The following is a 109,501-nucleotide window of genomic DNA, read 5'->3' as shown; positions in this document are numbered from 1 at the left end:
AGTTTTAGTTTAAACTAAACAAAACGGGTTTAGAAGTTCAGTTGGGAAAGGGAAAGCTTAGGGCAAAAAGTAAAGAGAATATAAACCAAAACTGGTAAGTAATAGCAGATACTGAAGTAAAATACCTAAAACTGTTATAAAATAATAAACTTCTGGACATTACCCAGTGAATCCTCATCCCAGTCTTATTACAGGGCCACATACTCTCCATCCCCGGGCAGGTGACCATCCCCACAGGACACGGGCCAGGAGCTGTGGGGTGAATGGCTGTGACCACAGGGCACAGGCCAGGGATTGTGGGGTGCATGGCTGTCACCACACAGCGCAGCCAAGGGGTTACTGCCCTGCCAGGAGGTAGTCCACGGGGCCTGGTGTTAGCCTACTTCCATGTTGCACTAGTGTTTGCATTGGGTCCCAGGGAGCATCAGGGGGTCCCATGGCAGGTCTCAAAACCCTCCCCTCCCTCCCTATTACAGACTTGCCACTGGGTATTTTTTCTGTAGGTTCTAATTGGACCTTTGCAAAGCTGAAGAGAGAACATAAGCAGGCCAGGCAGCCTTGCCACATTTTCTAAGATTTTTTTGTTGTTGTGGTGGTGGTGGTGGTGTTTTTTTGGTGTTTGTTTGTTTGGTTTTTGTTGATAGCTGGCAGCTAAAATTCAAATTGTCTGACCTGTTTCTGCTGGGAAGAGGAGGAGGGGGATGAGATTGGAAGGAGCTGAAATAACTGGGAAAATGCAGAGAAAATTTTGTTGGTGACTACAGAAAGATACAGAAATTAAAAAAAAAAATAAACAACACACACATACAAAACCCCAAAGATGCAGAAACACAGTGTTCACAAAGGAGGAAACGAGAAAGAAGAAAAACTCAAAGAAATCATGTAAAACAAAATTGTGTCTATTTGTAGTTGTGCATTGAGTGATTTGGTATTGGCCTGGAAAGGCTATATAGCTGGAACCCCAGCTGTGCAAGAAAGCACATGCAAAGTCACAAGAAAACCAAAAATTGACTAGGAAAATGTATTTTAATTAGACTTGGAAGGATAGTAGTTCAGGGAAAATATTAGATTTTCATCAGGATGGGAAGTGCAATGTGCAGTCTGGTTTATGCATTTCACATGTGCCCATCATTTAAGAATCTGGACACTGAGAGCATGTAGGAGCTGAGGGTGTGCCGGGCTGGGAATTGGGTGGAAAGACAGTGAACAAAAGCAGGCATCTGTAAGCGAGCAAATGTTCTCTCCTGCTGGAAACCAGAGAGCAAAACCTGCCTGCCAAAGCAGGAGCTATTTGAAAAATCGGAAATTGGGTTGAGGCAGAGTGGGTTCCTTAGCTGCAGCAAAATTGAAGCTGTGCTACCAAAAATGTTTCATTTTCTGGAAGTGTGAAGCTTTAAAGTCTCCACGCAGAGAGTGGGAAGCTGAAATTCCCCACTGGTGAGCCTGATACAAGAGCAAGCTATTGAAACTAAAATTAAATATGTGGTGGGATGGTGTGGTGCTTTTTAACTAAAACATCATTACAAGAAGCAGTAGGTGTGAACCCTGCATCCCTATGAACCTTTCCAAATGTGTTCTATTTTCAATGTAATAAATGACTGTCCCAGTTTTGGTATGGAGAGTTTAACTTTGAAACTAATAGCATGCAGTGCATAGGTACTGAGCATACATCAACAATTCTGAAATTAGCAGCATCCTATTTGCTGAATGTGTATCAACAAATATGTGAATTAATAGTGAGGAGGGTCTCTTGAGGTATCTTTAAATATGTAATGTGCTCTCCAATATGCACTTCATATTGAAAGTCTTTGTTTATCGGTTTATAAAATACCATGCTGGATAGGGCAGCATCCTAGGATAGGAAAGATCAGTTGTTTGCACTGGTGCCTCTTAGTTTCAGTTTTGTGTGACTGTGTGCGCCCTGCACTTAAACTCTGTCATACATTAGTGTAAGAGGAGATACACAATGTACAGCCCTGGTGAACATCAAGAACATCCGTTTCCTCTGCACCCAGCCAAACAGTAGACAGGGACATGGACTCACACCTGTACATCAGGTTTGGTTAAAGTGCTTTACATACAAAACAAGAAGTCAGTGTTTTAATGGCAAAAAATTAAATACTAGAATGTTATTGAGAATCCCATGTAAACATTAGTTTTACTGGTTTGATAGCAAAAGCATTTAAAAAGAAAGCCTTAACACAAATACTTGCTTTTTTTCAGCTCTTTCTTCTTTTTTCCCCTATTCTACTGAGATAAAATGAGTTGCAGTATAATGTTTTGTGTAAAACGAACAATCAATTAAAAGCTAATATGCAAATTGTGGTTATTAATTCTTTGGTGAGCTTGCACAATATCTAACCAAATTTTGTGCACTCTGATGCCATGCATTCCCCCAGTATGGCAAAGGACTCGCAGCCTGTGTAGGACAAAACCCACTGCGGCAACACTGATCTGTCTAGGACACATTGACACACTGACTACTGCTACAGAAATAAGAAGGATCTGGGCACTCAAAAATATATTTTGGTAATCTTGCGTACTAAGCTCAACCATAAATCTCCACAACCTACCCAGAAAAGCCAGCCCCCATGTCCATGTCAGGGCAATGAGGCTGGTGCGAGGTCTCAAGCACAAGCCCTATCAGGAGAGACTAAGGGAGCTGGGGTTGTTTAGCCTGGAGAAGAGGAGGCTCAGGGGAGACCTTATTGCTCTCTACAATTACCTGAAGGGAGGTTGCAGCCAGGTGGGGCTTGGTCTCTTCTCCCAGGCAACCAGCACCAGAACAAGAGGACACAGTCTCAAGCTGCACCAGGGGAAGTTTAGGCTTGAGGTGAGAAGAAAGTTCTTCACAGAAAGAGTTGTTGGCCATTGGAATGTCCTGCCCAGGGAGGTGGTGGAGTCACCATCCCTGGAGGTGTTCAAGAGGGCATTAGACATGGCACTTGAAGCCATGGCTTAGTTAGTCCTGAGGTGTTGGGTGACAGGTTGGACTTGATGATCTCTGAGGTCTTTTCCAAACCTATTGATTCTAGTCATTATAAGACTACCAGTTGCCACCAGTAACTTCCAGGCTGCCAGCTCCTCACTTAAGTACATTCAATGTGCTTCTGTTTTCCTAAAGAGCTGGTGCACATCAACATTTATACTACTCTTACCTGTTTCTGCTATCAGTTCTGCATTACACTGCTACATGCAATTGCAGAGTAGAACTTGGAAAGTTATCTTCCTCTCCTCTCAATAGTACAGCATCTTTCTCATCCCCAACACGTTAAAGAGATCTACACATCTATTCCTAAGGTAGTTACCTTAGGAAAGGCAATATCTGAAACAACCGTTTTTTTTCTGCTGCATTTGCTGATCCTCTGACCCAAGCAACCTCTCATGTGAAAGCCTCAGCCTCTTCTTGTCATTCGTGTTTTAATCACGTCAGATTTAAAAAAAGAATTAAAAATATTTCCTTGAGGTGAACTGCTGTAAAGGAAGCAATCACTCTGCAAACAAAACCAAACCAACCAACCAGCATTTTGGAAAGAACTGCAGGGGGAAAAAAAAAATCTAAATCAGTATATGTCATATGATAACCTATGGAACTCTCAGTACAGTTTTCTGTTAGTTGAAAAAACGGGTTTGTACTCAACAAAATTATACAAAGCCTGCTTCTTAAAGGAACTTTCCCAGTTTTTTCAATGACGCTTCAGCATTTAATGTGAGCTGTGCAGCAGCATTACTCACAGCATAATTGGTGAACAGTTTCTGTATTGCAAATCACAAATGTTATCATGTCTTCATGAATGCCTGCAGCTCACTGCAAAACAGCACTAATAGCACAGCAAACTCCAATGATGCCTACAGAGATAACTGAATACAGAATTTCAGACAGAGGAGGGACTCAGCCACAGAGCTGACAATAATGCACATCAGCCTTTTTCTCCTGCTTCCAAGCACATTATTTTGCCTTTCCAGATTAAAAAAACAAACAACAAAACAACACAAAAAACAAAGCCCTTTTGAGGTGCTAAAATCATGACTAAGAGCCTTATACTTCTAGCAGGAGTCTTGCTCATCAACAGATACTTTCTTTGCTTTTATTCCCATATGTTTATAACAATAGCATTACCTGTAGAAAGTGTCAACACCTGTCTATCCATAAATCTCCACCCCCTCTGTCTTCTGCTCACCACATGAAATAGACACTTTGCATGAGCAACCTTCCTCCCTTTTTTTACAATCAACACATTGTAATCCAGTTTTACTGGCTAGGTTGAGCATATCCACATGCCAGTGAGAACAAAGGAAATGCTGGAAAAGGATTTGCTACTTCCAGCATCTCCCAATAGTGGTAAAGGGCTCAGGATGTAATAATTTCTGATCTTCTCTACTCCCCCAAGCAGTGACTTTAAAACTGTGACACCAGAACAGCGGAAACTAAGCTGTTTATTACTTTTTTCCTACCTTGCAACATTGGTGCTTGCAATACCCAGGCCCTTACAGGAAAAAATAAACCAAACCAAAACAAGACAAAACCAACCAACCTAAATAAATAAATAAAATAATAACCAACCAACCAACAACAACCACCCCCCCTTGCCAACAGCCCAAAACATAAGGACTTACAAGAGGTGCAGGAGCAGTGTTATTTCCTAAGGCAGAGAACTTTCTCTGAGAAAGTCATGATGTCCACAAAGCAGCCAGCAGATAAAGACTTCAGTCCTGCCTAAACTCTGCTTCTAAGTTTAATATTAGAACATGACTGGTTTGGTTAAAGTGCCTGCAAGTCATTTAAAATATCAGCCCTGGGTACATTTAAAGGTAGTTTAATGGAAAACTGGACAATTGCAACACTTATCGTAAGTATAGCTAAAAGTCAAATGATAATTTTTTGACTTACACATGTTTGGTTTGATTGAGCTAAGCATACATATGGCCATGAAAAAAAAAATCACTAAAATTCAAAGGGAAGGTGAAAAGCATTCAGCAACTGATTTGGATACAGAAAGATCCTATCCAGAGAGGTATCAACTTGGTTTTGCATGAACTCCAACTGGATGGCCTTTTTTTTCATGGACACTTACATTATTTTCTGACTTGCCTTTTTAACTGAATGTCGAAGACTCAATTATTTTTAAATGCTAAAGAATATTTCACCTTTAGCAAAGAGGGAACACAAAGGAAATTGGCTTTTTCTCTGTTGTTGCTTTAGATTTCCTGTTTTGGTGGTAGCAGCCTAACCTTTTAGCACATTATGAAACTTACACAGAAAACTTATGATGCAATCATGCACTCTCTCAGCTGAACTTCTAGGTATTTCTTACATCTCTTTAGCAATCTTTGTATGAATTTTTGGCACAAGTTCCAAGGTTTTGAGTTTTTCATTGTATTTGAAGGGTTTATTATTGTTAAGGATCCTTACATTTGAGTCTGTTAAAGTACCATTCATAGTAAACAGCCTAGATATTATTATAGCATTTTAGACTTGTTCTATTTCTCCCACTGCATGGAAACATGGTGGGTAACCTTCTTCAAAAATAATGAAAGGACTTAACAAACCTTTATTCTAATACCAGCCTCCCTTTTTACTCAGATGTAAAGTGCCACTTCTGCAATGCTTATGTCCTAACTCTGTCCTGCTGCATAGTCAAACTCAGATTAGACAACGCCTGCTGAAATAGTGGAAATGGGTTTAAGAAATAAGCCAGAAAAGGAAGTGTGGACATCCACTCTGCATCTTTGCATATAGCAGGGAATGTCTTTCTCTGGGTGTTGGTTTGGCTTTGACTCCTGCTAGGATCTCTGCATGTTCCTGGAACAACAACAAAATAATACAAGCAGCACTTCAACGTTCTGAAAACTGCTTAAATCATAAAGTAAGTGGTAGACGATACTGTTTTCTATCACATTAAAAAAGAGACTCTGACACCTGTACTGTGCAATTTTAATGGAAATTGTGACTTGGTGTAGTAGCTTTCCTGCCAGTGTTAATATGCTCAGTCTCCTCAAAAGTTGTTTTCTGTTGTCACTGTGCCAGTGTAACATTATTAGTCAAATTATGATTGTGGGAGCTGGAAACTCAGCTGATATTTTGTACCACATTACATTTCTTGCAAAAAATGTATTTTGGAGGAATGGTTTAAAAGAACATCAGTTATAATTTAGGAAATATTTTTAAGCAAATAAAAATTAATTCAGGTGGAAGAGTTTTTAAATTTAAGTGAAGAAGCTTTTTTGGTTTTCTTCCTGAAATGTGCAAAGCAAAACAATTCTCTAAAAGTGCTGGGGAAGAGCCTATGGTTTTTATACTCACATGATGTTCTGGAGACAAAATTCAGCTTATTGAAGGGAGGATGAAGATAGGTCCTTCTTTAACAGCACTCTCCAAAATGGCCTCACTTACATGGGATCAGAAAGGTACAAACTTTTAATGTGCAGTTGGTAGGACAGTATAAAAAGTAAAATTTCACATTGGACTTGGGAGCACCTCTGAGATTAAAGGAGCCTGTGTGGAAAGAGTGGACTCATTGTGGGCTAAACTGCTGGCATTTAAAGGTTGGGGTTGATTAAGTTTTACGCCAAAGAGCAGCAGGTGTGGGGAACACACAGCTCAGCATGCCATCAACAAAGGCTTAGAAATTGTGCCTTTTTTGAGTGGAGAGTGAGAGCAAAAATAAGGAATGGAAACCCAACAGAGTGCCTTTCAAATGGAAAATGAAGAAGGAAAAACTCACTGCAACAACATATACTTTTACACAAATGCTGAAAATCCAATTAATAAATTGAGGGACTTACATGAATGTGTAGGACATTGCAGTACCAGAATGCAAAATGTACAGAAAAGAGTCACCTCTACTGGTAATGGGGTAGTGAAATTTATAATCAAAACAAATTAACAAAGTAGGGACCAAGCAGATGACACAATCCACATGGGCTGAAATCTTTAAGCACATGTAGTACTGAGTCTGCAGACTGCCTGCCTGCCCAGAATGACAGAGGGTGTGTGCTAAGAGAGCTCAGATGGGCAAAGAGGACAGAAAATAGAACCAAAACTGTACTTCAGGTAACCCCCATGTTGTCTGGATGCTGCAGCATTGAAATATAAAGCAGACTACACTCCATCAGTAATAATACTTCACAGAGCAGTTGGACAGGGAAGCCACAAAAGAGATGCAGCTCTGCATTTGTTCCTCATTAAAATGCAAGATCTTGTCCTACATCTTCAGCTCAGAGTTGCTGTTCCTGTGTTTGTATTCAACATTCCCACAGGCATGCAAAGGCCAAGCATTCACAGCAGTTGCACCCAGTTTCAAAAGGGACAGAGATGCACAAATGGGGAAGCTTGTGAAGAGGAACCAAAAACGAGAAGATGAGAACAGTAAACTCTTAGAGGTGGATGTGAATTTCCACAAGGATGTACAGCACAGCATACTGGAATCAGTGTATGTCATCTACTAAAGTTCTGAGAACTGATAAAAGGAAATAGGCATAGATAATTTCACCACAGGATAGATTCTTAGGAAAAAAATTAAATCATCTCCAAATGAAAAATTAAGGAAGGGTCATAAGCTGATGTTAAAGGAAAGCACAGTGAAGGAACACTAAAACAGTGTGAGCAGCAGCTAGCAAAAGAAATCCAAGATACTATTAAATTAGAGCAAGAAGTCCTCTGGAATCTGATGGAACAAATGACAACTACAAAGTAAAAAAAAAGATGAGAAACCAAACCATTTCCAGAGAAGCTAAATAATGTCTTTGCATGTGTTCATTGGAATAAGCAAATGATCCCTATACTTGAACCCTTCTTTCTGAGGATGTAAATAGAAACTCTGTCCTGAACATGTGCTAAAGCTGTAATCCAAAGTATGTAGAGTAACAAATCTGCAGGCACCCAAACTTTCCAAGGGAGTGTGGATAAGAACTAACAGATCTACTAATGGACCTACCTTTCTCTCGAAGCTTTCTTTGTGCCCAGACTGGAGGGTGGAAATGTGACACCAATTTCTAAAAGAGATTCCAGGAGTGAAATGAGTAGACAAATGGACAACACTAAAGGCTGGCAAGCCTAACACCAGTGCCAGGCAAAGCAGTAGGAATTACAATAAAGGATAGAATTAATGTGCACTTGGATAAATATGATAAAGTTGGGCAGTGCCAACACATCCTCTCTAAATGTAGCATAGCTGTCTAGGCCTTTTGACAGGTTTTTTGGTGAGGTCAGCAAGCATGCAGAAAACAGTGGCTGATATGGTGCACTGGTAATTTTTCGATCTGGATGAAAGCTCCTACTAGGTGACCAAATCAGCAGGCACTCCTAACTGGAAATTGTGTTAGCATTTTGCTATTGATTTAAGGGTGTTTTGTTGTAAAGAAATTATTTGTACCTTACTCTTCTTATTTCTGAAAGGGAGACTGAAATAGCTTTTGTTATTATACATGGCTTACATGAGGCTGGGGCTTGAACAAGAACTACCTGTCTGTGACTCAACACTTACACAACTTGAGATAAAGTTTGTGGGTGGACAGTGCATACAAATGAGTTTATAGAACTTCTCTGTGCGCTTGACACCATGGGTAAATTAGAGAGAGACTATAAGAGCATTGCTATCAGCTTTTCATCACTGCACAAGTACTGCCGGTGAGCTGCTTTCATGTGCTTGATGCAGAATGTATCAGGGAGAATGTGGAAGATTAAGATAGTACAAAACAGCACAGATCCCTTATGACTCAGATCTGCAGTGCTCTGCACATGCACTAATAATTACTAAGCTCCTAGACTAAACTTCAGAGTAGATTTTAGGCTATAATGCCTTCAGTATTTTGTTGCTTCAGGGATCACGTCTCTGTATGACATACTCTCAATTGTAGAGATCATCAGTTGTGTCCAAGCTGAACCTGTTCCTGGTTTTAATTTTGAGTCCACTCTCCTTCCTTTGCTGAGGATGGCTAAGAGTAAGGCTGCGCTTAATGGTGTCTTATGTAAAACTTTACAGCACTGTTTGAGTACCTCTAGCAATACTTTTAAATTAAAAAAAGAAAAAAAAATGTAGTAATGCTATATAATCAGCAAAGAATTAAACAGTACTATTATCACTTTTTCATTTGTCTGTCTTTAATCTCAACATACCTAAATAAATCACAAAATTCTAAAAGAAAAATAAAAACAGAAAATTAACAAAAGGTTAGAGTAGTGAAGAAAATGCAACTGCATGCTTAATTAAATAGCTCTGTGTCTGTTTACTGGGGGGCTGTGTGTGGGCAATAACATACATATATTCTATTAAACAGCAGCACTTCAGCCTCTGAAGTCCTAAGTTTCTTAATCTGGCTAGTATTTAGGTCCCATGGGCATGCACATCAGAAATCTCTTTATAATCAGTGTACCTGGAAGAAATACTCATATGCAAGAAATGATTGCCCAGAGCTGTGTCTAGTTGCATTTTGAATATCTCAATGGATGGAGACTCCACAACCTCTCTGGGCAATCTGCTCTAGTGTTTGACCACCACCACAGTAAAAAACCTTCTTAATTTTTTAAATATAATTTCTCATGTGTCATTTTGTGCCTATTGCTTCTTGTCCCTTCCCTAAATGCCACTGAGAAGAGTCTTGATCCATCTCTTTTACTCTCCCCAATTTTAGGTATTTAGCTACCTTGAAAAGATGTCTCTGAGCCTTCCTCTTCTCAGCTCTCAGCTACTCCTCATATGACAAATGCTCCAGTGCCTTTATCATCTTAGTGGCTCTTCACTTGATTAACTCCATCTTTCCTGCACTGGGAACTCAGAATTTTATCCAGCACTCTAGGTGTCTCACCAGTGCTGAGCAGGATGAAATGATAACCCACATCACCTGCTGGTAATATTTCTAATGCAGCCCAGGATGCTGTTGGCCACGTTGGCCACAAGGGTATATTGATGGCTCACATTCAAGATGGTGTTCAGTATGGCTCCTTCCTCCTTTTCTGTAAACCTATTTCCCAGACAGTTGATCCCCAGCCCCTAGTAATGTGTGGGAGCATTACTCAAGAGGTGCAGGATTTGGCGTTTCCCTTTGCTGAACTCTATGAGATTCATCTTGGCTGTGCTCTCCAGCTTGTTGAGATCCCTTTGAAGTGCAGCACAAAGACCTGATGAATCACTCCTCCTGGTCTTCAACTCTGGAAACTTGCTGAGGGTGCACTCTGTCCCACCATCCATGATCATTAATGAGGACATTAAACAGTATTGGCTCCACTATTGACCCCAGGAACTTTGTGCCACTGATTATAATCTTTTGAGTCTGGCATATCAGGCAATTTTCAATCCACCTCACTGTCTGCTTGTCTGATCAGTAGTTTGTTAAAGAGGATACCATGAGAGCCAATAATGAAAGCCTTGCTAAAGTTAGTATGACTAACATCCTCTGCTCTCTCCTCACCCACCGAGCTAGTCATTTCACCATAGAAGGCTATCAGGTTGGTCAGTCATGATTTTTCCCTTCATAAATCCATACTGATAACTCCCAATCATCTTCAAGTTCTTAATGTATTTGGCAATGGTTTCAAAATTATTTGCTCCATTGTCTCCCTGGGTATCAAGGTAAGGTTGACTACGCTGTAATCACCCTCATCCTTCCTCCTTTTCTTGAAAATGTGGCATGACAGCTGCCTTGAACTTCCCGCTTTCCTCTGATTACTGTGACCTTTCAAAGACATTTGATGCTGGCCTTGCAATGACACCTGAAAGTTCCCTCAGCACTTGTGGACGCAGCCCATTGAGTCCCATTAACTCGCTTGTGTTTGATTTGTTCAAATGTTTTGATCTTCATTACTCAAGGTAAGTGTTCACTGCTCCAGATGCTCCCACTGGCCTCAGAGGCCTAGGATTCCTGAAAACAAATCTTACTAGTAACAACAGAGGTGAAGAAGGCATTAAGTACATCTACCTTTTCCATATCTTCTGTTCCACCACCACACTAAGCAGCAGGCCCACATATTCCCTCGTCTTCCTTTTGCTGCTGAGACACAGAAGTTTTGGCAGTGCAGAGCTTTTCAGCTCCTCAGTTTTCTCTCAACTTTGTCCACAAGGAAAACTTTCGGACAGAGAAAGAGGAGCTGTTGTCCTCTTTTTAACAAATACATGCACAGTTTAGGCATCTTTGCTATGAAAGACTCACATGCAATCCCTTTTTCTAAGAGGAATCTGAACCCACATTGATCCAGATTAATTCAGTAATTACCAGGCTAAAACAATTTCTCAGTGTCTCATATTGGAGCTGATCCACTTTATTGAAAGCACTGAAATATTTACTAGAACACAAAGTATAATTTAGGTCTCCTGCTTCCCTTTCCCCACTCTTACTACTGGAGCACAGACTCACCCGTATTCTTACTGTGATCTGGTGAACATTTATTATTGGTATAAAGCCCAATGGTTAGACTATGTTCCCCGTAGGAATCTAGCCCTTGACTAGACCTGACAATCCTGAAGTCTTCAGAAAGACAAAGTGCTAAGTATACCAATTTCAACTTAAACTCAGGCACAGATGTGGAATGCAATTGTAATCCTACCTTAAAACCAGAATGATCCAACCACTAACTTCAGAAATGAATCCTTATGGCAACAATAACCATATTAATTAAACCCAGTATTTATCTTTAACCTTTACTCCCACACTTTTATAGCCACAAGCCCTGCCAGAGAGGCGACGACAGACATGGCAAAGTAGGAACAAGCTAAAGGGGAGCCAAGTGTCTTGACTTAAACCCCTAAAGTTAGTGGAGACTCCAAGCCAGAGTATATTTTGTTCATCTAACAAAACATTTTTAAACACAAATGTTTGACATAAAGTATGAACACACACACACACACAAATGCTTTAAACAGAAGTTGCTTTTGGTTAGCTTATTTTTATGAACAATATAATGGATTTTGAAAGATTGCTAATGCTGCAATGTAACACCAAACAATGCTGTACTGAAATGAGTTTGGGATGGTAATCTCACATTTTTAACCCAATCCATAACTGAAAATAGACTTGGTGTAGGCATTTCATTACATTGTTGTTTTAGCTTCTTCCTGTTTCTGCTACTAGCCTGAACTGAGAACAAAAGGTACTACAAGTTTAGTTGCGGGGGTAAGATTTGGCTATGAAATTTTACCACCAATCTTCTGGCAAAACTTGTATCTGTTTGGCCTCAGAAGCAGTCTGGAAATAGTGATGAAATTAAGTAGTTTAGACTGCTCCTGCAAGGGGGTTTCCCTTTAGTAACAATATGCTGGGTTTGCAACTTGCATTGTACTTGGCAATCCTTCTTCCTTGAAGACAACCAAAGAATAATTTGTTCCTTTCCATTTTATATTTATAATACTCAAAGTAAAAATAGGTGAGCTGGCCAAGATGATGCAGGGATATTAGTAAAACCAAGAAACAAAGCCTGGACCTCCTCTTGTCCTCAGCATCAGGCAAATCCTTTTGCCTATATCTGCTACTAAAGAGCCCACTTTTTCTCTGAAGTAGAAAAATAAGGACTGGTTGATTCGTGGACTCTGTGACTGACCATTGCTCTGATGTCATTTGGTTACTTGTTTACTATTTGTGTTGCAACAGCCTAAGCAATAAAGCAGTGATGCATACCCACACATCTTGATTATTCCACCTGTTGGATTTGTTTGCTTGGTTGGAGTTTTGCTTGGTTTTTTCCTCACAAGGGCATCGTGAAAGCAGCAGGGCCCACACTCTAAGGCATCTCACACAACTGGCATTTCACCAGCAGGAATCAGGGTTGGGTCCCTCTTGCACTAATTCCTGCGCAAATGGGTGGATTTCCCCTTTAATATTGAAGTGTATGATAACATACTAAGTCTCTCATCTCTGGTCACCCTGGGATGCTTGTGTTTAATTCACTCTGTCAAAAAAATACGGTAAGTGTTCACTTTACATAAGCAGTTGCAATTTAAATCAGCCCTGGGGGGGAGAGAAGAGGGGAGGTGTGGGATTACAGAACTCTGGAAATACCACACTTCATAATTACTCCAGTTCATCATCTGTAATAGCTGTCAGTACACACACAAGTTCTATCAGAGAGCAGAGTTGCAGTCAATCAGAGAATGGACAAGTTCAGAAGATACATTGCCAGCCACTGTATTGCTACGCTGGTAACAGCATGTTAAAGTTTTTATGCTGGTACAGCATAAAACAGTAACAAATATGCACATCTCTGATACTAAATCAGTTGTCAAGCAATTCAACTTTGAAAAGCTTGCCTAACACTGTTTTTCTCTAACAACCTGACACCTAAAATGACTACACACTGAATCATGGGGAAGAAAACAAAACTCACTTCAGCATCCCACATGATCTATTTGTTTTAAACAATAATGCGTTCTGCTACATCTATTTTGGCATTTACTTGCTAACAGCAGATGCCTCTGTGCTGCAATCAACATATCAAGCAGGAAAAGTGCTCCCATGTTAAGCAAATAGTGCTTAACTTCTTTTCTTCCTAAATTTATTTTCTTCTCTCTTTTTTTTTCTTTTTTTTTTTTTTTTTTTTTTTTTTTTACCAAAATATGTTTTTGCTTTAATCTCCTTTTTCTGTCTCTATTTCATACTATAATTATAGCTAAGACTGGTCACAAGTCGAACACTGAACTGCACTGAAACTTGTTGTAGTGTGCATATCTAACCCTGTCTACTACCCCTAAACCTCCTGAAATGTGGGGAATATACCTGCACATACTATATAGTCACCTCTCTGTCCACGTTATAGAGGTAGAATTAGAGCATCCAAGTAGAGCAAGATGTAAATATGCCACAGCACAGCCTACTATCCAGAGACTTTCATGCCTTTTTTTCCCTTTCTTTTTGTTGAATTAGGTATCCGAGTATTTACCATATTAGCTTTTGAATAGTATTTTCTATGGCACAGTATGCAGTCCTCTTTACAGCTTTGAAAATTCCTCCTTTCCTTATTTCAAAGTGGTCAAAAGGCTGACCATAACCTTTTTGCTCTCTCCCACCCCCCCTCACCTGCCCTGATTTACATCACGGTAAATATATAACTTCTCTTAATTCCCCAAACTGATCCTTTAATATTAGATTTATTTCAGTCTCATGACTGCTGAGTAGTACTACAGGGAGAAAATGAATCTCCCATGAATCGCTATCCATTTTGAGGAATTCAGTCATTTATTGCAAATTGTCTCTTCCCTTTCTGCTAAAAATGTGAGGAACAGTGTAAGTATTTATTTTCCAAAGAGATCTGTATGATTTTTTATATTTTACCAGAAAGTTGCATATGAATATTCACAAGTCAATCCCTTCCCTAGAGGGTTAATAATTAGCAAACTGACTTCTCCAGCTGTTTTTGTTCAAAGTGCCGTCATCCTCCCGAATTCAGTCAACATCTATCAGAAACAAAGAAGTCAAACAAAACATATTAGGCTTCAGTATTCATTTGTGAAGTTTTGGCCTCCAGCCAGAAAATTTTGTTATTTTCTGTGTCAGCTTTATTTTTCTTTCCCTGACCAGCAGTTAGCATGGATCAAAAGAACCATTGCTTTAAAATGCAATCATAAAAATAATAAACACTAGCACTGACATAGCACTGTGCACCTCAGGTTAAGTTTTGTATCTGTTCTGAGCGTCCTTGTATTTGGGAACATGCTCCAATGTGGACTCTCTGGGGCTCCAGCTTTTATCAGCATCCCCTGAATGTTCCTCTGTCTCCAGAAAACCTAGCTGTGTTAGGGCTTTGTTTAAATACCAGTTCCAGAAATGCTGAAGAATGTCCACATGAGAATATTTTTTTTTTTTGTCTTTCTGGTGTTGTATCCAAATGAATTAAAGGCATTAAATTGTTTAAAAGGAATTCTTAAGTTATTTTATCATCCTGGTAGAACTGGGATCAATCATTCCTGCCCTTTCTCACAGCTTTGCTTTGGACATCATGGCCTTTGCAGTCTATCCAGCAAGTCTTGAACCAGATTTAGCCACAGACACACTCCTGCAGACCCACATGGAGCTAGCAACAAATATTTGCAAGTTTGCCAAGAGCTACCCTAATAACTCAGTCATATCTCAGTGCTTTGAACCAGGCAATTGCTGTGCAGGAAGTTGCTGTTTTCATGAACATGTTACAAAAGAGAAATAAAGGGGTGCCTGGGACATTGCTGTCTCCTTCACAGAAGTAATTGCTGCTACTTTCCCCAGCAGGCTGTCCCCACTTGGAGTTCAGCAGACCTGCTGAGGCAATTGGACCATTCAAAGGTATATCACAGAAACATCTTTGAAGTATAACCCAAATTAACAGATCATCAGGCATTTCATAACCTGGGCCTGTGACTTCTCTGAGGGGAAACAAAACCAAAACCAGAGACAGTAAAAGAAATGAAAGGAAAAAAAAAAAAAAAGGTTTTGGGTTTGCATGTATCCTTTTATTTTTGTGCTTTTCATGTAGTGATTCTGGACCTCCACTTTCTTTACCCTGGATGTGCATTTTACGTACTCAGAGCAGGCTGGGTGCCTGTGTTCCATTGGCTGCTGTAGTGGATGAATGGCATAATTCACTTTTACTCACTGTACAACTGTCTCTTTATATACTGATGCTGACCACAAATTTGACCAGAGTTGTGTCCCATATACCAGGTGCATGAAACTTGTGTCCACAGGGATCCTAAATTCTGCCTGTTGACCACTTCTGTGGGTCAGAAGGTCGCCCAGGGAGGTGGTGGACCCACCATCACTGAAGGTGTTTAAGAGACTGGATGAGGCACTTGGTGCCATGGTTTAGTTGATTAGATTGTGTTGGGTGATGGGTCGGACTTGATGATCTTGAAGGTCTTTTGTAACCTGGTTAATTCTATTCTATTCTATTCTAAGGTAGGTTTGGATTATAAGGCAGCAGGATGATGCATCAGCAGTCCCACAAACATATGCATATCAATAATTTCAGGTCAGGCTTACTCATCTTTACCAGGACTAAGCTGAAGGGACCATGCAGCAATGTTGTGAACGTATTCACAAGCATTGGTGGTGGATGGGTTTGTTTATTTCTAAATCATGATTATCCAATTTAACAGTGCGCACCACCACTGAAAGTGACCCTATCACTCACACTGCTTGCTTATTTTTCAGCCCAGCAATTCCCACAGCTATCTATCACCTATTCCCTGCTGGGGTCTCAGTTACTTCTTGTTCTAGTCTTTGCAAGTAGTAGGAATCACTGTTCTCTTTATACTTTTGCTTTCACCAGTGATCAGCTCTTCTTTTCATCTTTCCTTCCACGAGGGTTTGTTTTGTTTTGTTTTGTTTTGTGCAAGTGGGCAAGCAATCTGCAAGAGCAGCTGAGACTTGCCCAACTACCACTTTACATTCTTTCAATCAGGCAAGAAGCAAATTTATATGTAAATAGCTATAGTTAAAATCCAAGTCATTAATAGAGACTGGATTCTGGAAGGCCAGGGAGGATGGATAGTCCCAAAGACAAGACAAAGAAAGGAACCCATATTAGCTTTCCTTCCCTCTTCCATAATTTAACTGCACTGGGACATGCAGACATGTGGTGTGTATGCTCCTGAGGTGCCATGTTCAGTGGGGCAAGGCACTCCAGGAGCCTGCAGCAATAAAACCAATGTCAGCTGTATTCCTGGATATGGTGTATGGGTAAGAGCCACACTACTATTTATACTAGAAGTGTTTTAAAGAATAAAGTAGCTGCTGTTTCTATAGGCAACTAGTCTGTTCTTTCTGGGTGGAAAGCCTCCCAGAGGCATTTCTACATTTAACTTCATGGTACCTTATGTTATTTATAGCCACAACATGCCCCACATGTACAACTCCATCTTCAATATTTGCTTTTGAAACAATATTTAAAGTAACTCATAATTTTCATCCCATGGGACTAGCAGGTCATGATATGCAGCAGCAGAAACATTACCTTCTTACCTTTTCAGAAAGAACACTTCTGATATTCTTGAATGTTAAATACCAAAAATATAATCTCTAGGTCATGTAAGCATTTAAGTGTCAGATTTCAGATACATAATAGGTTAGCATGCTAGCATCAAGAGAAATTTTCCAAAAGAATCTAGTGCAGATAAAGCAGTACCATGTATAACCTGCACTAGGACAAATGAAGCTTTATGTAACTTAGAATATTCTTTTACTTTACGTGAAAAAGTTTATATACTCCAGCTCATTGGCAAAGTCCAGTGTTAAGGGTTCTGGTTGCATACCTGAATGAACCTGGAAGCATCAAGCTCTGGGATGGAGTCCCAAATCCTGCATCAGGAAAGCCAAGCAGCCCAAATCTGCTGATGAGGTAGAGTCTGTCTTGTATCAGCTCTATGCAAGCTTGCTTTTGGCTTCCAACAAGGGCTTTCCAGGGGCTTCTCACCTACAACACACAGGGAAGGTTTATGGCAGGATGAAGCAGCAAAGCAGATTTACTCAGGTTATGATGGTATTCAGAGGCCTGGGATCACACTTCAGAACAAATGTCCTGAATAGCTTCACAAGATGAACATGCTTGATGGGATTTTCAACATTCACTATAAATCTAAAAGAAAGAATATAGGGGATTTTTTTGGTACAGCATAAATAGAAACTTTCAATTTCTTAAGATAAATATCCCTCCATAAAAATCCAAAAATGTGATTTTTTTTGCTTTTCCAGTGTATGATCCAGCTACTGCATTCCACCAGTCAACCCAGCAGTGGTGGATGGCCTTCAAGTGCCCAGTGACTGCCAACATTAGCTGCAGGCTAGCTGCCTCGGTGGAAAGCAGGCCTTTATGTGCGTGATTCAGAGAAAGACTCTTCCCTGATTTCCTGTGCTAGCATGCAGAGAAGAGTAACTTTTATCCCACTACACATTTAAAGATTTATCTTGTATCTACAAGTTTGGCTGTTGTTTGCACTGCAACGGTTTGGAAGCATTTATTTCTGAGAACCACAATGACAATTTAGTCTGTAAGCAGAGGTTAAGAAAAGAGTAGGATTTGTTACAATAGCAACAAGCCAATGAACAAAAATAAGCATCAGAAATAAGGGAGATGCTAGTAGAAGCATTTTCACTATTTTCTAGATGTGCACTTTTGAAAACAATTGCAGCTGAGAATCACTTCAGTGGCAATAAATTACCATAGTGTTACTCACAAGCATTGTGGCAGGCTGGGTCTAGTACACTTCCTCAGACATCTGCAGTTGCTTCGTCACAGGAGGACTGGTGGAGTCTAGAAAAGATGTAGTATGAGGAAACAAGATTATAAAAGCTAAGACCTTGAACTGAAGCTTTAGTTTTACGAAATGATTCTCAATGCCTTTCTTTCATGGTTAAGTTTCTATGACTAGAATCCAAATCACAGTTATCCTGCATAAAGATAAGGAATATAGAAAGGGATCAGCAAGTCTTACGCTCAGAGCAACTTACAGAATAGATTGAGAGTAGGAAGGAATAAATCTGCTTTCAACAGTGCTGTGGAATGATTACTTATACAATGGATGTCTACCATGACTAGTAATTTTTGTTTCTTTAATTTCCTTTTCCCACATAAATTAGTAAGTAAATGCTTGCACTGATACAGTCAAGAACTAAAACATCAAACCAAATCCATTTACAATAAAAAGACCTGGCTAAAGAATTTTCAGTAAACTGTCTTTCTGTCAAAGGGATCACACCCAAAACATACCGTGTTTACTTACTTATTTAATAGCCATGAAAGCAAGTGGATGAGGAGAGGCTGAGGGAGCTGGGGTTGTTTAGCCTGGAGAAGAGGAGGCTCAGGGGAGACCTTATTGCTGTCTACAACTACCTGAAGGGTGGTTGTAGCCAGGGGGTGGTTGATCTCTTCTCCCAGGCAACCAGCACCAGAACAAGAGGACACAGTCTCAAGCTGTGCCAGGGGAAGTTTAGGCTTGAGGTGAGGAGAAAGTTCTTCACTGAGAGAGTTGTTCATCATTGGACCTCGTCATGAGGTCTTGAGTGACAGGTTGGACTTGATGATCTTTGAGATCTCTTCCAACCTATTGATTCTATGATTCACCAGACAAATGAAAAGCCCACAGACCAATGTAGTGACTTCAATTATATCATCCTGAGCATTTCTGTGTGTCCCATTGAAGCTGTTAAGAACGAACCCCGAGACTTGGAAAACCATTTCAACACAGCTTTGTAATGACGTGGCCAAAGCTAAGAACTGGCACTGATATTTGCAGTTCTGCAAATAACAAGTTTTGCTACTTACTTGATTAAACTTCTAAAGGATCAGAAGCAGATCCCTCTGATACTTCTCACACAGCTCATCTTGTCAGCTCCGTGTGCACCGCTACCATCTACTGGCCAAACCGAGACTGGCTGTTTCCAAGCATCAAGATAACTGTCCCAGAAGAGGGTAATTAATACCTGTGAATCGATGCCTCATGGTTATTTATACGAGGGCTGCATCAGATTGTAAGAGGTCAGTACTGGCCTGCAAAGGTTTAACGTCAACATTCCTCTGATTACCAAAGGAAATATTATTATAGCTGAAGAAGAGGCCTCTTTTGTTGTTGTTTTGTTTTGGGTGTGGGGTTTTGGGGTGGTGGTTTTTTGGTGTTGTGGGGTTTTGTGTTTGTTTTGTTATGGGTGGGTTTTTTTGTTTGTTTTTGTTGCTGAGAATGTAGAGCCCTGTTGCTAAATGTATGCAATTTAGCTTTTAACCAAAAAATCATGCATATATATAAATTCTCTGGAGAAAGGGCATGCCACACATCTCCTTACAGTAGGCTCATTATTACAGGAGACTGAGGATGCTTGTTACTACATTAAAGGAGGGACATGATGGAAGAAAGTAGGGGCTAAACTTAATGGCAATTTGTGTGATGGTGCCTTAGGAACAGAGTTGGCCAAGTCTTGCAGAGCATGTGAAACCCTGTTTTTTCCGACACTCTCACCAGACTGTACTGCATAGATATCAAGCTGCCCCACAGCTCCTATTTTGTCATGACCCAGCCACAAAAGTGTGTGTGCAAAGGCAGTGGAAAGAAGGAAGGCAGAAGGAATGAGGGTCCTTGAACAGAGGTCAGCACTGCATCCAGAAATGACACAGGTGGAAAGGGTTTTGCTTAGGAATTATGTTGCCCACTTGCATGGTGCCACAACCCTTCACTCTGCCTAGTTGGCCTGAACATCTCCAGTATGCATATGTTCACACTACAAACCTCTGTCCAGCTGGGATGTGATGGCTGCATCAGGTATTTCTTTCCTTAGAGACATGCTGCAAGGACTGCTAAAGGAATCATGAGGCAAATTTGCTCCTGGAATGGAGTCTGGAAATACAAGTACATGGATTTTTTTTTTTTTTCCCCAAACCCTCATATCTGGTAGAAAAGGTTTGTCATATGTTGGCCTGAATGCTTCTATCTCTGCTGGGGATAACCCACCAGTCTGCCAAGCAAGGGAGTGGTATGAAAACATGTAATGCTTCTCTTTCAGTATACACATTCAAAGAAGTTTCATAGTTTCATAGTTTCATTCAGGGTTGGAAGGGACCACAAGGATCATCTAGTTCCAACCCCCCTGCCATGGGCAGGGACACCCCACACTAGATCAGGCTGGCCAGAGCCTCATCCAGCCTGCTCTTAAACACCCCCAGGGACGGGGCCTCGACCACCTCCCTGGACAACCCATTCCAGGGTTTCACCACTCTCATGGTGAAGAACCTCCTCCTCACATCCAGCCTGAATCTCCCCACCTCCAGCTTCATTCCATTCCCCCTAGTCCTATCACTACCTGAGATCCTGAGAAGTCCTTCCCCAGCCTTCCTGTAGGCCCCCTTCAGATACTGGAAGGCGACAATTAGGTCACCTCGGAGCCTTCTCTTCTGCAGACTGAACAGTCCCAACTCCTTCAGTCTGTCCTCATAGGAGAGGTGCTCCAGCCCTCTGATCATCCTCGTGGCCCTTCTCTGGACACGTTCCAGCACCTCCACATCCCTCTTGTAATAGGGGCTCCAGAACTGGACACAGTACTCCAGGTGGGGTCTCACCAGGGCTGAGTAGAGGGGGAGGATCACCTCCCTCGACCTGCTAGCCACACTTCTCCTGATGCAGCCCAGGATCTGATTGGCTTTGCGGGCTGCAAGTGCACACTGAGAGCTCATGTTGAGCTTTTTGTCCACCAGCACCCCCAAGTCTCTCTCCTCAGGGCTACCCTCCAGCCAGTCACTGCCCAGCCTGTATTTGTGCCTGGGATTGCCTCGACCCAGATGCAGGACCCTGCACTTGTTCTTATTGAACTTCATGAGGTTGGCCTGTGCCCACCTCTCCAGCCTGTCAAGGTCCCTCTGGATGGCCTCCCTTCCCTCCAGCGTGTCTGCTGCACCACACAGCTTGGTGTCATCAGCAAACTTGCTGAGGGTGCACTCAATGCCACTGTCCATGTCCCCCACAAAGATGTTGAATAAGACAGGTCCCAGGACTGATCCCTGAGGGACTCCACTTGTCACTGGCCTCCACTGGGACATGGAGCCATTGACAGCCACTCTTTGGGTGTCAGGGCAGAGGAAAACTCAACATTCGTTTGCCTGCTCAGGCACTGGTGAACCCAGTGCTCGGACATGGGAAGCATTTCAGTGCTACCCTGGAAGCTATTGTGCAGCAGTATCTTTACATTGTTTGAGGCAGAAAGGAATAGGGAGCCCTACATCACAGCTTCCTCAGCCTAGCAGGAAAATTCCTTCAGTCCATCACTCATCCCTGGTGGCCCCAGCTCCCAAGGGCTGCAGGAAATGAGTAGTAGCCTGGGACACTACCTATGCATCAGTGCCATGCTCCCATCCATCATCCTTACTGACAGTGCTGTGGTTTCTTCCTCCTCCCAGCACCTCCTGCACACATCTCAAGGCATTCTTTTCCATGTCCTGGGAAATACTGTGGCCGCCATGTCTATGGAGACAATCTGCAGTGCCCAGGTCTAGGCTCAGCAATGTAGCCAGAAAAGAGGCTGGTGCAACCTGTCCGTCTCCTGCCAGGATGACTCAGTGCAAAGCCTGGGGACTGCTGTTATGAGACACTAAAACCTGGCAGTTAATTAAAGCTGGGAAAGATTAAAGAAAAAATACAGCACAGAAAATTATTATTCATGCTTTAATTTTCCAGTTGAAATAATACAGTGAATCTCACTGCCAAGATCACCAAGGTCAGCAGCAGGAACAGTCATCACCACACTCTGATCAGGAACAGTGCGTAGGAGACCTCTGATTAAGGGAAAACAAATGAAAGCCATGGTAACAAAACCCAGAATGAGGACTAGAAAACAATCAATGATTACATTCTTGAGTGAGTAATACCTGCAATTTTAAATACTGAATGATGAAAATTTAAAAAGAAATATTTAAAGGACTCTTCACTCAAAACTGTTTCACAGTAGGAAGAAACCACTGCCTGAACTATTTTTTCTCTGAGCACAAGATCACAGACTCACAGAATGGTAGGAGTTGGAAGGGACCTCGAGAGTTCACCTAGTCCACCCCCTCTGCCAAAGCAGGATTACCTAGGACAGGCCATACAGGAATGCATCCAGGAGAGTTTTGAAAGTCTCCAGAGAAGAAGACTTCACAACCTCTCTGGGCAGCCTCTTCCAGTGTTGTCAGCCTCACTGTAAAGAAGTATCTTCTTGAGTTGAGGCAGAACCTCCTGTTCTAGCTTGTACCCATTGTTCCTTGTCTTGTCACTGGGCACCACCAAAAAGATCCTAGCACCTTCATCTTGACATCCACCCCTCAGATACCAACAGACATTGGTAAGAGTCCCTCTCAGCATTCTCTTCTCAAGATTAAACAGTTCCAGGGCTCTCAGTCTTTCTTCATGGGATAGATGTTCAAGTCCCCCAGAAAGAGTTACGTTAATCAACAACAACTATTTTCAGGTTAGGGTTACTAATTATACCACTGCCCTTCAAATATATTTCAGTGATTGCAGCATACCTCAAGGAAAACTGATGAAAAGCCTATGCTGAGTTTTATGAAAAATAAAATAAAAAATTAACCACATCAAAATCTGTCAAGGGTCAGCATAATAAATGCCAGCACTGCAGCCTGGTAAATACACATCCTTTGAGGTGACACAGCTCCCTCTCGCAAACAATAAACCATCCTGCAGGACGCTGCTTGCCGTACTCTGAGAAGTCAGCATTTACACACTTGTCAGCGCATGTGATGAAGGGCATTTGTTGGTTTAAACTCCTTAAACTATTTACATAGGTGAAATCCTCGTGGGGAAGGGAGAGATGGTCACAACCTTTTTTTTCCTTTTTTGGTGGTAAAAAACCTATCAGAGTCTAAACAGCAGATCATCTGCAAATTGCACACAAAAATTGTAGTCCACAAACTTGGATGGTGAACATCACATAAAAACAATCCCATAGATAAATCTACAGGACTGAAAACAAACTTTGAAAACATTACTGAAGACTAATGTGTGGGGTCAAGCCATTAGACAAAATACATACAGAAAAGCTATTTATGCTTTATACGATAGAAGAAGCTCAGATTTAGAACTTGTGATAGCTACACCCATAGAAGTTATTTGAAACAGTAAGCTGCAAATGGTACCAGAATCAAAACCATCTGCAGCCTCATTGGTGACATTTTTGAATGGTTCTGTAAACCAGCACACAAATATTCATCTACTAAATAATTATTTTTTTAAATAGCACTATACATAATTACGACATGAACAGGAAATTTTTGTTCCCAGAATTGGCCATGTGAAATCTAACCAAAAAGGCAGACATACATTCCTTTACATGTGCACAAATACTATGTAGAAATATTTCATTTGGCCTTGGTTGCTTGCTTAATTCTGAGGAACATACCTCCATCTTAAGGCTCTTGCAAAATAGTTAGAATGAGTCATCTTAAAACAAACCGCAACAAATGCAGCCCTTCGCAGCAGCTTTTAGAGATGACTGAAGGCACAGTAAATCAATTCTGAAGTAACTCATCATGACTAACCATTTGTTTTTCCACAATTCAGTTAAAAAAAAAAAAATTAAAAACGTTTAAAATCCCTGAAAACCTTCCAGGTATTTTCACAGATGTGGCTGGAAGAATGGTTAGGGTGGAAGAGTAAGTGTTGCTGTCCTGGGTTGATGAAATTGAGGTAGGGCAGAGATCTGAGCTGGGTCCTTCACAACCATGAGCCTGCAGATGAACTGGTCAGAAAAATTTATCTCCTTCATTAGGACCTTAGCATGAACACTGAAAGTGAAATGTGTCTTTTGGAGGCTTTGCTAAATTGAATTACAGGACTATAGCACCTTTGACATCAGCAGTGTGGATCCCCCATTATTCATCCTTAGCTGAGAGCAGGAGGTTGGAAGAGCATACATGAATACTGCCTGCAGAAATACTGTAGGTGAACCGTTAAGTAATTTATTACCACAATTTGAGCAAGATTTGTAACAGGTTTTTTCCCTCTTCAAACAGACATTGCTCAAAAATGTCTTTAAAAGATGTTGATGGGATTCCATTTCTGAGAGGTCACATCTGTAACAGGACACTGGACACATCTCAACTGAATATATTAACTCCAGGATGACAAAGCCCATATGGCATTATATGTCTAGACTAATTAATTTTATAACATGAACTAGGCATCACAGGCCAAACTACCAAAACTCTGGTGTTCCCAAGTCAAAAGTGACTTCATCACTCTGAAAGCTTGGAAGTCTACCTGGCAAGAATCCACTGCCTGAAAAACTCATTTTGCAGAAGGAATGGTTATTAAGAAAAAAAAATAATAAACCAAAACCCAAACAAACCACACTGCCCCATAATGCTTGAAATATGTTTCAGAGTTCCTAAATTCAAGACCATATTTTAATGTTGGCTCGTGAGCAGACTCTGTGACATAAAAAAAAATCCCTAAATACAGAAGCCCGAACATTCCTGCATGAAAGGCGCCACTGCTCTAGGGCCTCAGACATGACTACTCCACACATGGAGTTGGAGGTTTATGGTATAGGAATATTTTCAGTTCCTGGCTTATCCCAGAGGAGCCCATTTCTCTGTGGTTCTTCCTGCCGCAAAGCACAAGTCCTCCAAGGTAGGGAGCCTCTGCAGCATTCATACTGACGGCTGCAAGTGTACACAGGTAGCCAGGGAACTCTCAAGGAGAAAACCACTGTAGACCATGGAGTTTCATATGGAGGATGCAACTGCTTGCTACTTCTGATCACTTAATTGTTGTTGCTTCTCTCAAAATCAGAAATGAGGATGCTTTCTTCCAAAGTAGGAAGATCAACATTAATCTGTGGCAAGTAAGAGTTTCTGACCCACAATATCCTGCTAAAGAGTTGGTTATTCTGTCTGTAGAGGCACCACAGAAAAAGGGAAATGGCAACCAGCATCACCAATGTCACGAGAACAGCCAGAGCTACAAGCCCACGGTATGATACTGAAAGAGAAGACAGAAATTGGTATTAAGCATTGCTATAATAGTATATAATTCTAAATATAAGGAGTATTATAACATGTTTATATGTCATGAATTTTAAATTACAGGTTTAACAGTGAAAAATTTTACTTCACAATATATCAGCTTAAAATGTGTTATTACTCCTTATTAAAAAATGAAGTACAGAAGGAACTTACAATTTTCAGAGGGTTCTGCTGTATCAATATCTGAAACAGAATCCAGAAGAGTAATAAAATTTCCTGTAGAGCTGACAAAAATTACTATATATACTCATGGTAAAATTGATACTAAGATGACAATCGAATTAAAATCATAGAAGAGCAGGTTGTTCTTTGCTTAACTTTACTCATGTCAATGGGATTCCAGCTGACCAAGTTAAGCATGACCTAATCTGTTATCTAAAATACCTTCAATTTGGCAGAATGCATTAATTGACTTTTGTGCAAAGATAAGCAGTAGTATTTAGCTACTTTTTAAAGTGCGGTAGCAGAACTCTGCAGTGGTAGATTAATCTAGCTATTGAGTCCAACAGTGACCAAAGTACATCGGGTGGCCTCTGGAAACACTTCAGTTAGAGCTCTGTGCCTGCCTGGCCTACAGATCTATGGAGGTCAGCCCAATGCTCTGCCCATCTCACCCACACAACAAAAAGCCTATCACAGTTGGCCATAATGCAAGGGCTTCCCAGGATCCTCCAAAGGATCTGTGAACAAGCAAGGAAGCAACAAGGAACATGTAAAACAATGGTTATAAGGATACAACTGTTTTCTTTTGTGAAAGCACATACCTGATTCCATTTTACACACAAATCCCTTTTTTTCTGTGCATGGAGATAACTGCCAAACTCCGTCTGTGATCCTCAGGCTGATACAGAAATTCCCTCTCAGATGATCAAATTCAGGCTCCCTGATGCCCCAGTTAGAATAATTTAAGGCAGAACCATCAAACCAGGAGATTGTCTCATCTAAGGGCAGATGTTACAAAATATTATAAAATATGATGATATTTTGATAAATATCTCTGTTTCAGTTGGACTTACCCTTAACATCAAAACCAAAGAAATGTACTGTGGAATGCCTGGATTTTGTCTGTTTGGTCACTATATCACTTTTGATTTTTCTTAAGGATTTAAAAACATGCTGTGCTGTTGACAAAGGACACAGCCTGTAGTGCTTCTTTAAGAAAATAAAGGCATTCACCTGCATGCTTACACCTTTTCAGAATATTAATAGTAACAATTGCAGAAAGCTTGAAAACTACTTAGGATTCAGAAGACTACAACATAATGATTACAGAAAGCTTACTATAAACAGGTAACAGATAATGAAACCCCCCCCAAATCTTGAAAAATATCAGTGTCTTGGAAGATGGTCACACCAACATTAAAACACCCCAAACCAGGTAGTGATAGGACTAGGGGAATGGAATGAAGATGGAGGTGGGGAGATTCAAGCTGGATGTGAGGAGGAGGTTCTTCACCGTGGGAGTGGTGAAGCCCTGGAATGGGTTGTCCAGGGAGGTGGTTGAGGCCCCGTCCCTGGAGGTGTTTAAGACCAGGCTGGATGAGGCTCTGGCCATCCTGATCTAGTGTGGGGTGTCCCTGCCCGTGGCAGGGGGGTTGGAACTAGATGATCCTTGTGGTCCCTTCCAACCCTGACTGGTACTATGATACTAAAACCAGATTCTTACATGCAGTTATCTTGCACCCAAAACTTACTGTCTGTAACAAGCAAGTTATTCAACCAAATAATTTGCACAGAATAACCCAAACTGTGCAATTCTTCCAAAATGAAGGCATTTTCATCTTCATCTTGAACAGTTAGAAGATTTGATCCTACAAATGAAAGACAAGACAAATTTTCAAACAATACATGCCACTAAAATGTAACACTGCACTTCAAAATGTTAGCATTATGAGCCTTAATTGAAAAGCCTGAAAAGTCTTTGATTGAAAATGTTTACACTGATGTAAAACTGCTATCACAGGACTTTAAAACAAGTTTGAAGGAGAAAAATAAATAAATAAATAACATGTTATTCCAGAAATCAATATTTTTACATGGGAAAGAAAAATTTTTGATGTGTGTTGCCTTCAATTTCACAGTCAGCTTATGAACTCCACTGTAATTATCTTGAACTAGAGAAAACACATGGTTTGATTGCAGCCATTTCAAAAAATCTGTATTTTTTTCCAAGCTACTATGATGACATTTTGGAGTTGCAAAGTAATCACTTACCTTGATTTTTGCAGACTTCATATGCAGTATCAAAATTTGTGGCCTGCAGAACCGTGGAAAAGCTGTAGCAACTGGTTTTGAATTTGATCCAGGGAACAGTTTTTTCTGAACATAAGCCTTTGTAGGCAGTGGGTTTCTTTTCTGTGACAGAAATAACAGCAGAGCTTTGTTGGCACAATGTACACATTAATGTAACATTCCACACACTGTTTTGGAGTAATGCTAATAAGAATGTTGTTGCATTATGCCTCTACTTTTCACAGGGAAAATCCAATGTATGTATCTATTTGTGTTAGAAAAAAATTGATGGATTGCAACAGCAGTATCAAGACAATCTAACCAGTCCAGAGGGAGTTTTGAGCAAGCTATTGGCACATCAGAGCACTCTGTGCTGCCCTGGAACTCCCAGAGGGCTGGGGATTTCCAAGGGCTGCAGAACATCTATCCACTAAGCCACAAAGATAACTTCATGCCAAATACCATGGCACAGTGGAGAGTTTCCCATCAGTAAGCAGCACTCAGCATCTCTGGAGCGAAACGTGATGCAGTGATGAGCCTCTCTGACTCAGGACAACTCTTCAAGCTGCTTTGCAATACCCAGTATCACTTTTTGGCAGTGTTGCAGATTCAACTGTATTCAGTATTCCTAAGGTTGGAAGAGACCTCAAAGATCATCGAGTCCAACCTGTCACCACAGACCTCATGACTAGAGTAGGGAGGACACTACTGCCCACTGCAGCCTTGAACTCACAACCTTCACCATTAAGGGTCTTATGTGCTACCAACTGGGCCACTTACAGCCACTACACTACACTAGCTGTAGTCTCACATTCTTCTTTCTTTGCTGCAAAACACAGCTTTTAAAAATCAAGTAAATCTTGGCCTATATATAGTTACATAACTTGAGAAACAAGTTAGAAAATGAGTCAACTCCTCTGCAACAACCAAGCTAGAAAATAATTTTTATCCTGAAGGATTCCACGACAGCTTTCTTCTTAACAGATCCAAAAGCTATAATAAGCTGTAGGTGAATCCTCTATCATCAGTACCACCCCACAGGAATTATTGTGAGAACTGGATGCTGCCAAAAATTCTGTAGCCCTGAACTGAATGGAGTTCCAGACCTGAATTCTGTATTCAAGTGAAGTGTTTCAGGAAACTCAATGTATTTTAGTATACAGGAAAATATTTGTCTTTTAAGAAAAAAAGGTGAACAATTTTTTATGTGCAATCAGAAAAGATATGACTCTAAAGCACAAAATTCTTCCCTTCTCCTATCTCACAGTTAACTGCAGCAAACTGAATTTATTTCCTTTTGAGCCATGTTATTAGCAGTCATTTCTCACAGATAATATAGTGTTCACTGAAGAGGTAGAGTAAGTAATCTCCCTGTGTCTTTTCTATTATGAAAGTTTTCTTTCCATTCTCTTAAGGACCATACCTGATGGTCAATAATTTATAGGGGAAAATTGGCTCACAAGTAGAATTTACAGCAAGGAAATGCCAGAAAGATACTTCACTTCTGAACAACAGTATCATCACTGTTCAACCTCAAAACCAATTGATTTCCTTTCATATACCCCCACTGTCAATATACCCATTTGCACCTGCAAAGATTTAATATAAAATTCACTCTGACTTACTAGGTGGCACATGGCAAACAGCTCCTTGCAGAAGCTGTTCACAGTTAGCAGTTTTCCAGTGCCCTGAAGTATCAATGTAAACACAGCTGCCACGGGCCCGGGACTCGTCGTCTTCCCAGAAGGTAAACAAAGACCTGCTCCCATCTGACCATTCAAAGTTAAGCCCATTCTGCCAAAACAAATTTCACATTATCACTCTGATATACAGGTATATTTAGCAGCATACAAGTTCATCTTCTTCTGGCAGAAACCTCACTAGATATTACAGAATCTCTTTTATGCCTTCAAAGGCTCTGGGTAGATCCAGAAGAACCTACAAAAGAATGATCCAAGGATCCTCCCAAGTCACTCCTGGAAGAAACACAAACTACATCTAACCTGCTGTTTTCAGCAAGTGGTTGTTGGGGCCACTGAACAACTACAAATGAAACAATATAATTTCCATGCTGATGTTGACACCACAAGAGATTCTTTGTGTGTTTCTGAATGATTCTTATGGCTTTTAAATTTTCAGTAGTCACTGCACCAAACTGGTTCTTGTTAAGTTTATACATTACATTGCAAAAACCCCAACAGTTAGGGCTTAAGCTTTCCAGGGTTTAATTACAGATGCAAACTTCTTGTGACTGCAAATGAATTACATAGCTTATTAGCCTGTTACTGGAAAAATTCCTTTGCAGCATCATATTCATAGTCAGGGAGTCTGCTACATACATCTGAAGTGAATAGCCCGATCCAGTGGTTGTATCCCAGCCGATTCACAATGACTGTGAGGAAAGCCTGGTGATACTGGTCTGTAATGCTGACCAACTCGGTGCCATTTGCCATGCAGGTTTTTAAAGCCGAAGACCATGTAAAATTCCCATGGATTAGTTGATACGTTCGGTTTCCATATTCTAAAGTGTCTGGCACAGGGTACATTTCAGATGCATTGATGACATGTCCAGATATGTCTGTTATAGACAGAAGGAATGATTTATTTACCTTTTAAAACAGACTGCTTGAATATAGTGGAATGGCTTCGAAAAAAATCAGAGCTATTGTTCAAAACAAATCTAAATTTGTAAACTCCTTGGTTTCAGGAAGGCATTGTGAACTTTAAAATGACAAGGACTACCAGAGCACTATATGAAATTCCATCAGAGCACAAAATTCATCACACTGAGTTCAATGTATAACAAAAAAGCGAACCTGGACAGAGTTAGTCCCACAGACAGAACCTTTGAAGAAATCACCTAGTGTCTGGGAATATCCCAAATGTCCAATAGCACTGGGATGCAGAGTGCTCTTATCCCAAACACCTTGTACATAATTTAGATGACCTCTTTTTTTTTTTTACCTGTTATTTTTAACAATTTCCAAGATCACTTTTTAGCACAAAGCCTGACCTCACAAATAATTGTACTGACACAGCTGAGATGATGACAAACTGTGGCTTGTGGTACAACTAAGTGCTTGGGAGCTTCTTGAGCTCAGTCTTTACTATCCATGAATCAGTGTAGGGAAGATCATAGTACTGGCACTTAAAGAGAAAATCCTCTGTGCACACAGACTTAAATCTCTTAAATCTCTTTTGGTGATAAACTAATGCACTAATGTCACACACACACACAAAAAAAAAAAAAAAAAAGGCAGAAGAAGACTTTTTAGTTTAAAAAAAATAAAGAGAGTCTTCCATGAGCAAAAATCAAGAGACAAAGTATTTCCATCCCAGCCCAGTCTGTGATGCTGCTATGCTCACTTCTCTACAGGAGGCAAATACTTTTGCTAATGTGTATGAATGGTCACAGTACACTTTAAACAAGGCCATTAAAATAAATCAATGCCTCAGTCTTAATCCCATTTGTCAGTTTGGATTAAACTGTAAAACTTCTCTGTGATTGAAAAATGAACTGGTTGCTTTGCTAAGAGGTGGAATGATTTTTGACTTGGGTCCCTTTTTTGATTAAGAGAGGAGGACTGTTCACCAGTATCTTAAAATAGTAAATTAATTTATTAATTGTCACAAATAATTTAAAATGAGAAATTTCTAAGCGAGAAAACATTCTGCTCTTGAGCTAAGTGAAGCACTCTATTTTGTTCCAGCTTTCAGTATGTGCCACTGCTTAAAAAAAGGCAGGAAATGCATAAAATGCTGACACAATCCTATCTCAAGCATCACTAAGAGATCAGAGCCCAGTTCAGATCTCCTCCAGACTTTTTCTTCTTAGTCTACTAAAGAAAATAATTCAAAAATGAAAGATGGATTATAGAGAAGATGGCAAAAATAAAGCACCAGCTCATCTTTCCAGGAACTGACACATTTGTTTAAACATTTGAACAAATTCAGTAGTTCACTACTGCAAACAAGAGGCTGTCTCACTTCTCCCTTCCTTGCCTCTGCTCTTCCAACTGCATACTTCCATGTACAGGTCTGGGGTTTGCCTGACCCAGCCCAGAGCTGATACAGCCTGGAAAAGCCACACAAATAATGAGTGAAAAGTACAGATGAAGGTGTTTTCTGCTGAATTAGCAACCTGAAATGCCTGATGGTTTAGGAGAGTGCCATCGGTCTCACACATAGGACAAGACTGGTCCTGTCACCCCAGGAGGACCCTGCTGTCCAAAGGGCAGGTGGGCAGTACTGGGACCAGGCACAGTGTAGCCTCCCCAGGCCCACCACAGTTTCCTGGGGCCTATGTACCACTCTCACATTGACTCATCTGGGAAATGTGGGGAAGGTCCTGAGCACTCACTGCACCCCAGTGCAGGATTACTCCAGCACTCCCTGCAACCGCAGTTCCTAGCAGATGATGATAAATATAGCTAGCTTGCTAGAAACACATGAACACCACCCAAAGTTTATTTCTTTGTTCAAGTTCTTGAGTCCCTTGCCCTCACCGCCCAGGCAGCCAGCAGGCTTAACTAGGGTTTAACTAAGAGGTGATATATAAATCTGAGCCATATAAAACCACCTCTGCAGTAAGTACAGCACCCAAGGACACTCCTTGTAAACTCACATTACAGACCTCCCTTTGCTTTAAGGTTAATAATTTGCTGCCACTCTATTTTGGGAGCATGGTTTGGCAGCTTCCCACTGGCAGAGCTGCGGCAATCCATGGGCCTCAAGGGGTTCAAAAACTGCCCAGGGAATGCCAGCAGCTCTGACCTGAGCAGCAAGCTGGAAGGCGTTTGCTTGAAGGAACAACATGTTATTGTAAGGGTGACGGAGCACTGGAACAGGCTGCCCAGAGACATTGTGAAGTCTCCTTTTCTAGAGACTTTCAAGACCCATTGGGATGCATTCCTGTGTGACCCGCCCTATGTGATCCTGCTTTGGCAGAGGGGTTGGACTCAATGATCCTCAGAGGTGCTTTCCAACCCCTACCATTCTATGATTCTATGTGCTCCACACAACAGCTTCATGCTTCTAGCAAGTGAACTTTATAGTAAAAGAATTTCAGAGGCATAAAAAGAAAAGGCAAACTCCATTTGATCAGCCAGTCAGTCCATAACTGCTCATGGAAGTACATTTTCCAGAGTCTACTCTGGCCCAGTACTGCAAGTCTGTCCATTCCCCCGCCCCAATTAAAAAAATACCACAACGTATATTTTCATCAAAATTACCCTCAGTATTGTGCTCTTTGTAATTTCATGGGTACTTTGCTGCCATGACAGAAAACACGAATTTTCACCTCTATTCCCAATTCTAAACTACTTAACAGAAAGCTCAAAGTTAGGAAGCAAACTTAAAAAAAAATATGTTCAGTCCTTAAGAGATCACATCTACATCACAGTTGTTGATTTATTAAGCAGTGTAAAGCTACTCTGTCTAAATACCAAAACAAAACTACCTGAGAAATATTTTATGTTCCTGGTTTTATAGACACCTATACCAAGCTGGTTCTAGATGAAAATTTAGTCCAACCTAGTAAAAAAAAAGGGCCCAGAAGCAAAGCAAACAAAACCTTACCCTGAGTCTTTTGGCAGACAAATCCATAATCTTTCTGACAGTTTTCTAAGTACCATTTTCCCGTAAAGTAAAAATTTGGGTTATTTGATACTAATGTACATAGTGGAAGTTGTTCTTCAATGTTTGTATTGTTGTAATGATGTTTCTGCAATCAATACAGAACTTTATATTAGATAAAAAAGACACTGTGTAAAAGCAATTAATAATTATTACATTCAATTTAAAAGAATAAATATCTTTAAATACTTTGGTACAACAATGAACATTTCCTGTAAATACCATTTGAAACAACAACCTCATAATAAAAAGGTCCAAAACTTTCACTGAGCAAACTAAAATGTCAAGCCCAATATGAAGTGCCACGGTATAAAACATATTAAAATATGAAATTCATAATTATCTTCCAGAATTTGCTCAGACCCATCATTTGATACTAATCATGTAATTCAAACTCAGGTGCTTAAAAGCAGTTGCAATAGAATGTGGCTATAGCCACTGTCACAAAAGTGCCCCTTTTGTTGCCACTAGTTATGCCCACAAATCTGTGCCCATGGTTGTTTGAAGTTGCTGTAACAAGTTAGACTTCGTCTTTGTGGCAGTGAAAACTGTTACAGATAAACAAACTTCCCACTGTCCTTAAAGCCCCAGGAATACTCACATGCACTACATCAACTGGGGACCAGTTTGAATACATCGGAGGATTTGCATTCACCAGTTCTTCATAATCATCACTCTGGAAACCTATCCAAACATTAGTTTTCCTTCCAAATAGATTCATTGTTATGAAAGCTGGAAAATGAAACGGGAATAAAATATAACTAACCATAGCTATTCAGGGACAGACAAAGCCTCTTCCAACACACTAAAGCAGTGAAAAATTTAATTAATCATTTACATGACTAGAAATTTAGAACATGAATGGCATTTCACTGTCATCTAACTATAAATTCAGTAAGCTGATTAACTTTAGTTGGTTTAGGATCTAGTCCACGAACTAATAAGTCTTCCAGAAACGTTCACAGCTTTTGAACAACTTAAATATTAGTGCCAGATACTCTCCCACTAAAACAGCTTTTCTCAGTTTTTATTGAAAACAAGATTTCTCAGCTAAAGAGAGACAGTGAGATTCCTCCCAGCTCCAAATAGGTGGTTTTTACAAATGTAAGCAATTGAACCACAGGTTTTTATGAATTGGGATTATACATTTTCTTCAAATGTGCTGGGCGTTTATTTCTCTGACACTTCCAGCATAGCGCTACACTTATTTGCTGTATTATAGATCAGTTTTTAAGTACTATTACAGGCTAAAAATGAGATTGCTTTTCTAGCAGTGTGATGTTGCATTCACAAGGTAGAAATTTTACATAGCAAATTTTTAAATGAGTATCCCATGACGTTTTTTGTTGCTGTTGCATTTCTAATGCATAGTAATAAGCATAAAAGAAATTATAATTACTCCTCACAACAGACCTGTCATATAGCTTAGTGAATAGTTGAATCCTTGGGAAACTAGGAGAGAGAAACACTGATTTGTTTAAAGCAGTGGCACGATGAGTAGGATCTCAATGATCTTTTTTTTCCTTTTTGCATCAAAGATGAGACTACTACAGCACACTAATGAAGTTTTATTTATTAAACAATATTTTCAGTACTCTACCTTGCTCCAGTTCATTTTTGAGGGAAGCAAGTGACCCACCATGGCTACGGCAGAACTCTTGTGCAGAGTACCAGTTTCTCAGATGCTCTGGATCCTTTGGAATTTGTATCAAAAAGCACTGTATTTTTAAAAAAGAGTTTTAAAAAGGTTTGGTTTTCTCCAGTTTAAAAACTACTTAGCAATCAGTAAGAGTGATCAATAAAATATTTTACATGCTGTTACCGAACATTAAATATTTAATTCCTTTCTGTTGTGCAATAGACCTTTCCAACACGCTTGGTATCAGCTGCAATCAGACTTGGATTCAAATCCGTTGTTTAAAGGCAAACACAATCTGGATTGAAATTATCCTTGTAGTCACTACAGTTCAGCACTGGGATAAATTCGGCCACCTCAATCCATGTTTCAATTAAGGAATTTATGTATTCAAGAGAAGCCTGATGAAGTAATTGCCATTCCACCTTCAATTGCAAACAGACTTTGGTTTATAATTGAGTGTGATGAACCTTATTAGAAACAGTATCTTTCAGAAGAGGGCAGCAGTTAAGGATCCAATAAGTACAACAAAGGATCAGAGATCTGTTTTGAGACCATGAAAGACTCTTGGAATTGTCATAATTGTCATGGAAAAGACAGGATGAAGCAGGCTTTTTACAGCAAATGCCCAAATACACTTTAAGGAGGCTTTTGCCTAGATAAGTATTTACTTCCTTGAACTAAAGTAAAATTTTTGACACATTATTATGACAGCTTCTGAGTGCAAAGCTACATAATAACAGTAAATCTTTGTATAATCCAGCCAGTTGTTATAAACCTAAGGACCCTGCTTTCATAAAAGAAGATCTTCAAATATTGAATAATCCTTAAGAAGTTTAATAGCTGTCACAAACATGGAAAGTCTTTTGAATAACCAAACTACAAAAAAAAAAATGTTTACTTTGAATCCAAAGTGCAGCCAGCCTTTGGGACATACTCCTTGTTGGTTCTGGTCTTTTGGAATCTCTTTCTCTATTTTCCATGCAATTTTACGTTTACAAATGCAGGGAAGAGAGACAGTACAGTTTTCATCACCCCAGAGGCCTGTGCAAAAAGAAAAATCACAGTTCAATATTGTCTTGAGGACTGGAAAAGGTTTTTTTTCTTAGTTAGTTTAGATATTGATAAGAAGGGTATCCATCAGTGGTTGTGTACAAGATCAAACACATTTGGATATATCATATCACAATGGATTGGATGGTCTATGGGTCTCATACTTTTATTCCCAGTTTGATTTTTACCAAGTTAAACTGACTCCTCTATGCTGAGTCACATAACATCTGCATCATGTAGTTTAAAAAAAATATTATTAAAAGAGAGAAAGAAAAATAAAAGGTATAGAAATTATGTCTTCCAGATAAAATAGTTTGATTTCCTTGCATTGAAAATTTTTGGCAAGATCCAGGTACTAACATAAAATGCTGACCTGCTTAGGAAGAAAATACATTTTTCAGCGCACTCAAGTCATTGACTAGCTCCCATCTGCTAGACAGCGGAGAGGGGAGTGTTATTATCCAGTAATAACCTCAGGAATGCCAAACTCAAGCATTCAAAAGTCACGCATCAAGCCTCCAATATTACATGTGGAAAAAAATGAAGTTTTACTTTTTTCAGTTTTGGTTTTGAGGCTGAGATTACTGGAGTGCAGCCAGATTATTTTTTTTTCATCTCTCCTCCCAAGTACAAATCTAGGTATTTTGCCTTTCCATGGAACCTGACATGTTTACTTTGTCATATGACTTGCAAATCTTCAGAAAACAGAGACTGAGAGATGACAGAATTCACTGGAGTCAGCAACACTGCAAATTTATTTTATTACTGTAGTAAAACAGAGCTATGTGATGATGTAAAGGCTAGCACCAAAACCACAGTGCCCCAAAATCCCCGAGCAGATTGGCTATGGGATCAAAATTAGGCCAGAAACATAAGTATTTAAAGTTGTGTGCTGACACAAAAATAGTTTATAAATATAGGAAAAATTGTCACTCAGTCCATCTGGCTTGTTTGGTTATGAGAAAACTGACTGTGAAAGCCAGCAATGCATTAACATTTCTGCTGTGCCACATAACAGATTCTTAAGTATCAGTATTGCTGAAACTATTAAGAGTATTTTAAAACTTAGTTGCTGAGCACATTAATGATATTTTACTATGTTTTTCTTAAGGATAAAAGCATTTATGCAAATGAAAACCATGTAACAGGACTTTAATATGGATTCAAATGTAAAAAAAAAAAAAAAAAACAAGCAAAAAAAAAAAACAACCCCAAAACCACTCTGTTTTGGCCAACAACAGAAGCTGACAACAGTCACAACTGCTGTAGGAAAAGGAAATATAAAATAAACCTGTTTGTGATGAAATGAAGCCACATCTTTTCCCTGGTTTTTGTGGCTCTCTTTCCCTCTCCTCATTCCAGTTCTGGTATGTTACCGGTGAGTCATCTCTCCAGCTGCACAAAAAGGTTAAGCGCGCTGTTACACTTTTTCCTATTTTCATATCTAAAAATATACTCTCCATTAAAAGCATCTTTAGGGAGATACAAGGTAGAAGAAAGCCCTTTTAAGAGTTAAAAAACCCCAGACAACCAACAGCAACACTGATATTCGTGTCTTTGGCTTGTATCTTTTATAAGCCTTTCTGACAAAATACTGTAACATGGAGATAAATTCAAAGTAATATATTCTGAATTATACTTACATGAGAACTGACGTTTGTTTTTTGAACATCCCAGTCATTTCTCAACCCATTGTAGCCCCTCAGACTGCACAGCAGCCTGTAAACAGGGCACACTGAGTAGAAGGGCACACTGGCAGCAGAAGTGGAGGTAATTCTTACCGAAACTCATCGCTGAGGTTGTCTGCATGCAATCCAATCCACCAGTGAACATCAGTATTCGATAGCTATGAAAAAAATGTTTGCCCATATGTTTAAGCTGTTGCTGCCCTCTTATCAAAGCATTACAAACTCCTAAAGGCAGACTGTATTCAGACATATAGCATCTCCACAGGATTCTAATGGGAAGAAAAGGTGCTAAATTCTGCCCCTGTTACATCACTTCAGTAAAGTTATTTACATAAGTAGGCATAATTAGCCCCTAGTTTCCACTAGATTGTTGATATATCTTCTGTCAACTAGGAATTTACAAAGTTAGGAATTTACAGCCTATCTTGCTTGATAAGAACTATAGTTTTAGGCCAGAACTTGGTTTTCCCCAGCTCTTAAAAATAGACAATATCCAGTACTTCCTTTTAGTATTACTATACAGTTGGTTCTTCAAGTTTCCAAAATGTTTTCTATGAACATTTACTGATTTTGTATAGCTCATACAAGAAATTCTTAGAAATGCTTTCCTGACTGTTTTTCTCAGGAACAACATGATCTCTACTCCTAACAGGCAAAGTATTATGGAAAACTCACAGAAATCATGTAATTCAAGTAGCTACTTATTGCTGTGCTGACTTGATTCTGCCTTAAACTATAAACAGCCTTCACTTTCAGGATTAGCTACTACATAGCCACAGTTTTGGGGTCTTAGGGAGAAAGCCAACAATGACAAAAACATTCTGAATTTGCAGGATACTGGAAAAGACACCTTGTTTCTCAGAAGCAGCAATTTTTTTCCCCAAAAAAGAACTGAAATACAGCCTGTGTTGTTTCAAACACACTGTCCTTGCCGTTGTAATTAGGATTGTACCAGTTTACAACTTACACAGCAATGGCAAACTCAGAGACTCAGGAATGCTATTTGATTTGGTATGGCCTTGCCTCTGAGTTTAGTTTTCCAATCACAGCACTCAGCCTACACATTATCATTTAAAAAGAAACAGCAGAAAATGTTATTTCAAATTCCATGCTAAGAAATTTTAACTCAAGTTTTCCAGTCACACATGCAAAGTCTACTCAGACTGCTGAGTATTATTTTAGTGATTGCCATCCTTACTCCTGCTTCCCAAGGAAACCAGTCATAATCACTGAGGGACATACCTGGCTATACTGGGAAAGATTAGCCAAAGGCAGCAGGCTTTAAAATAGCCACGTGTGCTATGTTCTAAGACAAAACTTCAAGGAACTTAACTTGATTTCCGATTCCAAGGGAGCAAACTTGGGTTTTACATCACAGACTGCTTGCAGTCTGTCATTAAACCCCACTAAATTTAATGATCCACTTTCAAAAGATCTCTTTTAAGTAAACATAACTTTAAAGAAGCACTCTGATTAACCATTTTAAGTGATCTTAAATTAAAAAAAAAAGAAGTATTTTTTCAAAGTTATGACAATTTTTAAACAATAAACAATCAGTGTTCAGTAATGTAGTAATTGCATCACATCTGTCTCTAGTAGAAATGGAAGAAGACTGTTTTGTCAGTTATGCTACTCTTTCATTACACATTATTTCTGCTAGAAACTGTTGGTTTAAATCCAGCTCATGTTTGAATACACAATTTTGTCTGAATACAAAGTTACTTAAATAGCAGATACAAATGATCCATAACTTCTTGAAAACCTAAAACCCCCATCAACCTAAAAGCTCCAACACAATTCTGCCTATGCTGTCTGTTACGAGCTAAAAGCGGAGAAAGCTGCATAAGCAAAGCTAAGTATGGGTCAAGAGCTTTTCTGCCAGGTCTTAGTTCTTTTTAAAATGATGTTAAGATATCCCTTTACACTACAGCCATGCAACTTAGCCCTCAGTGAGGCAGACAGATTATTTTTATTCAGGGGTCTGTGGTTTTGTTGGTTGGTTGGGTTTTTTTGGTTTTACTGAGAATACCTACAAGAAAACAGTTTCTTGGGAATTAATCTGCTTCTGCAGCTATTTCTCAGCTTTAAAACTATTCATTACATAAGAGTGGTTCTACAGAAATTCTGTTTTCATGCAAAGGAGGGAGTTTAAGAGACAGAGAGCCTTTTTTCCATATAAATAGTCACAAAGGGGGTTAACTCAGGAGATACCATAAAAATGTGTGGACACATGAGAATGTTGCCCAAGCCGGCATACAAAGAGGTAAGGTAATTTATTTTCCATGCTCATAAGCACCCACTTCTATGGTTTAGAATTACAGATTTAATTAAGGTACAGAGAAATTGCTGATCCTTCATTCTTGGCCATCTCTTCCCAAGAGCAACTTTTCTAATCATCATGTAGAAGATAAAAACTATGAAGATCATTTAAAATATCTGGATTTACTGCACGTATCATGCTAATATACCCTACTGAAATATCCTTTGATATCCATTTGATTACCACCTACATATTACTGAATGGGAACAAGATATAACTGTGGAACTGTGCGGCACCAGGAGACATCCTGATGGATGTAGAACTGCTGTATGAATACCTGATGAACCAAGTCCCCTTGGTCATGAAGAGGTTGGGCAAGAAGAAGAAACACAGATGCAAGTACAGCACATGAAACAATTTTCTCTTTACCCCCAGTTACTTAAAATCTTTGGGATAGGAAGACATTATTTTGTTCTTGTGTCTCTTGAGCCAGGCTGACTGACTCGCTCATTATCAGAGATGAGTCTGCAGATTCAGAAATGTTACTGACTTCTTCAGCTAATAGGGCTTCAGGGAGAGATGTAGAAAATGAGGACAGCAAGAACATTATTTCTAAAGTCTTTGGATTCTACCTGGAGCAAAAGGAAAACAGATATTCCAAAAGCAGCAGCTAAAAATAGCCAGTTGTTGCCTAAGGGTTTATTTTTCCAAAGGGGTAGAGTTTTGTTACCTTCTTAATTTTCTTTTGAATAAAGGCTTGCTCATCAGAGGAATTTATTGTTGCCACTCTACTGCGAAGCCAGACACAGACAAACTCATAGGTTTCCCAGTCCGCAGGATTGACATGGAAAAGATACTCTGCTCCTTGATAATATGACCATGGCAACTCTAGAAAATGAACAAAAGGGTCAGTGGTGTGCACAAGTAAAAATTTCATTTCAAGCCTCATTCTTTGTCACTCCCATGGCCTACCTTCAGCCATGTGTCAGAGAACAAATCTGCCACAAGTTACAGCAGACCCATATTTACCATGTGAATTCTTGAAAGAAAAAAAAGGTGCTATGAGTTGTCATCTTTTTTTTTTCACAGAATCACCAAGGTTGGAAGAGACCTCAAAGATCATCAAGTCCAACCTGTCACCCAAGACCTCATGACTAAACCATGGCACCAAGTGCCATGTCCAATCCTCTCTTGAACACCTCCAGGGATGGGGACTCCACCACCTCCCTGGGCAGCCCATTCCAATGGCAAATGACTCTCAGTGAAGAACTTTCTCCTCACCTCAAGCCTAAACTTCCCCTGGTGCAGCTTGAGACTGTGTCCTCTTGTTCTGGTGCTGGTTGCCTGGGAGAAGAGACCGACCCCCTCCTGGCTACAATCACCCTTCTGGTAGTTGTAGACAGCAGTAAGGCCTCCTCTTCTCCAGGCTAAACAACCCCAGCTCCCTCAGCCTCTCCTCGTAGGGCTTGTGCTCAAGGCCTCTCACCAGCCTCGTTGTCCTTCTCTGGACATGTTCAAGTGTCTCAATGTCCTTCTTAAACTGAGAGGCCCAGAACTGGACACAGTACTCAAGGTGTAGTCTAACCAGTGCTGAGTACAGGGGTAAAATGACTTCCATGGTCCTGCTGGCCACACTACTCTTGATGCATGCCAGGATGCCATTTGCCTTCTTGGCCACCTGGGCACACTGCTTTTTTCCTACTGTTTTCTATGATACTGCAGTAATGTTAAGCAAGTTGCCCAGCCTTTACAAAAAGGCAGTTTTAATGTGATGGAGAGGTTGTCAGACTCCTGTGCTTAACACTGGCACAATTCTTTTACCTAACCAAAGAAGTATCTGATGTTTCAGTGCTCCTAAACTGCAGATTTTGATCTATAGGAACACGTTCCTACAGAGTTCCTTAATGTGAATTTTTAACTCTGAACATTTTCTTTTTTTTTTTTTTTTTTCATCTTGAAACATTATAACTTGGAAATACAATGTAAGGCATTGGTAAAAATAAAAAAATGTTTTCATACCAGCTAGGTACCAATCTGGATTCTTTGGTTTAACACCTGCAAAAATACAGAAATGAATTAAAACATTGCTGATCAAGAACAGAAAGAGACATTTCACTGGAACTGCTTTCTCCATATGGCAAGGATTTAATCAAAATCATGAAAAATATTGCTATTTTTATTCAGGAACAATCAAAAGGAGTTAAATATGGAATAAAATAAAAGAATTCATGCACTTGCTAAACAACATTTTTAGTAACCTTTATAAATAAGGATAATTCCTCCTAGCTGCTTTCCATTTTTAAACTGACTGCACGTATTAAACCTGACAACTGGCCAACAAATCCTAATGGCCACTTACAGCATTGCCATGATTTCATGCAGAAGACCAGAAGAACTCAAGATGTGGCAAGAAAAACCGCAGGCTTTTAGATACTTTTTTCCCTTGTCTCTCCTGAATTGCAAGTAAACAGACAACACACGTCAATTAACATCTCACCTTTTGGTATTTTGCATATCCATTCACGCCTTTCATTGCAGTGTGCTGGAAACACTGTTCTATTTACTTTGAACACACCACAGTTTCTTGAATCATCTTCAACATACTTGCTCTCCAAAAATGAAGAGACAACCTGAAAACAGCACATTATCTTTCTCCAACAATCCAAGATGAAGCCTTTCAAAATTTCATTGTGGAGAAAAAGGAAAGATTTTGGGAGACGTGTATGGCAAGAACATCATAAGCAACAACTAGAGGACCACCTAAATTATGGTGGTAAAACCTGAAAAATGGGGTCAATAATCATGCTGTCTCAATATCCTGTCCAACCTTCCCATATTACATCAGACTCCTTTGTAAAAATAATTCAACAGCTCTGAAACCTAACATCTTTTCAAACTATTAGCTATAGTGGACATCTAACAGCCTTTGCTTTGGTACAACACATTCATGACTGAACTTTCCTCTTACATTATCAAACTACTTCAGTAAAAATAAAGTTATTTTGTCCTTTAAGGCTGCAAACCAGTTAGTTTAAAAACTGACCCTGCTTCAGTTGCTTGATGTTTAAATCCAAAGTACTACACCATTAACATGATGTAGCACCAAGATCTTCAAGCATGCAAAAATAAAGACATAGCTCTGAATTCAGACATGAACTTAACAGTCAGAGAACAAATAAAGCTTGTATCCACAGCTCATGCAAGGGTTTTCCAGTAAGTGTGCCAGTGTATATATATGTAAATATGTGGCACACGTTTAGAACATATAAAACACATGTGTTCATTCTGCATAACCCTAACAAATTCCTTTCACATCTGCACAGCCCTTTTGCATAGGATCCTCTTTTAATAGTAGTGTGCTATTAACCCTATTGTAACAAATACTTTAAGTGAAGTATGGGGATATGAAAACCAAACAGTTCTCCTGGGCAATGCTTCTTCACAAGGCTCATTTTTGTGAGCTTATGCACAGCTATGACTTTAAAGGTTACCAAAATATATAGTATACAGGTAGTTACAGGTGTTCTGTCAGACCACTGCCATGTCCCTCCAGAAAGCCAATTTCTTTTATTAAATCCAATCCAGAACTGTCTTTCTTCAACCCTGTGATGGAAACAAAGAAAATAGCATTCCTCAAGCACTTTTTCCTTAGCTATTTCAGAATTTATGTTTGAAATAAAGCAAATACCTATATTAATTTGTTCTTGAATCAAATATAACATTCTGTAATATATTTCTTACTGTATTACATGTGTACAATACATTTCTTGTATCCTTGAATAAAACCAGGTTTTCTAATAAAATCTTAAATTATATTTTTTTAAGATAAAAACATTTAAAATAGCATTCAAATTGCCAAACTTCCATTTCAACACAGAACGTCAACTCCTAGGACTATCACCTTGACATTAACAGTTGCTGAACATCTCTCACAGAGATTATCTTCAAGAATCACATTAGCGTTTTGATGCATGTCTAGGTTCATTTTAGAGTAGAAACTTCTGCAGCCATTCGAAAAGAGGACAAAAGACCTAAAACTGTAGATCAGTTTTACATAGTAGTACAATTAAGATAAATCTTTTTGGTGTTAAAACAGATATTTACCTGTCAAAATTTGTATATAATAAATTGTTTAAAAATGTCTCTTCATAGATATGGCTAAAACTAGCAAGATGTGCTCCAAAATCTTGGCACAATTCTTCTGCTTCTTCCCATGTTCTTCTCATTAAAATTTTTTCATTGTGAAATATCTGCAATAAAATGAATGCTGTCAGAAATGATTTTGGAGAGCAGTTGTTTCAGAAAGCCATAAAAATCAAGTACTATTCAAAGTTTTTCCTACAGCAGAGTCATCTATATTGCAAGGACAGTGCTGATTCTTAGGACTTTCCTTCAGTTTAGAATGCAGTGAATGATGCTAAAAATTAATTTTTGTTTGTTGAATGAAAAAACCCCACACTTTATCAAAAATATTTAGAATCATAGAATCAACAAGGTTGGAAAAGACCACAAAAATCATCAAGTCCAACCTGTCACCCAAGACCTCATGCCTACTAGACCATGGCATCAAGTGCCACATCCAATCAGGGATGGCGACTTCACCACCTCCCTGGGCAGCCCATTCTAATGCCTAACAACTCTCTCTGTGAAGAACTTTCTCCTCACCTCGAGCCTAAACTTCCCCTGGTGCAGCTTGAGACTGTGTCCTCTTGTTCTGGTGCTGGTTGCCTGGGAGAAGAGACTGACCCCCTCCTGGCTACAACCACCCTTCAGGTAGTTGTAGACAGCAATAAGGTCTCCCCTGAGCCTCCTCTTCTCCAGGCTAAACAATCCCAGCTCCCTTAGCCTCTCCTTGTAGCGCTTGTGCCCGAGGCCTCTCACCAGCCCTGTTGACTGTCTCTGGACGTGCTCAGTCTAGCCCTAAGCTGATACAGCATCAGAAAAATTCAAAGCAAGTTTGTCAAGTACCTTGTAGCAGTTGAGGAGATTAGCTTCAGACTCCCATCCAAAATAGCAGGAACTCAAATGTTTTTGAAAAGTAAGTTCTGGTTCTTCATAAGAATTGATTTTTTGCATGCACAATGACATTGCTTTGAAGTTCCTACAGCTTTTCACCTCCCAATAACCAACAGGGTGCTGCCCTCGCATAGCCACACATCCTCCAGAACGACCTAGGCATGGCAGTAAGTGTTCAGTATCAGCATAAAGCATTTAAATGTTGTGAACTTCCTGGTGAATCGACTGTTTTATTGGCATCAGATTTGAGGATGAAGCTTTGATGAATTTACAAAAGTAGCAAATTCTCTGATCAGCAACCAGCTTATAAACCTGTATTGGTTACTTATTGTAAAGTAAACTGTGATAAAGGGGTCTTTTCACAACAAACTAAAGGGCAAGAACAAGAAAATTCCATAGTATTGTTGACAGAAAGGTATCTAAGACAATCTCTGCCCTCTTTTTTGTTTTTCGTATGAAATGCAAATTACAAACTGTGACTGTTCACAAATTACAAACTGTTAGTGAATAAAATTCATTACTTCTCTTGGATCTTTTGCTGGAAGTCCCAAGAAGCCCTGAGGGCATCCCTGAACAGGGCATAAATTAAAATATCTCATAGAAAAATGTCAGAGATTATCTGTTTCTGCAAGAAGAATGTGGTTGATAGTTTTCCCCCTGCCGGATCAGGGGGTGGGGAGAGTGACATCCAGTGCTCCACATAACCATGGAGCCCATGATAACAGCACCCAGACGGGAAGCAGGGAAGGAAGCTCTGGCTTCTCCACAAATGACAATTCATCCTTATAGAATCAACAGAAAATGTAAACTTATCTTTCTCCTCTCTTGGCCTGGCAGGGAGGGAAGGACTCTTTTGTGACTACTAAGCTACTAGTGGCAGGGAAAGGGAGCATACTAACACAGTCCAAGCCATTTCTGTTTTTATTGGCATAATACTCACGTGGCTCGTACTTGTTCCAGTTTGTGTAGCTCACAGAGCTATTCTCTCCTGCTGTACTTAGCCAAAAGTATTCTCCTGTGTTGTTAAGGTCTTGCAATCCTATCCAAAAATAAGTTCTTTCAGATTTGACCATGCTACGAATCATGCTGTTGATAAAAGCTTGTTCAAACCTTAATAAAATAATCAAGACAAAAAGTTTATTGAATTATATAGGTCCATTGGTATTTCAGTGAATACCTCTCATTAAATGATTTAAATAATGCAAAAAGATAAAAATAGTGGGGAACTTTAGGCACAAATCTGTAACATTTTCCCTATTTTTTTTTCCCTACTCTCTGTGCATATGGAAGAAACAGTAGATTAAGATCTTAGTAACTCAGTGCTTGGACTACAAGATGAGAAGCCAGATTATTATTAATGATGCACAAGTGAAAATAAGAAACTCCTTGTATAAATGAGGAAAAAGGGGAGGTCCAAAAAAGCCATAGAAGGAAAAGAAAAAAAAAAAGCTCTGCACAGAAGGATCTTGCTGGAATTGAACACACAAACCAGCACTAAGAAACCAGAGCGGAAGGACTCAAAGGACCAGCTTATCTGACTACAGCAGAAATCACTTTTTCTTTCTTTAATTTCTTCATTAAGGTTCTGTTAGAGATTTACACCTTTTTGCAAGTTATAAATGTTTCACACAGTAAGTGATTTGTCACTTAAATGTAATTTATTCAGATATAATTGCTAGAGGATTATACCAAAAAAGATTAAGTTTATGAGCACATTTAATTGGCTTCCTATGAGAACATGTATAGCAAAGAAAAATCCCAGTTTGATAAAGACTTGTACAACCTCTTGGCTTCAAATATTGTGAAAAGAATGGCTAAATACCACAAAGATGACAGTAGTGTGAAAAAAGAGGATGTATCAGTAACATTAAATGAAAGTTTTCAGTCACTCTCAATTTTCATTTTCCTCTGCACATTATCTTTTCATATGAGCTCCTCTTCCTCCTCAACCTACTTGGTAACAAATATTTTAGGATCAATACCCTAAAAAACCTCTTGCATTTTTCACACCAGAACAAATCATCTCAGCAGTGATTAAAATAACCCCAAAGCTAAACCAACAACTAGCTTCCTCTGGCACTCCAGCACTGGAACTGGGAACTAACATAATAAACAGGGGCGGCTACACCTAGCAAAAATCAAATAAAAATAAATAAGCAAAAAAAGTCAAAGATGTGCTTCCAGTGAGGTACAGCATGCCTTCAGCTCCCTGTTTGAGCTGCAAATACTCAGCTGCAAGAATTTGTCCTTTACCCTCCCTGTAAGGATTACTGTCTTACTGCTGAATAGCACTGTATGCGTTGGGCACAATCCTGAAACCACCTGGCAGGCGGCATTCCCCTTGATGTAAACCTTGTAAATTTTCCTAAAATTTCTAGCTATCAATCATCTGATTGCTGGTGGTTACAGTAATTCTCTCATCCTAAAGGGAGGGAAGATTTCCTCATTTCTTTTTTTTCCCCAACAAATGTGAAATTTCAAGTATATCTGTACTCTATCTATCAGTACGTCATAAACTTCAATGGGAATCCAATGCATAGGATAAATCACAAAGACACCTGAGAAAACCCAAGCATCTGGAGATCTGCAGAGAAAGCCTTTGCTGAAGCTGGTACACAGGAACAAAGCTAGGGAAGGCAGATCTCAAATGTTTTCAAACATTTATTCTCTCCTCCTGTTCGCTCAGAACTTAAGTAAAATGTATACACAAGTGGAAACATTTATAAAACATAAATTGATTTTGATTAAAATTGGATATATTTTTATTAGGAAAAAAAAATATATTTTCCTTTTTATCAGATTCCATGTATTCCACTACTAAAATTTCTAAAACATGTTACATATCTCTGTAGAAAGAATTTTGTCTAGATTTCTGCATGCTCATGTGTGCACATTGCTATGAATGTTTTATGAGCCTAACAATTGCTTTTTACTAGATTCACTTTCAATTAAAAAATAAAACAAAGCACACCTTTGATTTTAAGCCAGTGTTAGTAATTATGCTCACCTCACGCAAATATTATTTCATAGTGGTAAAACCTTTTGCCATGCAACACTTTCTAGAGTTAGAACAGCTCTTGTTAGAGGTATCTTCACGCTGTCTAATAGAATTAACTACCTGTTTGTTACTGATACAAGTGCAGATGGGCAGAAATAACCACTGGAAGCATGTTCAAAACTTCGAGGGGTACTGTCGATTTTGTAACAATATCCACCATGTCTTTCCCATCCCTTAAAAGAAATGAACATTATTTTATAGATTATTAATTATTGTATAGTTGTTAAAATCCTGAGCCCCCTTTTGTACTTCCTGTCCAATCACCATCCCTATGGCCCTTTTCCCTTCTACTGTGATTCAACAGCAGTTATCCTCAAGGTCACGGAAAACAGCTACAAAATGGTAAGTGCCATGAAGATATCCAACTACTTCAGTACAAAACCTTGGGGACAATAAACAAAGCTAAGCTAGCAGGAGGGACGTTTGACAAAGATGATGGTAGCATTTTTCACTCAAAAAGTGGTATATTTGTAGATCTCACTAAGTAATGCTGTGAACTCAAAGGGTTCACTTGAGTTCAGTGGGAACTGGGCAAGGACTTTGACAGGATACCAAATGTGGGCTGTTAGATACACAGATCTTAAAAGGCTCAGGAAATCCCCTGCATGGTTGGGGGTCAAGGGAAAACTGGGAGAAGCATTATCTGTATTTGCTCTGTCCTGTTCTTTCCCAAATATCACTTGCAGCCACCTGTGGAAGGCAGAACAAGAGGCCCAGTAGATCTGAGCAGCTGCCTTTCTGCACTTTACAAGGTTTTGTGGCCTCAACGGTAATTCTCTTAAAAGCAGCAATTGTCTCCTGTTACAACAGCAATCAAGACAAATGTTCAATTTAGTACTATACTGCTATCATTTGATGTACTAATTAAAGCACAGAGGACCAGGGTAAGTCACCAGTACAAATACAGTCACTTCTGCACACAGAAACTGGCAACTCAATTATCAAGCAGCTAAAAGCTCCACAGCCTGTTTCAACAGCTGGTCAAAAGAAAAGGTTTTAAATAGTTATTTCAGTGTTGGGGAAAAACTGCCCAGAGAATCTGACCTTTGCAATAATATATTTATTCTCTGTAATACCCTGCTGACTAGGAAAAGAGCTGACCTGCTAAGGGAAGAAAGCGCTTATTGCTTTTTACGTCTTAGGATGACAGAGGTGTAAGAAAGAGGGAGCTCAGGTTTCTGGTAACTTGACATGGACATACTGCAAAAATTGCAATCAGTGGAAGTTAAAGGCTACTCCATTTGATGCACAAGCCATAAAATCAACATGAGATGAAAGCTCAGTAATAACATGTAAGACTATAAAGCTTTAGAGGGGCAAACAACTATGCTTGAGGCCAAAGCTCCCTGTGAGTCCATGTTGCTATCCAACATGAATGACAGTAGGAGGTTAACGCAGCAAAAGATCAAATATGAGAAATGGCAGCAGATATTCTGTACATTTAAGGTAAGTCAGCAATAGAAAAATGGGGGGCAAAAGGTAAATCGAGATGAAATACTCAGCCCTGAAAAATTAGGTCAATAACGAGAAATGATATATACACTGAGTGTTAAAAGAGAGTGAATTGTCAAGATGAAGTGTCTGAAATCAAATGTAGCTTTCAGTATGCTTAGTACTGACTTCTTTTGATTAAATGAATGCAGCTCTTTTCACATTAGAAAAAGATCTATCAAAACCAAGGGACTATTACAGGTTTCAACATGCCATGAAACACCAAGAAGCAGAGAGTTTATCTTGAATTCCTACTCATTTTGCCAGAGCAGACTGAACTACCTATGACTAGTGATTCAGTCTCTTAAGTCTCAGTCCCATGAGGAACCAGAAGTGCAACTGGAAGTCCAGATGCTTTGCATGTTTTTCACGTGGTCAGGACAGTGGCAAAGTGCAGGGTCCTGTATCTGGGTCGAGGCAATCCCAGGCACAAATACAGGCTGGGCAGTGACTGGCTAGAAAGCAGCTCTGAGGAGAGAGACTTGGGGGTGCTGGTGGACAAAAAGCTCAACATGAGCTCTCATGTGCACTTGCAGCTTGCAAAGCCAATCAGATCCTGGGCTGCATCAAGAGAAGTGCGGCCAGCAGGTCAAGGGAGGTGATCCTCCCCCTCTACTCAGCTCTGGTGAGACCCCACCTGGAGTACTGTGTCCAGTTCTGGAGCCCCTATTACAAGAGGGATATGGATGTGTTGGAACGTGTCCAGAGAAGGGCCGTGAGGATGATCAGAGGGCTGGAGCACCTCTGCTATGAGGACAGACTGAAGGAGTTGGGGCTGTTCAGTCTGGAGAAGAGAAGGCTCCGCGGTGACCTAATATCTTGAATGATAAAGCACATTGATCCAAATAAAATGAATGTAGTTACCCTATTTTTTTTAAAAATCCCAAGTTGAAACCAAGCAGTAATTTCTGCCTCTACAACAGTATGGCCAGAATGCTGGATCTGACCATCATCTGATCCCCATGTCTGGGGAAAGATTGCATCTGACTCCAAAAAGTTCTGCTTCAACCTTCTTATAATTCAACTGAACTGGTTGTATTGTTTGACCTCTGAAGAAAAAGGACAGAAAATAATAAAAAACCCCACAAACAACGAAGACTAAAGCATAAAGCAAATTAAAGAAGTCAGATTTTTCTTGAGAGAAAAACAGTTCACAAAATTCCTCCAGAGTTTTGAATAAAACACACTCTACAAGATTGCAGTTTTCACGCTGTGAAAAGTAACCAATGACAAATAAAATCATACTTTAACATTTGACTACAAGAATGCAAAGCCTAAAAGACCAAAAACCTGTTGCAATGTCCTATTTAGATAGCTGTGCTCTTTTCCATTTGTGTTTGAAAGAAAAAAGGAATGTTAATGTACGAGTGGAAGAGTTCATTCTCCTGTCAATGAAACTGATTGTTTTTCACCCTGACATTCCATTTCAATGTATGAAAACCATGTGTGGGATGAAGCATCATATAACAGCCATTATTTGCACAGATGGTGGGCAAAAGAGTTTTCACTTTTGATCTAGAAAGAAATAGGAACTTGGGTCACAACTGCTGGGAAAGCAACAAGCCGTGAAAGGCTGCTTGGGAAAGCTTTTCATCTTACATTAATATTTAGTTTACATGCTTTTAGGGCAATGAGGTATTTTTTTTCCTAGCAAAATATGTATGTCTTTAATATGAAACCCTAAAATTATGCATCTGTTCACATCCATATGTTCCGTAGGTATATTTAGAAGTTTCCCATATAATTCTATTAAGTAAGGCTCCCAAACAAAACAAAAACCCCCCAAATTACAAAACTCCTTACCTCTGGACAGTTAGATTCCAGCTCAGTAGAGACATTATTAAATTCCCCCACTTTTTTGCAAATGTAGAAAGATCTGTCTTCACATTTTTTAACCTTCCAGCGTCCCTCCTAAAGGATAAAAAGAAGTACATTCTGTACACACTCATATTCTCATGCATGCCTCTGCACACATTAGATTACACTCCTTGCTCCTATTTTGACTTTTCAGTAAAAATAAGCAATTTTTCTCACTCCATTTATATATCCTTAGATGGACCATTTATTTCTACCAACAGTGTCAGCAGGACTTTTCAAATCAATCACACAAAAGGGTTTGTCTCTTTGAATCACTGTTTGGGATATAATGCACTTTAATTAACACACACTATGGCCATGCCAGAGCATGTATTTTTCAGAACAGACAGGAACTTTCTTCCTATTTATTATAGTACTTTGCAAGATTAATGTTTATATTTGAACAGTCCTTACTTGAGATTTTATAAAGCTTGTTTGACAAAAGTTTCAGATATCTATACATATTGGACCCATATTAAAAAAAAAAAAACTTGAAGAATTTTATCTTGAATCTCCTTTTCCTTTGATTTTACATTCTCATTTCTTTGCTACTAGGTAAAATACAGGTTTGTGTATCTAAACCAACCTCACAATTATACAAACGCTCTATTTTCTACTTGTAATGGGAACCTGCTTTTCCAGGTCACTGTAATTGTCTTGGCTTTCCCATGAGTTACAGATTACAACCTGGACCCACCGCTGGAGAGACCACAAAACATTTGAACATTACTCCTGGTTTTACAACGCTATTATCTGTTTTTGAAAGACGCTACACAAAATTTATAAATATTGGCAGCAGGATAAAATAAGCATAGCTGATAGTCTCTCAAACTACTATTTTGAAGCTTTCAAGACCGGAACTGATGCATCGTAAGTTATGATAGACACTACTTGTATTTTAAATTACTTTGTCTTTATCAAAACATCTACCTGTATTTGTTCTCTTCCACTTGGCAAGGATTATGCATGTAACATTGTTTTGTTAACATGAGCTCAAAACCCATGATTCATTTTCTGTGCATCAGCACTACAAAGTATATTGGTTTCTAAAGGCTACACTGCATTTAGCACAACATGAATATATTCCACATCAAAAACAGAGTCATACTACAGGTCATGGCTTTAAAAAGTACCCACAGTGAGAAAGTAAATTATGAGGTAGAATAGAAGTGTCTAATTTTTTTTTTTTTTCCAAAAGAAAAGGAAACTTACAGATCCTTGTGCTGAAACACAGAGTTGTCCTGTTCTTTGAAAGGTGTTAGGTTCCTGGCTGTGCCAGTTACAGAACTTTACTGAGGTGCTATCTGACCACTCAAAAACAACAGGGGTGTTATTACTGTATAACCCAATCCATGTTTCAGTTACATTTTCTGTAAAAGAGTAAGTGAGTTCAGATTTTCATGGTGAAGAAACGACATCTGTTGCTCCTGTAACATTGACACCACCTCTAAAATTATTCATGGGATTTTCATAAGAATTATCTTTTTAAACAAACAAACAAAAACAACCAAAAAAGTATGAACTTTAGGAAACCTTAGGGATGAGATAATCTTCTACTGCTCTTGAAGACTAAGTTATTTCAAAAATAGATCAATATAGATGATATATGTTTAGAAATACTGAAAATTACAAATCAAGAACATATACACTTTTCTGAAGTGCACAGGACAGAAACCCTGCTATGGAAGGGAAAGATTTCTTCTTACAGTCTTCCATGGCACATGGGTTTGCATTTTCTCTGGGTGATGTTTTCAAGTCCCAGCAACAGCACAGTTGTAGCCACAATAGCTGGCAAAGATAGGAAAGGTAGAGCTTGTGGTTTGATTTAATGTCTTGTTTGATCAGCAATTCGAACCAGGAAAAATAGACAGGCTTTTGAGCATGCAAGCCCTTCTGAAGAGAACCTTGAAGCAGGTTTGAAATAGAAGCAGATAACTTTGAAGCTGAATACAAACGGAGAACAATTATATCTATCCATTACAGCAACTCAGGAAGCAATGGTATTTGGTGTCTATGGAAGGTGTTAATAGAGGTAAGGAAGAGAAAGACAGACAGGACAGCAAAGAGGATGGATGGCAGGGGAAAGGATAATGGCAGATGATGTCCAGTAAGTCCAGTGTAACACTCCATCCCTGCTGAGACAAAGTTGATAAAACACATTACTGTGCCTCAGCTCTCTGAAGATCAAACTCATGGCCAAACTGTGCAGCTCTGCCAGCACACTTTTGTCAGCTAGATGCACAAAATATTAACTTTTCTTTGCTGTTGTTATAAAACCATAGAATCATTTATGTTGGAAAAGACCTTTAACACCATTGAGTCCAACCATTAACCCAGCACTGCTAAGTCCACCACCAAATCACATCCCTAAGCGCCACATTTATGTATCTTTTAAATACCTCCAGGAATGGTGACTCCACTTTTCTGGGCAGCCTGTTCCAATGCTTAAAAACCCTTCTGGTGAAGAATTTTTTTCCTAATATCCAAACCTTCCCCAGTGCAACTTGAGACCATTTTCTCTTGTCCCATCACTTGTTACTTGGGAGAAGAGACCAACATCCACCTCACTACAACCCACCTTCTCTACAACTTCAGGTAGTTGTACAGAACAATAAGGTCTTTCTTGAGCCTCCTTTTTTTTTTTTTTTCCAGGCTAAACAATCTCAATTCCCTCAGCCATTCCTCATAAGACTTGCAGTTATGTTTTGACAACAAAAGTTTTGGCAGTGCTGCACCACAGAGCTTTTGTTCATTAAGTTCCTTGTGTAATCACGCTACCTCTTAGGACAACATGGACAAGCAGAACTCCTTTGATACACCCTGCTGCCATCAAAGGGGACTCTGCAAACATAGCAGCAGCAGCAACTTTGCAGTGTGGACAAGGTCACCCTGAAATCAAAAGACATGCTGAATTGTTGTTGCTTCTAAGCCCAACACTTGCATAAGGGTGATCACTAAATATTTTGCAACATTTCGCAAGGAACCAGACAAGAACAGGAAAGCACAAAAGCTAGTGTGTTTACTGTGGCCTCCCTGTGTTTATTTTGTTGATCCATTTCTTTATTTTAAGTATGGTTACCAGAGAAGGCAATGCTATACATTTTTAAGGGTCCTAGAAGGAGCACGCATACACACTTCCTGTTTTTGTAAACCTCATTTGGGTGTGCCATATGCTTTAGTGGGTAACAACATTAAAGGACTGAATAAAAGAGCATCACAAAACTCTTTAAGAAACACTGCACACTAGAAACTAAGTCCCAAAACTCACCACTTTCAAGCAATTTAAGGAGCAGCTCTGCATCTGCCAGGGAAGATACACTAATGAGCCCGCTACCGTCACTTTGGCAGGAGATCAAAGCATCGTTCCAGCTCTTCTTCTCTTTATGAAGCCTGTAGCAGTTGCGATTGTGTGGGTACCAGCCCGCATCACAATGGGTGGCATAATACTTCCATGTATCTTTTAATTAACAAAGTTTGTGTATATTAGATAGAATTGCCAAGGTTAAGCTATGTTCATAACACATTCAGAGATTATTTTTTCCCCTTCAAATGTTGAAAACAGTTCATCCAAGACGAATTGAGGAGGCCAAAACACATGCTCTGTGGAACATCACCTATCAAGCAAACTGACTTTAATTAATTATTCAACATTTGGTCTCTGGATTAGTGCAAACACACTAAAGGATCCCTTATTCAGTTTAAAACATATTATATCTCCCTTATTACCTCTGAAACAGATTCAAAGCCAGCTAAAGCTTCTTCAGGTGCACTACCTACTAAAAGTTTGGGTAAGTCCTTTCTCATTATCTGAAACAAGTAAGGAACTTTTCTTTTAAGTTATGACAAAGAAGTTGAACCTATGTAAGCTGTTTTTATCAAAACAAAAATTAGTGTTCTAATAAACTCAGTACTGAATTTAACTTTTCCACAGAGGGGGAGTTTGAAGCATTCTACAAACTATATACCTCAGAGTCTGTACATAACCACTTTAAAGAAAAACAAATCGCAAGTACAGCAGGCCAAAAAAGTAACTGCAAATTTTGAGCTGTATTTATACAACTTTTTCTCTGTGGGTTGCTGGTTAAATCCATTCAAAGCTGAAAATGTGTTTTTAAACTCAAAAGCAGGTCTCTATTATAACATAAAGGGAATGAACATTTTGTAAGCCTCTGATCACATAAGGAACCATTTAAGTATTATGTGTATAAAAATTACGTTAGTTTTAAGACTCCCAACATGTTTATCATGACTGCATTTAAGCAGAAGGAGGTGTTATTACTTGAATTAAACTGTATCCAACTTAAACAAGTGAACCCATACATTTAGTCCATCTAGGACTCTGTTCTGCTGACTCCATGCTCATGAGGCTTCCCCTTGTTCTTCTCCCACACCCACAAAGAGGATACAGTTAACACTGACAAACTTACCCAGTGTTTCATGCTCTGTCTTATTCAAATACTTTTTGCATACAAAAGGCAATCCAGATTCACATGAATAGCTCTGCCAGCCGTACTTCAATTTTGAATTAATCACTGCACAATAATTTTCCTTATAACGGTTATCAGAGACATCTGCAAACACAATTTTGAGAAGCACAAAATCACATCAAATCACTTTTTACTTGTACAACAGTGTTGTAAGCCTCTCTGCATCTTATTGAATGAATGTATAAATATTCCTGCACACCCACCAATGCTACAGACAGCTGAACATTGACCCAAATTTAAAGATGTGTGGCAATCCCTCTTTGGCTGCTGCCACCAGATGAAAGGCTGCAATAAACTCTGGTGTCTATGTTATATCTGCTCATTATATCTGAGGTCTGACAGACCTCAAAATGCAGCAAAACTAATCACACAGCTCATCTTAATGCATTTATGTTAATTACAGCATGCTAATGTAAACAAATTGAAAGTCCTTTCCCTCCATGAAATGAGTTAGAACATAGCTTTTAATTATGCAACTGAGATCTTAAGAACACCTTTAAAAGTAAGTCATGAAAGGGCAAGATCATTAATGCTTTAAACAGATCCATCTCAAGTGATGCTACATCTCTAGAAGGGGCTTTTGGTTCACATATGGAATAAAAATTTCTAGAAAAATAAGATGTATACTATAGGTACACCAGGTATACTATGGAAATAGAATATATCTGCAGCAACAGCAGTGTTGCATCAAGCTGCAATTACAGACAGCATACAATTACACTGCTGTAACACATGCAAGAGGAACATCACATACCTTCTCTCCAGTTCACAAATACTAACGGTGCTCCATCTGACCACTGCCAGCCAGCATCTTCCTCCAGGCGATTCAGTCCCATCCACAGCATTATGTCTGTAGCATTTAGCTGTCCTGAAACACACACAAAAAAACCCCACAAAGTAATACATCACACTTTCCCCATGTTTTAAAGCATCTACAGCTATAGATCTGCTGTCCTGACATGTTAGAATAAGACAAATAAAATACCACCACCACCAAAACCAAACAAGCCCAAACAAAACAAAACCAAAGCAAATACAAACCAAACCAAACAAAAAACCCCCAAACCACCAACAAAACACTCATCCTGAAGAGCCTTCCTGTGGAAGTTATTGCTGACCTTAGAAATGTAATCTAGAAAAAGCTGATACATAAATGCTAGCCTGTTTCAGTTCTCCATAAACCAAACAACTTTCAGTCAGTCCTTTTACAGACTGCAGGCATAATCAAAAAGTTAAAGAAATAATTTTTAACATTTCCTGTTGGTTTATATCCTGCAACTGAAAATCAGCAATGAGCAAGAAACATGAGACAGCCTTTCACAACACGGCTCTACCACCCATTCCTCCACTTGGTCCTCTCCACACTCACTAATACACCCACAAAATCCATGCTGTCAGAAGGCTCCACAAAATTTGTCTGAGATGCTTGCTGCATGGCAGAATGCAAAAGGGTTATCAGAGAAGGAATATTATCCTTTTGTGAGAACAGAGTTGCCATTTTTCACAAAGAGGACATTTACTTCAAGCCTGAAGAAATGTTCTTGTCATTTGGGGAAGCTCAGCACACAAAGAAAACTTAGGAGATAAGGGACTCCACAGTATGCCGCAGAGAAGGTAAATATTTGTATAATTCTCCAAAGAAAACAAGCACACTCTGTAATGACAGCTGCATGAATGAACGGAAACCTCTGCAGGAACAGAGAATTAAGACAACGGCACCCTCACATAACACACACCGCCACTCCTTCACTTGGGTTCTTGAGTGGTAACTCACCTTCACCCTTGCTTTTTCAGACAGCTCTACTGAGGTGGGTTATGGGACGAAGTCTTGCAAGTAGCAATGGGAAAGACATCTCACAGAATATTAAGCTCCAAAGTTTGCCCTTTTGTTAAAGAGTAAATCTAACTATAGGTTTCTTACAAGGTCCTTAAAGAAATGCCTACTCACTGCTTAAGTTACTTATGTAGTTCTGTTCTTCAGGGTCAGTGACACTCAGCAAGTCTCCTCCTTGCAGCTGACAGGCAGCCCGTGCCTCACGCCAGGTCAGTGCAGACACAAGATTGAACTGGTAGCAAAGGTGAGTGTTGGGGTTCTGCTTCCAAAAAACGTCACAGCCACTTTCTGCTCAAAAACAGACTTGTCACCAACAGACCAAGACTAAAAACTAATCAGAAATGCAACACTCTGAACAATTTAATAAATTTGTGATGGCAGCATCCCAACAGAAGCGTGATTATGAACTCCTTTCACATTCCTTTTTTAAAGAACATAAGGAAATAGGGCACTAATGGAATAAAATGCTGCTCTGTGTTTCATATGATTGATAAAATACTCAGAGCTGATATGGTGGTGGTTTTCAGAGCTCTCCTGAAGACAACAGAGCTTCTTTTTTTATTTATACTAGCTGATTATTTGCTCCTAAAGCTGAATGTTTAAATATTCAGACCGTGAACACCTCAGTCAACTTCACAGTATCACCAAGATTGGAAGAGACCTCAAAGATCATCAAGTCCAACCTGTCACCACAGACCTCATGACTAGACCATGGCACCAAGTGCCACGTCCAGTCCTCTTTTGAACACCTCCAGGGACGGTGACTCCACCACCTCCCTGGGCAGCCCATTCAAATGGCAAACTTGAGGAGGAACTTCTGAGTTCTATCTCATACTCACTAGAATAAATTGACTATAATTACCAAGTAATTGTAAGGATGAAAAAAACATCTATTATAACGGTTGTCCAGAAATCCCCATCACAAAGGTATTTACAGCTGCTTTTAAGATGCTTTAGAACAGAGACCTGAAATATAGCTTGAGCAGTTACGGCTTTCCAAATCCATTCTGCCCATAGAAGATACTATTTGCTTTTTTATTCAAGAATAAATACGGAATATTCATGAAAATCCCAAAATCTTTCCAATGCAAGTGTTTTTAAAGCTATTGCTTCGATGTGTTTTAGGTCCAATGTGTTCTGGCAGTGCACAGAATCACAGAACCAACCAGGAAAAGAAGGAAAGGAACGTGAAAGATGTAACACAGTCAAAAGCAGAACGTGACTTTGCAAGAGCAACCTTTACTTTACATACCTCACAGAAGGTTTCTATATATCACTGGGACAGAGAAGAGGTTTAGCTACAGGGTAAGGTCAATGGGCTGCACAGAATAACATCCCTGTAGTTTTATTTTTCAGATGAGGTCTTGGGTCTCCAAAGGCCAAACATGATAAATGATGATAATTCATTGAAGTCTTCTTTTGCAGTTTTTTAAATAGATATTTCCCTCTAACAGAAGGGAAATAATCCAAAGCAGGATGCATGCTAGAATTACTCTAGGATACTCCTGGGGGGAGAGAAAAGACAAGCAACATCTTACCAGCATTTGGGCAAAACCCCCATTTTTCATCTTGTTCGTAATGAGTTGTTGTAGCACACCAGTTAAATTCCTTTCCATCTTTGGTACACTCATGATACCACTTGTTGTTATATTTAAATGGAAAAACACAGGGGAAACCAAAAGAATTTCCCAGCAAGGTGTATGTTTCTGGAATAAACAAAATGAAGAGATTATAAGAATGCAGATCACATATGAGGCTATGTTCTAATTTTGATTTATAATTGATAACACAACATTACAAGCATGAGCAGCATAACTTTAGAGAACAGAATCTGTAAATAACATTTTATGAAATTTGTCACCATGAAATAAGGCACATTCTTCTAACTCAATTGAAAAAAAGAACCCAAACACCCACACAAAAAAACAAACCAAAAAAACCCCAAACCTGAAAAATGAACATACAAAATCTGCACGTAGTTTTCAGAGCAACTACAAAAAACAATAGTTAGCAGAATCAGTACATGCTCAGATGCAAACTCTACCTATTTTTCCCTTGTCAGCCTATGACAAATGACCAATTTCACATTATTTTCCATGATCCTTCCAGTCTTTATATAAAGTGGGTTTCTAATGCTTTTTCCATTCTTTGTCATTCTATGGGAAAGGAAATAGGAAAGACAAAGGAACTTTTACGAATAAGTTTTTATACCACGGGGAATAATAATCTAGCTATTAAAGCTGATGTTATATACATCTGTTGTCACAATCAATTAATGCCTTATAAAATATTAAAAATATTTTTCTGTTGTACTTGAGCACCAAAATATTGAGTCCAGTGAAACTGAAGCCTGTAAAAGCTTTACCTCATTGAGTGTCTGCTTAACCTCAGAGCTTCTACAAAAGGTCAAAGAACTACAATCACACTTAGAATGAAATTGTTTGCCAAAGATCTGATGTTGATAGCCTAAAGATCAAAGTACTTCAACAACAGAATCAGAACATACTGCCAGGTTCCTAGGGGCTACTAGATATAATGGCTGGCTGCACACATATAAAAAAACAGTTTACACATTGTAAATCCCTTTTAAAGCCTATTGATGTGAACAAATGATACAAAGAACATGGGTAAAAAAAGTAATCAGGATTGCTTCTCTCTCTGCCTGTTACCATGCTGCTGGCTAGGAAGATGCAAAGGATTATCCCATCCCTGGCAAGAAACCAAGTTCAACATCTATGAACCTCTCATTGGTTATATACATGCTTTCTTTGAAGGTAGAAGTGCCCCTCCAGCCTGGTGGGCCAACAGACTGGCTTGTATTTGAATGTGCATAAGCTCAAGTAGGAAGAAAATAGAAACTGATAAGAGAATTTGCTAATAAAGTTCATTTCTTTGGTCCTGAAACTAAGCTAGAAGTGCCAGCCTAAGACTGAGCCTCATCTCCTAAATGGTGCAGTAGTAGGGCTAAACCAGGTATACTCTCATCTTGCAGTATGCACACAGCTAATGTGTAAGACTTTTTGTGGGTTTAAATATTTTCTGTCTGGTCTTAAGTATAAGCTCCACTAGGTTTTAAAGAAGAAGTTGGAAGCTATAAAGTTTTCCCAGCTATCACAGCTCCCAAAGGACTTTGGTGAGAGCAGAGGCTTAGTCCAGCTATAATTGCAGAGGAAACCACTGGGACCAGACCTGCAAGGCAAACACACTGTTCAAATGGGCAGAAACAAAACATCCAGTCTGAGACATATTGTGAAAACATCATGTCTTTCCTTCTACAGAAATGCTGAGGAAGAGGTCAAGGTACAGTCTGTCTGTAGCTGTTTGTAGTCAATGGGTTTACCTTAGTCATTAGACCCGGAAAACTGTTCAGGTCTGCAGACCTGGATCTTGACACACATTCCTACACCTTCATTAGCTGTACTGCAGGATTAATCAAAAGCCTCATCTCTGCTCCAAAGTTTGGCAGGGCTAGAGTCCAGATGCTGATTGTTGTAAACATTTGGGTCTTGCATGCTGTGACCACAGACTGATTTTCAGTGATCAGAATTCCAAAGGCTTCCTTACCTCTCTTTTAGGTTTATCTAATAATGAAAGCTGCAGGACAGCAAATCCTCTTTTTATTTCATAGAGGATGTGAAAATGAGCACTTCCTGATTTGCAAGAATAATGCCTTTTTGGTAAGGAAAAAATAGTGTGTGGTATGCTCACCTCAATTATTGCATATAAACCCACAAACTGTAAATCTTATACCACAGTAGAGGCTAGAAGGGATCATAAGCACCTGACCTTGCTTCTAAAGAATTTTGGAAACCAGTTTTCCTACCTACATTTCTATGACAGATTTTTATTTTTTACCTTGAAATGGGTGTTCACAAAGGTCTTCATCATAGGACATGTACTGTTTCCACTGGTAGGAAGACTTTTTTTTGGCCACAATACGCTTGCTGCTTTCAACAGCTAATTTGTATTCTGACATACCAACTAACACTTTTCCATCACAATCCCACCGTAATGAGTATTGAGTTGAGTCACATTCAAGCATACTTAATGGCTGTTCTGGTCTACTGATGTTCAGTCCTAGACAGGTACTTCTGCCTATGTTGAAAAGACGATGATTAGATACCCATTTCCATAACATGTCTTTTGAGAGTTGACTGCAGTCTTCCAGAACGAGGCCAACTGTGTCCACTTTAATGCACAAGCTGGAGCCTTCACTTTGGATAATAAATATCCCTTTATCTGTAGGGGGGTGAGAAAAAAAAAAAAAAAAGAAGTTTCAGACTGTAGAATACTGCAATTGATCAAATAGTATCAAAACACAAACATTTTAGCTGGAGCTGTTTAGGAAGAAAAATGAAAATATCCATCAGAATAACTGGCACTCCAAAAAACGAGTACTGGTCTGAATTTACTGCCAGTTTAGTTTTTGACATGCGAAGAACAAAAATAAATCTATGTAACATCTCCCATGTTGGGTAACAAAAATAAATACTAAATAAATAAAAAGGAATGCCCAAAGACATCAATCATGTTCTAAGAATAAAAACCACTGGTCACCAAGAAACACCCAGTTTACAAGAAGACATACTGGATATTGTAAAACGATTCCTGGAGGGGAAGTGGAGGAGCAGATTGGAAAGTGCAACTACAGCAAAAGCTGAAAAGTTTACAGCTGACATTGACAAATTCTCTGCCATAGTCATTCTTCACTCTCTGAAACTATAGAGGCAGAAAAAAAATATTTTGCATTGCAAATAGGATACAGATAGGGAAGATTTATCAATACCATGACAGCTGACAGCTAAGGGTTAAAGTAACCCTTCCCTATTGGATACGTACAGTTCAACCATACATGGCTACCTTGGACCACAGCAGATGTTGTGGGGTTAGCCTAGACATCCAGGCTTTCTTGGAATCATTAAGAAATGTAATGGATTATGTGACATCACATTGTAGGTATGTGAAAAGAAGTCAGCTGTTTAGTATCTTGGGAGCAAATGTTTAACTGAGCATACAGACTGGAAAAAAAAGATTAGGGCAGCTGAGGAACTGAAAATCAGCAAAAATCACAGCCCAGCTATTTCATTCACTCTGAGAACCAATAGTAATTAACCCATGGATTTCCTCTCTTGTTATAGGTAGGATATTTATTTTCTGCCTTGGAAGACTATGCATTGAACACCTGAGCAGCATTCCTTCTGTTTTACCTCGAAATTTTACAGTGACAATTTCTGCCACGTGCTTTCTAGCTGCTGTAACTCACTACACCTAACATTCTGAAGTAGTAACAATGATAATAAAGAACCCACAAAACTTTTCAAATTGATATAGCTCACATCTAATGTATGAGGCTCACCTATATACTGTCAGGGTTTAGTACATAGCTTAGGTGTAGCTCTAGAAAAGCAAGTTTCTTCAAGCAGCATTGGGACAGTGGTGTATCTGCTCATTATTGTAAAAACCATGCAACAAGCAGGACAGAGGTTATAGACTATGCAGAAGTTTCTGGTAAGAGACTGCACAGAGCAGATCAAGCAATTTGATTCACAGAGAGGACAGTCACATTGCAGACTATCACTGGCAACTGGGGCTGTTTTTCCACATGTCTATAGACATTGGTAGCTTGTGATGGTGTAGGAATAGAGACAAGCCTTTCTGACTGTCAGCAGATGAAAATCAGCCTGATCTATATAATGGCACCTCTCAAACACCTAGCAACCATCCTACATCAAGTCCTTAACTGCATCAAAGCAAGGTTTCTTTAATCATCATCTCTACAGCTCTCATGTGTCTGAACTCACTGAAAAACCATCAGACAACCAGCTCGGCCCTTTGCTTTCAAGTTTTCTGTTAAATTGTGTCATTTGTGCTGGTTTCATCCCTCATACCCAATTCTATTCTCCACAGGCAACATGGGTATCTCTGCCTACATGGGCAGAAAAAGGTTTTGCCTCTTATGCTAAGTTATGTATTTCCTACAGTGGTCTTACCTTGGTTAACCAAGAAAAGACACTGTTAACTTGCTACATCAGTGGAAGGTGGGATGTTGTTAGCACCAGTAAACACTGACTAATAAGGTTACTTCACCATGATACTGGGAATCACACTCATGCAAACTCCCAATCTACCTTCACCTGGACAGCACACAGCAGCTCCTATGCAACAGCTTCCTGGTGGGGAGCAACATCACAACCCAAACACAACGATTCCTAACTTTTGAATACTTGTATCTGTAAGGGTCTTACAGGTGGCAGTCACTGCTGAGAAAAGATAAGGGTCTTATCCCACACAGAAACAACCCATCTGGGTGATCTCCATCAACAAAAGAATGCTCTTTTTCACTCTGCAGAAACTTAGGCCAACAATGACCAGCTCTTGAGCCACACAGTGCTCTTCAAAATGTGGTTTCTGATCCCCAACTACAAAATGCAACTGTTGAGAGAGCTGTGCTGGCCAAAACACAATGAAGTAACAGCCAGCTCAAAGTAGAGGTAAGACTCAACAGATGGAAGACTGAGTGACAGCTAGATGGGCTCCATCTCAGCCCTTTCAAGTCAGGCATTGACACAACTGGAGCAACACAAACCTTGAGAACACTTCTCAAGCTCTACTCCTTTCAGCTTGTGAAGTTACACAAACCATTTCACAGGTGCGCTCCTAGAAGGGGGTTGTTATAAAGCTCCTGGGCTCAGGGAGGATCCTGCAGATGAAAAGCTGCAAGGGACTCTATAAACTTGCAAGCCCCAGAAGGGACAAGGAGATAGTCTACTACACTTCAGGAACTGAGAGGATGGAGGGAAGCCTTCAGAAACTCTGCTGCTCCTCCATTCAAACCCCTCCATACAAGGGGAAGGTGTCAAAAAAACAACTCCCAGAAGCTAAGCCTTAAGCTGATGTGAAGTCATAGATGAAGTGCTGACAGCTGAAGTTCCTGATTATTTAGGTTCAATACAGCCAAGAGTGAAAAACTAGCTATAACAAAACTAGGAGAACAAGATATCTTAATTTCCTTCCTCCGCACCCCTCCACCTCCTTCCTCTCAAAAGACAGTGACATTGGCTTATGCAGTAACAATAGAAAACAACTGGAATTTATTGGAAATTGGGGGGGCGGGGGGGGGGGGAGAACCAAGCTGTATTCCTCCAGGTGCAATGAAAGCAACGCAAGTGGGGAGGACAGAAAGGGTGTAAAGGCACAGCTGGCAGGGCTGGTTCTCACGGGTTCGGTATCTGCCCCCACCTCTTCGACGCCCCCACCCCCCTTACCCCTGTAGAGCCGAGACCTTCGCCCTGCCCGAAACATCCCGGCCAGGATCGGGCTGATCCCAGCAGGAGACTCGCCCAGCCTTGACACGTCGTGACTGCCCAAATCACTGCAGGGCGCCACGGGGCAAATCACTAAGTGTGAGATCCGCGGAGTTCCACACCTCTGAGAACCCCGCACGGAGAGACGGGACTGCGCTGCGGCCGGGGAGCCCCCCCAGCCCGGCGTGAGCAACCCACCACCGCCCGAACCGCCGCGGGCTACCCCGGGGTGCGTGCTCCTCGCTGCCAGCCACCCCACCCCCGCCCTGCGCCGCCCCCGGAGGCGTCACTCACTCCGAAGCGAGGGCACCGCGTCCCGGCTAAGGGCCGCGGCGCCCGGCGCCGGGCCGCAGCCGCCGAACAGGAGGCAGCAAGCCAGCAGCCACAAGCCCAACATCGCCGCGGCACTGCGCCCAGTCAATCCGCTCCGCGGAACCAGCCCCGCCGAGCCCTGCCCCGGGGAGGGCAGAGGAGCGACCCCACCCCAGCGGCTCCCCGCGGCGGAGGGGAGGGGCGGAAAGGGACAGCCCTGGAGGGGCGGCCCCCCGGCTGCCTTCGTGCGGCCAGGGAGGTCGCGCAGTCCCGCTGGAACCTGTATCCTGAGATGGGGATAAATTGCCGGAGACCGGTCAGCCGGGTTTGGAAACGCCGGGCATGCAATTGAGGCCGGCCGTCCAGACCAAAGCTGTGAATAAAAGCGGACAAAAAGCTCTGTATGATTCTTATTTTCCATCTGAAAACACTTACTTTCTCATACCTATAGTCCGGGGACTTTTGTCCTAAAGAGAACCAGAAATACACAGCGGCACTGGAGGTGGGAGACCACTGACAGCGCAGTCCGTGTTCACAGGTTTGCTGCTCTGTCCCTGAGCATCCCCTCTTTCCCAATCACCGCTCAGAGACTTGGTTTTTTAGCGAGGTCAGCTCGTCAGCTCCAAGTCATTTCACATTTGGCACGTGGAAGAATAATAGCCACCTTTCATTTTGTTCATGACTGTCTTCAGTCGAATATTTGCTGGAGCTGCCCTCTACTTGGACTGAGTTTCAATGTTAAGAAAGCCGAGAATAGTGAAGTCCAAATTCAGTAGAACCTCTGGGTTAAAGATAGAGTAATTTTACAGGGTTCAGGTGGACAGTTTGTTTTCAGTCTGCATACCCACCCTTCTGTATTGTTCTTCATGCATAGCAGACAAGTATATAAATATATACAAATGCATATATAAATGTTTGCTTGTTTTAAGCTTTACCTGCCTTCCTTCAAAGAATTTGCTGTGGTGATTTGGCTTCTTTAGATCATTTTCTCTCTGAAATGCATTTTTTTTTTTTTTTTGGTAAATTATTGGTAAATAATTTTAATCTCTGTCAATAATCTGTTTTCTTTCCTTTTGTGTATACTTGGACCCATTTATTTCATATATATGCACTTGTCTGAACCGATCTGCTTTTGTTACCCAGATACTCTACAAACATGTTCAGGATGTCTTCTATATCTACTAACATATTAACTCAGTCTTCATTATGAGAACTATGCACAAATAGGAACTCAGTGTGTGTTCATGGCTCTCATCCACAAATCACACTAATTCCATTTTCTCACAAACCCATTGCTTTTTAAAGCACATACACAGATCCAGTGTGTCATGTGCTCAGCACCTTCTCATGTCAGAGGACAGGTCTGTCTTTGTTGTTGTTGGTTTTTTTTGGTCTGCTACCATCCAGAATGAGAATACCAAACCAGAAAATAGCCAGGAAGAAAAAGCAGGACCAGAACTGCTTCCATTAGCCATGCCGAGAAAATGACAGTTCCATCTTTTTCAGAGGGACCTTCCGAGATTCTACTTAGCTCTGAAAAATGATGGTTCCCAGGCAGCTCTGGTCAGCTCCCAAGTTTGTATTGATTTTCCCTTTCACTTACAAGTTTTGCTGTTTACCCTAGGTACAGAACTACTCTTATTTATTAGCTCTGCCACTCCTGTTACATCTGATAAAGGATACTCCTTCCATCTGCCCTACCTCCTCTGACACATTCCATCCATGCCCAGTGACACTCCATTTCCTTTTGACAGCTCTACCTGCGTGTTTCTGTCACACCACTCTATTCTCCTGTTATCCCAGGCAATTGATGCGGCTTTCCAGGCTCTGCAGTTTCAGTCCCCATCAGCCTGCATTGGATAAGATGGCCCTGTAGGACAGCATATACTGGCCAGTTTCAGGTTAACTGAAATTCCTAGTTACAAACTATCAGTTTAATGTTCACTAGGTTTTTGTCTAAATGTGACTCTTAAGTTTTATTTGTTGTTCCAAGCTTTAGAAACTTCTTTTCCCAAAATTAACAACTGCCTTGTAAGGGTAACATCAAGAGCATTAATACAGCCTTATGCATCTAAAACTCTGCTAGACAGCTGCTATTCTTGCATGGGCATGATGTGGACACAGTAGGTACCTATGTGGCTGTTTCTGTGCATATGAATTATACACAAATAATTTTTTCATCAATACTCTTAACTGCAGGAGGGAATACAGTAAGGAACAGGTCAGCAGCTATAGTTAACAAGTGGCTTAGAGGCTGGTGCAGTCAAAAGAATTTTGGTTTTTTTGATATTGGGAAACTTTCTACTGCACCAGGCCAGCTGGCAACAGATAGAGTACATCTGTCCCAGAGAAGGGGAAAGATCACTGTATATGAGAACGGACTGTCCCCCAAAGGTAAAAAGATCCTGGGAAGGGAATTGGCGGGTCTCATCAACAGGGCTTTAAACTAGTTTTGAAGGGGGAAGGGGCTGAAAATAGTCCTCTCAGACAAGAGTCTGGGGGCGACAAGCTAGAGTTGGAGGTGAAACCAGCAGCCCAGCTGAAGTGCATGTACACTAATGCACAAAGCATGGGTAACAAACAGGAGGAGCTGGAAGCCTTGATGCAGCAGGAAAATTATGATGTAGTTGCCATCACAGAGACGTGGTGGGACGACTCACATGACTGGAGCGCTGCAATTGACGGTTACAAGCTCTTCAGGAGAGACAGGCGAGGAAGAAGGGGTGGAGGGGTGGCCCTTTACATCAGGAAGGCACTAGATGCCATTGAGATGGAGACTAGGGACGATCGGGTTGAATGCTTGTGGATAAGAATTAGAGGGAAGACCAGCAGGGCAGACACCCTGGTTGGAGTCTGTTATAGACCACCCAACCAGGAGGAAGATGTTGACGAAGCATTCTATAGGCAGCTTAGGGCTGTCTCAAGATCTCCAGACCTTGTTCTCATGGGCGACTTCAACCTGCCTGACATCTGCTGGGAACTCAACACGGCAGAGAGGAGACAGTCTAGGAGGTTCTTAGAATGCATGGAGGACAGCTTCTTATCCCAGGTGCTGCGAGAGCCTACCAGGGGCAAGGCTATGCTTGACCTCCTCTTCACCAACAGGGAAGGACTGGTGGGTGATGTGGTGGTTGGAGGATGTTTGGGGTCCAGTGACCATGAGATAATTGAATTCTCGGTTTTTGGTCAAGCCAAGAGGGGCAGCAAGAAGACCTCCACTCTGGACTTCCAGAGGGCAGACTTTGGGTTACTCAAGGAACTAATTCAGAGGGTTCCTTGGGATAAAGCCCTTAAAAACAAAGGGGTCCAGGAGAGCTGGACCTACTGCAATGAAGAATTGTTGAAGGCTCAGGGACAGGCTGTGCCAATGTGCCGGAAGATGAGCCGCCGGGGCAGACGGCCAGCCTGGATGGTTCATGAACTTTTAATGGGACTGAGGGAAAAAAAGAGGGTGTACCACCTTTGGAAGAGAGGGGAGGCAACCCACAGAATTTTTAAGGATGTTGCTAGGTGTTGTAGGAAGAAAATTAGGGAGGCAAAAGCACACTTGGAGCTTAAACTGGCCTCTACTGTGAAGGACAACAAAAAGTCCTTCTATAAATACATTAATAGTAAGAGGAAGGGAAAGGACAACCTCCACTCCTTGGTGGACACGGAGGGGAACATTGTAACAAAGGATGAGGAAAAGGCAGAGATACTTAACATCTTCTTTGCCTCAATTTTTACTAGAAGGGCAGAACGTCTTCCTGACAGCTGGCCTGCAGAGCTGGCAGAAGGAGCCAGGGAGCTGCACAGTTTCCCTATGTTCCATGAGGAGGTGGTTGGAACTCTCCTTAGCAGCTTGGATCCCCACAAGTCCATGGGACCAGATGGGATTCATCCTAGGGTGCTGAGAGAGCTGGCAGACGAGCTGGCCAAGCCACTCTCCATAATTTTCCAGCAGTCCTGGCTCACTGGCGAGGTCCCAGAGGACTGGAAGCTGGCCAATGTGGTGCCCATCCATAAGAAGGGCCGGTTGGATGAGCCAGGGAATTATAGGCCTGTCAGCCTGACCTCAGTGCCAGGCAAGATCATGGAACAGGTCATCCTGAGTGCAATAACACAGCACTTACAGGATGGCCAAGGGATCAGGCCTAGCCAGCATGGATTTAGGAAGGGCAGGTCCTGCCTGACCAACCTGATCTCCTTCTACGATCAGTTGACCCGCCTGGTGGATGTGGGGAGGCCTGTGGATGTAGTCTACCTGGACCTCAGCAAGGCCTTTGACACCGTCCCCCATAGCAAACTGCTGGCCAAGCTGTCAGCCCATGGCTTGGATGGGAGCACACTGCGATGGGTTAGGAACTGGCTGGATGGCCGAGCCCAGAGAGTGGTGGTGAATGGTGCCACATCCAGCTGGCAGCCAGTCACTAGTGGTGTGCCCCAAGGATCAGTGCTGGGCCCTGTGCTCTTTAACATCTTTATTGATGATCTGGATGAGGGCATTGAGTCTATCATCAGTAAATTTGCTGATGACACCAAACTGGGGGCAAGAGTTGATCTGCTGGAAGGTAGAGAGGCTCTGCAGAGGGACCTCGACAGGCTGGACAGATGGGCAGAATCCAACGGCATGAGATTTAACACATCCAAGTGCCGGGTTCTGCACATTGGCCACAACAACCCCATGCAGTGCTACAGGCTGGGGTCAGAGTGGCTGGAGAGCAGCCAGGCAGAGAGGGACCTGGGGGTACTGTTTGATGGTAGGCTGAACATGAGCCTGCAGTGTGCCCAGGCAGCCAAGAGGGCCAATGGCATCCTGGCCTGCATCAGGAACAGTGTGGCCAGCAGGAGCAGGGAGGTCATTCTGCCCCCGTACACTGCACTGGTTAGGCCACACCTCGAGTACTGTGTCCAGTTCTGGGCCCCTCAGTTTAGGAAGGATGTTGACTTGCTGGAACGAGTCCAGAGAAGAGCAACAAAGTTGGTGAGGGGTTTGGAACACAAGCCCTATGAAGAAAGACTGAGGGAGCTGGGATTGCTCAGCCTGGAGAAGAGGAGACTCAGGGGTGACCTTATCACTCTCTACAACTACCTGAAGGGAGGTTGTAGACAGGCGGATGATGGTCTCTTCTCCCAGGCAGCCAGTACCAGAACAAGAGGACACAGTCTCAGGCTGCGCCAGGGGAGGTTCAGGTTGGATGTTAGGAAGAAGTTCTATACAGAAAGAGTGACTGCGCTATGGAATGGGCTGCCCGGGGAGGTGGTGGAGTCGCCGTCATTGAAGGTGTTCAGGAGGAGACTTGATGGGGTGCTTGGTGCCATGGGTTAGTTGTTTGGGTGGGTTGGATTGGTTGATGGGTTGGACACGATGATCTTGAAGGTCTCTTCCAACCTGGTTTGGTTTAGTCTAATAAAGGTTTACACACTGCAGTTCCAAGTGCCTCCCAGCAGTGGGGCCAGAAAGACATGGGTAAAGCAGAGGGTGCAAAGAGTTCTGTGGGGGATCCTAAATGTGCCATCAGCATCTCTGCAGAGAATGCCAACAAAACAAGGAAGTGACTGTGGTTCCCTCTTACGCTTTGAACATCCTCTCTTGCACTGCTTGAGGGGAGGGATGCTGCCATGTTGTGCAGGGGAGACTTGGATATTCTCCTGGCTGCTGTTCACTGAACTTCTCATAAGAGCTAGAGCTAAGTCAGGACTTTGGATCAGTAGAACAAAACTAAATTACACTTTTCTCACAGAACAGGGAATGACATGCAAATATTAAGTAGAACTACTTCTTGTCTCAGTCTTCATGTAGCTCTTAACTGATTCTACTCTCAGCTGACCCACATCTGAATGTGTTGGCCTAGATATCCTGTGCCTGGGGATACTTTACAAAGAGCTCCTATCCTTGGTAATGAGCACAGGTTTACAGAGCTGAGAGGCACATGCTGAGGTTAGTATGCCACACATTTTTAGTACTATTCTTGAAAAAAATCAATAGTAGAATAAGGCAAATTTTGCATGTTTGCTACACAAGAGTAGTTACTCCGTTTCCCAGGAAAGCTAATATTAGTCTGTAGCCTTGTTCACTAAACAAACCTATGACTCATTGTACTAAACCCCAGAAATTACACATACTGTCATCAACAAATGTTACACTTTCTAAACAAGCCAATAAAGCTATCATTTAATTGCTTACTAGACATTTTAGAATAAATATAAGTCCCATAAAACTTTCACAACTTTTGTTTCATGATTTGAATGGATAAGAAACTGATTATTTTTCCTCTGTGTTTCCTACTCACATGCAAAGAGATAGGATCCACCTAAGGGTAATGAGGGAGCTGGCAGAGGTGCTCACCAAGCCACTTTTTATCATTTATCAGCAGTCCTGGCTAACCAGAAAGGTCCCAGTTGACTGACTGAAGGTTAGCAAATGTGACTACAGCACCTACAATAAGGACTGGAAAGAGGGGAACTACAGATCTGTCTATCTCACATCGGTGCCAGGAAAGGTTATGGAGATCATCTTGAGTGCCATTATGCAGCACATGCAGAACCACCACGTGATCAGGGCCAGTCAGCAGAGGTTCATGAAGGGCAGGTCTTGCTTGACCTCTCCTTCCATGACACTTAGTGTATGAGGGGAAGGCTGTGGGTGTAGTCCACCTGGACTTTAGTAAAGCTTTTTACACTGTGCCCCACAGTATCCTCCTGGAAAAAGTGGCTGCTTATGCCTTGGATGGGTGTATGCTCCTCTGGGTAAGAAACTGGCTAGACAGCTGGGTCCAAAGAGTTGGGGTGAATGGAATTTCATAAGAGGAGAAAAAAAGGATTAAAAATTTTCAAGAGAATATATGCACTTCACCATGTAGTTCCAAAAAGACATTACTGCTGTTATGTTTAGAGAACTCACGGATCTTTAGCTTTAAGCAAGTTGTGCAATTCAGGGATCGTTGTATAAAAGAATGCCATATGCAGTCAATGAGAGTTCCAGAAATAGGTTGCTTACAGCTTTCATCCATTAACTCCTTTCCATGAAAAGTAAAAAGATCACAAACAGAATAAAATCCAGATGTTAAATGTCATGTGGTTTCTTTAAAAAAAGGGGGAGGGGAGTTGTAAAATAAGCTCTAGAGCATGGCAAAGCATGAGAAATCATAGAATGGTTTGCGTTGGAATGGACCTTAAAGATCATCTAGTCCCAAATGCACTGCTTTGGGCTGGGACACCTTCCACTAAACCTAGTTGCTCAAAGCCCCATCCAATCTGTTCTTTAACACTTCCATGGAGAAGGCTTGTACAACTTTTCTGAGCAGCCTGTTTCAGTGTCTCACCACTGGCACAATAAAAATGTCTTCTTTACATCTGTTCTAACTCCACCCTCTGTCAGTTTAAAGCCATTGACCCTTGTCCTATCACTACATGCCTTTGTAAAAAGTCTCTCCTCATCTTTCCTGTAGACACCCTTTAAGTACTGGGAATCTGGTATATGAGGTCTCTCTGGAGCCACCTCTTCTCCAGGCTGAACAACCCCACCTCTGTCAGCCTGTCTTCATAGGAGAAGTGCTCAGGCCCTTCTCTGGACCTGCTCCAACAAGTCCATGTCCTTCTTATGCTGGGGGCTCTGGACCTGAATAGAGTACTCCAGATGGAGTCTCACCAGAGTAGAGGTTTGCTAATTCACTAAGATTCATCAGATCATGTGAAAACAATGATAAAAACAGAAGCTGAAGTGGGAAACGAAGAGAGAACAATAAAGGCATATTAAAACATGCATTCAATTTTACAATCTTTATTCAAGGTTAAATAACTTCTTTTTTTTCTTTTTTTTTATTAATACAGAAACAAGCTGAGTCATTTAACTGTTTCTTTCAAATAGACCAAGATAAAAACTGCTTCCTTTTTTTCACTTTTAGATTATGTGGTAAGTTTTGTGTGGCAATAGCTCCCTTACACCAAAAAAACCTTGAACTTCTGTATAAAAGCAGACAAGACATGAAGAGTACGGCACTTGGCTTCCAAGATTTGTATCCCAGACTCATTACCCACTAGTTATATTATGAAACAAAGCTGAACACAATCTGGACATACACAATGCAAGTTAACATGCAATTTTTAGAATTCAAATAAAAAATTATCCATTTAACATACATTACTGAAATAAGCATTCTACAGGATGTGAAAGGTATGCAAAACCCATGACTTTGCTAATGATTATTCTTTTATTCAGTTTAATTCTTCAGTGAATAGAAGCATTACTATTAAAAATGTTTTGGCCACTCTCAAGGTCCAGCCTCAGGTCAAAACAACGTTTGTGGAAACAGCAGAAAGACTTTTTCGTCCTGCTCACCACAAGCAAAACCACTCATAGTTTGGTGAAGAAAAAAAACAAAGAAAATTAACTTTGGAACAAATGCTACAAGATAAAAATAATACAGTTAATTTTAAAAATGAACACCACTGGTTTCTAGGGTGAATACCAATTCAGATCGCAAAAATTATTGAAATCTGGAGGTTTAGTCAAAAATTATGATATAAGTTAATGCTGTTAAGAGGATGGCTCATATGAATAAGCCTAGTCCTTTGATATCCCCTAATAATAGAGATCTTCCTCACAAAATCCTTCTATTTTCTCTCTTGTGATGAACTTTTAATTATTCCTATGATCTCATCCTGATGATTTTGAAGGTGCACAGAACATTTATAGTACAGTCAGTCACAGCAGGGAAACTGCAAAATATGATGCCTGATTTCTGCATATCTTGGATAATTTGAAGACAGATTGCCAGGAGGAGTAACTGGACTGTCGACATTGCCCTCATACCAAATTGGATCTTTGCTGAGGATCAGATCAGAAGGTTACATGTGATGAGAAGAGAGCAAGTAGCTTTGTGAAATTAAATCTCTAGGAAAAGGGAATGGAGACCACCAAATGTTTGCTATGAAATGCAAACATCACTGTATTAATAACATTTGAATATTGAAATTTAATTCAATATTGAAATAGGTGACCTACAGAACAAAGACTTTTAACCCTAGTATTAAGCAGCAGAATCAGCCTTCGTAGAAACAGAACTTTAAAGGTATTTAATAAATGATATAGATTTTTAAATTACTTTTAAAGTAATAAAAATATTTTCATTTCTTTCAGAGAGAGTTTGGTATTTGATGACACCTACATGAAAAATGTAAGAGTAACAGATAATTTACGTAGGCTAAATCCAGATTTCTTTAGTCCTTTAGGCAACCCTGACTCAAGTGGAATGTGAGATAGAATCCAGAGGCCCGCTTTGCCTCCTATGAATTTATCTGTGTTCCAGGGAAACAGGATTTGATCCCACATGTGACTTGATCCCACCAACATCTGTGGGACTCTGGTGGTTGGAAGGACTGCAGATGCAAGTCTTTGTGCACAGTTTTTACCATGCAGGAACACTGAAGAGTATGGATGTAAACCTATAAGTAATCTGTTCTATTTAATGATAGCCATAATTTCCTTTACACTGCAATAATTTTGTAATTAATACATGGTTATAGCATCACCTTCATTCTAAAGGCATCTGATAACTGTTTATTTCTCTTTGCACAGAAATATATACTATAGGGTTTAATCCACTAATAGACAGTATTAAGCAGTTTGTTTAAACAAAACAATCTTTGTAAACCAAAACTCATAGTTTCACTGAAACTAGATCCTCATCTGTAGCCATTGACTCCAGCAGGCTTTGGATCAGGCCCTAAAACAGGCATGGTTCTGAGCTAGCTAATATATCAGTCTCACATCCTGTCACCCTAGAGGATATAGAGACTGAAGTTGCACAGACTTTGTAAATATTTATTACAAAATGAACATCAAGTTTTTACATCAAATATATGATTTATCATAGGGAATGTACGTAACTGCCTGTGACTGTGTCAAGGTACCTTTGATTTCTAAATCCTCTTTTGTACACATAGGTACATTTTGACCATCTGTTCCAGAGTACTAAAAAAAATGCACAGGACAAGTGATATTAAAAAAATAAAGTACATCAGTGTTAGCACAGTTGTAGCTGTTTATGCCAGCACGTTAGCTGATTTTGTTGTTGGGGCTTTTTGTTTCCCGATGCTATGCACAGTTAGAGCATTACAATGTAAGAATTTATGGCAAGTCAGTAGTGACAAGCTAAAACTGAGACTTAAAACTCTTCATTTCATTAACATCATGGAAATGAATTTGAAGTGGAATCCATAGATCTATTTGCTGCTTTTTTAAAAACAAACCAAAGCCAAACCCTACACAAACCTTGACAAAACCCCCAACCAAATGAAAAAAAATAAACCAAATCAAAACAAAAAGCCCTAAAAGGACTGAATACATTATTCCACACATGAATAAACAGTTTGGCTGCTGAGAATTGAAAGAACCTCATAATTTCGGAAATATCAACAAGAGTACTGGGTTTGTGTGTGATGCTGAGTCTTTGTGTCTGAACTTTTACTGCACGTAAAGGGCCCCTGCAGCAGTTTACATAATGGTCCAGCAGTTGAATTCCTAAACAGAATGTAAGCATTGAAACAGAGTTTTGGTAATCCTCTGGTTTAAATTTCCTCTACCAAGGCCTCCAATTAAAAAATATTTGTCTTTGGCTCTGGATCCAAGCTACTAGAATTGAAAGTGGGGAGGAAGGAAAGGGGACAGGAAAGGGAAAAGGAAAAGAAAAATGAAAGAAAGAAAGAGAAAGAAAGAAAGAGAAAGAAAGAAAGAGAAAGAAAGAAAGAGAAAGAAAGAAAGAGAAAGAAAGAAAGAGAAAGAAAGAAAGAAAGAAAGAGAAGGAAAAGAAAGAGAAAGCAAGCAAGAGAAAACAAGCAAGAGAAAGCAAGCAAGCGAGAAAGCAAGCAAGCAAGCAAGCGAGAAAGCAAGCAAGCAAGAAAGCAAGCAAGCAAGAAAGCAAGCAAGCAAGCGAGAAAGCAAGCAAGCGAGAAAGCAAGCAAGCGAGAAAGCAAGCAAGCAAGCGAGAAAGCAAGAAAGCAAGAAAGCAAGAAAGCAGAAAGCCAGAAAGCAAGCAAGCAAGAAAGCAGAAAGCAAGCAAGCAAGAAAGCAGAAAGCAAGCAAGCAAGCAAGCAAGCAGAAAGCAAGCAAGCGAAAGAAAGAGAAAGAAAGAGAAAGAAAGAGAAAGAAAGAGAAAGAGAGCGAGCAGTCTGCACCTGTAATAGAAAGTGAGTAAGGGCTTGATTTAGCTTTCCTTGAGATAACCCCAGGGACTAGGTTCTTAAAGAATATCAAACAGCAACAAGGACAAGGAGAGAGGAAAACAGGACAAGAAAAAAGAGTTAGAGAGGAGATGGTTTTGTATACCTTGGATATACAAAACGTAGGCAATAATGCTACTTGTTTATGATGAAAAAACTATTCAGTCACACAGGTTGTGTGAGGAAACCTCAGTAGTTTAAGCATTTTTCCTGAAAAAAATAGCTTTTTAAGTTTAAACCAGCCCACCAAATAGACTGATACAAATACATTCCTAAACCCAGATATGTAGGATTATGTGTTTGAACACAGCAATATACAGCACATTGTTTATACCTAATTTCACAAAAATAGCCTTAGGCATGATAATTCTCAATCCTCAGGAAATTAAAAATATTTGTGATGATATTTTAAGATGAGGGGCTTTTAATATTTCTACTAACCTTCACCACTAATATGTTTTCCCATCTCAAGATATATTTGCATTATAGCACTACAACATGCAAACAGGTATCACGTAATCGGCTGAGAAGAAACAAATGGTTTAGATTTCTTGCCAGTAAAACTAAGTTTGTAGCGTTGGGGATACTAATAGAAATCTGCAGTCATGGCCTCGTTTTGCTTTTATTGGTTCTTGTAAGTTACATTTTTAAAAGTAGTTGTTGAGCCTCTGTACAGTGGATTTGTTTCCTAAAAACAAACAAACAAAAAAAGTAACAAAAGAAATAGGACACAGGCAATATTTAACTCATCTTACCATCACTTCAGCTCAAATAGATATAGCTGCACACCACAGCCTTCATCAGAACTCTTCAGCAGAGAAATAATTTTTGTCCACAATTCCTCACTCAGTGTTACAATACAGGTCATACATGCACCACCTAGTACCATCCATGCTTTCCAGTGTGCAGATGATTTGTACTGTACTCCATGACAAACTCAGGTCAGCCCAGCAAACAGCCCAGCCCAGCAATGTGTTCCAAATAGCAGGAAAAGCAGACTACCCATGGAAAAGCCAACACATTTCACAGGTCATAGGGGATGTCCTCCTTCTATGTCTGTAGACATTTTGAATCCATGCAAACTTATAATCTAGAACATCTTTGTAAAGAAATCATACTCCCTAAGCAGGTGTTGTGTAATGATGTCCTATGGCTTCTTTGGAGCATGCTTGTATGGGAAAAGCCAATGAACAAACATCCCATCTTCAATTTCCTGAATCATAATTTTATAGACCAGTATCATACCCTCCTCCTGCTTGTTTTTTTTCTAGTGAGGATTTCTGGTCTATTCATTATACAGTAGTAATTTTGTACCTTTGATTGATTTAGAATAGCCTTCAGCAGCTCACTTACTTTCCAAGCCACTGAAATCTAGACTGGCCTATATGAGGCAGCACAAACCACTCTACAGTTGGGAACATGCCTCCCTTCACATCTGCCTCCTGGGTTAAAGCAGTCCACATCATCAAACAATAATTTAACAAGTATGTCCAATATAGTTTGTGTATCAGATATTGTGGGTGGACCATTCTAAAAGCACAGGCAGTGTCTCAGCAGTGAGGTGTGATTTGTCATGGTGTTCTTGCTGAGCCATTGGGAAAAGGGCAAGTCCTACCCAGGCTTTTAATCCTGGCCTCTCATCATTCACTTCCTATCATTTCCTCTTGTGACAAAAAAGTAAAATGTTTCTGTCAGTTGTATCCATCCCTTCCCTCTTACCATATGTAGCTCTCCTAAAAGATAAAGAAAATACTCTCAAGTGGTCTTGTCTATAAGTAACTGATTTTTCCCATCTCAGAAGCTGAAAAACCAGCAGTGTCTGATCCTGCAGAAATGTTGCAATCACAGAGCTGGGCGAAAAGCAGCCTATCTTCCATCCTCCTGCCATTCACCAGAAATACTTAACAAGCTGTTTTTCAAAGTGCCTCAGAAATCTTAAAGCTTTTGCAGAAGAGCCAAAAAGTCAAAGGCAGAAAGGAAAGAAGAAAAGGGAACATGTGGTAAAAGTTTGCATTGGAAGTCCACAAGCTATAGATAGAACATAAGGCCTGAATTTCTTTGTCCTTTTACCCACATTTTGGACACTTTATATTAGTTGCTCCTCTGTGACTGGGCTCTCAGCATGACAGGCTACCAATAATGTCCTAGAACAGGCTCTGTTTCTGGGAAGAGGGGTACACCTCTGATAATAACATAGGCAGCAAACAACTTTGCTAAGATTAATCAAAGATGAGGTACTAATAAAAAAAAATAAAATAAATGTTATGTGCATGCTTTGACATGTGGACAAAATTAAACCAGGAGGTTGAACCCTGGTTATTTCTTATCCCTAGAAAAAAATTGCAATTTTGCTTTAAAGAATATTAAATGTAGTGCAAACCTACCAGTAAAATATATCAATTTAAAAGAACAAAACCATGACACAAGATTTTAACGGCAGTTGTGCATCGTGCAACCAAAGAAGCAATCTCATATTAAATCAATGCATTTAACATACCGTTTGCCATTTGACTTTTGATTTCTCTGCTTCAAACTTGGCCACCTCTTTTTGGTCTTGAACTGACACCAACAATTTCCATATGCAAAGTAAAACAACGCCAATGAGAAGGATAGCAAGTGTGACACCCACCATTATCATCAGGATATTTGGGAGCTGTGGGCAATCTGTGGAAACAAAACCAGTTATGATTGTGGATACGCAATCAATAAATTTTAGGCAATTAAAACCAGCCAAGAGGCAAGCTGGGCTTCTCATTTGCTGTGAGCTGTGAATGCCTTTTCCTTCAAGTTCATGTAATTTTCCACCTGCTAGCTTGCTAAAGTGTTTGTGAAACTGGCTGAACAATATTGCATTACAGTGTTTTAAAAATTAATTGCTGACTTGTTCCACTGCTCTTTTATTGTGTTGATTAGCTGCTGTTGGGTACAGACCCAGATTCTGAAAAGTTAGAAAACTATTTTCACATGTCAATGTAATTTTAAAAAACAGTGCTGAGTTGACAAGGTTATGAATTTTACAGTGTTGGGGCTGAATCTCTACGTGAATTAACTGATATTCCATGTGTTGTAGAGGAAAAAATTATAGTAAGATCTTTATTAGGGGAAAGTCACTAATGACACTGAGAAAAACCGAGGAAGCAGCATTTCACTCATTAAAACAATGAGGGGAAAATCCTTGCTGAAAAGCTTGGGACTAAACAATTTGAAGGAATTTTGCGTTTCAAGTTCTGCACTCAATGTTGTCATGCAATATTTTGGACAATCAAAATGAAACCTGAAGTTTTCGTGTGACCAAAATGCAAAGAAGTTTCATTATCCTGGTATTAAAAAGTATTGCTCATGAAAGCTTGTGAACACTAGTATTTTGCAAAATTTTCTACTGAAACATGGTTTTAGGACATTGGAAAAAATTATTTCAGACTTATGTGCCTTACATGGTTATATTTCACTTTACTTTTGTATTTGTTGTTATTTTTACTTCTGTATTGATTGTTGTTGTATTTAACTAATTCAGAGGAGTCTGTTTTGAGCAGCGCTTTAACGCTCTGGCTACCACTGCCATCTTGACTTTATTTCCACAAATTAGATAAATTTCTAGAGCATTTCTGGAGGTCTCACCTCAGCACACATTCCCATGCATCACAGCTGCCACAGCACAAAAATGCAAAGGCCCAGGAGCAGAACAGCAGATGGCAGCGAAGCTGGTTACTGTAGAGTTGTGGTAGGGTCACTATATGGCATATAATAAACTCTGCATTCCTTAAGAGAGTTCTCTTTTTTTCTTTTTCTCTTTTCTTTTTTCTAATTCTTTTCCCCTGCCCCCCGCCACCCCATCTGTCTAAAACGCATAGCAAATATAATTAATAAAGATAAATTATTATTCTTAAATTCTCAACCCGTAGGGGGGTACTTTACAAAGGACTGTGCTTCTCTAGTATTTACTTTCCAGACTGCTATTCTTGTGGTAGAATCTAGGTTTCAACTTAGGTGCATGCTATAGAAAGGCTGCACAGAAGGTTAACAAAAGAAACACCATTTGCACCAATAAAACAAACTTACAACTCTGTGTGGCTTTCCCTAAAAGCTAACTAACATTTAACACTGAGACACTGGGTGTGTAAAAAAACCCCAACCAACCCCCCCCCCCCCCCCAGAAAAACCCCAAAGACATTTTTATTCCCTGGAATAAACTGTTTGCAGCTGGAAAATTGGTGTCCATGTTTTCTATGTAATAAGGAGCTTTAATGAAATTACGTAGTGAAACACCAGTGAATAAAGAAGTAATGTTAAATGAAGGAATATAAAAGGATTTGTTGAATATCTGTTATTTATAAAAAATATTCAAAACTGAATTATGCTGCAACGTCAAACATAAGTGTATTCTAGAATTTCATCAGGTAAGTCGAATCAGATGATCTTTTGGATATTTGTCCAATGCAATTTCAAAATGAATTAGTTTTCTCATACAATACAAATGACATTTATTGTCATCATCTTAGAAGTGCACAAACCTTTAGAAAAATTAACTTACACTTGCAGCCCAGAGATCATTTTGCCCATCTTTCATGAAAGCATTGATTTTACTACCACATCAAACACATACTTGAGGAGGTGCTCTTCTGATCGGGCAGAGAAACAATACAAACACAAGGAGGTGCAGTGCTGCTGAAAAAAAAGAGCTCAGCTTCTAGACAGCTCACCCTGCTATATTTAAAAATCAGATTTCACATAGGAAAAGCAATATTCAGCACCTACCTTTCTGTTTTATGCTGTGAATGACTGTCCTTCCCTGTTCATCCACAGCCAGTAGAAATGTGGTTATGCATTCATTTTCACCCTGCAAAGAGCAGGGAATGGATTTAACCTCTGAATAATCTGCAGAGAAATGAGTGTGTGGGGGAATTACTCAGATAAAATGAAATTCAACGTCTAATAACACGAGAGACTGCTGGCATCACATTTGTCACAGCCTCAGCTGTAGATAGTACGAAGTGAGAGATGAAAGCAGTAATACTGTCAAGAGTTTCCACCAAGTGTTACAACTTTTGTCCAGCCCAATCTTTGTTTTGTTTCTGATGGACTGATCCAGCTGTTATCAGTCTGCACTGACCATCTTGTGCACCTTATTTATCTAGTGTACTGTGAATTTCAAAGAAATGTAAGTGCTTCCCAGATGCTTAACCACCAGTTGTCAGGGAAATGTAATAATCCCCAGTTATAGGCCAAAGTAAACAGTATGTTCTCTGGTTTACAGCTGCTCCTACCATGCCTAGATTGTGTTTCAGAAGCAGATATACATATGTCAGGCAGCAATGGGTACCATTAAAAGGGATTCCATGTATTTCTTGCACAGTAGCCCCCTCAAAGATTAGTGTGCTCAGTACTGTACAACAGTAAATACAGGTTGATAACAGAAAAAATATGATCCTGGAATCTTTGTAAAGTGATTCCAGGGGAAGCAGATAAAAAATGACCTGAGATAACAGTCTGCCCCCATTTATTTGTCTCCCCACTTAATATAGATTTGCACAAAAATGTAACCTTTTTTCTTCCTTTTTAAAAAAAAAAAAAAAAAAAAAAAAATTCCTCGGATGATCTTAACTGGAAAACCTTTTCTGGGGAGAAAAAAAAAAGTCTTTCAAAGGGAAAAGAGAGATAGGAGGAAGCTGGGTTAGAGGGATGAAAGACAATAAAAAAATTGAGACTACAGGTCCAGAGCAAGAAACGCCCTGATTTGGAGCATAACCATTATATAATATTTTTACAGAGCAAAAAATATTTGACCTTGTAACTGCATACAATAATTAGCTCTGCAGCTGAACACTTACTGTGGTTCCATATAACCCATGTTTAAAATAGCATTGTAAATCTAGGTATGCTTTTCAGTACTTTCTTAGAAAAGCTTCTGTGCTTTGATTTTTAGTGGCAAGAAAAAGCAGTAAGATTCTTGAACATTTCTTTAAAAATGACTGTCACTTTCCATTATTTCTTATCCATTTGAAACTCTTACTGAAACTTCATAAGCAAAGTTTAATATAAAGAGTAATGAAATAGAAAGTAGGAATCAGACAGGCATATGGATTTTAAGGAAACCTATGGTGCTTAAAGGAAAAAATTCCTTTTCTTTTTCTCTTTCTCCCCTCTTTTTTCTTTCTTTTTTTTTTTCCCCCCATATTGCTTCTTATTATAAAGTTAGGCCTCATGGATTTTGATAGAAACATGTTCTTGATTTGTGATAATCTCATGTTTTACCTGTTGCCATCCCTTGGTGACAGAGCAATGTGTTACCTAGCAAGGCGACAGGCAGAAAAGACTCGCTGATTTAACAGGGTTTGCACCACAAGTTGCAGACTGAGTGTACTGAATTAAAAGCACTCATTGCCAAGGCACAATTCCAGTAATGCTGTCACAAGTTTTGCAATGTTTGGTTTTTCCCCAGCTCTTTTGAGCATGCAGATCCAAAGAATTGTAGCTTGCTTTAAAACTAACTAGCTGAATTAAAACTACAGCTATTAACTATCCTGAAGTCAGAGAAAAACTTGCAGACGTATTCCAAATAGCATCCAGATTGTATTAAATGCAAATATATCCATTGTTTTTAACTAATAATTTTTAATTTAATGTCATAATTTGAGATGAAGGGGAGCAGATATCTGATTATGTGCAAGGATATAGAAATGAAAGCAAAGATGCTAGTTCAAGCTATTCAGAACTCAGCTTATGCTTAGTATCTTTATTTTCCTTATGTTATTTTTAGGGGGAGGGATCACTAAGAGAGACTATTGGGTAGATTATTTTCAGTTCATCAGCACAATAATTTGTTTAGGCAGGTAAACTCCTGCAACTTACATCTGTGTAATTTTCTGTATTCTGCCATCAGTCATCATACCTTTCCCACTTGTGTCAGCAGAATTTTGCCTGTCTAATTCCATTCATTTTGATGGTACTTGAAATCACTGGATCACAATGGAAGAATTACTGGGGGACAGTGGCACACTAGACCTTCAAAGTACAAAAGACTATTTCCAAACAGATACTTAGATAAAAGATTCAACAACACCACCACACTGACCATAGATTTAAATGTCATTATGTCCTTTCTTGTTTGTCTTTTGCTCAATAAAATGCCTTTTTTTTAAAAAAATAGCTTCATCTCACTGAACCAGAACAACAGAGCAGTGCTGATAAAGAGGTTTATTTAAGCTTCAGCTTCCACTTTGTTGCTGTACTGGAAATTTGCTCAGTGTCAACATTACAAGGTAGGTATGCTCCAAGAAAGGTGTAACTGTCTTTTTTTTTTTGCTCGTGTCAGGAGCAGCTTGCTTCCCTGTGGCCAGTGCAAGGGCTGGAAACGTTTTTTGGGGAATTGCATTTCCTCCTGGGTAGTGAGTAGAGCAGCAGAGGCTCCTCTTACATCCATCTGGATCATCAACAATTATCTGATCCAAAAATTGGTGAAAATAAATATTCCAAAGTAATGTCTGCTGCAGAGAGAAACCCCATAAATGTGAAGCCATCAGCACTTCCGGGGCTGCTGTGCTATCCCATGCCCTGCTGGATGGCCAGACAGAGGCCCTGCTGGATGGCCAGACAGAGACCCTGCCCACACCACTGCTGCACTGGGGACCCTGTTGCAGGAAAGCAGGAAGAAGAATCCCTCTAACCCACAGAATCAAAGCAGAGGAGGTAAAAGGCACAGCTCAGAGCCTGAAAAAACCTTTCAGAGGAAACCGGGAAATGTAATGCCTATGCTTATTCTATTGCTCCACAGTTCCACTCATTGTGTTGCAACATATGCACGCAAAAGGTAAATCATTAAAGTACTAATATTTTATTTAACCTAGATCTAAGCATTAAAGAAACTGAAACATAAGCCAGAAAGAAGCAGTATGCTTCCATGAGGCTGCTCAATAATCTGTCTGAAATATCATGTGGTGGTCTAGTTAATACCACTTCCACATTTTTGACTTCAGGATTTTTTGTTACTGTTATTATTTTGAAGATTACTTTTTTCCTCTTAGGATTTCTCAATGAGGTGACCTTAATGCCAAAACAAATCATTGGAGCTATTACACAAGAATTTAAGATGAAACAGTTTGCAAGAGCTCTTTTTTCCCCTTTTTTTTTCTTTCTTTTCTGCTTTCTTTTTATTGAGGGGTTAGGATAGGAACAGTGATCTAGCCGTCAGTATGGTAGTTGCTGCAGCCACTGCAAATAAATTTTAAATCTGAAGAGGCAGCTGACAGTTCTAATCAGGGAAGCACAAGACATAAAAAAAGCAAGTATGCAGGAAAAGGAGATGACGTTGTTATGCTCATATTCCTGTGACCTCTCTGCATGTGAACAGAACCATATAAGTGACTGTTTCTGCTCTCAGTATTCATGATATCTGAAAGTAGAATGTTTTATGTATTCCTAGCTACAAATATCTGCCATCTGGCAATACCAACCTGAACACTTTACTAACCACAGAGATACAATAATAGTGCTTCTGTGTTTTTGAAGCTTGTGAAGACATTTTTCTAAACAAATGCTCAAGTCTAAAAAGGAAAAACATGATAATTCTAATAAAAATACAAAATTAGAATTAGTTTTCTTTATGAAGATATTATTTGCAACTTTTGAGTTTTGAATGATGCAGTAATCTCACCAAGAACAGAAGCTGTAGCTTGGATGAAAAGATGGACGTTGATTAAATTTCTGCGTGCATGCAGCTCTGGATGGGCTTCCAACAGTTTGCAGACATAAACCTTGGATGTGCACACAGCATTCTGCATTATCATCCTAATTCTTACATTTGTCTTATTTACTGCTTATGGTACATTTGTGATGTGGATAAAATGTACTTATGTCCTGCCTCACTTATCAATTGCATTTTACTGTAGGACTGAGACTAGAACTAGGACCTTAGAATAAACACAGATTGCCTATGGGACCAGCAAGTACCTTCTTCTACAGAAAAGAATAAGATGCACTGTATGATTTAAAGTTGTATTTTTCTGTGAGTACTAATTTATTCAAGGTTAATTCCTATTCCAAAAAATCCCATCGAAGGAAGGCAGTTTTTAGTTTAAGTGAGCAACGGACAGATGTGCTAAGCCTTTAGAATACTACAAATGTCTTTGCTACACGTTAAAGGGCTGTGTCTGGTTGTCAGCCATAATCAGGATTCTGCATAAGGACTGGAGTCAGGTTTTGCAGGTAATACCAGGCCTGATTTGCATTCCTGCTTACTGCAGAAGAACTGTAGGCAGCAAGTGCTTTTTGAGCCTCGATATAATTCCACAGAAAAAAAAACCGAGGCTACTTTCAAATATAAAATTACTGAAAGAGAAAGCTATCATTAATCATGCACACACAGAGAAAAAGAAAATTGAGTGTACAGACCCTGTGCAGTGCTGACAGTTGCATCAACCAATTTGCATTTTTCACTGCACTCTCCTGGTGACTTGTCATCAGAAGCCAAGTGACATTCCACACAGCTCCTGCAGAAAATAATTCAGCAGCCCATCAATCTCTGCCTGTCACAGAGCAACAATATAAAAGGCAGTGTGTATGCATCTGCATTTTAAAAAGAAGCTAAACAAAAGGTCTTGTGCTATGGATACAGTACTTCTCAGAAAAATGATAGGTATTGCCAACAACAATAAAAAACAATAACAAAGAAAAAAAAAAAAGCCCAACCAAAAAACCACCAAAACAAAACCAACCACCCCACCCCCCGTCCGAATTGTGGATATGCTCTTTCTTGTCCTCTCTTCTTTCCCAGCTTATTAGCTACCAAACAGAACCCCCAGGCAACATTATTCATGTTGGTCTATCAAAGACATGGGGTTACTCACACATAACATTAATTTTCAAAAATAAATATTCTGAGCTGAGCTCATGCTAAATACCACTCGAAGGAATGCCTATCAGATGAACAATATCTGAAATAGACTTCAGAGACATCAAGCTGGGGCACCTACTATAAATCTTCTTTTGTTGAAAGTCTGTTGAATAATGCATTAAGACACTTTCAGGTGCCTCAACAGATGTCTCTTGAATATGATTACTTGTCTCAAGAATTACTTAGATCCTAATTATACTAATGCAATTTATGGGCAAATTATTTACTTTATTTAATGGTGAAATGACTGAAATATTATTTAAAAACACAGAGTCTAAATAAGTTCCTTTAGAAGACTCTGAAATTACTAGAAATTCAATGTGGATTTTAATAAATCCAGAGTTTATGCATGGAAAAAGGAAACAATTAATAATTCATATATGAACATTCTTGATGTAAAATGTATCTTGCTGGTTCTTCATAAATAGCTTCAGCCAGATTGAGGTGCTGAGATTCTGAGAAGCAGCTTGAAGGACAGACTGCTTGAAAAAAAGAGAAAAGACAACTGCAATAAAACATTCTCCAAAAAACTGTCCTTCTCCTGTTGTGTTGAGTTACATATATCCATGGGAACATGCTTATCCTCATAGGATGAAGACGACCTTATCACTGGCTCTGGAGATGGCAAATAGTGAAAGCCAGAGGGTAATGGGATAACTTCTATCTCATGGAGACAAATTAAGTGTTGGTGGTGGTTTTGTCATATTTGTCATGTTTCTCAAACTATTGCTCTTTTTCTCAGCTTCCTAGCCGTTGCTCTCCTTCCCCTCTGACCTCGTCTTTCAGCGGTCCCAGGTACACTAACCAGGTATTCCCAATGTTCTCTCTCTTTTGGCTTGCCTTGCCCTGTATTCTAGCAAGGGAAGTCACTGAAATAGAGATAAAAGATCTAATGTTGCATACAATATGCATGTTTAAATAGCTAATGTAATGCCCACTGTGTAACTTTTGATTTCTTATTCTCTGCCAAATAGGGCAAAGAAAAGCAGCAGCATTGTCCTCCATGTTTGGAGCAGTTTCATGCAGGAGTTCTCTTTGAACAAACAGATAGGTCAAATTTAGCACTAACAGTAATGACAGTTTAATCATGTGCCACAGAATAACTTCTCATCTCAGATGCAGTGTAGGCAGACATGAAAATACAGTGGTGGTGAGCTAGCAGGGGAGAGAAATGTGCCTCAACTCTAAATAAGAAGCCATGACATCATCATGAAGCATTAATGCAATTTACACTATCTTGGTGCTCAGCAAGTGAAACCAGGGCCATTAATAACATGCATTCTGTGAAATCTAATTCAGCTTCTAAGCTTAAATTTCTACTGAACACTGCTCATTTAGAATCTACTTTAGTCCTGCAAGAGTTCATGTAATACATGCATAAGCATGGGTTATCTGTTTTTATAAGGCCACAATTCTGATTAGCTGTACAGCCAAGGACTGCAGTGGAAGTACAATGTTTTACTTGTGGTGCTTGAAGGCGCTTAAATTGTTTTCCATAAAGTTGTTTGGTACGTGAGATAAATGTTTGATGCACAAGTTAGGACTGCCTCTCAAATGGCATGGGAGGCTCTTGTGTTCTAGTGTGTAAATCCAATTTCAAGAAGCAGCAGTAAGCACACTGCTGAGGCACTGTAGGATATACGTATCTGGCTGATAGAAACATTAGAGACATGAACTTATGACATTACCGCCTGGAATTGCAAGGGTCACCGCAGAGAGGACATTTCTCACACGTTTGGCCTGAAGCACCTGGGTGGGTGCAAGCACACGATCCACAGATGCATTCGCCTCTCCCACTGCACAGTGTTCCATCCTCAGCAATGCAGGTGCTGGTGTCAGTTGTGCAATTACAATATTCACCAGTCCATCCACTGTGGCATGTGCATTCCCCACAGTCACAGTCACCATTGCCTGGAAAAACATTTATTATACTTCAAATCAGTCTCCTCCTAAGAATGATGCCCTTAAAAATCATTCTCCATACTAGCAGCTACTTTCCCCTGTCTAACTCTTCTAACTCTTAAACATCTTTCTTTCTCCCCCATCACTTTCAGCTTTAAATCAAAGAATCACAGTTTTTGTTTAGACTGGCTGTAAGCCAGTGCAGCCTCATTCTGTTCACTGGAGTTCTCCACGTAGATTTTATCTCCTGACAGCGCACAACCTAATGAGTAAATCCTCTTTCATTTATTGCAGCATGATTTCAACCTATCTATTCAGCACAGTCTCATTGCCAGTTCCTGCCAGTTTAATCCTTATTGCCATTGTTTCAACAGAATCACTTCTGGCTTACAATGGCGTAGTACAGGAAGGAAATAAAAAAAGTATTAATACAAGTTCTAATTTCTGACCGTATCTTACTAAGATAAACTAAGAATCATTGAGTTAACTGGGTTAAAATTATAAAAATATCAGAATTATCCCAAAAGTAGTTAATTAAGATCAATTCATTAAGACTGATATGCTCTGATAATTATGTCAGAGTGAAATTGTACACTGCCAAACACTAATGTATATCAATATACTTAAAAATTCTTGGAGCTACAGTCATGTGCAGCCATTAAAAGTCTGGCCCAGGTAGCTGATATGCTCCAATAAAGCCAGGACAGCTTAGAGTAGCTATGGAATTGTTAAAAGTTTCTTGTTTTAAGTCTAAAGATCACTCAGGAATAGTAAATTACACTTTATATAGAACTGATTGAAACTGCATATGTAGATTCACAAGCTGTAGATTCACAAGCTCATAGCTGTAGATTCACAAGCTCATAGCTAAGAATGAGACAATAAAGCTCTAAAATGCAGACAGTAAAATAGTGCCAAGCAAGGGACTGTACCTCCACACTGGAGCCCTCTGTGCCTCACACAGGAGAAGTCATCACATTCACAGCGTGGCCCATACACCTTCCCGTACAAGGATGGGTGGCAAACGCACTGCCCACAGTAGCAGTCACCTCTGCCACTGCAGGAGCTCTGCTCTGCCGAGCCCTTGCAGGAGCTGATGCTGAGTGAGCTCTCATCACATTCACAGCGTGGCCCCACATAGCCTGGGCTGCAGACACACACGCCACACTCAAATGATCCTTTCCCTTGGTTGCATTTTGGGCTGTTCCTCTCAGCCTTAGTGCGACAGTTGCAGCTGCACTGGGGATAAATTTCCATTTCCAGGGTGTCACTGAGCCCCACTGGTTTTATCACAATGTGCCTTTTGGTTTTTTCACAAGAGGAGAGACTTACAGTCACATTGAAAGACACCTGGAACACAAAACAGTGGCTGTTTAGTGCTGCAGCACACGTAACTCTGCAGAGTGCTCTGGAAGCACATGCAGAGGACAGAACAACAGGGCTGTAGATACCACACCTACTGTTTTTTAACTTATTTGGAGGAAAATTAACAAAGAGGAAACTCTCTACCTTGGTGTCCTCAGTTCTGTGGACTTGCCTTTTGAAAATGCATTCTTTACTTACTGTGTCTCCCACTTTCACATGAGAACATTTCTTCTGATGTGGAAAAATGGTCCTATTGTTACAGATGGCTGTGAAAGAGAGGTTGAGCCCTCCTGTGTCTCCCAAGACTTCCAGCTCCACCTCGGACCTCAGCTCCTTAAAGGAAGAAGGTTTGAGATGAATGGAGTAATAATACTGCAAAGTACCCCTGATGCTCCATGTTTGTGTAACACGGACTGCAACTTATCCCAGCTTATGCAGGAGTAAATTTGTGGGTTTGGCACTTCACATACAAACTTTTCTGTTGCAAGAGAAATGAGGACCAGGCCAAACACAAGTGCCAACAGAACTGTTTCAGTGGAATGCAATGCTGGTATCAGTTTAATGTCCATTGTCATAGGACTTGCAGGAGAAGAGATTCAATGTTTTATTAAACCATCTTTCATGACTAGGTGCTCTGCTGATTGATAGAGGTTCTCCTTTAGCTCTGTACTTACAGAGAAACGGATTTATGTCCCTGATTTTGCATTGCTTGCACTGGGCTTTCCCTGATTAGCAAGCCTGTGTCAATATTGCTCCCTCTTTATCTCCCCTGACAGAATAAAACCTCACAATCTCATTGCAGAGCAGGCTCTGAGTTCAGGTTTAGCTTAGTGCAGGACCTCTGCGAGTTAGCCCAGCATTTCCAGTGCCAGAGCCAGCATCAAGCCCCACTGTGAGCTCCTGCAGCTGAGGGGACTCACTCCCTTCCTTTTTTGTCTTGATGGAAATTCCTGTTTCATGAGCTATTTTAAATTCTATTCAGCAACGTTCTCATTTCTCATATTGATTTGTTCAATTAAACTTTAATTTCTTAAATGAAAAACTGACTTCCTGAACTCTCTCATATCAGGTTTTTGTATTTAACTCTTTAAAACGTTTTATAGTATCATTGCTTAAACGGCTTAACCTTAATCCAAAGCCTGTGGCAGACCATGGGGAATTCCCTATGACTTCATTGGACTGTGGAGCCAGTAAATGGAAATTTTTCAAAAGTACCTCAGTAATTCTTGAACAAAAGTCTCACTGACTTGGCTTTGTGCTCTTGCAAGCTTAATTGCTTTACAAAATACCCCCTGCACTTCAATCAGAGTATGAGGAGCATGCTGACATTACTTCAGTGAGTCATTCTAGTAATGGCATTGGGTGACTCACCAGAGTAAAGGTCTGGTAGGGTAAAACAAATAGAATAGGTATAAACCTGCATAAACAAATACTCCCTGTCCTTTGTACATGTCCTGGGTTCCCTGGAAATTTGTCTTAGGATTGTGTTTGGTAGAATTTCTGTAACATCTTTTAATCTGGAAAACCTTGCCAGTAAACCAATACAAGACCTGGCATGCAAGACATTCATGTAATACCCAGAGTTCTTTCCAGCAGGCACCCAGAGGACTAAAACTCTGGTCCAGGCATCAGGTTTGTAATGGTGATAGATCTAGACATGCCAAATTTTCCCTTTATTCATTTTAGACTTAGGTGCTTATGCTACTATTGAAACAGTGCAGAGAGTCTTAGATAACAGTATGTTTGCCATAGCTGGGCTCTCAGAACAGGACCAAGTATAACAAACCTCTAGATAAAACTGTGAATGTTGGTGTGTGCTAATGTTATAGGAAATATCACCAAGTAGTCCCTCTTCCACCAGTTCAAATATAGTGCAACTGTGAGAGAAAATTAAATGCTCTTGAACACCAAGTCATAATACTCTGAATCCTGGTGGCTGGACTGTGTCATTTGGACACACCTTGCTGTTGTGAGAGGTCAAAATACGCACATTATGCCACCGAAAATCATTAGCTAAACTGTGACAAGCTCCAGTTTCTTAGATCTTAGATATCTGTGAAGACTTCGGTGCTGCTGGGCCATAGTTTGGGGACAAACAGCCTTAAGGCACTGACAGAGAAATATTTGTGGTTCAGAAATTTTTTTTCAATGAAATGACAGACAAACCACTGTAAAGTTGATTTTTAGTATATTATTTCTTTGGTCTCATTTTCCTGTAAATGAAAGACCAACCACTTTAAAAAGAGGAAAAAAAAAAAAAAAAGTGGAATTTTTCTGAAATTTGAAAATCCTGAAATAATTTTAACCAAACAGCCTGATATCTGTCACAACGCATCTTAGCCTACAGCTCTGCAATACGAAGTTATGCAGAATGCAGTATTAAACAAAGCAGGCAGAAATATGCTTGAGAAGAAAATGAATCATATTTGGAAAGAACACAAGAACTCCTTGCAACAAATATTTTGACAGCTCAGACTTTCCTAACTTGCTTACTTCCTCTCTCAAGATTTTAGATAGTAACACATGGTGAATGGTATTAGCAAACCTTGTGTTTGTACAGAAAGCAAAGATGAAAGCACTTTAAAAGCGTTAGAAGATTTAGCCTAACTCTATTCTTGGCTGAGAAATAGCTATTTATTCCTTTTTCTGTGGGTAAAGAAACAGAGGGCATTGGATTACACTGCTGAGAGCATCATGAAAAGCCTCTGACAAAAATGGAATGAGGTCTCCGTTCTGCATGTGACTTTTAATAGTAAGCCCACCCTCATTGTCCCACTCCCAGTCCAAAAGAATTCAGAGGTCTTCACTTCTGTCAAATAAGGTGGTTTTCAGAATTTTCTGCTTGGAAAATTTTCAATCATGAAGCAGTAAGATTGTTAACCTTTAATGAAGTTTGCTCTAGTAAATTTTGAGTGTGACATGTTGCTACTTGCACACTTTGTACATCTTGAAACACATGTGGGATTTTAAGAACCTATGAGCAACTCTGGTGCATGGTCCAAACATGCTGTACCTGAATGAGAACACAAGGAGTTGTGGCTTGGAGGCAGGAACACAGCTCCTGCAGCTGCCTCCCAGCCACTATGGGAGAAGACTCAGCGCTGAGCTCAGAGCCCCCCTGCAAACCCTGCCGACAGAAAGGATGAATCCAAGACCAGCTGAAGCAACCCAGGAATGGCACAAAGGTCACTACTGACAGCTCTGAAAGTTGATCTGCTCAAAGCATGCAGCAGCTAAAAAGACAAAAATGTCCTGGGTGTCATAAACAAGAATGCTGAGAACAAGACAGAGGGCATCGTTTTGCCTCTGTATACACTTTAGCATGCCCTGTTGTGCATGATGCAAGCTCTTCCGGTTTACATATCTCAGGAAGGACTGGTTGGAGTCAGGGAGGGTAAACAGAATGTCAACTGAAGTCACCAAGGAGATGGAGCAGCCAAGGAGAGACTTCAAAGGCTGGGATTGTCTAATTTGGAAAGATTGGTGGGAATGGAAGGTGTCTCAGTGGTAAAATATTCTGAAATCATGTAGAGATGAAAATATGATAAATGCAGAGCAGTTATTCACCAAACTATGTAAGAGCACAGCTAAGGTGCATCCAGAGAAACTTTAAAGCTTAGGGAGCGGTTTAAAGCTGTGTCATGATGCAGTGCAAATTAACTCCTTTTTTTTTTTTTTTTTCTCCACAGAAGGCAATGCAGACTGAAAATATCTGCAGGATCAAAAATAAATAAATAGGGAAAAAAATCGTGGACAGCAGGCTTTTATGCAGACACCAAAGGGAAGAGGCAAGGATGCACTCTTCAGCTTTCTATTGTGCCAGCAAGGTGGAAGGTGATGTGACACTGCAGTTAAAGGAAGCACCATTCTGCACTAAACACAATGGTACCACAAATGTGCCAGGTCACAACATTGGGAAAATTATTTTGATTTTTCATGTTCAGTGGTCAAATGTAGGAAGCTGTGCCTATACGTTAGAGTGCCAGCCTCGAGAAATCCTCGTGAGTCTAACAACATATTTGACATCAAGAAAAACCCTGGTGCCATTGGATGCTGAGCTTTGCTCATGTAAGGATTACACACACCTCCCCCCCCCCACACTCACTACAATTTGTATGCTCCCAATACTAACCTTAAAGTTCTTTGCATATTTAATTTTTCATAGGACAGAGAAGCTTGGGGTATTTTCATTTAATTAAAAAGATCACCAACTGGATTGCTTTTATGAGAGCTATAAGAATTAGAATAATTTGTTTCGCCTATCATCAAGACCAAAATAATTTTGATCTTGATGATGCCCATCTCGTTCAGGTGATAAAGGGAAGAGGGAAAAAAAAGTAAGGAAAGAAAAAGAAGCTATTTATAGAGAGTTATTTGGCATTGTAATGAATGTGTAGAGCAGGGTTTTAATAAATGGGAACTGAGATGTAAATTAATATATCTGTGTAAGACATGTAAAACTGGCTAAAAACATTCCCCTGCCAGAAGAGAACCAGACAGCCAGGATGCATTTTTACAAAGCTCTGAACAACAGTGCTGTGTTTCTGTTCCTGTCATCTTAACAGTTTTTCTTGATAATATCTAAACAAACCCATTTCAGCTCCTACAATCTGCTTTCCCAAAACCTCAGAACAGCCTCACAGGGGCAGCATCAAATTGCTAAAGCAGAGAAGAGCACTGAGCACAGGATAGTGTTTTTTTCCCCAGAGAGTCCTGCAGAGCAATTGTACATCTGCCATGCTGACAGCTACAGATTGTAAGAGAGTTCCTATTGAGGTATTGAACTAGGAGGCCTGAATACCTATATTAAAGGTGGCTTAAGAGTAGGTGTGTTATACAAGACTATGAAGAAGGCAAGACAGATGAGACACTGATGCAAATTTGGCATTCCAGCAGAACTACAGAATGACAGAAGGTTACCACAATTTTGTTTCCATGCTCACTTAATCCTCCTAAGGAATGAAACTTTTGCTGTTCAGGTCACCATTTAAGCATAAAAAATAATGTCCTTGTAATCAGTGTGTAAGAAGAATCAAAGACACGTACCGATGCAGACATACAGAAAGAAAACACATCATAATAACCTTACCTGATATGCAGCGATGATCAGCTGGAGAATATTTCCAGAATCTTTCTGTAGTCGTCCAACAGTAGCTCCAGGAATAAGCTTTGCATAGTTCTGAAAATACAAAAAATAATTTAAAGGACAGAAAAAAGACTAGATGGCAAGAAGCTACCATATGGCTAACCCCAAAATATATTGAAACCAACTAAAATAAATAATCATGATGTTTGAAGGACCCTTGCAGACTCAGTAACATACATCCTGCTGAAAAAGTTCCACAGGGAAGTGCTGATTTCATTGAAAATTAATGGGACCTATATTGTTAAATCACCTTTGTGTGCTTGGAAGCCTCATATTAGAGGTTTTTTTTTTCAGCTCTAATTTCTCAAATGGAGAAGGAAAAAATATTCTATCAACAGTTGTGCTTTTCTTTAATAAACATAACCAAACCCAGACCTGGCTGCCCTACTGCAGTACTGTTTGAGAGCCTCGGGCCCTACATTCAGTAGCAGCAAGCAACTGAACATCTTGAATTCTGATTACTGAGGGCACAGAAGTTAAGAAGATTAAACTAAGGGCTGCAGAAACTTTGAGCAAAGGCCCTTAAAAAGTTGCCACTGGTTTACATTTGCTGTACCACTCCACACATACCCCAGTGGTCTGTGGCTGTGATTGATCGTATGTTGACTTTACATTAATACTAGAGTGCCGATTAAATGATTTGTCTTAGTGATGATTTTTATTTCTTCTTCCATTAAATTTCACTGTTACACTAACGTGACATCTAGCACCTATATTTTAAACATGCTCAATCTTGCTTGATTGTTACCTATGTGAAGTTCTGTTATTTGTACCCTTGCCTTTGGAAAATGAGAAGTGTCCATGATTTAAAAACCAAACCAAACCAAACCCCCACACCAAAACCACAAAACACAAACCCCAACACGTTGTAATATTGGCATTTTAGGTTCCCCCTCCTCCCCAATTTATAATATCAATGCTGTTATTTTAACAGAAAAAAAAAATAATCCAGAGAGCTATTAATAAACTTGGATAATTCAATACCCTTATATCTCTCTTATACTTTACATCTTCCAAATCCCGTGATTACTTTATTTATTATGTATGGAATACTTATCATTCATTTGATTTCTAAAGTGCCATTGTAAATCACTGGGATTAACTGCATTACATTACAGCTGGTGAGCTTGCATTCCTGACTCCTCCTGTGATTAGTGCTCTCTCAAGGATTCTTAGAATATTGAAACTCCATTTTGTACACTTGGACTTTTCTGGAGATAGTTATAAGAAAAGACGATAAAACTGGAATTTAAAGGACAGCACCCTTTAATCTGTGGTATGCAAAACAAACAGCAGGGATAGACTGCTCTGAAGACTTTGCTCTATCTTTTCTCTTTGAACAGAAATTTTCTGCATGGTGATACAAGGATGATGTTGCAAGCCCAGTCTAAGTGTGTATTTGTAGTCCCTCGGTTAAGCCCTACCTTTTCGCAAATATTTCTGTTTCATTATTAACAAGGTGACACAGAGTGATGCTTTTAGAGTGTTACTATGGTAAAACAACCAAAAGATGCTATCAGATGTTATCTTTCAGCAAGTATTTACTAAAAGGTGAACTGCCGTTTTATAGAGGCACTCTGATGCATGCTAGTAAAATTTGACAGTTGCATATTTGAGTTCAGTGGGGTTATGCCTGACTTTTAGCAGTGTAAATCATATAAAAATTTTCATTATAAATAGAGCATCATGCCAAATTTATAAAAAGCATCTGAAATCCCATACAAATGTGGAGACTGGAGTGGTTTTAGCTCCATTTTCAGTATTGAAATGCAGTCTGAAAACCCCGATTTTCAAGCCACATTCTCCTGGGATAAAAGAAGGAATGATTTTATCCAAAAGAGATGAGTGTAAATTTGAAAAGAAGATTCAAGAGGGATTCTTTTCCCTTATCTAAATTAGAATATTTTTTTAAATAATTTTGCTTGAAAACACATAATACCAACAATAATAGCAACTGCTTCATGAAACCTTAAAGACCGCTGTTTTCTTTTATACCAAAATAGGATCTACACAGATTGTCAAAATATCATTGTTATAACGATATTCCCAGATGCTTTTTGAGTGAATAGCTTTCATAGAATAAAAACATTCCCTGCTGCTTTGGTAAGACCCAGCTGAGACGGAGGAAGCAAAAAGTTAGACATATGTGAATATATTTTAAAATATTCTTGGGGTTTTTTGGGGGGAAATAATTTAAATAAATAATCTCAAATTATCACAGCTCAGTGCAAGGAACTTCCTCCTCTCTCTTGCACTCAGTTTTGAGTGGCTTTATAAATATTGCTTTTAAAGTTCTTGTGGTCAGGGAGAGAATCAGATCTAAAGTTTCCCTCTCTCTTAGATTGCTGTGCAGTAGGCGGTTGCGTGGAAAGATTAAAGGTAACACCAGCTATGTTACAAGCATACATATGCTGTAGTTGTGCAATCCATCACATTTGTGTCTTCAGTAATAATGCATAATACATATAACTGAAAATTCAGTTGAAGAGGATCAAGAATATTAAATGACTGAATTATTTTGGTCTAAATTGTTGGGGATTATACAGAGCTAGAAATATAAAATATATATTTGTGAGTCTGAATGCTGCACTTAAGACAAATGGAATCTCTCAAGTCTATTTAAAGAGGTGCTTTCTATGTCCTCATGGTCATTTTAGTGTACCTTTGTCCCTAATAAATGAATTATAAATATCAATAGTCAGTTCTGGGGTCTGATATAATTAGATCAAGTAGATTTGAGAATAACACTCAGTGTCTTGTTTTGTTCTTTGTATGTTCTTAATCATGGCTACCTGTTTATTTACATTTATTACAAATTTGAATCATGCAGATGAAAACACAACATTATTGCCCTGCTTGCAGATTCTACATATACCTTTGAATGTGAGACTTATACATGATTTATATACTTGCTTTGACTGACTTTTCACATCATCTACAGGACAGAAAGCAGACTACATCAACTATAGCTATTCAAATGATAGAAAGCCGTGTTAAAAGATTAAAGCAGCAGATAAAATATATTGAATGGGATTACTATGTATCCTACAAGATAGAAGACAGTCACACTTTTTCTTCCCTAACAAAGAAAGTAACAAGAGCAAACTGTTCCCTAGTTAGTTTAACAATAGGTTGCATTTTTTGTTAGCTATAAATCTTTGTTTAGTGTTCCCAGTGGACAAAAGATGCTACCTGATAACTTTGATACTGGTGTAACACTGACACAGGGATACTGAAACAGAACCCCCCTGATAAGAACGCTGTTGGCCAACTCTGAGGGTGACTACTAGCAATTTCCAAGGGAAAATATAATCCCATCAGTAAGAGAAGTTTTTTAAGACAAAATAAGGCTCTATACATAAAAAAGCTACCTCCAAACAACCTGCTAGAACAATCTATATTCATGCAGCTCCCATTAAAATCAAGAAAGAAATATTTCTCTTGTCATCAATTTGGCCCTTGTTAGGAAATTGTTGAGCAATTGTGAGATCTGGTGAAAGTACACATTTTAACTAATCTGTGCTATGACTATAGAATGCCACTGCATTTGTAAGTGATTGAGTTCTACTATTATTGATCTAAATTTTCACAGTTTGGCTCAGTATTCAAGACGCACTTTTAAAAAGTCCAGCAATCAGTGCTCCAAAAGGCAAAAGGTTTCCTCCCTTGTCAAGACTGTAATCTGAGAATCTGCTTGTGAAAGGAGTGCTTTTTGAAACTTTTGTCAAACAGCTGGAGTATTAGTTTTACTCAAGACAACTCCACAACTGGAATCAGTTGCAGAAGCACTTCCCTGGTTACATAGAAACAGTGAAGCATCGTACAAGTGAACACCTCAAAGTATCTCATCTGCTCTCTCTGCTGTAACATAAGACCTTTATCCCTACCTTTCCTATTTTCCATGTGCTTATGACACCAAAGGAGCACCTTTCTTCTCATTCCTTTACTTAAACTAGCAGAATCACCCTTACTGCCTTCCTCTCTACAAACCTGAATAAATTTCTCTCCCACTATCCCTCTTCAGGCAGCGATATGTGCCCAGGCTAACATGTTAAGGCTGCAAATCCCTTTATTATCCTCAGTGAATTCTTATCTAGAATTCCTTTTTGCATGTGAAGATTACACTGAGCTGTGATAATTTGAGATTATTTATTTAAATTAATCCCCCCCCCAAAAAAAAAAAAGTCTTTTAAAATACATTCACATGTATCTAACTTTTTGCATCATCTGTCTCAGCTGAGTCTTACCCAAAGCAGCACAGAACGTTTTTATTCTGTGAAAGCTATTAACTCAAAAAGCATCTGCGAATATTGTGATAACACATATAACATAGATGTTACTGAGCCAGCAGCAGGACTGGACACAAAAGGAAATAGAAATTGCCAGTATCCTTCTTATTTTACCTTAGAGTTCGTCTGTTCATGTTTACTGCAAATAGCAGCCACTGGTGGCTTTGCCTCAGCTCACAGATGGAATAACCAACAGGCCCAAAGCAGAATGGGGCTTTAGGAGCACTTACAGCTGTGGAGGCTGAAAATAGTTGCCTACACAGATGACTGATGGAGCTGCAGGTATGAATGATATTCAGCTTATTAAAAATTCGGACTTTGCATATCCATAACCCCTGCTCAGCTCCTGTGACATAACTTCACAGAGCAGGGAATTACATCACAGCTCAGGATTCTACAAGCCTTAATGTAAAAAATTCCCATAATTGAGTGTTTTCCCTCAGTAGGCACAAGGGAGGATATGTGAAGGAAGAAGACTTTATCCATCATGCTTTGTATTTTTAACCATTTTGCTAGCTCCCTATTTGCCTCATTGGAAAGAGAAACAGAAACAAAGAAAAATTAATACAGCTCTCAGCAGAAAAAAATACCCCATGATCTCAGAGCTGAGCATGAACACAAGAGTGCTTTTCAGAATGTATTCTTGTTTTATAAAAGCAAGAAAAGGCTCAACTGTCCTCCACCCTTGTCAAATACAACAGACTAATCAATGATTACACTGAATAATTTAGCAATGCTTAGTTTGACAATCCTCCACTTAAAAAATCAGTGTGATTCAACTTGAAATCCAGTTTAAAGATTTCCTAAGAACATCAAAATCAATTCATGAAGAGGTACTTCCTAAGTAAAAGAGACTTCTTATAACAGATAATTTCCTAGGCATTCATTACATAAATATCTTGCAGAACCCCATCCTTCGCACTATCATTATGGTATCAGCTGTGAAAAGGTGTGAACTTGAAAACAAATATTGATGAACTGAAAGGTTTAGTTTGCTCACCTTGTATATGTGAACTTGCTCATTTGTTACAGCAAAAATTAACAGAACATTGTTTTGCACAAGTTTCTCAATTAATTGTCCAATTGTGGGATACTCCTGCAAGCACACAGAAGAGAGACACATCAACACATTTTTCATGCACATCCAGTTGCTAATTATCTCCCATGAAACACACATTTAAAAAATAATAATTAACACTGTACTCCCTGCATATTATAAACTATAATTAGGCACTAAATGTATACAAAATAAAAGACAGTGTGCATAATTTCCTCGTGTTGTTTTTAAGGAAACCCCTCTGAGAAAAGTACAGTTCCAAACTGCATACTGGGAACTTTGGCTCAGTAGCATCTATGATATATATGTAATCCAAAGACCAACACTGCACCAGAATGGCTGGGTGGGCATTTGCAATACAGTGAACACCATGGTGTATATATTTAGTACTTTTGAACGTTGCAACATAAGCTGTGAAGTTCTCCTACATGAACTGTATCCTACAAATTCCTAAACTCCTCCTGAATTGGCACCCTTATAGGGACCATAATCAACCAAAATTTTGCCTTTCCTGCATAAGGAAATATTAGTCAGTCCCATTCCATGTGTTCTCTGGGTTATCAGCAAAGGAATAAGAATTGTGCTTTATTTTTCTCTTAGTTATAAACTATCAACTCCATAAAACCATGCTGTGCTCTTTTTACTGAAATGCACAATTACAAATGAAATAGGTTACATAAATTATCTGGATTCCTCAAGTCTAACACATCTCAGTCAGAAAGGTATACTTCCATTAATTTTCTAAGTTGCTTGTGTTAATCTTTACATTTCCAGAGTGAGAGTTGTACAGAATTCATAGTAAATTACCAGAACAGTTGACATGGAATACTCATTATTATGGTCCAAATGACAGTTGCCATCATTAGGAATAACAATTCCTGCCAGTTTACTATCCATCCCAAAATGGGAATCGGCATCACTCACAAACACCAGCAAATGAAGAGAATCATTCCTCCATCCAATTTTTTCCTGTCATTAAAAAATACATCAGTTTAGCAGGGTGTGTCGTGCTCACGATATAGAAAAGCAGCAGAAGATTTGGAGAAGGAAATAATAGGGAGTGTCAAAAACATCACAACATCTCCTGAGTGATGATATTTGTTCCATTGTCTTTGGCTAACATTTTGTCTCTGGTGTTTAGTAAAAGACTGACCATGTTCATGTCAATCTGCTTATTACTCTAAGCACATTTAATCAAAAATATTTAAAGAAAAAACAATCAAGAAAACAGATGCAGCAGTTATACAGTTGTCTGCTGTTGTGTTTTTAATCCCTGACAATTAAAAAGAAACATATTGCAAAATGTATGTTTTACTTGACATAGCCAAAAGTATTTTCACTCAAATCTGATGGGGATCTTGAACTGCATTTTAAAAGTCTGGAATAGCAGTGATCCGCTGGTTCGAAATACAACCATATAATGCCAGAAGTGGTAATATACAAAATAAAGAATATTATACCTACAAGTTTCAATTACCTTACAAACAGCTGCTTGCATAATTGCATCAAAGCCTCCCTCTGGAGTGTCTATATTAGCAGAGATTCGCTGTCCTTTCACAATTTCATTGAATTTTTCAGCATCATTTGTTAGTGGCAAAACATGTTTGTATCCAAAGGTGGGTAAGCACTCGTATGGTACACTTCTACAAGATAAGGGAGAACAAGCTTATACATAATACAAAGTGAAAAATCACTACAATAGCTACTGGGTTAGGTTTTGACCATGTGTCTCTCTTCTCTCTCTGAGACAGATGTAGTGAAAAACCACAAGATAACCAGAGAGCATCCAGTGCAAACAGGTCTGCATAAAGCCTGGGAAATGCTTCCTAGAGCAGAGTAATTCAGACGGATAACAACCTCTAGTCTTTGCCATGCTTCTTGCTGTGCTTTCTTTTTATATTTAGAAGCACATTAGGATTTGTAGTCCCTTAATGGCTTCTGGAGAGCACCACCAAGCTTCTGAAGTCCTGCTCTAGCACAGCTTCTCTTAGGTTAGGAAAGAACTAGGGTTTGGGAGCTACTGCTAGACCATAAATGAAAAAGAAAAAATGGGGGGGGGAAGGGAAACCAACACTGATGTGTAAATGAAACTGCTATTCTGTATTGCATTTGAGTTTGCACCTGCTTAGTCATAGATTATCAATTAAATTCTTATATATATTTTAATATTCTAGCAAATTAAAGAAAGTAATATAAGTAAAATAAGTATTTGGCATACCTGTTCATTAACCCGCTAAGCATGTTTGTAACTAGCAGCTAAAACAAAGCAGAATCACTCCCACATTCCTCTCTCCAAGCAATGTAAGACTCAACAGAATAACAACTGGAGTGCAAAACTAAAAGAAACAAGTCTTGTTTCCCAACCTGACCCTGGAAGAGGGCAGAGGTTCCAGCTAAATTTAATATTATCCTAAAGATTAATATTACCACTTAAAGTGATATTATCACTTAAAGTTGGCATGCAAACAGATGTAGGTATTTCCCCTATCTACCTGCAAGGGTTGCTTATTTCTGCAGCTGTAGTTTTGATAAATGGTGAAACTGGTTTTTCAACAAAAGATCCAAAGCCCAGTCTGAAGTTGCTTGTCAGTTTTGACATTTCTTTAGAAAGAGTTGAACCCAGCTCTTTGATTGTGTTCAGATCATCATCCATGGAGGCCGAAAGATCCATGAGGTAATAGAGATCAACTGGATAATCTTCTGTTTGGCGAACCTTGATCTGTATTGTTTCTTCATGTCCTATTAAGGTCATGGGAAAATAGTATGCATATTAGCACTTCTACACAGAAATTACAAGACCTGCCAATTTCTTAATGATTTTTTATATATATACACATACATATATATATATATATATGGTAAAAATTATCCAACATTTTATATCACCAGTAGAATTAATAAACTAACTTCAAATATTCTCTGCCAATAAAAATGTGTTGGTTTTTTTTCCCCCCTAACCTGTTCTTCAGTAAAGCCACACCCATACATTATGAAGGATTTATGTGATTTAAAAAAAAATAATAGTTTTTAAAAATAATTTGGAAGAAAAATGTAAGAACATCACTTCAGCAGTATGGAGCTTTAGAAAATCCAGACATGAAGTGAAAACTAAAGGGAACACTTATGGGACATAAATTGTACTTCAGTAATGTAAAGAAAAGCAGAGTGTACACAAAGGTTTTCTTTTCAGCCTCCAACACTAAGATATGACCCAAGAGTCTCTCTTACATTTTTTCACTGCAGATTTTCTCCAGGGGAAAAAAAACCAAAAAACCAAAAGGTCACCTCTCAAGGACCCCGGAGCAGGTCTGGAGTGCTTCCATAAGCACCAGTACCTTGTAAATCCTTAGAGCAAGGTTTGTGCTGCCTCTAAAATACGCTGTATGCCACACCTGTGGGGAAAAGGCACCGGAGCAGGGTAGGGGGTTCCATTCTCTCCCTGTGACTTCAATGGCAAGAGAAAAGTAGAACTGAAAAAATTTATCCTTACTTTCATGATGTACCCAGCACTTCTGAAAGCATTTTGAACTCAGTTGAACCTAGTTTTCACCTGATAAGTCAACTGATCATTTTGGACTCAAAACATGATTTTTCATCTTTATTCTGTCAAGATTTTTTTTTAGACCACTCTTAGATGCTTCGACCAGGCTGGATGAGGCTCTGGCCAGCCTGATCTAGTGTGGGGTGTCCCTGCCCATGGCAGGGGGGTTGGAACTGGATGATCTTTGTGGTCCCTTCCAACCCTGACTGATACTATGATACAATGGCTGAAAAAAAGAAGATAATTCCCACACCTGTGAACTGCGTGACTTACCTGGTCGCAGCCTGAGAGTTACTTTTTGAGGAGAAATCTGTGTGACATCAGAATTGGTCTTCTGGGTTGCTACAGTTAGGGGCTTGTTTCTGTGCATTTCTACTTCTGAAATGGGAAATTCAATCAAATTCAACTGGCATCCTTTTGACAAAAGGTTTTCTGGAGTGTCACACCTCCCATGAACTCCAGCCAAGTCTGTGTAATTCTAAAGCAAACAGGAAAAAGAATGGATGAGTTAAATATATTTACTGACCAGCCAACCGCATCTGGTTGACAAAAGGTCAGTCCAATGCAGGGAACAGAAAGAAATGTACAAGTTAATGCAAGCTAGTACAGAAGTGCAGAAATCTAAATTTGCCCTTCATGGATCATGTTGCACAGGTGTATAATTAACGTAACTTATACTGATTTAGTATCCTGAGAGAAACTGCTGTGTTGTTGGGGAATGGGAATTGTGCTGCTCATTGCATTTGGCTTCTCACAGCACTGGAAATTATAACCTCTATGAGCCCCTCATTTTTTCTATTCTAGGATTATGGCACAAATTCATCAGATCTTTCCTAAACACTTTCAAACTGCTGAAGGAATATTATTTAATAACAGAAGAGGTCTCACAGATAATGAACTCCTACAAATTTTGTGACAAGCTGGCAAGGTATCCAGTGTTCACTGGTGTTTTTCTGACCTACTCTTTCTCCTCAACCTTTATTTAGCATGTTCACTGAAGCTGGTAGCAGATCCTTGTTGCTCTGCCTTGTGCCAAACAACCACAGCAGCCTCCCTCCAACAGCAGGCCTCCCACTATGCTCACATCTATCTGGTTACATTTGGCCCAGCATCCTACTTGATCTTCTCTTTTCTACTGGATTTGGGCAAGCAACCTGGGGTTCAGCCATTAAGCCACAAATATTCACTGAATTCATCACTGAATGACTTTCCACCCAAAGCAAAACAAATTTACTTTAAACCTATTAAAACCAGAACTGGTACCTTTCATCACTGATGCCTGAAAATTATCAAGGTTCATATACATTTTGGTGGAAGTGATGCTGAGAGAAACAGTGGCTTGTTATTCTACAGACTGAATCTGATGTCTTTGCTCACGCAAAACTCTCACCAGACGCTTCTTGAATTTAGTGCGCATAAAATCACGTACCACTATAAAACATTCACAGGGAGATCCATACCGTCTCCTTTAGTAACACATTTTGCAACTTTTGAAAACATGTGAAGAGGCAAACTCATACTTCAAATACAACTACAAGGTGTGTTTTTATCCTACGGAAAACGGTAGTTTCTCTGGAGGTATTTGTGTTTACTCTGACACTAAAGCTCCTACGCCTTTTGCACTCTTGATGACTTGTTCTTTAGCAAACAAGTGAATGAGCCTATGAACAAAGAAAAAAAAAATCATCTTTGCTACTACAGTTTTCAATATTTTCACAGGCTGGGTTTGGTTTTGTTTTGCTTTAAATCAATTGTGTTTCATGTGTGTTTTCTGAAAATACATGGTAATAGTCACAATTATGTGATCAAATTCCATTTCAAGAAAATCCTGGCTTGGTTGTTAAGAACAAACATAAAAACTATGGTAAACACACTAATGTGGGTGTGACTTTTTTCCCCATGGTAACATTTTTTTGCAAACCTCTCTATTATTTTTAGCAAACTTTTTTTTTAAGGGCTGTTTGATCTTTTTCAGCTACTTCATAAAGCTGCATGTTGATCCAATCCTAGGTGTCAGTTTGCTATTAAATATACATATATATATATATATATAAAACCCAGCAAAGATGTAAACCTGAAAGTGCCATGTAAAAGACTTACTCTACTGTTTCTGACAAGTTTTTAATTGTGACTGCTGACTATCTTGCTAACATCAGTGAACTAAGAGCCAAAATATTTATTATGAAGTAAGAAGATATGAGTTAGCATCATTTACAGGTGAAAGTTTTAAAAGCAGAAATCATAGAATCAGTCAGGGTTGGAAGGGGCCACAAGGATCATCTAGTTCCAACCCCCCTGCCATGGACAAGGACACCCCAACTAGATCAGGCTGTCCAGAGCCTCATCCAGCCTGGTCTTAAACACCTCCAGGGATGGGGCCTCAACCATCTCCCTGGACAACCCAGTCTAGGGCTTCCCCACACTCATGGTGAAGAACTTCCTCCTCATGTCCAGTTGGAATCTCCCCACCTCCAACTTCATTCCATTCCCTCTAGTGTTAAGCCCAGGGTTACACAGAGAGTCTGCAACAGATACATTAGAAACAAAACCCAGATTTTTTTATTTTTCTTTTAAACCCAGATTTTACCCAAAACATTTATACCAGTATGATACTAATTACCAACTGGACACTATTGTTGTACTTAAAATCAACCACAGATTCATCATTTGTGTATGCAAACTGACTGGAGCACTCTCTGTTTACACTGTCTGGCTTAGCATGTAATATGTAAAGTGCAGTCTGATCGTCTGGTCTTTCATTTGATGTCTGGTGCTTCATCATCACTGCTGTGGGTGAGTCAGCCCTGAGGCTGATGACCTGAGCCCCTCTAATAGCAGCTTTATTTCTGCCTTAGATAAGTTCTTGTGTGGTTGTGGGGTTTTTTTGTTTGGTTGGTTTTAGTTTTGGTGGTTTGTTCTGGGTTTTGGGTTTGTTTTTTTTGGGGGGGGTGTTGCTGTGGCTTTTTTAAACAAAAAACAAACAAACCCACAATGAATAATAGACCACAAAGTCTAGATTGAATTCCATTTTTGATTCCCAGCAAAGCTTCACTAAGCACTGCGTACATTACAAAAACATGAGCTGACCCAATTAAGTCAATACCTCATCAATCAGAGCTACTACAAACACTTCAAGTATTGCTTTGAAATTTTTTTGATATAATTTACTCTACCTCTTGAAAACACCAAGCACACTGTGGGCCGGAAAGCAAACAATCTTCACAAGTCACTGCGCTTTCCTGAGAACAGGTCCCTAGATATAAATCCAAGAAGATAAAAGACTATTAATAATGTGGTTAATCATTCAATTTATGAAGAATCCTGTCGTTCAGAGAATGAGGGAGGGGGAAAACACACATTTAACCATATTTAGGATTACTTATAAAATTCCTTCATAATGGAATTTCTCTTGGTAGAAGATTAACTAACAGAAATTAAACTCCCACAATTGGTGGCAATTAACATACTTTTGCATGCTTTATGGATGCCATGCACTGAGAACATGTTACTTATTTTCTCTAGTGCACCTGATAAAAGAGTTGCCTGTGTTTCTGGAATAGTGCAGGGAAGACATTTTCAACATAACCAGGGATATTAAAAGAAGAGATTTATATTCATCCTACACACTTAAAATTGCCTTGCTTGGGTCTGCAGATACTTGATATGATTTTAATTTATTGTACAAGTATCAAAGAAGCACTCAGTCATTTGTACAGTATTAAGTCTCTCAGTGGATTGAACAGCATTTAGTTGTCTTGCTCAAATGTCTGTCTCTTTCATATATGTTGTGCTATGTAACAACCACATAAATCTTAAGTGAATTTCCAGTTTTGCACTGCAGCAGTCAAACCAAAACCACCAAAAAAGCAAACAAAACCCCCCAAACAAACAAACAAGAAGAAAACCCAACAACAACAAAAAGATTTTGAAATAGATCTCCCTACCCCCAAACCTTACCTTGTGCATAGTTATTTCTTTGCAGAAATAAGAAACAGAGGTAAAGCAATTCAATCCCCATTCGTTTTCAGTGCTGACTGCGTGACAAGAAAATATTAGCGTGTCAGTTATCGTCTGCGTAAAGGTAGAATGTCATAAAACCCAGTACATTCCTAGCAGGTCTGTTCTCAGGTGGCACCTACACCAGATTGCTTGGAAACTTCAACCCGACAGGAACAGAGCATGAACAAAAGTGAAAACAAGAGCTACCTGGGCAGGTAAAGAGGACAAGCTTTGCATAAAGTAACATGAACATGGTTATCACTTCCTTGTTTCCCTGGACTCCTTATAAGGTAGAAGGGGAAAATTCATTCAGGTGAAGATTTCTGTCAGTCCCAGTCACTCTGGGTCCTAGAGCAAGCCAGCTGAGAGAGTGGGGGATTGTGTGTGCAGCAGGTGTTAAAAGGCTCTTCTAAAATAGGACCTTTAATTGTTACCTGAAAAACTGTTTTAGGTAGACAGATCATTATGATTGCCAAGTGAGTATATTTGGAGAGGTGTAAAAGTTCCACTTTTTCATATATCCTGATGTGGAGGGAAACTTATGAAGGCAACTGTAAAAAACAAAACAAACAAACAACAGACAAACAACCAAAACCCAGTCACTTATAACTGAGGACCTGGCTTCAGTAATTCAACATACAGAGTACTTTTATTTCATTACCATTGCAAACTGAAATGGAAATGCTGAAATTGTGGAGTTTTTAATATGTAGAGGGGCTAATTGCATTCCTAGTCCTGCAATTGACTTGGAAAAAAAATCATGGTGCTTTAATTCTTTTTAATAATTGGTCAAATATTCTGCAGCACAGATACAACAATATGGCAAGTTATTGTTATCTCTTTTATCCCCCTCAACCTGGAATGAAGGTAAAATATGCATTTCTTACAACCTTATTAAATGGAAATAAAACTTCTTATTTGTAGATTTCATCTCTTCCCATCTTTCATGCTCTGCTGTTGTCTGTTTTGAAAATCATTTGTTCAGGACAAGCACTCTCTTATCATAAGGGTTTGCAACAGACTCTACACACTGCTGCATAAAATTACAGTTTCTTCAGTTGTGTTGCTGGCCTGAAAACATAAATCCTTTTGTTTTTCTACAGTCAGAAATACTACCAAAGTTAGCTCGTAAGGACTAGCTTGCTCTCACTGAGAGAACTGACAAGATCAGATCTCCCTCTTCAGACTAATGGTAGCTGCAGTCTTGGGGCAGGATGTGACAGTAGGGATGGGCCTATACTAGTTAAAATCACCTGGAAACACACCCGGAAACATTCCTGGGCATTGAGGCCAGCTGGCAGAGAAAGACCTGAGTTTATACTTGCAAATTGCCTACTGGGACCATTCAAACAACTAAATTGTGCCCAGAAATTGTTTGTAGAGAGTGTTAATTGGAAGAGGTCAAATTCATGCTAGAGAGCATTTTAACAGTTTAATAGCATAGACGATCTTGTTCTAGTGCCTGGAATACTCCCAGGCACATCCAATTTCACTAGTGTTTACACAGTTTTCATAGCTGCTCATGCTGGATTACGTCAAGCCTACCTTTGTTCTGCCCTTGTGTTCCCACCCCTTCACTCCTACCAGTACTTATGTCCAAACAAACTGAGCTGATTCAGACTGATCCAATTAAAATATAAGGTGGGGAGATACTGGGTGGGTCTCTTGAATCATGTGGTTACCCAGTCCAGAGTGAGTGCCCAGGTCAAGTGAGGGAGCAGGAAAGACAGGCACAGTTGGCAGGAAAGGTGGAAAAGCATTAGGGTGAATGTAGCCCAGCTTAGGTTGTTGTA

General features: G+C 39.6%; 2 protein-coding genes across 4 annotated transcripts; both read right to left on the bottom strand.

Annotated features, from left to right (window-relative positions):
• Positions 1–24,366: 24,366 nt before the first annotated feature.
• Positions 24,367–79,087, bottom strand: PLA2R1 (phospholipase A2 receptor 1). 2 transcript variants are annotated; one of them, XM_068138778.1, is made up of 30 exons: positions 79,018–79,087; positions 61,558–61,941; positions 59,241–59,408; positions 57,817–57,990; positions 56,623–56,736; positions 55,809–55,952; positions 54,650–54,838; positions 52,594–52,751; positions 51,328–51,435; positions 48,094–48,206; positions 45,916–46,085; positions 44,928–45,130; positions 44,064–44,209; positions 43,478–43,562; positions 42,457–42,589; positions 41,979–42,014; positions 40,690–40,847; positions 37,793–37,857; positions 37,303–37,406; positions 35,860–36,002; positions 34,923–35,040; positions 33,924–34,054; positions 33,266–33,410; positions 30,028–30,266; positions 29,314–29,482; positions 27,671–27,811; positions 27,151–27,267; positions 26,221–26,397; positions 25,610–25,639; positions 24,367–25,412 (listed from the first exon to the last, which is right to left on the bottom strand). In XM_068138778.1, exons 1-30 carry the CDS (start codon positions 79,025–79,027, stop codon positions 25,195–25,197), a joined length of 4,290 nt encoding a protein of 1,429 aa, XP_067994879.1. In that variant the 5' UTR covers positions 79,028–79,087; the 3' UTR covers positions 24,367–25,194. The 2 variants fall into 2 exon arrangements, with proteins under 2 accessions (XP_067994879.1, XP_067994878.1); XM_068138777.1 differs by lacking the exon at positions 79,018–79,087 and adding an exon at positions 65,301–65,403.
• ITGB6 (integrin subunit beta 6) lies at positions 72,885–107,903 on the bottom strand. 2 transcript variants are annotated; one of them, XM_068138779.1, is made up of 15 exons: positions 107,667–107,903; positions 106,883–106,962; positions 103,983–104,187; positions 102,661–102,907; positions 101,646–101,811; positions 100,976–101,137; positions 100,112–100,207; positions 94,766–94,855; positions 89,875–90,009; positions 89,244–89,661; positions 88,098–88,320; positions 85,908–86,005; positions 81,276–81,395; positions 79,018–79,184; positions 72,885–77,208 (listed from the first exon to the last, which is right to left on the bottom strand). In XM_068138779.1, the coding sequence occupies exons 1-15, from the start codon at positions 107,725–107,727 to the stop codon at positions 77,143–77,145; spliced, it is 2,334 nt and encodes a 777-aa protein (XP_067994880.1). In that variant the 5' UTR covers positions 107,728–107,903; the 3' UTR covers positions 72,885–77,142. The 2 variants fall into 2 exon arrangements, with proteins under 2 accessions (XP_067994880.1, XP_067994881.1); XM_068138780.1 differs by lacking the exons at positions 72,885–77,208; positions 79,018–79,184 and having other exon boundaries at positions 81,276–81,357.
• Positions 107,904–109,501: the final 1,598 nt, after the last annotated feature.

The sequence above is a fragment of the Melanerpes formicivorus genome, unplaced genomic scaffold (assembly GCF_026170545.1).
Source record: "Melanerpes formicivorus ecotype bairdi unplaced genomic scaffold, bMelFor1.0.p_v2 SCAF_5, whole genome shotgun sequence".
NCBI classification, from domain to species: Eukaryota; Metazoa; Chordata; class Aves; order Piciformes; family Picidae; genus Melanerpes; species Melanerpes formicivorus.
Note: the sequence above shows the minus strand (reverse complement) of the source record. Positions and strands in the feature narration are given on the sequence as shown.

Coding starts and splice junctions, on each gene's coding strand:
- PLA2R1 (XM_068138777.1), bottom strand. CDS start 65,403: ATGTTGGGCTTGTGGCTGCTGGCTTGCTGCCTCCTGTTCGGCGGCTGC. Junction 55,953..56,622: donor ATTTGTGAACTGGAGAGAAG/GTATGTGATGTT, acceptor TTGTGTTTGCAG/ATGTCTCTGATAACCGTTAT. Junction 30,267..33,265: donor TGTCTGCCAAAAGACTCAGG/GTAAGGTTTTGT, acceptor TGTCTATAACAG/ACATATCTGGACATGTCATC.
- ITGB6 (XM_068138779.1), bottom strand. CDS start 107,727: ATGGGGATTGAATTGCTTTACCTCTGTTTCTTATTTCTGCAAAGAAAT. Junction 104,188..106,882: donor GTGCTTGGTGTTTTCAAGAG/GTAGAGTAAATT, acceptor TGTTTGCTTTAG/AATTACACAGACTTGGCTGG. Junction 101,812..102,660: donor GAAATAAGCAACCCTTGCAG/GTAGATAGGGGA, acceptor CTTATCTTGTAG/AAGTGTACCATACGAGTGCT.